General features: G+C 42.3%; 2 protein-coding genes and 1 non-coding gene across 3 annotated transcripts; 2 read left to right on the forward strand and 1 right to left on the reverse strand.

Moving 5' to 3' along the window:
• The first annotated feature begins 21,847 nt into the window (after positions 1-21,847).
• EP300 (E1A binding protein p300) lies at positions 21,848-95,244 on the forward strand. Its single transcript, XM_068559917.1, has 31 exons — positions 21,848-22,594; positions 43,404-44,041; positions 49,599-49,775; positions 51,010-51,271; positions 52,627-52,740; positions 53,665-53,910; positions 58,694-58,787; positions 59,354-59,491; positions 61,139-61,256; positions 61,919-62,093; positions 64,508-64,585; positions 65,048-65,157; positions 66,582-66,719; positions 67,349-67,786; positions 69,219-69,398; positions 69,620-69,764; positions 71,670-71,788; positions 72,992-73,231; positions 73,653-73,741; positions 75,607-75,687; positions 77,622-77,678; positions 78,323-78,400; positions 82,598-82,665; positions 83,801-83,951; positions 84,072-84,218; positions 84,891-85,004; positions 85,977-86,142; positions 86,925-87,089; positions 88,668-88,829; positions 91,326-91,607; positions 91,875-95,244. The coding sequence occupies exons 1-31, from the start codon at positions 22,501-22,503 to the stop codon at positions 94,092-94,094; spliced, it is 7,284 nt and encodes a 2,427-aa protein (XP_068416018.1). The 5' UTR covers positions 21,848-22,500; the 3' UTR covers positions 94,095-95,244.
• Positions 83,538-83,640, forward strand: LOC137775968 (U6 spliceosomal RNA). The gene has a single exon (XR_011076096.1). It is a non-coding gene; the product is annotated as a U6 spliceosomal RNA (small nuclear RNA).
• Positions 95,245-111,946: 16,702 nt separating the features above from the next.
• Positions 111,947-112,468, reverse strand: LOC137775680 (glycine cleavage system H protein, mitochondrial-like). Its single transcript, XM_068561766.1, has one exon. It carries the CDS (start codon positions 112,466-112,468, stop codon positions 111,947-111,949), a length of 522 nt encoding a protein of 173 aa, XP_068417867.1.
• Positions 112,469-131,202: the final 18,734 nt, after the last annotated feature.

Genomic DNA, 131,202 nt, shown 5'->3' on the forward strand with positions numbered 1-131,202 from the left:
CATTAAAATAATAAAAAACCAGCCCTTTTGCTAATTGGAGTAGTTTCCAGGGCCACACCAAAGGAACCTGGATCATTTAGGATTAGGTTTGGCTGGCAGTAATTGGAAAATCCAAAATAACAATGACTTAAACAACATAAGAGTATTTCTTTCTCTAAATAAAAACTGAGGGCTTCCCTAGTGGCGCAGTGGTTGAGAATCTGCCTGCCAATGCCGGCACATGGGTTCGAGCCCTGGTCTGGGAAGATCCCACATGCCGCAGAGCGGCTGGGCCCGTGAGCCACAACTACTGAGCCTGCGCGTCTGGAGCCTGTGCTCCGCAATGGGAGAGGCCGCGGCAGTGAGAGGCCCGCGCACCGCGATGAAGAGTGGCCCCCGCTTGCCAGAACTGGAGAAAGCCCTCACACAGAAACGAAGACCCAACACAGCCAAAAATAAATAAATAAATAAATTTATAAATAAAAACTGAGAGACACACAGCACATGGAGGGAATGGTTCTCCACAATGACATGGACCCTGGCTTCTTTTTCTATCCTTTTGCTGTGCCATTTACACCTTCCACTTCCAAGATCACCTCACAGTACAAGGTGGCTGTTTGAGTTCCAGCCACCATCTCTGTCTTCTAGCCAGCAGGAAGAAGGAAAAGGTAAAGAGGTGAGCACATTCCCCCCCTGGGTGGGCAGTCTCTATAATAACTCCCTGTTATCCCTGCCTCCCAGTATTCACATCTTTGTGTAACACCCTCTCCCTGAGCATGAGCTGGATTTACTTATTCACTTCTAGGGAAGGTAATACAGGAGAAGTGGTAGAATATTACTTTCAAGATTAGTTCATGAAAAGATGGTGGTTCTGTCTTGGGGGCTTTCTTTCTCTTTCTCTGGATGGCTCACTCTGGGGAAATCCAGCTGCCATGTTGTGAGGCTGTCTCATGCAGAGCTTAATTTGAGGGAATTTGGAAATGGATCTTTTTTTTTTAATTCTTTTTTTTTTTTGGAAATGAAACTTTTGAGGCCTGCCGATAGCCACATGAGTGAGCTCAGATGCAAATCCCTCTCCCCCCTCCCCCACCCTCGTAGAGTCTTGGGATGACTGCAGCCCCAGCTGATACCTTAATTGCAGCCTCTGAGAGAGAACCACCCAGCTAATTTGCTCCTGGATTCCTAACCTACAGAAACTTCAAGAAACAAATGTTTCAGGCTTCCCTGGTGGCACAGTGGTTAAGAATCCGCCTGCCAGTGCAGGGGACATGGGTTCGAGCCCTGGTCCGGGAAGATCCCACATGTTGCGGAGTAACTATGCCCGTGCACCACAACTACTGAGCCCATGCGCTGCAACTACTGAAGCTTGCGTGCCTAGAGCCCGTGCTCTGCAACAAGAGAAGCCACCGCAATGAGAAGCCCACGCACCCCAACGAAGAGTAATCCCCGCTCGCCACAACTAGAGAAAACCCACACACAGCAACAAAGACCCAACGCAGCCAAATCATGATCAAATCATTGGTTTTTGGTGATTAATCTCCAGCCCCTCCCTTCTCCCCAGAAGTGGGTGGGTGAAGATGGAGTTGAAAGTTCCAACTCTCTAATCCCATGGCTGGCTCCTCTGGTAAGGGGCTGCCCAAGCTTGGTGGGCTTCTGGTAGCTCCTGAAGCTACCCAGGGGGCCCACCAAGAGTACATCATTAGCATAAACTCAGGTATGATTGAAAGGAGCTTATTATGAATAACAAAAGACACTCCTCTCCCCCCATCACTCAGGGTTTTAGGAATTCTGTGCCATGAACTGGAGACAAAGACCAAATATATATTTCTTATATCACAATATCACAGTCCCTTCTCCCTGTGTCCTCACATGGCCTTTTCTCTGTGTGCTCCAATCGCTGGTGTCTCTGTCTCTCCTTATTAGAAGGCTAGTCATATTGGATTAGGGCCCTACCCTAACGGCCTCATTTTAACATAATCACCTCTTTAAAGAGCTTATCTCTAAATAAGCTACATTCTGATATACTGGGCATTGGGACTTTACAAATTTGGGGGGAACACAATTGACCCCATAACATCATCTTGCTCCAGAAATCTTCACCTTCATTTATGCACGATTCATTCAACAAACATGTACTGGACATATGTAGAGATGGCACTGAAAGGCTGCCCAGGGATGGAGAGTGGTATTAGGTGGCCAAGGTCTAAGTCTTGGGGAGCTCAGCATTTTTTTTTTTTTTAATTTATTTTGGCCGCACCACGTGGCTTGCAGGATCTTAGTTCCCCAACCAGGGATCGAACCCAGGCCCCCTGCATTGGGAGAGCGGAGTCTTACCTACTGAACCATCAGGGAAGTCCCTCCACTCAGCATTTTAAAGGCAGAGGAGGAGGGCCCAGAAAATGAGATTGGGGAGGAGTGAAGGGCTCCCTTTCTGTCAAGTGGATCCTCCCTCATGCTCTCCTCTGGCTCTTTGGCCAGCCTCTTCCCTAAGCCCTTCCTCACTTTGAGCCCCATTCCTGCCTCTTGGGACTCCCCATCCCTCCAGGCATGAGAGTACCTCTTCTGGTGTCACATTCCAGTTGGATGTCAGTGGAACCTTCTTCTGCTTGGGTGTCTACTACTTTCCAAGGGGATTAAGGGTAGTGGGGGAGTGCTCTGGACTCTTAACAGGGATGTAAAATCTTAGGCATTCAGCTGAATCTCTGTATCAGCCATAGCTGTAGCTGTTTCGCTCCTCAGTTACCAAATGGCAAACTCACCTTCTCACCACAGAATTCATTTCTTCCAACTCCACACTGTCTAGTCCAGTGAAAAACACAATTTCCTCTGATTGATATGATTTTGCCCTTTTCCCTGAGAAATGATAAAAATTCCTTGGCCTTTTTGTCCCCCAAATGCATTTGCTTTCCTCCTGGGGATTTTTTTCATAAAAATAATATATGATAATGCCTCCATCTGAGCTACCAGGGAAGGATAGCATCATTCTGGACTAGATCTCTGATTTCCCAAATTTCTCTTCTAATCTAGGGAGGGTTTTGTTCATTCTGCCATAGTATTTTTTTTTAATAAATTTATTTATTTATTTTTATTTTTGGCTGTGTTGGGTCTTCGTTGCTGCGCGTGGGCTTTCTTTAGTTGCAGTGAGCAGGGACTACTCTTCGTTGTGGTGCATGGGCTTCTCATTGCGGTGGCTTCTCTTGTTGTGGAGCATGAGCTCTAGGCACGCGGGCTTCAGTAGTTGTGGCTCGTGGGCTCAGTAGCTGTGGCACGCGGGCTCTAGAGCGCAGGCTCAGTAGCCGTGGCGCACAGGCTTAGCTGCTCTGCAGCATATGGGATCTTCCCGGACCAGGGCTTCAACCCATGTCCCCTGCATTGGCAGGCGGATTCTTAATCACTGCGCCACCAGGGAAGCCCTCTGCCATAGTATTGAAACCAGAGAAGGGGTAGACACCAGGCCTAAGGATGTGGGTGAGTTGTGTTCTGATGCTTTATCTTTGCTCTGTGCGGTAGGAAGCAAGGCCATCTAACGAGAGTAAAAGAGGAAGGCAAAGGAGTACATAATTTAGCAGAAAAAAAAAAAAAAAAGATTAGCAATAGTCTTGTGGAGACCTGGAGAGAGAGCTGACCAGAGATGCTTGGTAATATTCTCAGCATTGTTGAAGGCCCAGGGAGATGGGTGACCCTGAATTTTAAGCCAGACCAGTTTGCCCCTGCAGCTTACAGCTGCCTAGATGCACCACTGTCTCCTATTCCTGGCTAATAGCACTATTGTCCCCAACTGGGAACCTCAAGCCCTCAAGGAGCCAGCCATTCAACCACCAACCTTACAGATTCAACTGCCTAAATAGTCCTCAAATCCATCCCCTCTACATTTTCTTTCATCGTTTAACAGCTTCCTCATTGGACTCTCTGCTTCTCTTCTTTCTCCACTCCGCCAGGCTATTACAGTAACTTTCAGATGCTTTCCAAATTCTCAAAAATTTGATTATGTCACTCCCCTACTTAAAGCCCTCCACTGGTTCCCTATCATCTGTGGGCTTTGTTCTAAGCACAGCAGAAGCCACTGGAGGGCTTGGAGCAGTGACTTGATTCAATTAACGTGTTGAAAAGATCACTCTGGCTTCTGCGTGGAAGAACTACTTTGACAGGAGGCAAAAGTAGCAGCAGGAAGACCAGTGAATACGTCTCCTTATGCAGGTGGAATGGTGGCTTAGACCACATGCTGGCAGTGGGGACACAGATAAGGGGAGAGATTTGAGATTTATTTTTAAAATAGAATTGATCGCATTTGCCAATGGATTGGGTATAGATTGTATGGGAGAGGGGGGTGTTAGGAAAGACCCCCTACTTCCGGAGACTCCCCGAGTCCTTGGTGCCTGCAGCACTTTGCCCTTCCCTTTCCCAAGTCATGCCTCTCAGTCTTGTCACTTCTCCACCATCATTGCCAGCTCCTTAAAGGATGTGATTCTTCAAGGCCTATGACTCTCTTCCACTCCAATTTTATCAGCTTTCTCTGGGAAAGCTCATTTACCCCTTAGCTTCTACTCTTAACTATATACTGACATTTTCCAAGTCTACATCTCCATTCTTGACCCATTGTTTATCATGTTCCATACCAGCCTTTCTGTCCGCAATAGGCACCTCAGATTGAACATGTCCAAAACAGAACCTATTCTTTGACCCTCAAGGATGCCCCACTTTCTGTACTCTTTTTTTTTTTAATAAATTTATTTTATTTATTTATTTATTTATTTATTTATTTTGGCTGCTTTTGTTCTTTGTTGCTGTGCGCGGCTTTCTCTAGTTGCAGCGAGCGGGGGCTACTCTTTGTTGCGGTGCGCGGTCTTCTCACTGCAATGGCTTCTCTTGTTGCGGAGCACGGACTCTAGGCACGCAGGCTTCAGTAGCTGTGGCTTGCAGGCTTCAGTAGTTGTGGCTCACGGGCTCTAGAGCGCAGGCTCAGTAACTGTGGTGCACGGGCTTAGTTGCTCCGCGGCAGGTGGGATCTTCCTGGACCAGGGCTTGAACCTGTGTTCCTTGCATTGGCAGGTGGATTCTTAAGCACTGCGCCACCAGGGAAGCCCTGTACTCTTGATCTCAATGCTTTCACCATCTCTCCAAATATCTCTCGCTCTCTACTAGTACATCATCAACTTCACCTTTCTCTCCATTAACCCCCATGTGCTGTGAGCCAACAAATTCCACGGTCTTCAAACATGTTTCTTGCTCAGTCTTTCTATCCATTTCCAAAGCCACTGACTTATTTCAATTCCACATTATCTCTTGCTTAGATTATTCTTACCTCCATGAAACACTCATTCTCTAGCTTTTCCCTCTGGGCTTCTGATGCTTAGAATTCATATTTCCCTGGGATTGTTCCACATATGGCTTGGTCAAAGTTCAGGTGGTATCACCAGGAACCAGTCTCATATCTTCTCCCTGCCCTGCTTCCTCTGTGCTGACTCTATGCCTAGGCTCTTTTCCATTCCCATGGTGCTGCCATAACTCTGGCCTTTCTCATTCAAGTCAGCAAATTAAAGACCTAAATTTGAGCCTCACTGGCTCTGATTGACCAGATTTGTGTCATGAACCCCATCTTGAACCGATTATTGTGTTCAAGAGTACAGAATGTTCTTATTGGCTTAAGACTAGGTCACATGCTCCACCCTTGGTAAGGGGCCAGAAGAAGTTTCACCTGAAGCATAATGGTTGAAAGTGGGGGAGGAATGGTTCCCTTAATGCAAAACCAGGGTACCGTTATCACAAGAAGGTAGATTTGATGCTGAGCATCATCTACTACAAGCTTCCTCTTCCTGTATCCCTTTTCTTACTGAGTGGTACCACCTTTGACTTAACCACCTGAGGTAATCCTTGGCACATCCCCCACATCCAATCAAATCCCACCAAATGATAAGATTCTAATCAATTTTTCCTTTCTGTCCTCAAGGACAGGTTGCTATCAACTGTCTTGTATGTTCACAATCATTCATTCCCTACAACGCATAACAAATTTCCCCGGCCTACTGACTTTGGATTTTGCCACTTGATATGCTTTGGCCAGTGGGATGTAAGTGTATGTGACCTTTGTCACAACTGAGCAGAGCTTTAAATGCAATTGTGTGGCTTGACCGGGGAGCTTTTGCTCCGACCCTCTGCTATGAGAACAACATGTCTCAGAAGGTGGCTGTTCCTTCATCCTGGGTTCCAGAAAGAAAAGATTTGTGCAGCTGCATCTAGCAGAGGGATAGCCAACCTGCAACCTTCATGTTACATGAGCGAAAAATAAGTATATGTTGCCATATGCCATGAGATTTCAAAGTTGTTTGTTATGCAACGTAACTTAGAGAGAGCTGAGTAGTACATACACCTGAGTTCAAGTCCTTATCATTTCTACCTGGATCACTACCACCATTCCCCACTCCCACTGCAGCATCCTCCCAGCTATGTTTCTTGCTGGTCATCTGGCCTCCTCCTGCCCACTCCCCACATTGCAGCCACAGGGATCTTTCTAAAGGGCAAATCTGATCACATAACCTCCCTGCTTACCTCCAAAGTTTTACCACTATTTTCAGGATAAAATTCAATCTCCTTCTTTAAGCACACCCCAGCTTTTTAGGAGCTTATCCAGATCTCCAGCCTTATCTACTTCCCTTCCCCACACAGGCACCCATTGCCCCAGTCTCACTGAATCCCATGAAGTTACTGAATGAAGCATTTTAAGTTAGTGGTACCTTCACCCACCCTGCTGGCTCTGCCTGCAATGGTCTGCCTGTTACTCATCTAGGTGTCTCTTACTTGTTCAACAAGAAGTAATGAACCTCTAGCCATGTCTTCTGCTTCATCTTCTGCTTCTTCATCTTCTTTTTTTTTTTTTCGCCAAGATGCACAGCTTGCGAGATCACAGTTCCCCAACCAGGGATTGAACCAGGCCATGAAAGTGCTGAATCCTAACCACTAGACCACCAGGGAACCCCCTAGCCATGTCTTCTATTACGGAACCTCCTGCCCAAGGTGGATTTAGATCTCCTCTCCCTCCTCTGTGCTCCCACAGCACCCTGTACCCACCTACTCCTCTTGTAACATGAGGTTCACTAATCTCACTCCTTCCTGGCCCCAAAGTCTCCCAAGGTCAAGGACAGGGTCTGGTTTGTTTCTGTGTTCCCTGGGCTTGGTGATCCCTGGCACAAAGTGTGTGGTGATGCTTGGAAGATGATTAAATGATAACATGAACACGTGTATTGGATCTTCTACTACATATGTCTCCAAATCAGCCAATCTTCTACATTGCTACCAGAGTTATCTTCCTATAAACAGGATTTGATCATGTGACTTCCTTGCTAAAAAAAAACTGTACTGGCTCCTCTTTGCTCTTACTTAGTTTGTCTCAGTCTAATTTCATCCACTCCTTTGACCTCAGGCACTATTTGTATCCTGATGATATCCAAATTTCCAGCCCAGAACTTTCTCCAGTTTTATATGTAAAACTGCCTATTGTACTTAACCTACTCAGGTAGGGTCTTGCAGGGACCTTAAATTAGAAGAATCAGATGCCCATTTTCTTCCTCAAACCTTCTTCTCTCAATAAATAGCGTCATCAACCACTCATTTGCCCAAACTTGACACCTGGGATCCACCCTTAAGAGATGGGTCAAGAGCATGAACTTGGCAGCCAGATATATGGCTTCAAATGCTGATTCTGCTACATAGTACCTATGTGACTTCAAGCAAGTTCCTTGAGCTCCTTTAAATCTGTACACTCTCATCGTGGCAGACCTAACCTCTCCAGATCACAGAGACGGCTGAATGATGGAGTCATGTCAAGTGCTGGGCAGGTACTACCGCGTGGTAAATCCTTACCAAATATTAACCTTTATTGTTATACTGCTCCTCTCTCTCCTTCACCCTGTCATCCAACCACCAGGTCTGTAAATTCTATACTCTCAATGTCTCTGGAATCTGTCCCATCCTTTCTATCCCCATGGCCACCATCTTGATCCAGCCACCTGTCCTCTATCACCTGGTGACGGCAGAAGCTTCCTAACCAGTCTTCTGGACTCCACTCTTGTCCCCTTTCAATCCTTTCCCCATACTTCTACTGTGGCTTTTTCTGAAAACCAACTCCGCTCTTGTCAACTTCCTGCTGAGCCGAACTTCTTTCAGTTCCTCAAATGGACAGAGCTCTGCTCTCCCTCCATAAATGCTGTTTCCTCTGCTGGGGCCTGTGGTCTCTGTAAGCCACCTCCACAGGCGGGCTCCCTCTTCTTTCTGCTCCTCACGTAAACATCAGGCTGCCTGCCCACCTGCAAGACTCTGTTAGACATCCCTGCTTTGTGTTACTTTCCTCCTAAGTGCCTCAATGTCCCCTATTATAGCACTCATCACATATCACCCCAATGATGGTTTCAGTGACAGTCACCCATCACTAGACGAGGAGCTCCGCAAAGCAGTCTTTGTTTTGTTCACCACCATATCTCTAGGATTTAGCACAGAACTGGCCCATAATCGGAGCTCAATACATTTTAAAATTATTTAACTTACTTTTAGGTGATATGTGCACCTAGTAGAAAATCCAAAAGGTGCAAAGGGACATAGAGTAAAAAAAGTCTCTTTCCACCCTAATTCCCCGATCACCCACTATACCTATTTTCTTGAGGATCCTTTCAAGATATTCTTTGCAAATACAAGCATATGTGCATATATACTGTAGGTGCTGTAGCATATTATACACAGTATTCTACACCTGGCTATTTTCTTTCTTAACACTGTATCTTGAAAGATATTCCTTTTTGGCTTGTATAAATTTTTTAAAAATCTGCATGTTCCTTTGTAAAGATGCGTCATAAATTATTGAAGCAGTCCTTAGCCACTAGATATTTAAGTTGTTTTCAATCTTTGCTATTATAACAATGTTACCCTGAATAACCTTGAACGTGTCATTTCACACATAAGCAAATACAGACCTTCCTCGACCTTAAGATGGGGTTATGTCCCTATAACCCATCATAAGTTGAAAATATTAAAAGTCAAAAATGCATTCAAGGGACTTCCCTGGTGGTGCAGTGGTTAAGAATCCACCTGTCAATTCAGGGGACACGGGTTCGAGCCCTGGTCCAGGAAGATCCCACATGCCATGCAGCAACTAAGCCCGTGCGCCACAACTACTGAAGCCCGTGTGCCTAGAGCCCGTGCTCCACAACAAGAGAAGCTACGGCAATGAGAAGCCCATGCACCGCAACAAAGAGTAGGCCCCGCTTGTCGCAACTAGAGAAAGCCCACGCGCAGCAACGAAGACCCAACACAGCCAAAAATAAACAATAATAATAATAAATAAATTTATTATTTATTTATTTATGGCTGTGTTGGGTCTTCGTTTCTGTGCGAGGGCTTTCTCTAGTTGCGGCAAGCGGGGGCCACTCTTCATCGCAGTGCGCGGGCCTCTCACTATCGCGGCCTCTCTTGTTGTGGAGCACAGGCTCCAGACACGCAGGCTCAATAGTTGTGGCTCACGGGCCTAGTTGCTCCGCGGCATGTGGGATCTTCCCAGACCAGGGCTTGAACCCGTGTCCCCTGCATTGGCAGGCAGATTCTCAACCACTGCACCACCAGGGAAGCCCAATAAATTTATTTTCAAAAATGCATTCAATACACCTAAACCTACAACACATCAAGCTTAGCTGAGCCTACCTTAAACGTGCTCGGAACACTTACATTAGCCTACGGTTGGGCAAGATCATCTAACACAAAGCCTATTTGATAATAAAGTGTTGACTATCTTATGTCATTATGTGGATACTGTACTGAAAGTGAAAAACAGAGTGGCTGTCTGGGTCCAGAATGGTTGTGGGTGTATCGGGTGTTTACCCTCGTGATCACGTGGCTGCCTGGGAGCCGTAGCTGCTGCCCTGCCCAGCGTCCTGAGAGAGCAATTCTCCCAAATACCACTAACTCGGGAAAAGATACAAATTCAAAATTTGAAGTATGGTTTCTACTGAATGAGTGTCACCTTCGCACCATCCTAAGGTTGAACCATCGTAAGTTGGGGAACGTCTGTATATCACAGGATAAATTCCTAGAAATGAAATGGCTGAGTCAAACCATACATGCATATCATAGTGTGTTAGACGTGCCAAGCTGATATCATAGAAGTTCACCAATTTACACACCCATCTGTAATGTACTACTATACATTCTTCACATGCCAGCCAACACAATATTATCAAACTCCTTGATCTTTGCCCAATCCGATAATAACAAAAAGAATGCCACCATAGTTTTATCATCTCTTTTCATAATTGAAGGTGAACATCTTATATACTTAAGATCCATTTGCAAAGTTAAAGGACAACGACAAAGTGGGAAATTACAAATCATCAATCAGACAAAGACAAACAAACCAACAGAAAATTGAACAAAAGCTTGAACTGGCACTTCATAAAAGGAGAACTCCTAATGGGCATTAAGGGAAATACAAATTAAAATCACACCAAGACTGCACTGCATTCCCACCAGAGTAGCTAAAATTAAGAAGTCTGACCATACCAAATGTCCTCAATGACGTGGAGCAATAGGAACTCTCATACACTGCTGGCAGGAGTATAAACTGATAAACTGCTCAGAAAAACTGAAGCTATGAATGCCCTATATCCCAGAAATTCCACTCCTGGTATCTATACTCCTTGAGAAAGCCTTGCCCATGTGTACCAGGAGTTATGTAAATGAATTTCCGAGCAGAATTGTTCCCAATGGAACAAAAATGTAAAATCTTAAACGTCCATCCATAGTAGAATGGAAAAATAAATTATAGTTTGTTAATAACAACGGAAAACCATACAGCAATAGAATGAACAACTCACAACTTCATTCATCCTCATGGCCGGGGTGCATAAAAATGCGAGCTAAATAAGTCATAAATGAAGAGCATGATTCTCCTTATATGAAGGTCAAAAATGGGTGGAGCTAAACTACTGTACAGTGTCTGAGGATGCAAACATAGGAGGAAAAACTATATTAAAAAGACTAGGAGGGGGACTTCCCTGGTGGTGCAGTGGTTAAGAATCCACCTGCCAATGCAGGGGACACGGGTTTGTTCCCCAGTCTGGGAGGATCCCACATGCCACGGAGCAACTAAGCCCATGCACCACAACTACCGAGCCTGTGCTCTAGAGCCCACGAGCCACAACTACTGAGCCCACGTGCCACAACTGCTGGAGCCCGCGTGCCACAACTGCTGAAGCCCGCGCGCCTAGAGCCCGTGCTCCACAGCAAGAGAAGCCACCGCAATGAGAAGCCTGTACACCGCAAGGAAGAGTAGTCCCCGCTTCGCTGGAACTAGAGAAAGCCCACGAGCAGCAACGAAGACCCAATGCAGCCAAAAATAAATAAATTTTTAAAAAGAAGACTAGGGGGGCTTCCCTGGTGGCGCAGTGGTTAAGAATCCGCCTGCCAATGCAGGGGACATGGGTTCGAGCCCTGGTCCAGGAAGATCCCACATGCCGCAGAGCAGCTAAGCCCATGCACCACAATTACTGAGCCTGCACTCTAGAGCCTGCAAGCCACAACTACTGAGCCCGCGTGCCACACTACTGAGGCCCACACGCCTAGAGCCCGTGCTCCGCAACAAGAGAAGCCACCACAATGAGCAACCCGCACACTGCAATGAAGAGTAACCCCGCTCGCCGCAGCTAGAAAAAGCCCGCACGCAGCGACGAAGACCCAACGCAGCCAAAAATAAATACATAAATAAATAAAATTTATAAAATAAAATAAAAAGACTAGGGAATGATAATGACTGAAGTCAGTGTAGTGGTTACGTCCTCAGAGAAGCAAGGGGTTTGTGATAGGAGAGGCCACCCAGCCAGGGGCAGGGCTGCTAAGATACTGGCTTTATTTTATTTCATTACCTGGATGACGGTTTTACAAGTGTTGGCTTTGTCTTTAAAAAGTATGTATATGTTTCATACACTCCTCTGTGGGTATGATGTATTTCACAATATAAAAATAAAGGTTCAGAATAGCATATGTATAATACCACTTAACTAAAAGAAAACAGTTTTAAAAAGGCAAAGAAATACACATTTGTTTCCTCATATGTGCCCTGATCAGCTCTGGGAGCATATGGAAGAAACTGGTAACGAAGATTGTCACTGGGGTGGGGCACTGGGTCACTGGGGGACAAGAGTAGGACGAAAAAGATGTCTTTTACAGTGCTAAACCATGTGAATATATTACCTACTTAAAAATACATTTGCACAGGGAGTTCCCTGGTGGCCCAGTGGTGGGGATCCTTGCTTTCACCACCGAGGATTCAGGAACTAAAAGCCCACAAGCCACCCAGCGAGGCTTAAATAAATACATACATACATACATACATACATACATACATACATACATACATACATTTGCATTAAAAAAAAAGTCCTGTTGGTATTTCCTTTCCTGTATTGTTTTAGCTTTCTACTGCTACATTACAAGTTACACAAATTTAGTGGCTTAAAACAATACATATATTTATTATCTCACAGTTTATGTGGGTCAGGAGTCCAGGCATAGCTTAGCTGGGTCCTTACTTCAGGGTCTCCCAGGGCTGCATGGAGTGTCGACTGGACTACATTTTCATTGGGAGGCTCGAATGAGGAACAATCTATTTCCAAGCTCATTCAGATGGTTACAGAATTCATTTCCTTGTAGCTGTATGACTGAGGGCCCCGGCTTTGTGTTGGCTGATGGCCTCCTGCAGTTCCTCGAGACCACCCAGAGTCCCTTGCCAGGTGGGCTTCCTCAACGTGGCTGCTCTCGATACAGTCATACGTGAACACAGCATGATCTGGGAGTGTCATCCCATTACCTTTGCCGTATTCTACTGGTTAGAAGTGAGCCACAGCTTCTGCCCACACTTCAGGGGAGGGAATTACACAGAGGCACGGACACCAGGAGGTGGGAATTATTGGGAGTCACCTTAAGGTTTGTCAGCCACAACTGTTTATTGTTTGGGGACGGTTATTTGCCCAATTTTTTTCTACTTTTTTTTCCTTTATCTTTTTGCAAGAGCCCTGTGGATAAGTTAACCCTTTGTTTGCCACATGAGGTGCCAATTCAAACAATTTTGATAAATTAATACATGACTTCACGAATCTCCTATTAGTTGCTCTACACACTTCTAGCTATGGCAACAGGGACTTCATCAGGCCTTTATAGAGTCTGTTTCCCTTACCCAGAAAGTTGAGTTGGGTCAAAGCACAGAATTTAATTAATGTTCAAGGATGAGTGAGAATATTGATTTGGACTTGACTTGAAATTGCTCTGACTTTGATTTATGCCAAGATGAGCCAAAGAAGTAGTGCAAAGAATAAACCTGCAATGAGGCTGCAGGTAGGAGAACAAGGCAGGTATTTCACCTGAGTCTCATGGAGATGTACCTGAAGTCCTACAGAATGAGATGTCTGTAGGTTGGCAGAGTGGGGGACACTGGGTTTGCTGCCTTGTCTGCCTCTAATGACCTCAACACCCCAAAACATCTTATGTCACCAGGTGATACATTCAGCTCCCCAGTAAGCCACATTACCAGTGGCCATTGTCCAGCTTCTAAGCTTTATGTTTGCTGCGCCAGCTCTGGGCACTCTCCTCTTACCTGTGCCTAGACTACAGAGCCAAAGAGGAGTTGCTCAATTATTTCACATAGGCCTCTCCTTTTTTTTTTTTTTTTTAACAAGGATACCCACTCTGAATCATTCAAGACTCAGCTCCTCCTAGGCTGTCTCCTAGAGGGACATCACAACTTCCAGGCCAAGGTAGTCATACCATCAACTTTGTGAACCCCTGTGTTAGCCTTCACTACAGAGTATTGTAACTGATCTATTATAGTCACATTTCTTTTTCTTTCACTCCATAGCAAGACCCTCCAGGGCAAGGACCGAGTTTGATTTCCCTAAAGACCTGTACATCCAGCTGTCCATGGGAGATCTCCATATGGGTTCCCACAAGCACATCACCATGTCCAAAGCTGACCTCACCTGAAGCACCCCCTCTGAGTGTCTGTACAGCATCCAAGCCTCTTTCATTGCATCTTGTATGTTAGATTGTAGTTTCCTGTTTACAAAACTCTCTCTCCCATTAGATAGTGAGCAACTGAGGGCAAAACCATGTGAATTTTATTTATCTTTCTATCCCTGGAGCCCAGCACAGTGCCTCCCATATAGGAGTTATTCAATAAATGGTCACTGAACTGAACTGGATATCTGTATCTTCAGGGCCAGGGACCGTGCGGGAATCTTGAAAATGCTCAGGACACGTTTGTTACATTAGATTCTGGGAAAGCTGCTTCTCTCAGAGCCCTCTGCCCGCCCTCCTTCTCTAGCAGGCTTGGATTAACACTGAGAGCCAATAGTTTGTCACATAGCAACAATAGTAAAGAATGAGCTACTGCCGAATAGAGCAGAACCTTGTCTGCCGCAGACAGCAGAGCAGAGCTATTTTGAGATCCTTTAGGTAGCGTCACAGTCTGATAAGCCCACACGTTTTGGTGATAGTTACACTCAACTTAGGAGTACAAGGCATTGAAAACATCTTATTTGTATATCTGTCTCTTTTGCCATCCTTTGGAGCTCCCTTTTAAAATACAAAGTACCAAATTTTAGGTCATCGTTTTTCTTATTTTGCAGTCAATCAAATTTTTATTTGCAATACTACTAACATTTTAATATTCCACTGACTTACTGTACAGATGTGCTAATTTATAGATCAAATGACCACAAAACCCAAACAAAAAAGCAGGACTTAGGTCTCAGCCCAAACTTCCCAGCATGGCACACAGGGTCCTTTGTGGCCTGGCCAAGCCCACTATTTTGGTATCCTCTCCTTCCTGGCTGTTCTCATTAGCATAGGCTCCAGCTTTGGTGAGCAGTGTCGAGGCACCAATGTGACAAGTGCTTTCGCTCATGAATTAACCATCCTTGTTTGCCTTGAGAGAGCCTCTATCACTCTGTCCAGGAACTTTACCTCTATGAGTCTCTTTCCAACCAGATAGTGTGCCCAGAGGAGAGGAATAGTGTTTTTCCCATGTTGGAATCCACAATATCCAGCAAAGTGCTGGGCACAGAGAAGATGCTCAGTAAAGGTTGCTTCAGGGTATAAGGAATGCAAGTTCCTCAGTTACCTTAGCCTATGCTAGCCCACTTCAGTCTTAATGGTGGGACACTGTGCCTAATGACATGGACAATTACAAGTTCTGTGCCTGCTTTTGTGGCTTTGGCACTCTGTGTTCTGATTTTATAGAAGAGATACTATGAGTGAGTGTTTATGTATAGAACTTTCTTCTTCCTTTATTCATTCATTCATTCATTCAACAAACACTCATTGGCTATGAATTCTGTGGCAGTTCCTGTATGAGGTGCCAGAGATATGAGGAAGCTGCTTCCCACCCTAAGTGTTCAGTGCTAAGAGGCCTGTATGTCATGCTGGAAGACCTGAGCTCAAGCCTTCCCTTTGCCTCAGTTTGGGGTCTCATGAGGGACATTTTATTTGCTTTAGAGCCCCAGTTTCCCAGATCATTAATGAATACAAACATTCTCCTTCTGTTGTAATTATAAACAATCCAGGTCAAGACATTCAAGACTTCAGGAGAGCGGAAGATTGGCTGGCACCCTGATGGACAGAGAAAAAAGACCATCTCTTTTTCAGGGCCAGAAAATCCTTGTCGCTGCAGAAGAACAGATGAGGATGGGCAGGGAGACCCACCCACCCAGACCAGATTCACAAGTCAATGGTATCCATTAGTTTGTTCAAGAAATTTGTGTTGAGTTCTAACTATGCATCAGGTCCTAAATTAGGACCTGGGGAGAGAGAAATGGACGACATGGTCACCCTTCCTGCTGCCACAGGGAAAGGCCAACAAGGACTGTAACAGCGTGAAACGGGGGGCAGTTTAGAAGCGTAGGATGCTCGCCATGGGAGGGCGAGGGAGGACTCGGTAACCTGGACTCGGGGGGACTGGGGAGGAGTTTCCAGGAAAAGGGATGTGTGAGCTGAGACCTGAAGGGTGATTGGGAATTAAGTGGGGAAAAGGGATGAGGGCGGTGAGTGTTTCAGACAGAAAGAATGTACGTGTGACTGTCCCAGGGACAGAGAAAGCATGGCACAACAGAATAGAAATAATTCCACTTGGCTGCAAGGAGGGAAGTTGAGAGGAATGAGACAGGTAGGCAAGGGCCACTTCTTGAACATGAAACTTTACGCTAACGGCAAAGAGGAACTATTGAAGGTTTTTGAAAAAACACTTTTTGGTTCTGATTTCACACACCACAAAATTCATAATGTAGAATGAAATCTCCCCAGATCACTGCTCTCACCCCGACACTGGTAACAGTTGGGTGCATATTCACTCTGTTTCTAACCCATTATTATTATTAATTACATTTGTAAAAATAGAGCCATTCTTTACTTGCTGTCCTATAATTTTCTCTTTGTCCTTAGCAATATATGGATATCTTTCTATGGTACTGCATATCTACCTACTAGTTTTTTTTTTGTTTTTTTTGTTTTGTTTATTTATTTATTTATGGCTGTGTTGGGTCTTCGTTTCTGTGCGAGGGCTTTCTCTAGTTGCGGCAAGTGGGGGCCACTCTTCATCGCGGTGCGCGGGCCTCTCACTGTCGCAGCCTCTCTTGTTGCGGAGCACAGGCTCCAGACGCGCAGGCTCAGTAGTTGTGGCTCACGGGCCTAGTTGCTCTGCAGCATGTGGGATCTTCCCAGACCAGGGCTCGAACCCGTGTCCCCTGCATTGGCAGGTAGATTCTCAACCACTGCGCCACCAGGGAAGCCCTACCTACTAGTTTTTAAATGACTGCATAATACCCCATCATTGTAAGGCTGTTTGTTTTTTACTGTGATAAAATATATATATACACATCTATATTTAAAACAAAATGTATATATGAAACAAAATTTATCATTTTAACCATTTAAAAAATTTTAAATAAACGTTGGTAAAATACACATAACATAAAAACATTTACATAATAACATTTACATTTACTATTGTAAATTCTATGTGTACAGTTAGTGGCATTAAGTACATTCACACCATTGTGCAACCAACACCACCATCCATCTCCAGAAGTTTTTCATTTTCCCAAACTGAAACTCTATACCTTTTAAACACTAACTCTCCATCCCTCCCAGCCCCTGGCAACCACCATTCTACTGTCTGTCTCTATGAATTTGACTCCTCCCAGTACTTTACATAAGCGGTATCATACCCATAGTTTTTTTTTGTTCTTTTTTTCAACCATTCATGTAGAGATGGGCTGTTGGTTTGTCTCCCCTTTTTTGGGTGGGGTAGGGGCTGTCACAAGGCTGTGGGGACATTCTCATCTCTGTGTACTTGTAGAATACATCCTAGAGATACTGGGATTTTCAAAGTCTGTAAACATTCAGTATGAACCTAAATGTTTGTACCGTACTCTATGCCCACTAACAGTGTATGAAAGCACCAATTCTCCACATCCTTGCCAATATCGGCTATTAAAAAAAATTTTTTAAGAACAGATCTTATTAAATGTGTGATATAAAAAAAATGTGGAGACTTCCCTGGCGGTCCAGTGGTTAAGACTCTGTGCTCCCACTGTAGGGGTACGGGGTTCAATCCCTGGTCAGGGTAAGATCCCGCATGCCGTGCAGCGCGGCCACAAACAACAAAAAAAGTGTTCTTGCAAATGTCGACAACACTTTACATGAGTATCTAATATATAAATCAATAATTCCTTGTGAAGGATGTGCAGCCACTTTCACAATCCCGTCCGCGTTCACATCTGCAGGAGCAACCCAAGTTCGTGAACCACTTTTCTCTTGATGACAGTGCTTTGGAAAAACTTTGCTGAGGGCACACCTATAAGAGGTTTTTTTTTTGTTTTGTTGTGTTTTAAAGATTCATTTATTTATTTATTTAATTTATTTATTTTTGGCTGCATTGGGTCTTCGTTGCTGCACGCGGGCTTTCTCTAGTTGTGGCGAGCGGGGGCTACTCTTCATCGTGGTGTGCGTGCTTCTCATTGCAGTGGCTTCTCTTGTCGCAGAGCACGGGCTCTAGGAGCACGGGCTTCAGTAGTTGCAGCACGTGGGCTCAGTAGTTGTGGCTCGCGGGCTCTAGAGTGCAGGCTCAGTAGTTGTGGCACACAGGCTTAGTTGCTCCGTGGCATGTGGGATCTTCCCGGACCAGGGCTCGAACCTGTGTCCCCTGCATTGGCAGGCAGATTCTTAACCACTGTGCCACCAGGGAAGAGCAAGAGTATTTTTTTTTTTTTTTAATTTTTGTGAATAGGCAATACTTGCACGTGGTTCAACATCCTTGATTTGGAAGATAATTCAGGAAGTAGAATCCACAGGACTTGACTGGGTGTGAGGAAGAAGGAATCGGGAGGACTATGTGGATTCATGGATGGTCCCCAGATATCCAGCTGGACAAATAGAGGGACAGTGGGGACAAATAGAGGGACATAGGAATAAGAAACACAAAACAAAAGGTATAGATCCTGGGGAAAGAGGGCAGAGATGAACTAAGGCTATCGTGCCAGTGGGTCATATGGGTAGCATCTCAACCAGACGCAACTGAAGGATTCACCCTGGGGTAATAACATTCTTCTCCTATTCTTGTGCCACTATCTAGGGGTCTCCTTTTGGCAATCAGGGCACCTGGGAAGCTGGATTAGTGATCAGATGTTTCGAGGTGAACAGAGAATGTCTTAAAGGAGTTGGACGACCCTGTGAGACATTTCCTTCTGACTATGGAGAGGCCAGTGTGGTAGCCCAGGAGCAATCGCCAGGCTCTGGGCACTAATCACTTTACATGCAGTGATCTCATTTTCATTCTCCTAGCAACTCTCTGAGTTAGGTAAGACATTTTCCCTGTTAGAAGGAATGACCAGAAACAACTAAGGTGTATTGTGTACTTACTGTATGCCAGGCACTGTGTTAAGCATTATTCGTGAATTATCCTGTTTAGTCTTCACAGCAGTAAAGTAGGTCTAATCAAGAAATCCATTTTCCCAATGAGGAGCCAAGTCACACAGCTGCCAAGTGACAGAGCCAGAATTTAAACCCAGTCCTGGCTGACTTCTTACCTGCCAGAATCTACTGTCTGGTGTGTCTCCCTTCCCCACTCTTTCCCACCACCCAGCCACCGACAGGCAATTTCTTCTTCAGGAACGCTCTCTTCACCTACACGTAGCACTCCACAATTGGTTAAATTTTCATTTGATTAAGCTAGATATAATCCAAGCTGAAGATTCAATTCTGTGTTTTTGAAAACATCTGCAGTTTCACCTTGATTGCCTTTTGTGTTGATAACATTCCTCCAGCTACTCCCAACAGGACTGACTTCAGTGTCAGACTCAGGGTAAAGACCCAGAGGAGCCAATCCCAGGCAGGAGTGCCACGCTTCAGAATTCCCCATTCACAGCAGGCAGAGCCTTCCCTTCGGGGCAGGTCCATGGCCCCTGACTCCTCTCTGCAGAATTTTCTCATGAGATGTTCCTCAGATCTTCCTTGATAAGTTTCCTGTACCTAGTCCCACAGTATTTGGGGCTAGATGCGCCAGGGCTGTTTGAATGCTGTTTAGCCTCAAGCTGCATCCTCTGCAAAACTAGGCAAATCTTTTCCCAAAGGTCAGGAACTCTTCAAAAAATCGGATGAGCCACCTCCCACGAGGAAATTACAGGCAAAATTTCCAGGTGTTGTCCACATTTCTTTCCTCTGTCCTCTTTACTGTGAATGTGGGTATGAACTATTAAAGATAATTGAATCATTCCTGAAGGCCAGTTCTGACCTTAGCCCAACATGGTGAATCCATCCTGTAACAACTTTGAGGTAAGTCGGTACTGTCCTTTTCAATTTGCCTGGTTTTCCACTGCAGTTTGGGGTAAATTAGGCCTGAAATCGCAGGACAGAATTCATCCTTGCTGGCAACCTGAGTTGCTTCATTAAGATTTTCACTCCTAGGTTTTTATTTATTCTCCTACTCATTCACTTAAAAGGCAATAAACAGCATCAACAAAAACCAAAGTACACTGGACAATAAGCATACATCACCTAAGGAGCATGAGATTTGAAATATGTTTAAAAGCTTTTAACTATCTCCATAGATACTGGTTTGGGGGTTTCCTTGGGGAGATCTTGCCACCAATTTACCCAAGGCCAAACACAGAGGAATCCTGTAACCTGTAGGAATGTGAAAGAATGCTGGCAAGGCCCTCCTCTGCAAAACAGTTATCACACACACCACATTTTATTTATATTCAAGCATTTTCCTTCATTGTTACATTTTTGTTTTTTTCCATCCTTACATTACCTTTAGCACAGTATGTTTTTGCTTTTTTCCCCTAATTACGTTATCTTTAAGGCACTGCTTAAACATGGTCTTTTTTTAAGCTGGTTTGAGAGTGGGTTAAAAGAAACACCCTAAAATGTCATCAGGTCCTGGACGTGGTTCAGAAAAATAATTCAAGGCTCCTTTGGTGAGAGTGCTAACTGGTAGGGGTAATGTGGATACACGGTGGGTAAGAAATGAATTTAGATCTGGTATTAAAACATCTTCCCACTGCTGTGATTTTTGTTTCCTGGTTAGCAAAATAATATATGTTCATTTTCAAAAAACTGTAAAATTAAGAGAAAAAGGAAACAACTCGTAATTGGTGTGATTTTTGGATGTGAGCCCTTCCCTTTGGGAAAGCGATGGAGAGGAACGCACTGTCTCTGGCCTGGAATACCGGGCGGCGGGGTTCCCCCTGCCTGGTAAATTCAACGGGCTTCGGAAGTCCGGCCGCCCAAGGGCCCGGGGCGCAGGGCCATCCCCATGGCGTTCCCACTCGGCCACCTGTGCGGCGACTTGGCGCCCTCCCCGAGTAGCTGCCAACCCCGTCACCCCCCAGTTCCCACCGATCTCCTACGCAGAGACCCAACCCAGACACAGTCCCCCGTAACTGTCCACCGACTGAAAATAGATCCCGAGCCCGCCCCGACCCCCCCCCTTCAAATCCTCCCCTTTAAAGGGAGCCACCGGGTGACGCCGGGGGAGTTTGCGGAAGCGCCAACCGCGTTGGGGCCTTGGGCGGATCCCGTGATTGGAGCCGGCCCCGCCCCCAGGTCCTCTTCCCCCATTGTGTGAGCAGCTCGGGCCCAGGCCCCGCCCACTGCCACCTCCCTCCGGAGGCCCAACCCCTCCCCTTTTTTTCACCCCCCCACCCTTGGCTCATTTCCGGCCGCCGCTGCTACCGCTAGCCTGTAAGGAGGATTCGGCAGAGGGAAGAAACAACAGCCGCCATCTTGTTTGTGTGCTAGGCTCGGGGGGAGAGAGGGCGAGAGGGAGCGGGCGAGAGTGGGCAAGCGGGGCGTCGGGCTGAGCGAACTGCGGGAGCGAGAGTTCGGAGGGAAGTCGGGCCGGAGAGAGGTGGCAGGGGCCGAGACAGTGGCAGGGGGCCCGGGGCGCACGGGTTGAGGCGACCCCCAGCCCCCTCCCGCCTGCACACACCCCCATCGCGGCCCGGGAGCCGGGCCGGCGTCGACGCCTAGGGGGGACCATTACATAACCCCGCGCCCCGCGGCGCCTTCGCCCGCCGCCGAGGGCGGCCCCGAGCGGAGCCCCGGGGGGCGGGCGCTCCCGGCATCTGGCCGCCGGGGGTGGGGGCCGTAGCGGCGGCCGTATTTATTTATTTTCCGCGGGAGGGAGGGCGAAGGAGGAGAGCGCGGCGCGAGAGGAAGCCGCCTGCGCCGCCCGCCAGAGCGGGGCCTCCTCGGTGGCCTCGGCGTCGGCGCGGGCTGGCGGCGCTGCTCGGCCCGGCCCCCTCGGCCCTCTGCACCGGCGAGCTCCGCGCCCGGCGTCCTCGCCGCGCCTCCGCCGCCCGCCGCGCGATGTGAGGCGGCGGCGCCAGCCTGGCTCTCGGCTCGGGCGAGCTCTCTGCGGCCATTAGGGGCCGGTGCGGCGGCGGCGCGGAGCGCGGCGGCAAGAGGAGGGTTCGGAGGGTGGGGGCTCAGGTCCGGGAGGGGGCACCGGGAGGAGGTGAGTGTCTCTCGTCGCCTCCTCCTCTCCCCCCTTTTCGCCCCCGCCTCCTTGTGGCGATGAGAAGGAGGAGGACAGCGCCGAGGAGGAAGAAGCTGATGGCGGCGGCGGAGCTCCGAGAGACCTCGGCTGGGCAGGGGCCGGCCGTGGCGGGCCGGGGACTGCGCCTCTAGAGCCGCGAGTTCTCGGGGATTCGCCGCAGCGGACGCGCTCGGCGCATTTGTGTGCCTGTGCCCTCCTCCGGGCCTGGGCTCAGGCCCGGCCCCTCGCACTTGCCCCTACCTTTTCTATCGAGCCCGCATCCCTCTTCAGCCACCGCGATCCGGCGAAGAGAAAAAGGAACTTCCCCCACCCCCTTCGGGGGCCGGCGGAGCCCCCCAAGCCCACCCCAGGGATCCGGGCGGGGACCCAGGCCTGAAGAAGAGATTTCCCGGCGATTCTCCTTTTCCTCGCCCGTATCTCCGAAAGAATTAAAAATGGCCGAGAATGTGGTGGAACCGGGGCCGCCTTCAGCCAAGCGGCCTAAACTCTCATCTCCGGCCCTCTCGGCGTCCGCCAGCGATGGCACAGGTTAGTCTTGGGAACCCTGGCCTTCCACCTCCTCCTTAATCTTTTCTCCTCGCAGCCTTATTCGTCCATATTTTCTTTCTCTCTCTTCCTAGTTCTCTGCCTCTTGATTGATTTTAAAGGTGTTTGAATGAGCTGGTCGAAGGCGTCCAGTAGCCCAACCATTTTCTTTGCTTCCTAATACATTTATTGCAATACTATGTCATATCGCTATGTGTTCTGGAATTAGAGCTCTTGAGTGGTGCTGCAGAAATGGCCTTTATTGTTGTTCCCATGCAGTTTAATTTTGGAAATGCCAGTGCATTTGAGTGTAAGGGCCTTTTTTGCAATTTTACTTTTTCTGTTGTTGATAAATGAGGAATCGTGAATCCTTTCTTCCTGATCGCACTTGTCCCGTTTCCTCTGCTTTCTACTCTTCAAGAATTTCTCTTTACATAAGATTTTCTGTTGAGGATGAGGGTGTAAAAAAAATCTTGGTTTTATTTATTTGTGTGTGTGTGATCCAGGATTTCAGGTTTGACGTGAAGTTGAACGTCAAACCCGAAATTTGGTATGAATTATTTTACCTACCATTCCCAGCTTTTTTGGCCCCCCCCCCCCCATTTGCTTTAAAAGTCAATATGGAGCGCTGTTCATTTTTCATTTCATTTCTTTGGTGCCAGACCAAAACGTCTGAAACTCTGGGGTTTTTAGGTTGGGAGAGAGCAGAAGCATTTTCTTTGCAGTTTGCAGTTACTTTCTCTTTGGGGAGGGCTGGATGGGGGGGCTAACTGATTTTATGGAGTTATGTACTTGGAAATCAAGATTAAAAGTTGAAAGAGTCCCAATCATGAACTGCAAACATGAACTGATAATACAAGAATTTTAAATGTGCAGTAGGTTTTGTATTTGTGTGTTTTGTCTTTTTTACACTTTAAACATATGTGGAGATCCAGATTTCAGTTTAAAAAAGCTGTTCAAATTTTTTACTTCACTCATTTGTGGACTAGCCCTTTTATTAAGAGAAATTCAGGGAGACTTCTTTCCATCATTCCCTTCTTACAGTTAGTTTGATGCTATCCTGATGGCCACCGACCTTCTCTTTTGCTGTCTTAGTTGTTTGAGGTGCCAGGGTAATGAAGACGAAGAATGGCTGGCCATCTGACAGTCTACAAGATGTTCCCCCTTACTACAGAGCATCTCTTTAACTCCCTGAGAAAACAGGCTCAACGTCATTCCCCCATCTGCCAGTGAGAGTGCATAATGGAGTTAAATGTACCCTTGGAGTTTGTAGAGAACTTCTAAAGAAGAATGGTTCTAAGTAGGCTTCGTTTCTGTGGGTGAAAAACGTAAGGATATGGCAAATGCTTTGGATTCTTTGCTTTTATAAGAAAGACGTATCGTGAGTTTAAGGTAACCTGCAAAGATTGAGGATTTTTGCAGAGTTCCTCTGCTTCAGGCTTGTAGCGTTGGCAGTACATGAACTTTGATCTGTCCTCATTCCTTGAAGTTTCTGTAGTCTTCAGGGATTTTTTTTTTTAAACCTGAGTTTTTTCCTCAGAATTCATACACATATGGAGTATTGTATTCCTTTGTACTTACTAAAATGTCACTCGGTAGGACTTTTAGATCACCTTTAGACACATTTTTCACCTGTAGATTTTTGTTTTGTTTCTTTAGTTTTTGTGTATTGTGGAGGTTTTTGCTCTTTAGTTCTCGTGTAATATGGTAATGGATTTTACATTTGAGTTAGCCAGTGACTGGGAATATTGTAGAGAAAACTTTTTACTTGTACTGTTTTGATGACTCCTGATTTGAGCAGTTTAGTCTTAGAGTAACGCAAGGTCTGGAAGGGAGGCTGTCCTCTCTTGTTCAGATATCTCAGTTCAGGTGCACTGCTACAGTCTCCATATTTGATCTGTGTATTTGGTAACTTTAACTCATTTTGATAGTGTCGCACGTGACTAATGCACAGAAACTGTTTCGCTACTTGAAACATCTTTGAATAATTGTAAGAGTGCTAAATGTATCAAGTGGGTTTTTATAATAAAAACCCCTCAGCACTGAGATTAATTCAGTCTTAGTCCTAAGAGTTTATCTTTCTCTAAATTTTGTAGTGTAGGTTGATTTTTGTGCACCCCCCCCCCCTTAAGATTCTACTCCAGGAATTCTTTGGTATCCAATTTTTAATCCTAACCAGTTTGGATTTTTTGATGGGGGAAGGGGAGAAATGAGTATTAAGAATATACTGTCCCCCTGTGAACTTCAAGTTGGACACCATTACATTTTGATTTTTATTTGCATCCAGCACTGTGTAGTATAAGTTTGCAGTCAACTTTTAACAGAGACACTTCACTTTTTAAAACATTACATTTTAAACTTGTAATTTCTACATTTTTACTTCTGAGTTGCTGTGTATTTTATAAATGTGAATGTAAATTATTCCTTCGTATTTGATGATTAATTTTATTTAGAACTGTTCAAAATTATCCAAAATTCTAGATTCCAGGAACTTTTTTTAAATGATTGAGGCTTGCAGTTTTAGTAGTGTAAGTGTACCTGCCAAGAGTGTTTGCATGTGCCAGTTTTATAGGAAAGAAAATTGGAACCCAGTTGGGTTGACATGCTAAACTAAAGTGTCACAAAACAAATTAGTGCTTAAATCCCAAAATTTGATTTTCTAAGGTTATCCACGATGCAGAATAAAAATGACTTATTTTAATTTTCAAAGATTCTTCTAAAAAATTTCTAGGTTGATTAAAATAATTTGAATTACATTTAAGTTTTACATGTTAGAATGGGGAGAAAGACTTACCACTTTTGCTTTTTTATGTTCCTGTTTCAATCTTTGCACTTGATCCATTGAAAATATTATTAAACTTGGCATGGTTAGATCAAAACTATTTGAGAAATGACTTTCTGTCCTACCACCTCCACTACCACCCCGTCATAAAGGCCATTTGCAAAAATTTTTTGGTAAAATTATTGACCAGAATAGTTAATACATTGTCCTTCAAATATTTCTTGAACCTGTTTCTGATAATAACCTGAGTGATGGAATGATGAGGGTGATATGTTGCCTTCATTGCTCACAGAACATGTTCTGTCACTGCTTTGTAAACACTTGATGCTGTTGTATGGGCTGAAAGAACAGACTCTGGAAAGAGGTGTGACAGCATTAGGATCTGGCATATTTAGTAGGGTAAAAGATTCTTCTGGTCTTGGTATGATTTTGTGGCCCTGCTGTGTACCCATGTGTCAAAATTGGCTTGGATTTTATGCCCGTTTTCATTTTGAAGGCACAGGGCAGATATATCTGCATTTTGACCATTAGATTAGTGTACACAATAGATTTTTTGTGACAAGAATTTTTTTTAACGTCTTTATTGGAGTATAATTGCTTTGCAATGTTGTGTTAGTGTCTGCTGTATAACAGAGTGAATCAGCTATATGTATACATATATCCCCATATCTCCTCCCTCTTGCCTCTCCCTCCCACCCTCCCTATCCCACCCCTCTAGGTGGTCACAGAGCACTGAGCTGATCTCCCTGTGCAATGCAGCTGCTTCCCACTAGCTATCTGTTTTACACTTGGTAGTGTATACATGTCAGTGCTACTCTCTCACTTCTTCCCAACTTACCCTTCCCCCTCCCTGTGTCCTCAAGTCCATTCTCTACATCTGCGTTTTTATTCCTGTCCTGCTCCTAGGTTCGTCAGAACCTTTTTTTTTTTAGATGCCATGTATATGTGTTAGCATACAGTATTTTTTCTCTTTCTGACTTACTTCACTCTGTATGACAGACTCTAGGTCCATCCACTTCACTACAAATAACTCAATTTCATTTATTTTTATGGCTGAGTGATATTCCATTGGCAAGGATTTTTTAAACGTCAGTTTTACTTTCTCAGAACACCATTGTGTCTCAGTGGTTTGTCATCTAACTAGAATATTTTTATTGGAGATCATTTCTTTGTTACCTCTTAAACCTGTGATACTGTGTTTTAATTTTATTTTTCGGGCATCAGCGTTTACTTGAGAGTTCTGCTTCTGAAGTTTTTGAGTTACCGCTCTTTGGTCCAGCGAGGTATTGCCGACCTCTCTGTTAAATTGCAAAACATTTTACTAAGTGTCTTGCACTCTGTCAATTGCTTACTCTCAAGGCTTTGTAAGTTCATTTATAGGGCTTCAAGAAAGCTATCTGTGGTTGATAGTGAGTTAAGGTGACTTGTTACGTTGTAAATCTTGTATGTGTTACAACAAGGGTTCCCTTTTTCAGCTGGAGTTCATATTCTGTTACAGAGGTAAGAAATGTATTCGCATGTCCAGTGATTGGATGATGGGGAGGGAGGAAAAGGTTTCTGCCTTGGCATTGTTTTCTCTGTTTTACTTTGCTTTCTCCCTTTTCCTTAGTCTGTTCTATAAAGGGGGGGGGGATTAAAACAAGAAGTTGAAAATTAGTGCCTAGTGGTGTTTGTAAGGACATTAAGTGGTAAATAGGAAAGAAAAAAAGAGTAGGAAGAATGTTGCAGATACAAGTGGGAGTGTAAAGTGCTTCTTCCTGGTATATTTACAAAAACAATTCAAGAGTTATTGTGCCAATTCTTACACCCAACAATTAATGGAAAAATAAGACAACTTGTTTTGTGTGTTTCTGAAATTTTAGGGTTCCTCTTTAGAGAATTTCTGAAGTTGAATTTTTTTTAGTGTGGCAAGCATTAGAGAAATTAATGGGCAAGTTGAAACTTAAGTTATGCCACGTGTAAAATATTTAAAACATTGGCTTTTGCAGATGATTTTTTTTCATGAAATGGATGGTAATTTTCTTCTGAAATTTTAATGGTAAAATATTTTATTGCTCCGGTCTCAAAAAATGTTTAAGAGAATAAACATTGAGGTTTTATGCCTCTTCTGAACAATTTGGATATCATTTGTTTTTAGATGTAGATCTTTTTTTTAAGATTATTTTGATGTGGACCATTTTTATTTTTTAATTTTATTTATTTATTTTTGGCTGCGTTGTATCTCTGTTGTTGCGCGCAGGCTTTCTCTAGTTGCGGCGAGTGGGGGCTGCTCTTCATGGCGGTGCGTGGGCTTCTCATTGCGGTGGCTTCTCTTGTCACAGAGCACGGACTCTAGGCGCACAGACTTCAGTAGTTGTGGCGCACAGGCTTAGTTGCTCTGTGGCATGTGGGATCTTCCCGGACCAGGAATCGAACCCTTGTCCCCTGCATTGGCAGGCAGATTCTTATCCACTGCACCACCAGGGAAGCCCGTGGACCATTTTTAAAGTCTTTATTGAATTTGTTACAGCATTGCTTCTGTTTTATGTTTTGGCTCTTTGGCCGCGAGGCATGTGGGATCCTAACTCCCTGACCAGGGATCAAAACCGCACCCACTGCATTGGGAGGCGAAGCCTCAACCACTGGACCGCCAGGGAAGTCCCTAGATGTAGATCTTTTAAAATAAATGCCCCAAAAGGCAATTAGGAGTAATTTAGTTGAGAGAGAGTATAAAATTTAAACTACTGGAAAAAAGTGAGTGGTGAGAGAATTTGTTTTGGAGTCAGACTAGTAGAGTTAAAATTCCAGACCTGCATTTGTTACCTGTGAACCTTGGGCCAGTTACTTAATCTCTCTGTCTCAGCTTTCTCACCTGTAGTACCCACCTTGTAGGATTGTGGTAAGGAATAGTAAATGAGAATTGTCTTTGTCAAATATTTAGGATAGTGCTTGCTGCAGTATAGTATGTTTTCATTAAGTGTTAACTGTTTTTAACTTTACTGCTAAATATATCCCAAAAAAGCAGTGCTAGATTTTTTAATGGGTATACAGATAGATTGGGTAAAGAGAAAACCAAGTGTGTGAAGTTGAGAGTGGTCTTAAAAGTAAGGCTTACAGAGCCTTACTATTAAGGTGCAGAGTTAGCATATCCATCATCTACTCAAAGATTAAGTTTTTTGAGAGTATAAGAATATGGCAGCAGAGGTTAAAATAAAAGTATATATATTGTCACATAGGGGAGTCTTGTATATGTAATTGAAATGAACATAAATATTTAAGGCATAATGAGAGATAAGAAAGTAGATTGTTCTTATTGGAAATGCTCAAGATAAGAATGGCTTTTTTCTAAAGAATCATGTGGTTGAGCATTATTTTTTATTTGTTTATCTGGGTCTTTTTTTTTTTAATCATTTTATTTTTGGCTGTGTTGGGTCTTCGTTGCTGTGCGCGGGCTTTCTCTAGTTGTGGCGAGTGCGGGCTACTCTTCGTTGTGGTGTGCAGGCTTTTCATTGCAGTGGCTTCTCTTGTTGCAGAGCTCGGGCTCTAGGCGCGCGGGCTTCAGTAGTTGTGGCATGTGGGCTCAGTAGTTGTGGGTTGCGGGCTCTAGAGTGCAGGCTCAGCCCAGGCTTAGTTGCTCCGCAGCACGTGGGATCTTCCCGGACCAGGGCTTGAACCCGTGTCCCCTGCATTGGCAGGCGGATTCTTAACCACTGTGCCACCAGGGAAGTGCATTATCTGGGTCTTAAAAGAAGACTTTCTTAAAGAAGGAGGAAGAAAAGTAGAAGGGGCAATGCAGAGCTTTTCAATATTTTTTGACCACACCCAAGTAAGAACTGTATTTTACATGGAGAACCAGAGACCCTGTCTCAGCAAGTGAGCAAACAATATTTATCCTACCTAGCCTTACTACTTATAATATACTCTGATATTTTCTATGGCATTTCATTTTTTAAAAAGTGGTGGCTGTGACTCACTATATTGATTTCATGACCTACTATGGCTTGTGACTCACAATTTGAAAAATACTAGTTTAAAAGAGTTGACAAGCTGCCGGTTGTCCTGTATTGGACCAACATCCTGTATTGGACCAACGTTTTCTGTATGCCCGGCATTTCATCTCAAAACAGGGAATACTCTGGTGATCCAGAAAGACATGGGCCCTTCTTTCCTGGGGTTTGTAGATAAGGGGAAAGAACGACGTTCAAGTCTGATGTGACCAGTGTTGTATATGTACAGTGCACAGTGTTGTATTTGCACAGTGTACAGTGGGAGAAACGGGTACTTAACCTGTAGCTACTGTTGCTCTGGTGGCTTTTTTTGAGGAAATTGGTGTCTGATCTTGGGATTTGAAGGATATAGGGTTTCTAAGAGTGAGCCCAGGTTGAAAACAAGAGATGGGTCTGTCATGGAATCTGTAAATTTCATCTGGCTGGGGTATAGCAAGAAATATAATTGTAGAGGTGAGCAAGTGGCCAATCTTGCAGGACTTATTGGAGTTACTGCTTATTGGAGTTTAGATTTTTTTAGCTCTTTTAAATGGATGGACAGAATTGCACCTTAGATGACTGACTAAAGCGAGGAATGGTTTGGAAAGAAACAGGGGAAAATAGGCAGGGAGACCAGTGAGATGACTGTTTCAGAATTCCAGCTCTGATGAGGGTGGCCTGGATTAGTACATGGAAAGAAGTGAAAAGGTTTGAGAGAACATGGGTGGCCAGCAGAACTTGGTGATTAATTAGTGTCAGGATATTGCCGTAGAGGAGTCAAGGGTAATTCCCAAGTTTCAAGCTTGGGTAGCAGGATTGGTGAGGATGTCATTTATTCAATACTTAGAGAAGGGTTTGTGTATGGATATGGATGAGGGGAGGGGTTGTGGTGAGTTAAGTTTGCATATTTTGAAGTTGTGTGATTCTCCTGAATTGGGTAGTCACTATTTTCATTTAGAGCACCTTTCATTCAAGCCAAGAAACATTGACTACCCACCAAGTTTTAGGTATTTGGAATGTAAAGATGAATCAAGGTGCAGTTTCTGCTCTCAAAGCCTTTAGGATCTGGTGGAGTTGGTAGTACACATATCCACACAGTTTTCCCATAAGTTATACTCTGATAAGTTTTAAATGTTTTAGATAAAGGCAGAGGATAGGGATTATTTCTGACGGGATGGGTTTGGAGTATTGGGCGGAAACCTCATATAGAAAATGTGTATTTGAAAGGGGGTAGGAGAGCATGACCTACCTTTTCTTAGAAGTTGGGAATTAACCTGGTGGTCCAGTGGTTAGAACTTTCACTACCGAGGGCCCGGGTTCAATCCCTCCTTGGGAACCAAGATCCCGCAAGCTATGCGGTGCGGCCAAAAAAAAAAAAAAAAAAAAGGGAAATTTGGAGTGGTATTTCAGGTGGAACAAATACAAGTGGTTTTTATGTGACTGGAACAGACTATACGGTGGAATGTTTTCATGGGAGACAGATGGAAAAGGATGTGAGGGTCCTAATATGGAAAGACAGAAATATGCTAAGGAATTTGACATTCATCTCACCATCTGGATAAAAATTTTATGAGAAGAGTGACATGGTCAGGGAAAGAGTAGTGCTAGTGACACTGCAGAGGATCAGTAGCAGGGAGGGAACCTAATGGCAGGAAGACCTAGGGTTTGTCATTTATCTCTTGAAATGCACTTATCATTTGTCTTTGTAGTTTTTGGTAAATTGTAGTTAACAAAGTGAATTGTTTATTTTCTTAAGATCCAAGTTTTGTTTACCAGTTGTCATACATGTAGAAAATGTAGCAGATTTTTTTTTAAAAGTCACGCTCCCCTTTCTCTTTACAGATAGACAATTTCTAGGAGACTTTTTTTTTTTTTAAGAGATAGTACGATAGTTTCACCATCTAGGATCCCCTGTAGGCATTCCCTTGGAGCAAACCCCAATTAGGCAAACAAATCCAACCCTCACTGCAAAGCTTCTCTCAAAATGTTACTGTACTCGGGCTTTGCTGGTGGCGCAGTGGATAAGAATCCGCCTGCCAATGCAGGGGACACGGGTTCAAGCCTGGCCCGGGAAGATCCCACATGCCGCGGAGCAACTAAGCCCGTGCGCCACAACTTCTGAGCCTGCTCTCTAGAGCCCACGAGTCACAACTGCTGAAGCCCACTCGCCTAGAGCCTGTGTTCCGCAACAAAGAGAAGCCACTGCAGTCAGAAGCCCGCGCACCGCAAGGAAGAGTAGCACCCACTGCCGCAACTAGAGAAAGCCCGTGTGCAGCAACGAAGAGCCAACACAACCAAAAATCAACCAATTAATTAATTAATTTTAAAAATGCATATTTTGAAAATTAACCTGTACTTTTGCCCTTTGGCTCTATTAGCTTTCACAGTTCACCAGCTGCCAACATGCTCAGTAGTTGTGGCACATGGGCTTAGTTGCTCCGTGGCATGTGGGATCTTCCCGGACCAGGGCTTGAACCCGTGTCCCTTGCATTGGCAGGCGGATTCTTAACCACTGTGCCACCAGGGAAGCCCTCTTTACATTTTCGTAGTGTCCTTCAAATTCAGTATTGTAGTTTTAAGTGTTTATCTACCTTTTCTTCCTTGATAGGTGGGTTTTTTATGATTAGGTTAATTCTGCTTCATCTACAGAGTATTAAATACCATTTCTGAAATAAAGTACTGGATGAAAGTTAGGATGGTTATTTTAACCTGAGAAATTCATGAAATTTAGAAAATCGCCTCATTTTAAAGGCCACGGTGTTTTAAAACGTCATACTTTGTTAAGCACCCAAAACAGCTGAGTTAATGTAAGAGTAGAAGTGCCCTAAACCAATAAGGAGAGATCTTTGTGAGATTGATAGTTTTCATGTCTAGCCAAACTGTTTTCAGAATTATTAAAGTTCTGTACATTTGACTTTCATCTCTAATCCTTATTTTTTTGAATCTCAGATCTCTGCCCACCTCATCACTCACCTGGCTCCCCGTCCTTTGAATTCCTTCAATTGCTGTGGCTCAGCTTGAGTTGTTCACCTGTCCTCCTTTTCTCCACTCTTCACTTGTCTAGTTCCTACTCGTCCTCTGGTCTCACCACTGGGATGAAAGAAAGGTTTTGAGATCCGTAATGTTCATTTTTTAAAAAGCATTTTTAATGCCACAGAGAAAACTAACTGAAAGGAGGAGAGTTGATGGATGAATTCTGTCTTTTAAGTGGATACTTGAGAATTGACTAGTTTTAGAATAATTCTTATGGGTATTTTGCTTAATGTACACAGTTTAAAACCCAACTGAGTTTTTATTTGAATTCAGCTTACCTGAAGTACAAAAATAAGCCTGTTTATTCAGCAAATAATGTTTGAGCCTTCTGAATGGGAAAAAAATTTGTAACTGGAAGAGGTACTGTTATGCAGTAGAATTAGATTTTGAGCCAAAATTATTTGTTTTGCATCCTAGTTTGTAACTTTTAAAAATCTTTTTTTTATACTCAGTGCAGTGTTTGGGATTATATTGTTAGTAATCCTAATTTTGAATGTTATACTTCACTTATACATTTCATGGTGGGAAATATTTGTCTAATTTCTCATGTATTGTGGAATTGTCTTGATCTTTTGATTTTTTTGGAAAGGCTAAGTGAGTTGAGTATTTATTTTACAAGAGATGATATAGCTAAATCTGCTGTGAGGACCACAGAACTAAGAAGACACCAAGGGTGACCTACAGAATCAATATGTAATAATGAAAGGATGTTTTGACTCAATACTAGTTTCCCACATGCTCAATCCAAATTCGTTTTTGTTTAAATTATCACATTTCTAATACACAGTTCATTGGATAAACCTAATGTATTATGCTAAACTTTCCAAATAAGATTTAATTCTGTCCTGTCAGTCACATTTTGTGTCACCGTGTTTAGACTGAATGTACACTCAGATGAAGAAACTTTCTTTTTTTTTTTCTTTTTTTGGCCTCTCAGCACGGCACACAGGATCTTAGTTTCCTGACCACGGATCAAACCTGCACTCCCCTGCAGTAGGAGTAGTCTTAACCACTGGGCTGCCAGGGAAGTCCCAAAGCAACATTTTACTCAAAGTCATTTTGTATTTGAGCATCTGGGAACCATATATGGGAATTTGTCAATAAACTATTTGGTAGAAGTAGCCTGCGGATGATGTTAATTAGTTGATATTTTAGAAAGTAAGCAGGAAATGTCTTACTGGAGATAGTGTGAGTTTGTTCATTTCAAGTTGTTTGTGATACTGTCTTGAAATGTTTGTCATAGGATAGTTGAAAGGTAATGGGATAAATTTCAGATTTGTAAATGTCTAATCAAAGAGAAAGGGGGGGGTCAGCAAATCAAATATGTAAGAACTCACCTTAATATCTAGAAGAAGTACTCGCTGTCATTTATTTTCTACTTCCTACTTCTCAGTCCATTGCAGCCTGGCTTTTGTTGTTACTAAATATCTCCTATTATCTATATTTAGTGAATTTTCTGTTGAGCATGGAACACCGCTAACATTTCCTTCTTGGAAACTGATTTCCGGGATTCCTGGTGGATGGGCTGGGGAATGTTGAATTTTAGCATCCTTTGCAGGTTAAGATCATGTCCCTTAAATACTGGCATTTCTAGTGGTCCCCTTAATGTCTGATGGTGACTTAAGCTCCACATTTCTCTCTCACATTGCCATGTATTCCTCTGATTGCCCATATGGATAACTGCACTCTTAGGTTATCCAAGCCAGAAGCTTAGGAGTCATTCTTTTTTTCTCTCCTTAACTCCCTAACTATAGTCAGAGTCTTTTGATTGGCCTCTTTGATGCCCCTTTAGCAGCAGCCTCCTCACCAGTCTCCCTGACTCTAGACTTGTCTGTCCAATTTATTCTTCATCTTGTTTGTTTCAGTGGACTCTAATAAATGCAGATTTGTTCATATCATATTTCTGCTTAAAATTCTTTAGTAGATCAATTTTCTCTCTACAGTAAAAATCCCAAGCTATTATGTGTAGGACCCTCTAGGTTGCTTCTTTTATTTGTTGAACATGTAAATTTTATTCAACTGATCTGAACTAATCCCTATGAAGAGCAAGTTGAGATGGGGGCCTGAGAAGGGGATTTATTTGAACCTTTATTTTTTCCCCTTTCCTTGAACAAAAAGGAAGAACCTGAGGAGCTTAGTAAGAGGGGTGGATTGAGGCTGGTCAGTACTAAAACCCACTGTTCAGTAGGATTTGTTTAAATTATGGCCTTTAAATTTCTAATTATTTTTCCCTTGCATCTTCATACATATTGCTTTTAATTTGAGACTTGCTTTTCTACTAGTTTTAGACCATTGGGTTTTATTTGCTATTTATGACAAACTGGTTAAATACATAGTCTCTTATGTTTAGTAGCCTTTTTCCAATATGCTGCTCGTGAGCTTGCGGCCAGGTTTTTTTCTGGGAAGCCCCTTGCAGAAGGACCTAATGGGGAAAGATTGGAAATTTGATGGCTAAAATAAAATCCACATATTAGGTTTTTGAGCTTTAGTACTCTTAATCCTACCAGTATAGAATTGATTACTTACAGTTCGAGTAGTTTTTCTTAGTCTGGAAATACTTAAATTTTGTTTAAAAAATTGTTTTCTCAGTTTAAGAATGTTTAGAAAAGTTATAGTTCTCATAATGTTGAATAATCTAAAACAGCTGCTAAAAATGAAGTCTGTTTGCTTACTTACATAGAAAGAATATTCGACTGGGATCCAGGGACTTTATAATAGAGTCCATATTCAATAACAAAATAGTACAGTCTTAGGGAAGCCAGTGATGCATCAGTTACTGCATCTATAATATGAGAGAATCAGTAATTTTCAAACTTGGGCCCTCCCTGGGAGGGGCAGTGTTCTAAGAGGCCTGAGGAAAATCCATCTTCCTTCTCCCAATTCCTCCTCACCCAGTATGGTTCTGCTTTTTATTCTGTCTGTGTTTCCAAATAAACACTACTAGATGATCCTAAAGGATCCTTTGCTCTGTCCCACCTGGTGTGTATAACTTTTAAAAAGGGGGTTAATAAATTTACACATTTTTTATAGACGCATAATTTATATGCTTTAGAATCTATTAAAATATTTAAGACCTATCTCATCTGTTCTTAAAACAACTCTATGAAGGAGGTAGAATAAGTTTACTGCCTTTTGATAGAAGAAGTAACATGAGCTCACAGTTGGAAAGTAACTGGTAAATGAAGTCAGCTTGTAGAATTGGGTTTAAATCCAGGTACTTGGACCCTTTGAGCTGTGCCAGGTTAGATACCAGTGATGGCTGATGGCATTTAGGAATCGTAAATGTCCAGAACTTTGAGGCACAATCAAAACAGCTTAGGAGTAATAATGACAGTCAGTGATATCAAATGAAATAATAAGGTCTGCTTAATCATGGGTCAAAGTATATATGACTTTTTTACATAATCTTCCAAATCTAATTAATATAGTCATTGAAAATTACAAGTTTTAAGGAAAGGTTAAGAGAACTTTTATAAACCACCAATCAGATATAAATAATTATAATATTACAATTGTAGAATTGCTGGAAATGTTTATTATCAAATTTACTCCTTGAGCATGTGCTAGGTGCTATGGGAAATGTAAATGTCTGTTAAATGAGACCCTTATCTTTCAAATACTTATGATTTGGTAAAGAAGTAAGATGCACACAAATACTTAGCTATAACAAAAGATAGAAGATATAAAGTGCATAGTTGAGGTTGTAGCAAAGTGAGCCATCTTAGGAAATAGTATTTGAATCTGTCTTTGAGTTGAAACCTGAGTGGATCTTTTGTAGTGGACACTACAGTTAAGTCTGTTGAAAATACAGAATTGCCATTAAAAAACAACCCTATAACCTTTATTGTCAAGGTCTACCAATGCCAGCCTTCCTGTCTGCTTCATAATGGAGCCTAACTTTATAATGAGATGTTAAATGTTTTGCATAATAAACATGAAACAGCAACCAAGTGCAGCAGATTTGGCTGTAGTACAGGTTAAATTAAAGTCCTCAAGACTAGGGCCTGGAGTAAGACTTTGGTATTACTGAAGTTGATTTCTCCTCAGTGGACTCTATATATGTGGCTATTAACTACTTCTGAGGTTGTTAGAGGATTAATGAGAATAATACAGTTATTGAGGAGACACAGAGACAATGCCTGACACACTGAAAGTGCCTGATAAAAATTTGTTCTCATTATTATGAGCTAGTCTTATCTCTTAATAGAGTGATGATTCCACTAAATAATAATAGAGGTAACATTTTCGTAGTGCTTAATATATGCCAGGCACTGTTCCAAATACTTACATTAACTCATTGAATTCTCACAAATAACCTATGAAGTGGGTACTTCCCTGTTACACAGAGGTGGAAACTAGGTTCTTCTGTGTATACTTTAGAATCATCTTGTCTGGTTCTTTGAAAAACTGTTAGAATTTATTGATTGATTGATTGCCATGTTGGGTTTTCGTTGCTGTGCGCAGGCTTTCTCTAGTTGCGGCAAGCGGGGGCGACTCTTCGTTGCGGCGCGCAGGCTTCTCATTTCAGTGGCTTCTCTTGTTGCGGAGCACGGGCTTTAGACATGCAGGCTCAGTAGTTGTGGCTGGCGGGCTCTAGAACGCAGGCTCAGTAGTTTTGGTGCACAGGCTTAGTTGCTCCACAGCATGTGGGATCTTCCCGGACCAGGGATCGAACCCTTGTCGCCTGCATTGGCAGGGGGATGAATAACCACTGCACCACCAGGGAAGTCCAAACTGTTAGAATTTTGATTGGCATTGCATTGAATCTAGATCAATATTGGGGAAGCATTGATGTCCTTATATAACATTGAGGATTTGTACCCAGACACTTGTGATTTTGTGATGTTATTTTATTTATTTAGGTGGTCTTTTTTTGGCTGTGTTGGGTCTTCATTGCTGCACGCAGGCTTTCTCTAGTTGTGGTGAACAGGGGCTGCTCTTTGTTTTGGTACGTGGGTTTGTCATTGCGGTGGTTTCTTTTGTTGCAAAGCGCACGGGCTCTAGGCACGCGGGCTTAGTTGCTCCGCGGCATGTGGGATCTTCCTGGACCAGGGCTCGAACCCCTGTCCCCTGCATTGGCAGGCAGGTTCTTAACCATTGCGCCACCAGGGAGGTCCTGTTTAGGTGGTCTTTAGTTTCACAGTTTACACATATTTTCTAATAACGTTGTCAGATCTTTTTTCCCCCTATTTTTAAAATTATTTCTAATCATTTTTTGCTCATGTATAGAAGTACAATTTAATTTGTCTGTATTTGTGGTATGTTCAATCACCTTGCTACCCTCTCACTATTTCTACTTCTTTGCCTTGGATTTTCCATGTTGACAGTTATATCATTTGCATACAATAAGTTTTGTTTCTTCCTTTTCAGTCTTGACTCATGAGTGTTTCTTATATTATTTCTTTGGCTAGAGACTTCAGTTCACACTGAATAGAAGTGGTTGTTATGGGTATCTTTGTCTTGTTTTGATGCTAAAGAGGCTACTTTTAATGTTGGTCCATTATCCATATTTGCTGTCAGTTTTTAGGTTTTGGAAGAGACCTTTTTATCAGTTTAAAGAAGTTCCCATCAGTTTTTTTTGTTTGTTTTAATTTTTATTTTATATTGGAGTATAGTTGATTTACACTGTTGTGTTAGTTTCATGTGTACAGCAAAGTGATTCAGTTATACATATACATATATCCTTTTTCCCATCAGTTTTTTTTTATTAATTAATTTTTGGCTGCGTTGGGTCTTCGTTGCTGTGTGCGGGCTCTCTCTAGTTGTGGCAAGCGGGGGCTACTCTTCATTGCGTTGCACAGGCTTCTCATCATGGTGGCTTCTCTTGTTGTGGAGCACGGGCTCTGGGCGCGTGGGCTTCAGTAGTTGTGGCACACGGGCTCAGTAGTTGCGGCTCTCAGGCTCGAGAGTGCAGGCTCAGTAGTTGCAGCCACAGAGCAACTAAGCCCGTGGCCACAACTACTGAAGCCCCCCTGTTCTAAGGACTGTGCACCACAACTACTGAAGCCCATGTGCCTAGAGCCTGTGCTCCACAACAAGAAGAAGCCACCACAATGAGAAACCTGTGCACCACAAGGAAGAGTAGCCCCCGGTCACCGCAACTAGAGAAAGTCCATGCACAGCAACGAAGACCCAATGCAGCCAAAAAAAAAAAAAAAATTGTGATTGGGTATTGACTTTTATCCAGTGCTTTTATTATAGTCATTGAGATAGATCTAATGTTTTCTTTCTCCTTTGTTACTACGGTGAATATGCAAACCCCCTCCTTCTGGATTCCTGAGAAGATCCCAACTCAATCATGATATGACATCTATAAAACACTGATAAACTTGATTTGCTCTTTTTTTTTTTTTCTTTCTTTCTTTTTTTTTTTTTTTTTAAAGGATTCTTGCTTCTGTGTTCATGACTTCCTTTTCTTTTACTGGCCATGTGTGGTTTTTAGAGTATTTCTATTTTCTAGAAGTGTTTGTATAAGGTTGAATTGTCTTTTCCTTGAAAGTTCAGTAGGACATGCCTGTAAAAATATTTAGATCTGGTCTTAATGGGAAAAATTAACCATTGAGTCTTTAATAGTAATAGGATTATTCGGCTTTGTCTGTCTCCTTTTAAAGTTTTTTAAATGGGATAATTCAATTTAGTAGAATAGTAGAAAGAACTCCCATGTGCCTGTTACTTCAAGTTACTGATCATTTTGTCCACCCCCCCACCCTTGTTTTTTTCTGCTGGAGTTTTTAAAAGCAAATCCCAGACTTGTCATTTCACTAGAAATACTTAAATATATGTCTCTTAGGACTTATTTTAACTTAACTATGCTATTGTCATACCCAACAAAATTAATAATTTCTTAATATTACTCACTATTCAGTCTATATTATCCTGATTCTCTTCAAATGTATTTCCAGTTAGTTTGAATCAGGATCCAAATGAGGTATGTTTGGTTGTTGAATGATAACAGCTTCTCTCGTTCTCTTTTTCCTTCCCCCTTTTATGCCATTGATTTGTTGGAGAAGCTAGGACACTTATCCTATGTAATTTCTTTTTGATTGAGGTTTATTGAGTATTTTATGAGGAATTTATTCATTTTTCTCTCTTCAGGTTTTTTGTGTGAAATTGATTAGTAGGTCCACTTTCTCTTTTTATTTCCTTTTTTCCTTAACTTTCCCAGAAGTTTATCTTTTATTCCTCTCTTCAAAGAACCAAATTCTGATTTTGTTAATAACCTCTCAGTTCTATCTCCATTTTTCTATTTTGTTTAATTGCTTTTATATTTGATCATCTTTTTCTCACTGTTCTTTTTTTAACATAATAACTTGGATACTTGTTAATTTCAAGCTTTATTTTCTAACATAAACCTTTAAGTTTTGTTTTTTATTTATTTATTTATTTATTTATTTATTTATTTATGGTTGTGTTGGGTCTTCGTTTATGTGCGAGGGCTTTCTCCAGTTGCGGCAAGCGGGGGCCACTCTTCATCGCGGTGCGCGGGCCTCTCACTATTGCGGCCTCTCTTGTTGCGGAGCACAGGCTCCAGACGCGCAGGCTCAGTAATTGTGGATCACGGGCCTAGTTGCTCCGCGGCATGTGGGATCTTCCCAGACCAGGGCTCGAACCCGTGTCCCCTGCATTGGCAGGCAGACTCTCAACCACTGCGCCACCAGGGAAGCCCAACCTTTAAGTTTTGAAATGTAGTATTTTTACTATTTCTCAGTTTGTGATTTCTCCTTTGTCACTTACGTATGTGTGTAGTTTTATTTTTTATTTTTTATTAATTTTTAAAATATTTATTTATTTATTTGGTTGCACCAGGTCTTAGTTGTGGCAGGCAAGCTTCGATAGTTGCAGCTCGCCGGCTCCTTGGTTGCGGCATGTGGGCTCCTTGGTTGTGGCATGTGAACTCTTAGTTGTGGCATGCATGTGGGATCTAGTTCCCTGACCAGGAATTGGACCCGGGCCTCCTGCGTTGGGAGCACAGAGTCTTAACCACTGTGCCACCAGGGAAGTCCCTGTGTATTTTTGATTTAAAAAAAATTTTTTTTTCTTTGGCTGTGCTGTACGGCTTGTGGGATTTTAGTTACCTGACCAGGGATTGAACCCAGGCTCTCAGCAGTGAAAGCACAGAGTCCTAACCAGTGGGCTGCCAGGGAATACCCCATGTGTATTTTTTTTAAGTTTCTAAATAGGTAGAGATTATTTTTATTTTTTCCTAAATGTTTAATACTAAAAAGATGCTGATGATGGAATGTTTCCTTGTATACTCCAGGGGGAAAGTAGAATGCAAAATCGCTTAAAAGTATATATGGGGACTTCCCTGGTGGCACAGTGGTTAAGAATCCGCCTGCCAATGCAGGGGACACAGGTTCAAGCCCTGGTCTGGGAAGATCCCACATGCTGCGGAGCAACTAAGCGTGTGTGCCACAACTACTGAGCCACGTGCCACAACTACTGAAGCCTGCGCGCCTAGAGCCCGTGCTCAGTGATGAGAAGCCACTGCAATGAGAAGCCCACGCACTGCAACTAAGAGTAGCCCCCATTTGCCGCAACTAGAGAAATCCCGTGCGTAGCAATGAAGACCCAACACAGCCAAAAATAAATAAATAAATAAATAAATAATTTTTTTTTAAAGTATATATGATTCCAGTATTGTGAATTATGTAAATAGAAGGAAATGATGAAGGAAATATATCATTATATTGATAGTAAGCAGTTGCCTTTTGAGTAGTGATGTCAGGTAAATTTTATTTGAAACCTTATTCATATTCCACAACTATTCATAAGACATTTTATTTTTATGATGGAGGGGCACATGATTTTTCCAAAGGAAAGAGAATTAATTCTGTAAAAATCTGGACTCTAAATCATGTCCTGAGATCCTGGGATATAATTCAGTTCAACTAAAATATGACCAGTTGCTTATCTCTGTTGGGCATTAGGCAAGGAGTTGGTATGTAAGTGGTAAGACATGGTATTCCCGGAGTTACAGTCTGGGTGCATAGGTGGGGTGAGGGGTGGTGATGGGGAAGAGATGGCAGGAGAGGAGGAAAGATAGACACACATGTTCATTTCAGTGCCATGATAGAATGCAAAAGAACAGGAAGGACACATAGAGGAAGAATCGTACTTATGGACCAACACGATCATTATTAAAGTGGTATCTTGTCTTTGATGGATGGGTTATTTTTTTTTTTTTTTTTAAATGTGTTTCACTGCCTAATAATTAACACTGACAATCCAAGGAATGAGCAAGTGCTGGGAGAAAATGCCCAAGTGGGTTTTCTTCCCTAGATGAGAGAGACTAGAGATTTCTTTTTTTTTTTTTTTTTTTTTTTAACTTTATTTATTTATTTATTTATGGCTGTGTTGGGTCTTCATTTCTGTGCGAGGGCTTTCTCTAGTTGCGGCAAGCGGGGGCCACTCTTCATCGCGGTGTGCGGGCCTCTCACTATCGTGGCCTCTCTTGTTGTGGAGCACAGGCTCCAGATGCGCAGGCTCAGCAATTGTGGCTCACGGGCCTAGTCGCTCCGCGGCATGTGGTATCTTCCCAGACCAGGGCTTGAACCCGTGTCCCCTGCATTGGCAGGCAGATTCTCAACCACTGCGCCGCCAGGGAAGCCAGATGGGTTATTTTTTAATAGGATTATCAGTTGTGGATTCAAGTATATTTAATTTTTAAATACCCAGAAGTGCCCTTTTAATGTTAAAACTACTTGGAGGATTAAAACTCAAAACACCTCAATCTATATAATGAGTTAGTACTGTCAACAGGTCAACCAGGGACAATTTTGCACCTCCAGGGAACATTTGGTGATATATGGAGACATTTTTGATGTCACAAATGGGTTAGAGCTACTACTGGTATTAAGAGGAGAGACCAGGGATTTGCTGAGTATCTTAAAATGCATAGGACAATCTCCCCTTCCCCCCAAAGAATTATCCAGCCTAGAATGTTTAATAGTGCCAAGGATGAGAAACCTAGGTTAATCCATAATTTCTGCATCCTCTTTCTCAGGGATGGGGCAGAGGTGGAATGGTAGTGGTTTGTCGGTTGTTGAAGAAACTAGAGGCATGGTTTTATATCCTGTTCAGCTAGATTTTGGTTAAGGAAAACTAATCTGTAGTCTGAAGTCAGGTCAAAGCAAATTCATTCAGCTTTGTGGCAGGCACTGTGTGATGGGAATTTGGTAAAGAGTGGTAAGCAGCTCCTGTCTTCCTGGAGCTTACACTGAATGGTTTACAAAGGGGAGATCTTTTTTATCAGTTGTCTTTGTTTATTATTATATTTTAAATCTTTTGTTCTGAATTTATTTTGTGTATAGATAAGTTATTTTAAGCTCTTCTAAGGAATTCTGGAATAGTATACAACTTTTTAAAATTTTAATCTATTTATTTTTTATTGCTTTGGGTCTTTGTTGCTGTGCGCGGGCTTTCTCTAGTTGCGTCGAGCAGGGGCTACTCTTTGTTGCGGTGTGCAGGCTTCTCATTGCGGTGGCTTCTCTTGTTGCGGAGCACGGGCTCTAGGCACATGGGCTCAGTAGTTGTGGCTCGCGGGCTCAGTAGTTGTGGCTTGTGGGCTTAGTTGCTCTGCACACATGTGGGATCTTCCCGGACCAGGGATCGAACCCGTGTCCCCAGCATTGGCAGGGGGATTCTTAACCACTGTGCCACCAGGGAAGTCCGGTATACAACTTAATTGTGTTTCTTTTTCATGACTGTCAATACAAACTTTTGGCAACTCATGTAATGGGGGTTGTACTAAGATGTATTCCTCTTTTCTCTGGTCTTATTTTAGGTACAGTTTATAAGTGTTCAAACTTGTTGGCATGACAATAATTTTATATATATATATATATATATATATATATATATATATATATATAACCTTTTTTTTAGTATAATATGAAAAACTAATACAAATAGTATTCCATGAAGTGAGGTTTAGAAATGATATTTAGTGCTTATCAAGAACAAAGTATAGAGAACTTTGTAATTTTGACTCTGTCATACTTTAACCTTTATCTTTCCTCTTTGTTTTTAGATTTTGGTTCTCTGTTTGACTTGGAGCACGACTTACCAGATGAATTAATCAACTCTACAGAATTGGGACTAACGAATGGTGGTGATATTAGTCAGCTTCAGACGAGCCTTGGCATGGTACAAGATGCAGCCTCTAAACATAAACAACTGTCAGAATTGCTGCGTTCTGGTAGTTCCCCTAACCTCAACATGGGGGTTAGTGGCCCAGGCCAAGGCATGGCCAGCCAGGCCCAACAGAACAGTCCTGGATTAGGTTTGATAAATAGCATGGTCAAAAGCCCAATGGCACAGGCAGGCTTGACTTCTCCCAACATGGGGATGGGCACTAGTGGACCAAATCAGGGTCCCACACCATCTGCAACAGGTATGATGAACAGTCCAGTAAATCAACCTGCCATGGGAATGAACACAGGGATGAATGCTGGCATGAATCCTGGAATGTTGACTGCAGGCAATGGACAAGGGATGATGCCTAATCAAGTCATGAACGGTTCAATTGGAGCAGGCCGGGGGCGACCTAATATGCAGTACCCAAACCCAGGCATGGGAAATGCTGGCAACTTAATGACTGAGCCACTGCAGCAAGGCTCTCCCCAGATGGGAGGACAAACAGGATTGAGAGGGCCCCAGCCTCTTAAGGTAAGTGCAGTTCTGGTTTCTGTGTACCATCAGTGTGTTTTTCAGTGCTCCAGTGATGGAGGAGGAGGGCTTGAGGTCAGTTATTCATTTATTCTTTACTGTTCATGTTTAATCTTCTTACATCATGTAGCATTTCCCACATATTATATGCCAGGGATCTACTGTGTTGTCACAAGTTTTATGAAGCTCTTATATTGAATGTAAGTAATTCCTTTTTTTATTTTTTTACAAATGATTGCCAGCTAATTCCTGTTCCCTGTGGCACAAGTATTAGAATATTTTCATTTCATTTCTAATTCATCTCATTTTAACCTTCATAGCCTTCCTTAAAAAAAACAACAACACAGTTTTGAGATAGCCAGCATTATACTATCTTCAGGTAGACTTTATTTGTTCCCATTGCTTGGAATGTCCCTGGTTTTTAAGAGATGTGTTATTTTTTTTTCTTAATGGTTGATGGAAGTTAAGGTGCATTAGTTTACTGTAAAGCCTCAACCAACATTCCAGGTCTTCCAATTATCCTGATTTTGGCTGTTATTTGAAAGGTTTAGAGAAAAACAGGTTTTGTGTTTCATAGAGGGGCCATGCAGTGTGAATTGTTCTCTTGGCCTTCCCCATCCCTGGGCCTGTCCTGAGTGCTGTGTTGGCTCTCTCGCTCCATCTTCTGTTCCCTGACCAGGGATCGAACCCATGCCCCCTGCAAGTGGAAGCACGGAGTCCTAACCAGTGGACTGCCAGGGAAGTCCGAAAGGCTTTTCTTTTTTAAAAAGCCTACTTTCTTAGCCTTATTAAGTAGAGAATGCTAAATATATTTTTAAAAACCTTTTAAATGTGTACTCTATGTATAATTAAGATGTTATAAGCATATATTGGATGTTTATTCCTCCATATTTTTCCTACACATTTTATTCCTTTTTCTTAAAATGGTATCACACTATGTTTGCCAGTGCCTGGCATGTAGTTAGTAAATACTTGTTGAATGAAAGAGATGGCTTTGCTTGGAAGGTGATACTAGAGATGGGAGAGATTTTCACAAGGAGTCAGGAGCAAGCTTGCTCTGTAAGAGGAATAATTTGAGCAGGCATTGGGACTTCTATATTCCTGAGAAGAATGATGGTGAGAGTTCAAGGATGAAATGAAGACATACGGATGAATTGGGAGTGGGGGCACTGAGGTCACATGTAGATAAATGAAAGCCCTTAAATATTTTTTTTTGCTACAGGATAAAGAATATTGACATCTTGACTTAGGAAAAAATTCTGTTTGGCATCACTATCTACTCTATAGGTTCTCCCTTCCTGGCACTTTTATGTTGCTGTTTTGATGTGGTTTACTTAGAACACTTGGAGTGAGAACCTGAAACAAGAAGGTAGAATATTTATAGGTACCTCTTCTAGATTTCTAGGAACCTGCCTGTGAAGAGTCCCTGCCCTCCTGATGTTTATATGGGGGGTGGGGGGGCAGGGATGACAGACGTTAAACCTTCACCGATTGAACAAATATTTACTGAGTCCTAGCTTTGATGCTGAAGATAGAGCAGTGAATAAACTCACTTCATGGAACTTACTTTCTTTTTTTTTTCTTTTTTTTTTAATATAAATTTATTTTATTTATTTATTTTTGGCTGCGTTGGTCTTCGTTGCTGCGCGTGGGCTTTCTCTAGTTGCGGCAAGCGGGGGCTTCTCATTGCAGTGGCTTCTCTCGTTGCAGAGCACGGGCTCTAGGCACATGGGCTTCAGTAGTTGCGGCACGCGGGCTTCAGTAGTTGTGGCTCGTGGGCTCTAGAGCGCAGGCTCAGTAGTTGTGGCGCACGGGCTTAGTTGCTCCGCGGCATTTGGGATCTTCCCGGACCAGGGTTCGAACCTGTGTCCCCTGCTTTGGCAGGCGGATTCTTAACCACTGCTCCACCAGGGAAGCCCGGAACTTACTTTCTAGTGTACACGTAAGATATAAATTCATAGTATTCCAGGTAAGTGCTGTGAAGAAAAATGAAGTAAGGAAAGGCGCATTGGGAGAAGGCCTAGGTTGAGAGTGGGGCACTGTCCTATTTCTAATCTAAATCACAAATTTCTGCATCAACATTGTTTCAGGGACTGGATATATAGCAGTAAATTAATCAGACAAAAATCCCTGTCCCTGTGGAGCTTATATTTTCATGGAAAGGGGCAATTCAAATATAAAAACCTAATTATTAAAATATTTCCTTGTTTTAAATGAGCCCCACCTATATTTTATATTTGAAAGTTGATGTAAATTGTTACTTTTGGAGCTCTTCTCTTAAAATTAACATCAGTTTGTGTTGCACTTTGGCATGTGATGTTAAAGAGTGTTTAACCTATAAAGTTTTAAAGTAAGAGCAATGATTGATTTGTTGCATCTTTGTCTTTCTTGGGTGTTCTTGGATAGGCAAGGAGTGAAGCAGGTAGGAAGAACCAGTTAGGAGGGTATTAAGTATAAGGCAGGGAGGAAGAATCCATGTTGAGAGAGAAAAAGACAGATCTTAATGCCATATCCTGATGGGTTCTAAAGAGGAAGATCTTATTCCCAAATTTACAATTTAGATGGGTGTGGTTTTAGGTGTACAATATCAATTTGAAAAATAGTCCCTATGGGGTGATGACGCCCACCTAAACTAAGGCAGTGGTACAAGAGTAATAGGACTGAGTCTAGAAAGCGTTTAGGATTGGTTGTCGGTTCTGTTCTGAGAGATCCCTAGTCTTCCTTGTTTATCATTGTACATGCTGCCCTGCCCCCGCCATGGTTAACATAGTGCCTGGCGAATGACTTGGATATAGATGTATTTATCAAATCTGATAGGCTGGAGGACGTGTCAGGATGTAGTTTAATTTGTTATTATTTGGTGAATCACGGAGTCACATTTTCACATTTAGTATCGGTGTGCCCTACTGTTGATGCCTGCAAGTCTTATTAAGGGATTTTTGTCCCTATGTTAAATGTTCCTAAACTGTTACATTTGTTGTATATTGCGCACTACTTTTTTATTTGTCAGTGTTTGATACCATGGTGTGTCTTATATGTTCCTGTGTTCCCTTTTAATGTATTGAACACTAAGAAACAACCTGTAGTGCCAGATTTATTTTTACAGAAAGATAAAATAGTCCCCTGCAGGTCCTTTGGTTTTAGTTGCCTGGAACTGTTTGTGGCTTCCTGGTCCTCTGCCTTTTCAGTTTAGGTGGAGATCTGTATCGCTGCTGTTCAGGTAGGTGGTAGTTAGTTGGACATCTGGATCACATTAGCTATAGAGAAGGGAACAAGATCAAATAACTAACTACAGTGTAGCAGAAATTAAGTACAGTATATTCCCTTCCTATTCTATTTCGTGGGGGAGTAGTGGGGGGTAGGTAAATAGAAAGGGTGGCGGTGGGGTGTTGGTTGCATTTCATTTTCTAACACTGGCAGCAGAACTCTGAGGGAGATAGGTAAACAAAAAGCCCGAGAGTCTTTGTTGGTCAGAGTGACCAGAAGTGTCAGGAATGAATTACTGCCAGCTGACCAGCAGTTAGTACAATCTGTATATTTGAGACCGTAGTCTGCTACAGAGTGAACTTGGAGTTTCTAGGTAATGCATTGTGATTGAGGGAACAAGCAATGTCAGGAATTGGTTGAAACTCGGTTGGTGTAGGCAGTCAAGGCAATATCTATGTGAACAAATGTGTGAAGGACCAGATTCTACTAGGATGTGTTTGATAAAGGCATTACGCTTATTAACAGGAGACATCAAGGCATCTTCCAAATCCCAGCATTTTATCTATATAAATTATGGACTCTTAAATGGCTTTTGTTTTATGTCTACCATAAATTTCCATGCTAATAAGAAATACAAGTAAAACATAACTCCTCCAGGTGTAGGCGAGCGCACTATTGGAACTATATTAGTATAAATATGAGTACTTTAAAAGCAATATGTGGCAGTAGCACTCCCAGCCACGTTGGAAGCTACCAAAAGAAACCTGAACTTTGTGTTTAAGCCTGTTTTTGTATTTGATTGTCCCTACAATCTTGCTGGCCAGATTCACGTAGGAAATTCCAGTTATTGGAGACTGAATAAATTTTTTACTCTGGATGCTTCCCATTCATGCTTGCCTCATGTTTTTATGCTTTCACCTACACTGTGCCGCTTCCCTCAGTCTCATTCCCTATCATCATCCCTGTCTCTTTGCGAATTTAATATTTTATTTCCTTTACAGGTTAGCATTCAGGAGTAAAAAATAGGAAAGGAGGGTGTGCCACTCACTGCCTAGTTGTAGGGAAAGGGAAAAGCTTAAGCAAATGCTGGCGATTCAAGAAGCATGATGCTCTCAGGTTTGCAAGTTAATGGGTATAGGAGATAGGATACCATGCAGAAGTAGCCAGTTCTCGTGAAGATCATGAAAGATCTGGTATACCATGGTTTTCCCCCCTTGTGAGTAGAAAAAAGTGAGGACAGAAGGCAAGAAAACCTGTTAGTCACAGTCTACAAAAGCTGTGATGAAGAGCTTTGTATTGGCAGTGACAGTGGGCATGGATACATGGGAATGATGGGGATTGGGTGGCTAGAGGCAGAATTTGAAGGACCCTTTGGTAGAATTGGATCTGTCTGAGAAGGATATAGAAATCTAGTATGACTCCTTTTAATTGGACAGTAGCTGTAGTGTCATTAGTTTCCATTCTGAGTGCTTGCTAGTAGGTGATGATTGACTTACAGTGGGGTCTTATGTGGAAGGATAGAATTGTAAGTTGCGTCATCGTTATCAGTAAAAACATTTGGTTTTTGAATAATTAATACTCTGTTCTTTAAGTTAATCATTATACAGTATGATGGTTCCACATGGACTTACATAAACACAGGAAAAAACTTACTTTTTTTTTCTTTTTTCTTTTTTTTTTTTGGCCATACCGCACAGCATGTGGGATCTTAGTTCCACGACCAAGGATCGAACCTGTGCCCCCTTGGATTGGGAACGTGGAGTCCTAATCACTGGACTGCCAGGGAATTCCCAAAACTTACTTTTTAAAGTACATAGGGATTGCAGATACACTCAGATTACTTTAAGAGCCAAGGAGGCAATTTAATAAAGCAGCTAGGTGTAAGACAGCAAGAAATGGTGCAGACTTTGAAGTTTGCGTGCTATATCTAAAGTCTTCTACCTTTTATATAAACAAAATGCTGGAACAAGCATTTTGATATATCAAGTTCTCTAATATATTTAAGGATTAGATGGTTTATTGAGTTGAGTTGAATTTATTAAGTTATAGTTTGCACATTAAATGAAAGTTATTTAGTGCATTAAAAGTGGAGATGAATGGCAGAGCCTGCTTAGTAGATGTAGCTAAATAAGACGCTTATACATTTTTCTAAAATGTTTGTCTTATATTTACAGCAAACAGCTCTAAATTTACTGTACCTCAGGCCCCTAGATTATAGTCTGTTTATGTATACAGAGAGTTTCTTTTAAAATCGTCTTTGTAAATTAGGAAGTGGAAAAGGAAAGGAAATAGTAATGTCCTATTAGTGTGGGGAATGAGATTTAATTTCTCTTCTGTTTCTTGTTCTTAGATGGGAATGATGAACAACCCTAATCCTTACGGTTCACCATACACTCAGAATTCTGGACAGCAGATTGGAGCCAGTGGCCTTGGTCTCCAGATTCCGACAAAGTCTGTACTACCAAATAGCTTATCTCCATTTGCAATGGACAAAAAGGCAGTTCCTGGTGGAGGAATGCCCAACATGGTGGGTAGTAATCTGTTTACAGATTTGTCTTCCATCTGACACTTTAACAGAAGAATTGTGTTAAACCTTTTATGTCTTCTATTATACTATACACACTAGGATGTAATGGATGGCCCCTGTGATCGAGGAAGCTTGTGCCTTCCTTCCATTTCACATGGTGTTTTTTTACTTGCAGTATTGACCAGTAAGGATGTTGTCCAAATAGGAGCAAGTGGGGCTGCTACAATGAAAGTTTTGGGGTCCTGCCATATGCAGCTTCTCCTTGTGAGCAATTCTTTCTGTAGGATACAAAAGTGGAACCTTTTTCCTCTTGGGAAGGACTCTCTGAAAAAGGATTCCAACTCTCGATCACCATATCTGCTGATTTGTATCTGATACTATTACACAGAAGTAACTTCCCTTTCAAAGTTACAAATTGTTTTTAACAGTGATTTTTGTTATGGTAAAATCTCCAAAGCTTCTAACATTGCTATTTTTCTAAAGTTAAACTATCTCTATTTGTAAATGTGTCAAGTAGTCCATGTTCATCTTTGGAAAAAATTGTCCTGTAGGAATTTTATTTCCTTTTCAGATGTTTTAGGTTTTTTGCTTTGTGTCCCATAGTCATTGAATGCCTATATTTCAGATACTCCGCTAAGTACTGGAGACAGAAAGATGAATAAAACATGGCATTTCTGCCTCCAGAAATGTTTACTTTTTTATTAGGAAAAACCAAATTTCTTCCAGGGTTTACAGAAACTAATTTTTCACCCACCTGAAAGACCCCTGCCAGCTCTGCCAAGAAGCTCTTCACTATCCTTCAAAACCTAACTTGAACACGCTCTTCACAACAGATCCCTTCCTTTCCCCCCTCGCACTGGAGTTTACCATGTCCTTCTCTTTCTGTTTTCAGAAGAGTTGCTTCAGAGCAACCAAATTCAAATAATACATTTTAAAAAAATTTTTATTGGAGTATAGTTGTTTTACAATTGTCCTTCTCTTTGTTCTCTGTATGTTATACATATTTTGATTATATTGCTTGCTAATGTAGCAATTTGTTTTCTTGTTAAATTGAGCTTCTTGTTGGTAGAAGTCATCATTTATCGTAGAATCCCCTGTGTCAAAAAATTGGGTCTGGTACATGGTAGACTGTCCTTAAAGGTTTTCATCGAAAATCTCCAAGTCCGTATTTATTAAGGAGGTAGCACACTATGACACCTAACATCAAATGTATCTTTATTGTTTTATCCCTTAGGGCCAGCAGCAGACCCCGCAGGTCCAGCAGCCAGGCCTGGTGACTCCGGTGGCCCAAGGGATGGGTTCTGGAGCCCACACAGCTGATCCAGAGAAGCGCAAGCTCATCCAGCAGCAGCTTGTTCTCCTTTTGCACGCTCACAAGTGCCAGCGGCGAGAGCAGGCCAATGGGGAAGTGAGGCAGTGCAACCTTCCCCACTGTCGTACAATGAAGAACGTCCTTAACCACATGACACACTGCCAGTCAGGCAAGTCCTGCCAAGGTGAGTGGACTCAAAGGGTTTTTGTGCTCAGCAATTAATTTTTTTTTTTTTTTTTACAGTTAGAGCTGATCACATTTTCTCTCTTCTATTTTGAGACTCCTTACTGATAACGCGTTACTCTGTATTAAGTTATGATAAAATTCAGTATCATGTTGTGAATGAGTATCTAGAGATGTAGTAGGAGAGGAAGTTTTAGATTCTTCCCTTTTGGGGTGATACTTACTGACTTTCATTTGCCCCAGCATAGCTTTAAATACTATTGAGGGTTTGCTAACTATCATGTAGGCCAATACTAAAAGAATGTTACCTAACTTAATACAGTTTGTATATTTATAGAGTCATTAGAAATCTGTGTGTTGGTTTTTTTTTTAAATTTTTATTGGAATATAGTTGATTTACAATGTTGTGTTAGTTTCTGCTGTACAGCAAAGTGAATCAGTTAAACATATACATATATCCACTCTTCTTTAGATTCTTTTCCCATATAGGTCATTACACAGTATTGAGTAGAGTACCCTGTGCTATACAGTAGGTCCTTATTAGTTATCTGTTTATATATAGTAGTGTGTATATTGTCGATCCCAATCTCCCAGTTTATCCCCCCCTCCCTTTCCCCCCTGGGAACCATAAGTTTGTTTTTTTACACCTGTGACTATTTCTGTTTTGTAAATAAGTTCATTTGTACCATTTTTTTTTTTTAAGAGAAATCTGTTTTTATAGGTTTGTTTTTTTTTTTTAATTTATTTATTTTTGGCTGCATCGGGTCTTTGTTGCTGCATGGGGGCTTTCTCTAGTTGTGGCAGGTGGGGGCTACTCTGTTGTGGCGCGCGGGCTTCTCATTGCAGTGGCTTCTCTTGTTGCGGAGCACGGGTTCTAGGCGCATGGGCTTCAGTAGTTGTGGCTCCCGGGCTCTAGAGCACAGGCTCAGTAGTTGTGGCACACGGGCTTAGTTGCTCTGCAGCATGTGGGGTCTTCGCGGACCAGGGATCGAACCCATGACCCCTGTATGGCAGGCGGATTCTTAACCACTGCGCCACCAGGGAAGTCCCCAGGTTTTTATAATGTAAAGTAGATTGCACAGCTTTGTGGTGAAAAATAGGGGCTCTGGAAGCCAGACCGCTTGAGTTTGAATCGCACTTTGGGTGCTCTGTGACTTTGTACACATTACTTAACCAGTTTTTGCCTGTTTTCTCAACTATAAAATGGGAGGATTAATAACTACCCTATAGAGGTGTTATGAAGATACAATGAGTTAATAACATTTGTAGCCCTCATTATGTGATCGATAAGTTAGCTAATAGTAATGTAAAAATATAACCTGCATTTGAAAAAAGAATCATTTTTTTTCTTTTTAGTGGCACACTGTGCATCTTCTCGACAAATCATTTCACACTGGAAGAATTGTACAAGGCATGATTGTCCTGTGTGTCTACCCCTTAAAAATGCTGGAGATAAGAGAAATCAACAGTGTAAGTGACTAAATCTTTTGAAGCTTTTATATCAAAAGTATTCTTAGACTCACCAGTGCAACTTGGTGAGATGTAGAGTACCTCTTGATTGTGTGAAGTTCCTGTGACTGCCTAGTGCTATCATACTAGATGATTTCCACTTACCACTAACTTCATATTAATAAGGTTAGAATGGAAGTACTTATTACCTAAAATAAGATCCAGAAAGATCATTGCTTTGACATTGGGCAAGTTACTCTTTTATACCTGTGATCTAAATATTTAGATAATTTGAAATTAATGTAAAAAGAAAGAAGAGAGTTTGAGATTATTTTTAGAAGCCTGGGGTGATGAGCTTTTCTTAGAGGAAAGACAAGTCAAAAGTAGAAAGTGCAGCCACCACACCTCCTTTAGAAACAAAATATTTAGCATTTAGGATTGAAAGATAAATTTGGAACTATATATATAGCATGTTTTTAAAAAGTAATTAAATTCCATAAGTTAATGAAGAAATCATAAATAGCCCAGTAGAGAATTGGGATTAGGAAATAGTTCACTAGAGGGAGGAAATACCAAAAAGTTCCCTATTAAATTAAGGAATGAAGTAAAGTACCATTTCTCTCCTGTCACATTGATAGAAATGATGCTTCCTGGTGTTGGCTTTTGTGTGGCTCTGAGGCATTTCATACACCCTGATGGGAATATTGATACACCCTGTGGGAAGGCTTTTGGGTATTTTGCATCAACAGCTTTTCATGCCAATGATCCCCTTTGACCAATCGGTTCTGCGTCTAGAAGTTTTTTCAAGGAAATAATGGGAAACAAGATGTGTGTATTTCATAATCACATAACAATAATTTTGTGTTTAAAATTCACTCAGACATCATAGTGTTTTCTTTCTCACCATCTTTAATGTTGTAATACTGTTTCTTCTGTTTTCTCTAGCAATTCTGACTGGAGCACCAGTTGGACTTGGAAATACTAGCTCTCTAGGGGTGGGTCAACAGTCTGCTCCCAGCCTAAGCACTGTTAGTCAGATTGATCCCAGCTCTATAGAAAGGGCTTATGCAGCCCTTGGACTACCCTATCAAGTAAATCAGATGCCAACACAGCCCCAGGTGCAAGCAAAGAACCAGCAGAACCAGCAGTCTGGACAGTCTCCCCAGGGGATGCGGCCCATGAGCAACATGAGTAAGTCTGTGTCCTCCTAGTGACAGATGTGATACCAGTTGTGTGTGTAAATACCATGTAATATGCAAGGTTAACTTCTTAGTTTATTTTAGTCTCTGTGTGTGTCTGTCTGTCTCTTTTTTTGTCTCTCTTTCTCTCCCTGTCTCCCTCTCTTACTTTTTTTGTTACATGATTAATTTTTTGAAGTAACTTTTAAAAGATTATAGTGTAGAAATCCCCTTGTAATCCACATACCAGAGGCAACTGCTTTTGGTTTATATCCTTCTTAATCCTGTTATGCATATATTAGTTCATATTTCTAGAAATGGGATCCCATGTGTTATAACAGACTATTTCTTTACACAATGTGGACATCTTTCAGTTTCCATGTCTAATGTATCCTTTTTAATACTTGTATAGTATTTTGTTGCATAGAACGGTGTGTTACAGGTGGACATTTAAGTTTCCAAATTTTTTGATATTTTAAACGGCACAAAGAAACTGTTTTGGCTTGGCACAAAGAAACTGTTTTGGCTCGAAGTATTCTTTTGGTAGTATTCTTTTGATTTGAAATGTTTGGTTGTTGTTAATATAGATTTCTACATATCTGGCAGCAGTAGTCATTTGCCTTTGAAATAGTTTGTCAAATACACTTGTTCTCCTAACCTCTTCCTATGATAAAACTGAGAGGGAAGGGGAAGTGTGAGCAGTGTTCTAATATCCTAAGTTGGGAGTGGTTTTTATTCTCTAATTGTATGGTAAAATAAAGGAGATTTGCCCTATGACTGTCCCTTTACTGTCAGGCAGTTGAACATCTAAGCAATTTTGTATAAATAGTTAAATACCCAGCACAGGTAAGCTCATAAGTTTTAATTATTTGCCTCTTATTCTAAAATTGTTCTTGATGATGAAGTTCTTCTGTAATTAGACAACTGTCTAATTTGGAATAATCTACCATGCTTTTTCTTTTGAAACCCATTTTCATCCCTCTATTAATAAGTGCAGTAGGCTTTAGTTTCTGCACATTGTTTGATTCTAAATGAGAAAATTGGGCACGCTACTCTTGTAAGAATGTAAATCTTACTGATTTTTATTTTTTATTTTTGAATTTTTTAAAATTTATTTATTTATTTATTTATGGCTGTGTTGGGTCTTCGTTTCTGTGCGAGGGCTTTCTCTAGTTGTGGCAAGCGAGGGCCACCCTTCATCGCGGTGCGCGGGCCTCTCACTATCGCGGCCTCTCTTGTTGCGGAGCACAGGCTCCAGACGCGCAGGCTCAGTAATTGTGGCTCACGGGCCCAGTTGCTCCACGGCATGTGAGATCTTCCCAGACCAGGGCTCGAACCCGTGTCCCCTGCATTGGCAGGCAGATTCTCAACCACTGCGCCACCAGGGAAGCCCCTGATTTTTATTTTTAACTTAAGGAAATGTACACTATTTCATAACAAGCAATGCTAACTTGTTAAACAGTTATAGAGAAAGGAGTTTTAAAAACTGGACTAGAAACTGGAATGAAGAGCATTCCTGCCTTTCAGGCTTGTTTTCACGCTCTTGTTTATTAAAAGAGATCTGAGGACTTCGTTTCCCCCCTCTTCCACCTCCCTCCCTCCCTCCCTCCCTCCCTCTCTCCCTCTCTCCCTCCCCGCCCCCCGACTTATGATTGCTTTTTTCCTCTCTCTTTCCAAGTTATGTAGAGTGCGTCTTCCTTGAGCGTTAGGATCTTGACCCAATGCAGTTGTCTACTCCTGACCTAGATTTTCTTTTTTTTTTTTTTTTTTTAATAAATTTATTTATTTATTTTTTGGCTGCATTGGGTCTTCGTTGCTGTGCGCGGGCTTTCTCTAGTTGCATTGAGCGGGGGTTACTCTTTGTTGTGGTGCACTGGCTTCTCATTGCAGTGGCTTCTCTTGTTGTGGAGCACAGGCTCTAGGCGTGCGGGCTTCAGTAGTCGTGGCTCGCAGGCTCTAGAGCACAGGCTCAGTAGTTGTGGCACACGGGCTTAGTTGCTCCGCGGCATGTGGGATCTTCCCGGACTAGGGCTCGAACCCATGTCCCCTGCATTGGCAGGCGGATTCTTAACCACTGCGCCACCAGGGAAATCCCCTAGATTTTCATTTTTGTAATTGGTTGTTTCCCATTACTTTTTCAAGTTTCTGTGTATAATTACCAGTTTAGTTCTTGTCATCTTCTTCTATCATCTGTGTATTTATATGTACATTTATATGTACCCACAGAATTATTTGAAAGTTAACTAGCTTCTTGGATTTCTTTTTCCCCCTTTCTCAGTGTCTTTTAAAAAAATTTTTTAGGATTAAGATTAATCAGGTTTTTCCATTTATTTCTTGTTATTGAGTTAATGGTGCCTTTTTGGTAATAACCATCATTGTGAGCCAGTACTTTTAGAATACCTCAGATATTTCTTTGCTGTGTTAGAGCCCATCTTGAAAACTGGTGTAAAACAAACGTAAAATGTCATCATGGTTTCTTTTCTTCAGGCACAAGCCAGATAGTCAGAGGCCTCCTTTGAAGTAATTTTTCCTTTTATACCAAAGTCCTGTAATGCTGGGACATTCTCAGAGTTATAAATTTTAGGTACCTGTGATTGACAAGGGCATTTGAATAAAAACAGCATTCACTTAGATGTACTGTGTGCTGAAAAAAACATACTAAAGGGGGCATGATCCCTACTTTTGAAACATCTCTAGTTTGGATGGGCAGGTAAGTGACTAAATAGACAAAATAGCAAGATCTCTACTACGTGTATCAGGTTATAGAGATTCTGTAGCAGGGAGGGGAAGAGGGAATCCACTCCAGAACTCCAAATTAGAGCTTTTTACTGTAAGCCTTCCATGACCATATTTGACCACATTCTTAATCTTCTGGTTCCTATTGAATTCACTTATTCTGTAAAGATTTTGTTAGGGCTTAGAAAAAATATGTATTCTCCTAGGGCTTAGGATTTCCCCTAGGGCTTTAAATATATATATATATATATATATATATGTATATGTATATGTATATATGTATGTATGTATGTATATATGTACTCACTGAATATTAGGTGCCTTGAATTCTTTTTTTGTTCATTTTCTTTCTGACTTATTCTCTGTCAGTGCCAGTAGTGTCTTTCTTCCTACATTTTTGTATTCTCAAGTGAATGCTCACTCTTAGGGTCTTGAATGCGAACCTGTGTAAGGGTATCCTTCTCAAGTTATGATGGAGCCATTACTTGCAGTAATGGACCTGGATACTTCAGAGGGAATGTTTGGCTGTGTTTTCATGTGCCATCAGAAGGCAGTAAGATAAGCAAATTGATACATAGTGTAATCACTTTTTCTTTTACCTTCATATTGTTGTGACCAGTAAAACAAATCTGTGTTAAGGGTACGTAATTTTTCTGAAAATGAGTATTCACACGTGGAGTGTTCATAGTGACAAGTAGACCACTACCAGCAACTACATTTTAGAGCCTGCCTTGATGATGTCAGAAACAGAGTTCTGCCTAAGCATTTGGGAAGCATGATGAAAGAAGGCAACAAGATTTTTATTAGACATTGTCTAGAAATCTAGTCAATTATTTTCATTTTAGGGAAGTTTTTGTTTTCTTTTTTTTAAATATCTTGGAGGGTATATTAATAAAATTGTATATCAAAATTTTTTAACCACACGAAAATCTAGTTTAGTGTAAATATTGTTTGTTTTTTTGTTTTTAAAGAAATAATATTCATTAAAATCATTAATCGAAAAAGTTAATATATGTACATAGAGCTATTCAAGCCAATTTGAAAGAGTATTCAATTTAAAATGTTTAACCCAAACACTGTTTTTCATTCCCCTCCCTAGGGGTCATCATACATGTCCTTACATAGATTGTGCTTATGAAAGCACCTGCATATATTAATTCAGTTCCCTAAACAATTTTGGTTCTAGTTTTTAGCTCCTTTTAGCGTCATTACTCTTATGGCTGTCCATACATATATGAGTATAACTGTAAGACAGAATATCAAGTGGAAATCCTAAGTCAATGAATGTATGCATGCATTTTTTCATTTGTTTAGCAGTTACCAAATAGCTCTCCCAAGAGTGGGTCAGTTTACACTTCTATGAATTTTTATTGAAAATGCTTCTTCTCCCAAACCTTTCTCAACACTTGGTGTTCTCAAACTTTATAAAAAAGTTTTCACAGGAATTCCCTGGCGGTCCAGTGGTTAGGACTCCACGCTTCCACTGCAGGGGGCACAGTTTCGAGCCCTGGTTGGGGAACTAAGATCCCATAAGCCACTAAGATTCCTCAAGCCGCACGGTCAAAAGAAAAAAAAAAGTTTTCACATTTTCATACATAAAAAATATATTACTTTAAGTTTTACTTTAAATGCAGTTGAGCATATTTGCATACTTTTAAAGCTGTTGTATTTCTTTTTTATGTAAATTGCCTATTCCTTTCCTCTTGGATTCTTCATCTTTTTTTCACTGGGTTGTAAAGGTACTTTGTGTATTAGCCTTTATATATGTGTTGCTAATTATGTCACAAATGATTATTTATTATATACAATGCTAGCATTTTTTCCCCCTGATTTGTCTTCTGTCTCTTGACTTTGTCTATGGTGATTATTTTACTTACTACTCAAATTTCTAAATGTCCTTAAGACTTCTGTTTTGGGTCTTACTTTGAAAGGATAAAAATTTCTGTGATATTTTCTTCTAGTACTTTCATAGCTTTTGCTTTCTCTTCATCCGTTTTTGTTGTTTTTATTGTCGTTGTTGGTATTTAAAACACTCTGTCTTGCTTTTTGTTTTGACCTAGGTGCTAGTCCTATGGGAGTAAATGGAGGTGTAGGGGTTCAAACGTCGAATCTTCTTTCTGACTCGATGTTGCATTCAGCCATAAATTCTCAAAAGTAAGTTTTATCTTGGGTTGTGCCATTTGTCAGATTTCAGACACTTGTTAGAATTCCTTGAGTTTTTTTAATTTGCTTGATTTGAAGATATCCTTGATGAATGAAGACAAATAATATGAGTTTATTCTTCAGGCTCTCTATAACCTCTTTAGAACTTGTATCAATTATTTGGGGTAACTGACACCTTCCCAAATACAGTAGAAAGTTCCATGCAGCTGCTTAAAAAACGAGTTTGCTCTATCCCAGTGTTAACAATTAGTCCATTGCCCAGTGGATTCCCTGGGATAAGCTGTGTCAGAGTGACAGCTTAGTCTTATAACACAAGACTTAGTCTTTTAAACAGAAGACATCATCTACCCCTCCACACAAAGAAATGTTGTGGGTTTAACTCTTTTCCCTCACACAAGTACAAATACATACACACCATTTCCCCCAGACTTCTTTATGTGTAAATAGACTTGTCATAGTGTATCGGCCCTATTGCAGTCATCACTGTCAGCTCTGCTTAAATGAGATCCTCTTTCTCCTACCCTTCTTCACTAAAACTATTTCACTCCTTTTTAAAGCCCAATGATGAGTGAAAATGCCAGTGTGGCCTCCCTGGGTCCTATGCCAACAGCAGCTCAACCATCCAGTACTGGAATTCGGAAACAATGGCATGAAGATATTACTCAGGATCTTCGAAATCATCTTGTTCACAAACTGTAAGATTGTTGGCTTGTCTTATTCATAAGGAGTTACCAGGTCAACATGCTACCAATCTGCCAGGCACTTAAACACAGGAGAAATATTACTGATCTTTCTATAGCCTGCCTGCTGCTGCTGATACTTCTATGGCTTTCCTGCTTCCTATTCTCTGCTTCTCAACTTTTTCACCATCATTTGTTAGGAGTCTTTCAACCTTTAATGGTGTGTGAATGATTCTGCCTAGCGACAGTAATCAATATATATTAGTTAAAAATTATTCATTTAATACTGTCTTTACAAAACTCATATTTTAAAAGAAAAACTAGGTCTTAGATCATTAGAATGGTAGAGGCAACACTGTCTTCTGTTGTTATCCTTGGTAAAGCTTTTATTATCTTGACAAATTGAATCTGTTTGGGTGGTCTCTCTGTGGTCTTCTGGTCCTCCAAATGTGCACATAGTAGTAGTAGTTTGTGAAATACCCCTGCACTGTTTGGTGTGAAGTTTATGTATGCCAGGCACACTGCCTCACAAGCACTGTCTTGTTGGATGAAAAGAGGGGGAAGGCATATAGAGTGGTAAAATGTAATGTGCCCAGTATCCTAAAGATAGAGCTCTGCCCTCACTGATTAGAGAGCTTATACTTCAAACAAAATGCAGCATTTTTTTTTTCTTGGAAGAATCGGTCTTTTTTCATTTCCCTTACACTTAATAGAGGGATCTCCTTCAATTCATCCAATTTTTTATTGGCTTAGAACCATGTGGTCTGTCTTTTATCTTCTTATTTTTATGTTACATTGGCCTACTAATTCAACTTGAGCTTCATTTAGGAATTCTCAAATGATAGCATCAGAAATGGAATTTGACACAAGGAGAAAACTCTTGAGATTTTAATACTGAATTAATAAGGAATAACCAAAACAAACTTATCTTGTGATCACAATAGATTATTTGGGATTGATCATCTGACTTGATGTTAAATGTTTATTATGTGCTTGCAAATTTTTTACTAATTCGGGTTTCCATTTATTTATTCTCCTCTTGGTTATTTCAGGTACAATACACAACTGAACATGAGATGTCCAGATGATAAAATTAGTAGCTGACATCACATTTTGTCAACCTTCAGGAAAGTTAGTGACAGGCGTTTTGCAGGGAATTGCTAGAGAGCAAAAGACATTGAATTTAGCAGAATTATTATGCATTTTTGTTCCCTTCACTTTAAGTTTTTGATCATTTAAGATTTTGTAGAGATTATTAGGTTTTATTTTACTAAGCTGAATAAAGAGAGTAGAAGGATCTTAAGGCTGTTGTTACTTGGTACTTTGGCAAAGGTCAGGTTTTCTCACTTCCTTTATGCAAATAGCACAGTATAATTTTTTTGCTCTACGTTAGAGTGACTGGGACCAGAGAGTATTTTTATGGAGTCATTTCTTAATTCTGATCAGGAAAACCCTTTCATTACCACAGAGAGACACTTTCATTTTGGTCAGTAATTTATATTTGAAGACATCTCATACCTCATTTTAAAATTTTACCTAAAGTGTTCATTGTATAAAAATGAGAAAATACTAATCAGGAAGACATTTAAAATACTGTGTACTTACATGGTGAGGAAAAAAATGCTGACATGATATAACAGTGGTAGGATTTTCTATTCCTAGTGTTCAAGCCATATTTCCTACTCCGGATCCTGCTGCTTTAAAAGACAGACGGATGGAAAACCTGGTTGCATATGCCCGGAAAGTGGAAGGGGACATGTACGAATCTGCGAACAATCGAGTGAGCATCTGTTTTTTCTACTCAAGGCAAAAGTGGACCTCTTCTGGCTGTTTAGTTTATTCCTCTTTGTTGCACGTACACGGAATACTATACTTGAGAGGACACCCTTTAGCCATCCTGTCTTATTCTCACTGTGGAGTCACGATAACAAAGCAGTTTTCTTAAAGTGTACGTCAAGAATCTTACATTTTTCCTCTTAATAATACAGTACACTCATGTGACACTTTATCTGGGTTGTCCTTCTGTCAGCTAAAAAGTGGTTGAGCTGTTACCAGCTCTGTGCTATTTTCACTATAATATGGTGAATCAGCTGCTTAGTATTTTCATCTCAAGTAGTATTTCTGTATCAGTTGAACTTTCCTCCCTAAATTGGCACTTTTCCAAAATGTAGCATATTCTTCCCACATGCTGTAAATTGTAAACCTACTTTGAGAAGTCATGCTTTACTATGTAGTTTCATTATAATAGCAGCTTTTCATATGATCATTCCAAACATGAGCGCATATTTGGAATGTTGTAGGAAAGTAGATTAGATTTATTCTTCTCCGTTTTCATTTCTGCCTACCTTTTTAAATGAAGCTAATGTCTGTTCTTAGTTCATTTTTTGTTACCTGATGGTAGTCCCTCTTTTTTCCTCATCTCTATTTTCAAAATTCAAAAAGGCGGAATACTACCACCTGCTAGCTGAGAAGATCTATAAGATCCAGAAAGAACTAGAAGAAAAACGAAGGACTAGACTACAAAAACAGAACATGCTACCAAGTGCTGCAAGCATGGTGCCAGTTTCCATGAACCCAGGGCCTAACATGGGGCAGCCACAACCAGGAATGACTTCTAGTAAGTGCTTTTTATTATATATATTTTGGGGAGAAACTGAAATAAAACGGTTCCTAACCAGATTCAGTAATTTGCATTAGCTTGTGTAACTATTCTAGAGCTTTCAAATGACTCCTTTTTGCCTTTTCAAAGAAAATAATTCATTTTCTAGTAAAAACAGTAAGCTGAACAGTATATTGAAGATTTCTGGACATGGCTTGACAATATGGCATCATTTTTAGTGCCAAAGATATTATTCTGTCATAGTGACACCTAGGGAGTGATAGTCCACAGGTTTTCACTGATTTGCATATGGTAGGCAGCCAGCCAATAGATGTAGACTGAGCAGGTTCAAATACCTTACTGGCTTTGATACATCCTAAACAATCAATATCATGTTACTTATATTGTCACACTTCCTTCTTGACCCAATATGTTCAAAGGCTAAGAACTGTTTATTTTTTAGAAGCATCATTTGAAATTCATCTTGACAGTTTCAGCCTTCTTGACCTAATGAATTAACTGGATAGCCAAGATGATCGTGCATTCCATTATTCATTTATTGACTCATTACTAGGTTCCAAGCAGTGAAATATGGTGTGGGTACACAACGGTGAGGAAAAATACAGGCTATTTAAATGATGTGTGAAAGGCTGTGATAGGGAAAACCTGTGTTTCTTGAGTCAGGGAAAGCTGGCTACCTATAGATAGTGCCAAATGAGCCAGCAGGTACCAGCTCTGAGGCCATTAGTGGTTTATAAGTGGGCTGAGAAATTTACCCCCCACAGGCCTTGAAGTAGTCAACTGGAGAACTTTTAGCAGCCTCATTTGTTAACTGCAGTGTTGTGCTAGATGTATTTTCTCATTGAGCCATGATGTGAAAAGAATTGAGAACAGCATTTCTGGCAGAGGGAACAGCATACACAGAGGCCCCACTAGCAAGGGAAAATGCAGGTATTTTTTGAGTAGGTAGGAGAACAATTGTTCAGAAACAAAGTCAAGACTAGAGTTGTGGACACTGCCTCAGTGCTAATGGTTTGAACTAGGGCAGTAACTAAGATACAGAGACAAGTAGACAAATTTGAGATACTTGGGTGTGGTAGAATTTACTTGAATTCTTCAGAAATTTGAGCCAAGTTAAAAGTTTATCAGATGTTAAACTGTAGTCTTATGTTAAAATAAAAACAGGATGGTACTGGTGCAGTAAGGTAGGGACAAATATTAGTGGAACTGAGTAGCCCTAAGTATATGTTTATAGACTGAGATTCCTGTCTTACCCCATACACAGGAATTAATTGTAGAAGAATCCAAATTTTTTAAACTTTAAACAAAAAGATCAAAAGTACTACACAGAATATTGAAGAAAATATAAAATGAAATGAGAAAGGTCTCTAAAGTAAATACTACCTGGAAGCTTTTTTTTTATATATATATATGTTTATTTATTTTATTATTTTATTTTATTTATTTATTGTTTCTGGCTGCGTTGGGTCTTTGTTGCTGCTTCGTTGCTTTTCTCTAGGTGCAGCGAGCGGGGGCCACTCCTCGTTGCGGTGCGCAGGCTTCTCACTGCGGTGGCTTCTCTTGTTGTGGAGCACGGGCTCTAGGCACACGGGCTCCAGTAGTTGCAGAACGCGGGCTCAGTAGTTGTGGCTCGAGGGCGCTAGAGCACAGGCTCAGTAGTTGTGGCACACGGGCTCAGTTGCTCCGCGGCATGTGGGGTCTTCCCGGGCCAGGGCTCGAACCCATGTCGCCTGCATTGGCAGGCGGATTCCCAGCCACTGCGCCACCAGGGAAGCCCTACCTGGAAGCTTTAAAGAAAGAAGAAAAAAACGGAAGATACCATAAACATAATTAGTGAGCAAACCAAGGAAACTATTTTCATATTAAAGGTGCTAGTTTCTTTAATATACATTTAGAGTATATACATATGTATATTTTCATCATTCTTAGTTATTTCTATTTTTGTATTTAAGAGGTGCGTGAGATATAGTGCAGTATGATATGTGTATTATTTAAAGTCTGTTCACAGTGGGCTTGTATGCATAAAAACACATTATTGGGGTACACAGTCAAACTTGGTCACTGGACAAAATCTGTGGCTATTGTCTATAGAGGTATTCTTCATACCAATGAAATAATCAGGCTTGACCAAATAACAGCATATTGAATGCTGTATTAGTCTTTTTAAATATGAGCTTTTATGTTATTGTCCTGTCAGTGCTGAAAGCACCCTGGTTCATAAAGAAATGTACTAAAACCATTTGGATGCATCTTCTTGTGTTCCAGAAATAACATTTTCTTCAGGTTCCTGTCTAGTTCATAACTTTATTTTTTTGATACTCAGACTGAATTCTGTAAGTTACGCTTTATTTTTTAAAGGGGAATGGCTGCCTGAAAGATGCATTTCTAACCATTTCTCTATTCCATTCTAGATGGCCCTCTACCTGATCCATCTATGATCCGTGGCAGTGTGCCAAACCAGATGATGCCTCGGATAACTCCACAACCTGGTAAGTTATGAAAGAAATCAGTGTACTTAACCACGGCTTTTTTTTAACAGAGTTCCTAGTGTATTACAAGATGACATCTGCCGCAGGCCAGCAGCAGGTATCATAATTACCTGCCTGAGAAATCAGAAAGCCTTTTATTAGAGTAGGAGCCCAGGGAGGAAGGAAGGGTGAAGAGCAGATTGGCTGACAGGTCAAGGGGCAAAAGACATTAAATGATCAAGCATCCATTTAAAAACAACTAGCCAAGATGAAATTTATTCCAGATTGTAAAATTTGGTTCAGAGGCCATACATTAATTAACAGTGCCCTTCTGTGGCTGCTGTGAATGAAACAAGAGATTCACAGTTGGAAGCAGGTGCCTTTATTTGTCCTGATACAGTGTCATAGAATCATAAATAAGAACTCTTTTATTCTCCAATTACATGAAGGTGTTCAGATCTAATATTTTACACTTATTCACAGGTTTGAATCAATTTGGCCAGATGAGCATGCCCCAGCCCCCTATTGGACCCCGGCAAACCTCTCCTCTTCAGCACCATGGACAGTTAGCCCAACCTGGAACTCTCAACCCGGTAAGTTTGACCTCTGGGTAATCTTTTTGGCCTTTACTTGACATTTCTAAAATCCTTTTTCTTTGAGAGAAAAAATTCTCACGCTTGCTTAAACAGCTAACTATACATAATTAATTCTTAACGTTGATTTTTTTCTATAATTCTGTTGTATTTGCCCTTAGTATAGACATGATTAAATAATTAAAACTAAACCATATACCACAATTAGGCAGAGAATACTAAAGTCCTTAATTTTCACCTACCTCTTTTACCTGTATGCGTTATTTTTAGAAATTTATCCTACAGAAATAATTCCTGAGATACTAAAAGGATATAATTTGAAGAAAATTCATATTAAGGATGCTACATTATGTACTGTGTTTTAGGAAAAGGCCATAGCCTGAATGTACTGTAAGGGATTCATTATGTTTAAATTACGGTACATCTGTAAATTGGAATGCTTCATAAGCAATAATTTCAGAACTTACATGATGGCATGAAAGGTGTTTACAGCTTTAAGTGGGAAAAGCAGGTGTCTAAAGTATATTTATTATAGGATCCTGTATCGTTAAGAACTTTCTTGATTATAATTTATATAAAATAAACACTAAAAGAAAGATTTCCTTCCAAATACCGTTCCTACATAGTCACAGTACTAGAAAGCTTAAAAGAGCAGCCAGTTGCCGCTGCCTGGAGTCTCAGTGTTGAGTAGTCTGCATACTTTGACACAGTCATCTCTCTTCCGTAATGCCTCTCTTCCCCAAACACAGAACCTACCCAGGCAGGAAACTGTCAAGCATGACGGAGGAGCAGTTGCCTGATTTTAGAGAGTGGAGAAGATGGCCTCTGAGCATCTCACTGCTCCTTATGCAAATTCTAAACCTGTCATCCAGGTTTCCATATTGGCCTCAACCCTTACCCTGCCTCTCAGAGTTAGTTAGTGCTATCAGTTGTTACGCCTTTTTGGAGTTGTCTAGCACCAGTCTGCTGTGTTTAATGAGGGGTCTTATGCTTCATTTTAACCTATGAAACAAATACCTTTCTTAGACTATGAAGTTCTTGGCCTTTGGTATCCATAGTTAGTCATTATGGAGTCTTATAGTTTGTGCTTTAACAATACCACCTACGTAAGCAAAGACCTCACGAAATTGTGATTCGCTCTCCTCACTTATAAAACAAACGGAGTGTGTAGACAGTTACCTCTGTGCCTCATTCTAGATGCATTTGTGTAATTTCTTTACGGTGGGCTTAGGTAAGCTGTGAGGCTGTTCTCCACTATCTTGGCGTGAGCGTCAGCTGTTGTAGCACCACTTTCTTCCTTTCCTACCCCACCCTCCCCATAGCAGGGCCAGAGCAATTGGTAATTCCAGCTGTAGTAGAATAACTGAAAAAAAACAATTTGGTGCTCTGTGTTTTTTTGTTTTTGTTTTTGTATGTGTGTACAGCCTATGGGCTATGGGCCTCGCATGCAGCAGCCTTCCAGCCAGAGCCAGTTCCTTCCTCAGACTCAGTTCTCAACACAGGGAATGAATGTAACAAATATGCCTTTGGCTCCGTCTGGCAGTCAAGCACCAGTGTCTCAAGTATGTCTCACAAATGGGTTTTTGTTTTTGTCTTTTTTTAAACTTGTTTCCGTGATTCCTGAAACTTCTCTTAATTTGGGTTTTTACAGAGAAGGGTGACAGCAAATAATGGGTGGAAATAGATGATTAAGCTTTTAATAAGAACAGTTATGGACACGGTATTCTGAACATGAAAGGATTACTCTGTGACACAGAAGTGGTATTGATTGCTAATAAGTAAGAAAGATTAGATTTTAAATGAAATAAAATAGTTTTAACCATTTTTTAAAATAGTGAACTCTCTTTAAAATGATGTCTTACTGAGCACTGCAATGCAGAAAGAAGAACCCTGGCTGAAGAGAGCATAGGACAGCCAGAAAACACTGCATGCTCACCTGTCCCGTGCCTCTGCAGTGGCTGAGGCCATTCTGCTGACTTTTTTTAAGTCTACTTAATTAAATACTGTATTGGTTGGATTTTCCAAAGATATGACCCCAATAATAGAGTTTTTGACACATTTTGAAATGGAGGCATACATTGCTGGTTTCTGTTTAATCAGTTTGTGTCCTTAAATGTATATAGCCTGCCTATGTAAATATTTCTTTAATTCTGTTCTGAATTGCATCTTGTTATGTTTTTCATTTTAACAGGCACAAATGTCCAGTTCTTCCTGCCCTGTGAACTCTCCTATAATGCCTCCTGGGTCTCAAGGGAGCCACATTCACTGTCCCCCTCTCCCTCAACCAGCTCTGCATCAGAACTCACCCTCACCTGTACCTAGTCGTACCCCAACCCCTCACCACACTCCCCCAAGCATAGGGGCTCAGCAGCCACCAGCAACAGCAATTCCAGCCCCTGTTCCTACACCTCCAGCCATGCCACCTGGGCCACAGTCCCAGGCTCTACATCCTCCTCCAAGACAAACGCCTACACCGCCACCAACGCAACTTCCTCCCCAAGTGCAGCCTTCACTTCCTGCTGCTCCTTCAGTTGACCAGGCGCAGCAGCAACCTCTGTCCCAGCAGAGTACAGCAGCCTCTGTGCCCACCCCGACGGCGCCACTGCTGCCTCCGCAGCCGGCAACTCCAGTAAGCAGAGACGGGGCTTTAAGCAGGATCATGTCGGCTGTGCTGTAGTTTTACACTGCTTCTGTGCTGTTGCTTTATTCTTTTCTTCCTTTTTTTTTTTTTTTTTTTTTTGGCCGCATTACACGGCTTGTGGGATCTTAGTTCCCCGACCAGGGATCCAGGCCCGGGCCCATGGCAGTGAAAGTGCCGAGTCCTAATCACTGGACTGCCAGGGAATTCCCTGTGCTGTTTCTCTTCTGTGTTGTTTCTTCTCTTATTGTTGTCTCCCCAATTAGACTAGAATCTGTTTAGTTACAGACCTTCTTTCTCTTTTTTCTTGCTGTCGTACCTAACGTAGGAGGAGCTCAAAAGATTTTGTTTAGATCGTATGTTGACCATGGTCATGTTGTATTCCGAGGCTCGAAGGCATGTAAGGAGAGGTGACAAGGGGAGAGCATCGACAGCACATTTAATACCCCACGTGAACTTTACAAATATTTAAAGAATCTTTTCATACAGTCTGAACTGATGTACTCAAGAGCAAATGAACAAAATCATCGATTTATGAGTGTCTGTGGTACTAGCCAAAGTTAGAAAATTCATCATGTAAGAGATTAGAAAACTGTGGGCCTGAAACAAACCGGTAGCTTCCTTGTGAAATGAAAGGCTTGTTATCTATATAGTAGAGATCCAAATGCACATCTAATACTTGCATCCTTACTAATAGAACTCTATGTGTCACAATCTAAAACTTTCTACTTGATCACTGATACTAATATTTCAGTTCTCTGTCATACTGGCAAACTGAGGATCCCCATGAGTTATAGCTACTTCATAAAACGTTGCTTATCCATGACTGGTTCATCTTAGCTTCTGATATGTAAGGAAAGGCAGGATGCAGAAAGGAAACTTAATTCTATGTAGGATACTTTCTGAAAATACTAATTTCTCATTATGAGATATCTTATTGGAAGACTTAGGGAAAAAAACAGAGATTGCTAGTTATCCCATTAGAATGTGATGATTCAAAACAGCTGCTTATTGTGGGAGTTCATTATATTCTCTCTACTTTTCTGTACATTTGAAACCTTTTCTAATGAGAAGTTTAAAAGAAAAGATTGCCAGTCATCCTTATTTTCCTTCCATTTTTCTATAAACATGAACTCCTCTGAGGTAGTCATTTCTGAAACCCCGCTCCCAGGCACACTGCCACAGAATGAGTTACTGAAGAAACAGTTGCCTACTCTTTTATCTGCAGCCAACCAACCGATATTTGCAAGTCCTCAGTCTCCTATTCTTGAGCGTAATTTACTTAAAGGGGGCGAAAAAGGTCGAGTAAGTGAAAGCACCATCAGTGGGTGTAATGACACTAGCCTAAAAATAGGTAGTTAATCATGCCATCTTGTTGTGTGTAATAGGCAAACTTTTTGTTTTTCCCTCTCTTTCTACCCAGCTTTCCCAGCCAGCTGTAAGCATCGAAGGTCAGGCATCAAACCCTCCATCTACTAGTAGCACGGAAGTGAATTCTCAGGCCATTCCTGAGAAGCAGCCTTCACAGGAAGTGAAAATGGAGGCTAAAATGGAAGTAGATGCACCAGAACCAGCAGATACTCAGCCAGAGGATATTCCAGAGGTGAGAGTAGGGCAGTTACTGCTGTTTTTTGGTTAGGACCTCTGTCTAGGAACTCACACACGTTCCGGGAAAGTATTCTATAATTAGGTCTCATTTTATTGATTTCCATGTGAAAAAGGGTCTTCAGCTACATCCACAGGGGAGAGTAAATAAGATAATGATGTTATTGCTTCTCAGTTACATGTCTTTGGAAAACCAAAAATTCCTACCTTGCCTTTTAGACTAAAGCAGAAGACTGTAAAGCGGAACCTACAGAAACAGAAGAGAGAGGCGCTGAATTAAAAACTGAAACAAAAGAGGAGGAAGACCAGCCAAGTACTTCAGCAACCCAGTCATCTCCAGCCCCAGGACAGTCAAAAAAGAAGAGTGAGTCTCTTAGGCTCTGTGTTTGTGGAGGCAGAGAAAAAACCAAAGACCTTAGTAGAGTGAGATTGGGTTTCTTGGGCCTTGGAATTGAATTTTAATGTGATTTCATTACGCTTGGAGCCCTTGGCCTGGTCTCTTCATTAGTGCTAATGTTGGAGAAGAAATTTTCTTTCCTTTAGGTATATGTGCTTCCTACAGTCACTGGGTGGCTAACAATTCCTCAAAATTATCTTTGTCAGAGGACAGAAATTATTAAATAATATCCTTGACTAAAAGGCAGGAAATAATAGCAATAATAATATTTTTTGTTAACCTGCTGTGCACCAGGCACTGTGCCACAACCTGCCGTGTCTCATCTAAGAACTTCACAGCCCCTCTGTGAGGTTACTGATCCCTGTTTTACAGGCAGGAAAACTGAGGCTCAGCAAGGTCAAGTAACACTTCCCAGCTCACTCAGCCCAGGCAGGCTGATTCAGAGTCTCTGCTCTGAACCACGCTACTGAATATAATGAGTCAAGCCAAGCAAGCAGCAATGCTTAGCAGAGAGTGTTAAACAATTCCCACAGAAATTAGTTTACTAACTAGTTTATTAGGACTAGAACTTCTTGTGGCTCTAGTGACCCCTTCAGTGGCACAGGTAGGACTTACCTCAAAGAGGAATCTGCTGGCTCCTGAAGATGATGTGTACAAAAGTGCTCCGTGAATAAATACAATATACTTTAAAATGATGGGGTTAAAAAATTATTTTCATTTAAAAATAAGGTTGTTGGGGCTTCCCTGGCGGTCCTGTGGTTAAGACTCCACGCTTCCGCTGCAGGGGCATGGGTTTGATCCCCCGCGGGTCGGGGAAGTAAGATCCTGCATGTGCATGGCATGGCCAATGAATGAATGAATAAATGTTTGTTATATATGGAGATGTTATTTTGATCTAGGCTGCAACAAACCCAATCTTAATATTAGGCATCTGCTTTTAAAACAGCTAATCTCACAAACTGGCTCAAATTCTGTTTATTTTGAGCACAACAAAGTATGAGACAAAGAAGATTCTCCCGTCTATTTGTCTGATTTTTTTCATGTCAGCCCCCACCATGTGGTGAAAAAATACTCAAGGTACTGACAGATATACCCCCTTGAAGATAAAATTAATTTGTAAATAGAAGAAATAATAAGGCCTCTCTGCTCAGAGTGATTCAAAGCTCAAACTGGACCCTTAATGGCCAGCTTCTTAAATGGTAGTTTAAATTAATTCCATTTGGGACATGCCAGCAAATCTTTCCTGACTTTTGGGAGACATACTGAGAACACATTTGAGCATAATTTGATCAACTGAGTCCATCATTCTGGCAATAACAATTCAGTTCTTTCTTTAGACTGAAACCTAACATTTGCCATTAAAATAGTAAATACGTCTTCTGCTGAAGCTCTGAAACATCAAGCATTTCAATGAAGGACTCTTGGCCTTCAGTGGCTCTGATTCCTTTGGCAATAAGACAGCACCAGGTCTAATTTCTGACTTGTTACATGCTGATACCAGGAAGGGGGGCTTCTTCCGTTCTTGCTTCACAGCATCCCCCGCCTGTCGTATCTTTTGGAACATTCTGACAAGTCTTTTCATAAATTTTTGGAAGGCTTAGCATTCTGCTTCTACTCGGTCAAGACTATCTTAAGTGGGTTTCTGACTGAGAAATTATCTGAGCCATGAAAGATATTTAAAGGTGACTAGACAAGGTGTTTTAAAGGATCTATCTGAACCAGGAAATAGAAACACCCTTAGTGATATTTCATGGGGACAATGTAGGGAATTTTGTGTTTTCTGAGTCTTGAGATATATTTTATAGTTTCAACTTGAACTTTTTTTCCTCTTTTGCTTAATTGGTAACTAATTTCAAATATACTCTTCTTAAGTTTTCAAACCTGAAGAGTTACGACAAGCACTGATGCCGACATTGGAGGCACTTTACCGACAGGATCCAGAATCCCTTCCCTTTCGTCAACCTGTGGACCCCCAGCTTCTAGGAATCCCTGTAAGTATGTGGTGGTACTTCTCTTTTCTTTTAAAATTCGTTAACAGCTTTATTCGGATACAATTCACATATTGTACAAATCACCCATTTAAAGTGCACAATTTAATGGTTTTTGTGTATTAACAGAATTGTGCAGTTATCACCACAGTCAGTTTTGGATGATTTTCATCACCCCAAAAAAGAAACCCCATTTCCATAAGCAGTCACTCCCCATTTCCACCCACAGCCCCTACTACCAACCAACTGCTGGTCTGCCTTCTGCCTCTGTGGATTTGTCTCTTCTGGACATTTCATCAAAGAGAGTCTTACAGTATGTGGTTCTTTGTGACTGGGTTCTTTCACTTAGCATAATGTTTTCAAAGTTTGTCCATATTGTAGCACAAATCAATACTTCATTCCTTCTTACAGCCCAGCAATATTTCATCATACGGTTGTGCATACATTCTCTTTACCCATTTATTAGTTGATAGACATGTGGGTTGTTTATACTTTTTGGCTGTTGAGGATAGCACACCTGTGAATGTTTACATACAAATTTGTGTATCTTTTTATTTCTCTTGGGTCTATATCGAAGAGTGAGATTGCTGGATCATATGGTTTATTTATTTTTATCACTTGAGTAGCAGTAGTTCGTGATAGAAAAGATAGATCCAAATTAGCTTCATCTGCTTGTAAAGTTGCCTTTATACACCAGGCTGCTGGGAGGTTTCATTTGAGTATTTTAAGTGGTATTGGATAAGTCATTGGAGTGCTTTGAGGGGCAAAAATCTGTTGGAATCTTTTTTTTTTTTTTTTTTCCTATATTTTTCTGTGGCCTTAGATGGATCACCAATATTTTCTGGGCTTAGTTTCATCTGTAGGCCCCATCTAGTACTAAAGTGTGAAGGGTCTTTGATTTCTTGGTCTTTTAAGTTGATCACAGATGTACTATGGTAAAGTATCTGGAATCGCTCCTGTAGACAATCAGCTTGCTCCTACAAAGTCTAGAGTAGTTGTTATTCTCTCTGCCCCTGGCTGCTTCATATCTCTGTAGACTAGTGATTTAAAGAAGTGATGGGTATCGATCATTTCTTTGGAAATACAGACACATCAAAGACTCAACATTATCCAGAAAATTTATAATGATTATAGCAAGATATGCTGTGGACCTTGAATACACTGAGACTTTTGGATAATGTTGTTTGGTGTCATTTGTCCTTCTAGGATTACTTTGATATTGTGAAGAGCCCCATGGATCTTTCTACTATCAAAAGGAAGTTAGACACTGGACAGTATCAGGAGCCCTGGCAGTATGTGGATGACATTTGGCTTATGTTCAACAATGCTTGGTTATATAATCGGAAAACATCACGGGTGTACAAATACTGCTCCAAGCTGTCTGAGGTCTTTGAACAAGAAATTGACCCAGTCATGCAAAGCCTTGGATACTGCTGTGGCAGAAAGGTAAGAAATGTTTGCACAGATAAGAACTGCATGGAAAACTTGCCAGTTAGAATCCTGAGTCATCAGATTGTAAGTTCATCTTGGGTAGGGACTTGGTCGTATTTACCTGTGGTGCACGGGGCGTGGCATGTACTAGTTTTCCTGTGCATGGCAATTCACATTGAGTTCCTCTTGTCCTCTTCAGTTCTTTGGTAATTGGTGGAAGGATATGACTGTTAAGCTTACCTCAGAGTGGTGGAATAAAACAGTAGCAAACTAGATTAGTTTTAGTTCAGTGAACTGTCTTGGAAACTGAAATAACCCATTATAAGAGACATAATGAGAAGTAAGGCTTCACTAACTTCTGTTTCTGATTTACTTGCCAGTGTAAATATTTTAGCTTGCCCTTCAAACCATATTTAACAAATGGTTTCTTTTGCAGTTGGAGTTCTCTCCACAGACACTCTGTTGCTATGGCAAACAGTTATGCACAATCCCTCGTGATGCCACTTACTACAGTTACCAGAACAGGTAAGCTCGACCTGTGTGGACCATGGTCAGAGTGTCCGCGTGTCCAGGGAGTGCATGCGGATGGACCAGCACACATACAGTCGTGGTTCATGTGTAACTTGCTTGAAAACAACTGTACAGCACAAGTTCTGGTCTTTGCATTCTGCCTTTGTTTGCTGAAGTAAACGGTTTTCTAGTAGAAAGTAGCTTTGTATCAGTTGTCTGGGCCCTTATTTTTATAAGGCAGGAACCCAAGGCATTAAGAAGTTAAGCAACTTTATGAGTTGGTGGCATACCTGGGATTATGTCCCAGGCCCCATATTTTTTTCCCACTGTCCTTTTATAGCTCACCACAGCCTCAGGCAAAACAAAAAAATTTCAAACGAATTGGTCTACTTCTCTGTGAAATTGCTGCCATCTATTGCCATTCCCAAAACCACCCAGAAAACTTTAACCAAAAGTTTGTTAGCCAGCTGTATCTTTTAGGAAATGTTTCCTAAGTTTTTCTTGGAATATGTAAAAACAAAGGATCCCAGAGTATTGGCTTTGCCTCTGTTGAGCACATTAAAAAGAGCTCTGTACCAGACTGTTCCTTACAAAGATTTGCATACGACCACGGACGGTAGGCTTCTAATAAATTAGACACTTCTGCCTTATTTTCTCCTGCTCAAATAAGGGCTGTAATCACACAAATTGGATTCGCTAATCTATCTTAATCATGATTTGTCTCTTATTTTGTGTAATCAGCCAACAGTATAGCTGGCATGGGGTGTAAATAAAAAAGCAAGGCTGGACAGTCAATACTTTGATGACCCAAACCCATGGTGGTCGTTTTTGCTGAACTTGTGTGCTACAGATGTATTTCTAGCTTTGAAAAAGTCACTTAAACTTTTTGTTTTATTTACAAAAAGTTAGGTGCACTCCCCTAATGCTTTGTGTAGTCATAAGAATCTATAGTGTTTTACTCCTTAAAACCTAGGAAAAGTGGGGCTCAAGTTGTTATTAGCACCTTATGTTCAAAAAAGCAAGTGACAGCTGGCATGCTATAATCTCATGCTATAATCTTGGCATTTATGTACCTTTTTCGGATTTTAAGCACCAATCTGCAGCACCCAGGAATGTATAATCATGTATCTGCATACACCACTGCCTTTTCCCTCTTGAACTATGTCAGTTGGTGGCTACAATCAGTATTTAACTGCTTGTGCAGACTTTTTATTGTACGTATGTGGCTTCCTTGGGATCAAAAGGAAATTTGGGGTGTTTTTTCAGACCACAGTTGTTTCTAGATGATTATTTCCTGGTACTGTATCCATAGTGGATTTTTTTCTTTGGAAGTGGGGAGGTTTTTTTCTTTGCTGTGTTTAGGTAATAGAGTAGTAGTTCTTCTCTCCACAGTATATTTATCCTATTTTCGATTATTTGCATCAAGTAGCATTAATTACTAAAATGAAAAGGTGTAGGTCTGTGTGAGACTTGTTTGTTTTATTTGCTGTAATCATTTGCTACTTGTGATCCCATTGAGATATTTAATGCTAATCTGTGCTTTGCCTTGGCTTTCTGCTTTGTGTTGTCTTGTCTTGCTTTTATGTTTTTTGTTGTCCTGCAATCCCTCATTTCTTCGTTTGTTTTGTGTTTTTTTTTTTCCTCCCTCATGCTTGTCGTTGTCTGCACTTGGCTTTGATTGCAAAACACAAAAACCAAAAACAAAACCCAAACTGTGGTGCCCATAAATCTGCATCATTGAATGTCCTTGTCGCCGTTGATGACCTGCTCTCTGCTCCCGCCCCCCTCTTGGCCTGCTGTGATTGGTGGCTTCGTTGCTTGGCTTGGGCTGTGTTGTGTGAACGGAACAGTTCACCCCAGTATGGCCTTCTTGCCGACAGGTATCATTTCTGTGAGAAGTGTTTCAATGAAATCCAAGGGGAGAGCGTTTCTTTGGGGGATGACCCTTCCCAGCCTCAAACGTAAGTAACTATATTATTTTGGAAAGTACTCTCTTATTTCTCAGTTTGTTGTTAGGTGATCATGCTCAGGCTTCTAAGTGGTCTTGGGTTATGCTGTCCAGTATCGTGTAGCCACAGGTGGCTATTTAAATTCAGATTAATTCAAAGTAAATAAAATTTAAAATTCCCAATTTCAGTTACTCAGTAGACAGTCTGTGGCTAGTGGCTGCCATATTGGTCAGCACAGATAGAGAACATTTCCATCATAGCAGTAAGTTGTGTCGGTACTGATCTAGGGAATACATCAATATTGGATGGTCATTTTAGATATATTTCTTCTATAGGGAAATAATCAGCTTCTCCTAAAAAGTGAAAGGCTGCAGTGCAAGGGAACTTCATTGTTAACTGTTTTGAGTTTGAGGGGAATTGAACAAATATAACCACCTTACAGCCTTCTCATAAAGGTTAACGATACCAAAGTCATTGTAATCGTCAGTATCATTTAACATCATTAGGGGTTTAGGAGTTTGTGAGAGTGATTTATTAGAAAGAGACTTGGTTGGACTTTCACAATCTCACATGCTCCTGTGGTTTGGTAAATTCCAAGAAAAATTTTCAAACATAGCCTAAACTGCCTCATAGTACTTCTAATCTCTAAGATTTAGTTTACACACTCAAATTTGGACTGTTTTAGGAAGAAAGAACTATTTGGTGTCCTTTTAATATTCTTCAGCTTCTTCTCTTCCGGTTTAACCTATAATAAACAGTCAATTCAGAACATTTCCCCAAAAAGTATGGAATTGTTATGTTACTAGTAAAAACAGGGCTTCTGAGAAAAACTGGTTAGTGTTTCCAAATTGGGTTTTCAAGTTGTACTTTTTCTTCAGTCACCATTGACATATAATATAGTGGGGTCTGGTACTGGTCTTGGGGTAGATACTGGGTCCCCTTGAACCTTAAGAGATTTTTCTGACCTTGGCTAAACCAGGGAAGTCAGGACTGATGCAGTAAAGGGAGGCAGCCTTACCATGGGTACTACTGAGTAGCTTACCACATGTTCTGTACCTTAGGACAGCACCACTCTGACTGTGAAGAGTGTAGAAACCCCTCTTGCAGGTCCTGAGGTCGGCAGTGAGCCTGGGAGTATGTGGTACTGACAAGTTCCCAGGTCCTTCTAGGCTGCTGGTCTTTAGAACACACTTTGGGTAGCAAGACCTTAGGCCAGGTAGCGATGAATCTCTAGCCTGTAACTAGTAGAAAACAGTTTAAATGTGGAAATGTCCTCATTCCTCATTTTTGTGAGGTAGAGTCACAGTAGTCAAAGTTGGGCCCCCTGCAGTTTGTTCCAGGTAGAGAATAAGACTGTTAGCTCCTGTATTTGTGAGGCTATGAGCAGTGAGGTAGGCTAGATTTCAGGGTAGGAGGCCATGTGAAAATTTTTAAATGAATACCCTTTTTTTGGCTAACTCTTAAGTAACCTGAAATATGTATTCTTAATATTGAAATTTTTTATTAATATAAAAAGTTTGACTAGACTGTCCTGAAAATTTAGTATTTTTTATAAATAGTGGTTTAGCTCCCTCTATACACAGTATCTTTCATACGTAGCTCAGTCTAGGCACATTAAAGTATTAGAAGGTGTAAATACCTAACACTAAGAGTAGTAGGCAAGATTTTAAAAGGAAAAGAAGAACAAATTCATGTTTTTAGTTCTTACTAGGTTCTCCTCTTCCTGTAAATGGGAACAGATTTACTATAAAGTCCTTTCCAAAAACAGGCATGTAAATGTGCATTTTGTGGGAGCCAAGAATGTACTGTTGTATCCTTGGTATATTCTTAGATTTAAATAATCCACTTACAGGGTGGGGTTTTTGTCCTTTGGTTATTAGAACAGTAGTCAGACTGCTAATCTTTCTGTGTTGCTTGTTCTCATTGGGTCCCTCTTCTTTCCTTAGTACAATAAATAAAGAACAATTTTCGAAGAGAAAAAATGACACTCTGGATCCTGAACTGTAAGTAGTTCCCCTTGAGTAGTCAGTACACTTTGATATTCCTTCTTTCTTTCATTCTCTTGGTTTGCACAGCCAGTGAGATGATTCTATATTCTTGGGACTAAATCTATAACATACTTCTAACAGAGATGGTAGAAGTGCTAAAATTTACATATGGTTAGTATTCATTTACATTTCACTAAATCTACCTAATATTTTGGTGTTTTGTAGGCTTGAGTGAAGCACAAAGCTACCTCTGGTCAGTGCCATTATTCCAGCCCTGTTGTCCTCTGTATTTTCAAACCAGTTCATAATCCCCTCCTTTATAGTGAGTCCTTTCAGAGGTACTCAGCGGTACAGAGATGTACTGGTATTCTAGGAGTTCCTGGAATGGATATGATGGTGTCCGACTCACTTGGAAGTTGAAGCAGCAGTCATCTTGATCTTTCACTTTTTATTTCATAGTCACAGTTCATATTTAATGACTAAACTGCTTTTGAGTTTTGCTCTACGTGTTACACTAAAGAGCTTTTAAAAACTATTCTTCAATTCTTTGGACATAATTTTGGCTATCTTTTGAATTGTCAGAAATTGGGAAATATTGGAACTTTTGATTTGGTTAAATTTTTGGATTTAATCTTGACATTTTGACTTTTCCTTTCCAGGTTTGTTGAATGTACGGAGTGTGGAAGAAAGATGCATCAGATCTGTGTCCTTCATCATGAGATCATTTGGCCATCTGGGTGAGACATCAGTATTTTCCCTAGACTTTTTCTTTGTTGTGAATTATAGGAAGTTTGTCTTCTCTGCAATGATTATATTTTATCTTCAAAGTTACTATCTCTTGGAATTATTCTTTTTGTTCGTTTGTTTATTTTTGGCTGCATCGGGTATTAGTAGCAGTGGGCGGGCTCTTCGCTGTGGCGTGCAGGCTTCTCTCTAGTTTTGGCACGGGCTCAGTAGTTGCAGCACACAAGCTCTCTAGTTGTGGCGCACCGGCTTAGTTGCCCCGCAGCACATGGGATCTTAGTTCCCCAACCAGGGATCAAGCCCACATCCCCTGCATTGGAAGGCAGAGTCTTTTTTTTTTTTTTTTTTTTTTAATATTTATTTATTTAATTTATTTATTTATGGCTGTGTTGGGTCTTCGTTGCTGCATGCGGGCTTTCTCTAGTTGCAGTGAGCGGGGGCTACTCTTGGTTGCGGGGTTCTCATTGCGGTGGCTTCTCTTGTTGCAGAGCATGGGCTCTAGGTGCACGGGCTCAGTAGTTGTGGCTCATGGGCTATAGGTGCGCGGGCTCAGCAGTTGTGGCGCACGGGCTTAGTTGCTCCGCGGCATGTGGGATCTTCCCGGACCAGGGCTCGAACTCGTGTCCCCTGCATTGGCAGGTGGATTCTTAACCACTGCGTCACCAGGGAAGTCCCTAGAATTATTATTCTGGATTGGGAAAAGATCATTCTGGATTAGGAAAAGATCATTATTCTGGATTGGGAAAAGATCATTAAAATCCAGTTTTAGGGCTTCCCTGGTGTTGCAGTGGTTGAGAATCTGCCTGATGCAGGGGACACGGGTTCGAGCCCTGGTCTGGGAAGATCCCACATGCCGTGGAGCAACTAGGCCCGTGAGCCACAACTACTGAGCCTGCGCGTCTGGAGCCTGTGCTCCGCAACAAGAGAGGCCGCGACAGTGAGAGGCCCGCACACCGCGATGAAGAGTGGCCCCCGCTTGCCGCAACTAGAGAAAGCCCTCGCACAGAAACGAAGACCCAACACAGCCATAAATAAATAAATAAGTGGTACTGACATTGAGATGGATGTGAAAAAAAAGAAAAAGAAGAAAAATAAAATCCAGTTTTAAAATATTAAATAACCTAGAATCCAAAAACATAGATATTTCTCTTATTTGTTTTAATCCATATACAAATACTTTATTTTGCTTTAAATTTTTTGGTGGTCATTGTGCATCAAAAGTAAATACAAAAGATTTATCAATAGAGGGTAACAGGAAATCTGTAGCACCTGGAAACCAGCAAGGAGATGTTAGACACAATTAAACCTGCTAGGTTTTGAACATTACTTACATTGCAGTAGAAAAACTAGACGGTATGGATAATGCAGGTTTCCAAGGAGCCACCTCTGTTTCTGCCTCTGAGAGAACATCGCACTGAACGGCATACTGAATGGTGACCGCATACTGAATGGTGACCGTGGTTAGGATTTTTTTTGGTTTTTTTTTTTTTTTAATTTTATTTATTTATTTATTTATGGCTGTGTTGGGTCTTCGTTTCTTTGCGAGGGCTTTCTCTCTAGTTGCGGCAAGTGGGGGCCACTCTTCATCGCGGTGCGCGGGCCTCTCACTATCGCGGCCTCTCTTGTTGCGGAGCACAGGCTCCAGACGCGCAGGCTCAGTAGTTGTGGCTCACGGGCCCAGTTGCTCCGCGGCATGTGGGATCTTCCCAGACCAGGGCTCGAACCCGTGTCCCCTGCATTGGCAGGCAGATTCTCAACCACTGCGCCACCAGGGAAGCCCAGGATTTTTTTTGTTTGTTTGTTTGTTTTTTTGGGCTGCGTTGGGTCTTCGTTGCTGCCTGCGGGCTTTCTCTAGTTGCGGCGAGCGGGGGCTTCTCTTGTTGCAGAGCACAGACTCTAGGTACGCGGGCTTCAGTAGTTGTGGCTTGCGGGCTCTAGAGCGCAGGCTCAGTAGTCGTGTTGCACGGCCTTAGTTGCTCTGAGGCATATGGGATCTTCCCAGACCAGGGATCGAAGCTGTGTCCCCTGCGTTGGCAGACGGATTCTTAACCACTGTGCCACCAGGGGAGTCCCCCAAAAGATTTTAAATCACATCCTAACCAGGGGACTTCCCTGGTGGCACAGTGGTTAAGAATCCGCCTGCCAGTGCAGGGGACACGGGTTCAAGCCCTGGTCCTGAAAGATCCCACATGCAGTGGAGCAACTAAGCCCGTGAACCACAACTACTGAGCCCACACGCCACAGCTACTGAAGCCCACATGCCTAGAGCCCATGCTCCGCAACAAGAGAAGCCACCGCAGTGAGAAGCCCGTGCACCACAACGAAGAGCAGCCCCCGCTCGCCACAACTAGAGAAAGCCCGCACGCAGCAATGAAGACCCAACGCAGCCATAAATAAATAAACTAACAAAATAAAATCTTCTGGGGAGTTGGATAATAGTTAACTAGGTGTTGTCCAGTGAAAGGCAAAGTTGCATGAAAATGACTAGATACAGACTTCAATGAACTAGGTATTCTTGGGCCTCATGTTCTGTTTCTGAATATTCTCCACATATTTACCCAGGGTGCACATCATCAATGCCTTTCATGGGCAGTGAGTGGATTTTTGTCCATTGTGACACTTACGTGTTTACTGCTATGGGTTACCTCTCTTTCTCCAGGAATGGGGCTGATCCCAGCTCTGTTCCAAGGGAAGGGTTGGGGGAGTATCTGTGTATTAAGTGACTCTCATTAGAATGGATATCTACTCTCTGCTCTTTTCCTGGACTGTTGTTGTTGTTTTAAGAGCTTTATTTTCTAGGTTGCTTTCCCTCCAGTGACTTGTTTTTTTTAATATTCATTCATTCATTCATCTATTTATTTATTTGGCTACGCCGGGTCTTAGTTGTGGCACGTGGGATCTTCGTAGCGGCATGCAAGAACTTTGGCTGCGGGATCTTTAGTTTCGGCATGTGGGATCTAATTCCCTGACTGGGGATCGAACATGGGCCCCCTGCATTGGGATCGTGGAGTCTCAGCCACTGGACCACCAGGAAAGTTCCCTGGACTGACTGTTGATGCTAGTTCGGAGGTCACAGGAAAGAAGAGGCTAATTAACAAATTTCCAGAAAAAAAACACTAAGGAAAAGCGCAGTAGTTGATGTTTATATGGCTTGTCTTTAGATAGGCCTTTTTAGTGCTTTCCTTAATTACAGAGTGGGTAAGGATAATTGAGGGAGTTGCAGCGATCTTTGCAACTGAAGATCAGCCAGCTGGTTGATGAGTACTTATGTGGTTTCCAGTTTTTCTAAGAATTTCTACTTATGCACACATCCTTATGTAATTGCAAGAACAAAGAGAATGTACATTTAAAATCTGTTAGTGCTGGACTTCCCTGGCAGTCCAGTGATTAAGACTCTGGGCTTCCAATGCAGGGGGCTCAGGTTCAATCCCTGGTCAGGGAACTAAAATCCCACAGCACAGTCAAAAAATATTTTTTAAAAAACACATTAGTGCTGCTTTCAAAACGTACTTACTTACATTCCCACTGGTAGCATATAGACTTTTGCCAATGTGATTGGCCATAACAAATTTTCTGCTTTAATCTGTGATTCTTCAACATCTTTGAGCATGCAAAATTTGCATGTGCCAATTTATATGCCCTTCACATTTCTTCATGTCTTTTGTCTATTTCTCAGTTAGGTTTTGTTTTGTTTCTAATATTTTTATTTATTTTTGGCTGTGTTGGGTCTTCGTTGCTGTGCGCGGGCTTTCTCTAGTTGTAGCAAGTTGGGGACTACTCTGCATTGTGTTGCGCGGGGTTCTCATTGCCGTGGCTTCTCTTGTTGCAGAGCATGGGTTCTAGGCACGCGGGCTTCAGTAGTTGTGGCACACGGGCTTAGTTGCTTTGCGGCATGTGGGATCTTCCTGGGCCAGGGTTCGAACCTGTGTCCCCTGCATTGGCAGGCAGATTCTTAACCACTGCACCACCAGGGAAGCCTTCAATTAGGTTTTTTATCCTTTTTGTCTTAATGTTTTCTAAAAGCTCTTTGTATATTGGTTATATTAACTCTTTGTTGTGTATTTAGAAATACTGCTCCCAGGTTGTCTTTTAAATTTCAACCTTACACATACATAAGATAGATTTTATAGCATACGTTACTTTAAATGTTTCTCTAAGTTGTTTAAGCAAAGTCTTGGTTTACATTTTAGATTTGTCTGTGATGGCTGTTTAAAGAAGACTGCACGAACTAGAAAAGAAAATAAGTTTTCTGCTAAAAGTAAGTTTCATTATTACAGGTAAAATTTGGCAAAGCTTCACTGAAGCATAGTTAAAAATAAACATCCAGAATGAATTATTTTCTTTCAACATTATTTGAAATTTTAAAAAAATGTTTTTATTTATTTTTTGGCTGCGTTGGGTCTTCGCTTCTGAGTGGGGGCCATTCTTCATTGTGGTGCGCAGGCTTCTCATTGCAGTGGTCTCTGCCATTGCGGAGCGCCGGCTCCAGAGCGCAGGCTCAGTAGTTGTGGCACATGGGCTTAGTTGCTCCACGGCATGTGGGATCTTCCCGACCAGGGATCGAACCCGTGTCCCCTCCATTGGCAGGCAGATTCCTATCCACTGCGCCACCAGGGAAGCCCCTATTTGAAATATTTAACCAAAGTTAAAACCAAATAATTTTTCCATGATGTACTTAAAGTTGAACTGTGATGTACTTTTTGGTGTGAAAATCATTAGACCTAGTTATTTATAAGAAGGAGGTTATGTGTTTTTCTTGTTCCTACACATATCCTAATGGAGGCCAGATGTGGAAATACTTGCCCAGAATTGCCATCTCATGAATGATTCCCTCAGTTTTGTGTATACCCTTAGTTGGGACTGCATTTAGACCTGTGTGATCTTTTCAGTTGGGTGGGGATGGCAGTCAGTTTTAGTTTTGTAGAACGATGCCTTTGCAGTTTTTTGCTGATCTACAGGTTGCTTTTAATCCTCTGTAAAGCTTATCAAAGCACCCGACAGTTGTTAAATATTACTGCAATTGAGGCAAAGTGCATATGAGTGTTCTGTTTTTTGACTCTTCTGAAAAGGAAAATTTTTCAAAATAAAACGTTGGGGAAAATAACATTTATAAAGTATTAACTACCCTGCTTGCTTTAACTGCACATATACTGAAATCGGAATGATATAGAGATGATTAGCATGGCGCTCTGTAAGGATGATAGACTCGTGAAGTGTTCCACATTAAATTTTTTTTTTTTAAGTATTGACTAGATCGCTAACTTAACAAAATGTAGCAAGTAATCTTGTTAGTATTGAAAAAGCAGAAATGAGATTTGGTATTGAAACTTAAGACTGATAGTAATAAATTTGTACCTTAGTTACTACTGAACTTTTAACTTTTAAATTCTTAGGGTTGCCATCTACCAGGCTTGGCACCTTTCTGGAGAATCGTGTGAATGACTTTCTGAGGCGACAAAATCACCCTGAGTCAGGAGAGGTCACTGTTAGAGTAGTTCATGCTTCTGACAAAACTGTGGAAGTCAAACCAGGCATGAAAGCAAGGTACCTAATAATTTCCCCTTTTCTTCTCTGTGGATCCACAATTGCTCATACACAGTTACTGTTGATGAATCTAATCTGAATGAAATGTTGTGGTCTTTTCCTCCAACATGAATTGTATAGGTTTGTAGATAGTGGAGAGATGGCAGAATCCTTTCCATATCGAACCAAAGCCCTCTTTGCCTTTGAGGAGATTGATGGTGTTGACTTGTGTTTCTTTGGCATGCACGTTCAAGAGTATGGTTCTGACTGCCCCCCGCCCAACCAGAGGTAAGACTTTACTGTGGCTACTTTCTAATTTGCGTGGGAGTTTGAAGTTATAGTAAGGTAAACAAGCATAATGGACAAGAAAATATTTGATGTGCTTGTTTTGGAAATGCAAGTTTTCAGGTGTGTAGTATTGAAGTGAAACAAAAAACAAAAACAAAACTAGAAAATACTGCTCAGTACTGCTCTTGTGTGGTCATAGTAATAGGGAAAGGGATGTGAACAGCAGCCTAAAATACAAAATGGGAAACAAACTGATGACTTTTCAGAAAATGTAATTAACTCTAGGTTGTTTCAAGTACCTTGCTGAGATGTACGTGAAAGAATGTCATACAAATGAGGTAGAATATGGTTTAGAATTCTCCATTTCCAAAATAGTATAAAGGCCAGAATAAGAGTGCTGCCAGAATATGTTTGGATTGCTCAATACTGACTGATTATACAGTGTCTCAGCCCCTGCTAGGTGCTGAGACTGTAATAGAGCCACAGGCCCACAAAACCCCCCAACGGGTTCACAATCTAGTCATTTACCTAAATAACTGTAATATTGTGTGATAAGCATTAAAAATGACAAGGTGAGCAAAGGGCACAGAAAAGAGAGAAGGTGTTTTTAGCCACATCAGTAGGAACTCGTTGCGTGACTTGACCAGGCTTCTTTCTCCCCATTTGGTATAGGAGAGTATACATATCATACCTGGATAGTGTTCATTTCTTCCGTCCTAAATGCTTGAGGACTGCAGTCTATCATGAAATTCTAATTGGATATTTGGAATACGTCAAGAAATTAGGGTAAGCATAAAAACAAATGCTAGTTTTAATAAAAACAACTTGTTTAATTAGTTTTAAACTAATCACCACTGTGATATTATGGTGAGATATAATACATGCAAATATGTGACTTTTGGTCTTTTTTCCTCAACTTTGGCTTTCATCTAGTGGAACTATAATTTGGAGACCCTTGGTTAATTTTGCCAGTGGGAAAGAAATGGATATTTTGACTATAGTTGCACCCATCCCAGATTTTTATTTTGTTCAGTTAAGCTATTAGGTACAGTTTGATTTGAAGGGCCAGAACCTTAACCTGCACTTGGTCCTTTTGCACCTGAGTATCAAAACCAAAATCACACTAAGGTCTGGAGATAAAAAAAATTCATCAGACTGGTTCCTTACCTTCAAGGTATATATGTACTTGCACCTCACCACCTCACCTTGCAGGTTATTCCTTTTAACAGTTTGCATTTCATTTAGCCCTCCTGCTGGCATGGATTCATTTTCCTTTGCATTGTAGCTTTTGTTTGGTCTTTGAATGCAAATTTGGGATTTTTTTGATCCAGGGTTATGCCTAGTTCTGGCCTGGAAGACTTTTTTTTTTTTTTTTGGCTGCGTTGGGTCTTCGTTGCTGCGACCGGGGGCTACTCTTGTGTTGCGGTGTGCAGGCTTCTCATTACAGTGGCTTCTCTTGTTGCTGCGCGCAGGCTCAGTAGTTGTGGCTCATGGGCTTAGTGGCTCCGCGGCATGTGGGATCTTTTAGGACCAGGGTTCGAACCCGCGTCCCCTGCATTTGCAGGCGGATTCTTAACCACTGTGCCACCAGGGAAGTCCCTGGCCTAAGACTTTTGATCTGATGTGGATTGCACACTTCGTGTTATCTTGGGGAAATCATTGGTTTCTGTACTGACTCCACTTTGTAGTTTAAAGTATAACATTCTTTCTAGAATGTGTGATCTTTCTCTTGAATGTTCCTTCTCTTTGTGTTGTTAGATATACAACAGGGCATATTTGGGCATGCCCCCCAAGTGAGGGAGACGACTACATCTTCCATTGCCACCCCCCCGACCAGAAGATACCCAAGCCCAAGCGACTGCAGGAGTGGTACAAAAAGATGCTCGACAAAGCTGTATCCGAGCGAATTGTCCACGACTACAAGGTCAGGAGCGGGGGGTGATAGAACTGTGGCTTGACTAATCCTGCTGCTCTGTATTCTGCTCTTCTTACTATCTTAACAAAAATCTTCTGTTTTTTCTCCCTCTTCCATGTAATTTGTAAAATTAAGCTAATTTGATAGCGGGTGTTTTCTTTCCTGAATTACTAAGATGAGTGGATCTGGCAAAATATTTAATAGCCATTTGTGATTGTAGGGTGTCTCATGATAAGAAACTTGAACTACTAAATATCTTATCTGTTTTTACTCATGGGGAGGAAGACATGAAATGGGTGTTTTCCTAAGCAGCCCAGCAAATCATTCTTTAACCATGTGGTTTCCAGTAATTGTAATTGGGGTTGTTTTGAACATATTTCTCAGTAAGAACTTCTGATACTTCAAGGGTGTGTGCAAGGCGGGCGTGCCTCCCGTCGCACTGCGTTCTGTCTCAAGAGTGGTAGAAGCCACAGTGTGAATGATGCTGCCTTTGCCATTGTTCCTGACAGGATAGTTTGCCACTTGGTTATGTAAAGGCGGATAATTTCCCTGTCCTCGTGGGTAGAGGAAAGAGGAACCAGAAATACTGATTTCAGACCAGACCTTTCACTGTTTGTGACACTAAATGTCTCCCCAGACATCAGACTTGGGTATAAAATCTCTGCCATCTTCCAGAAGACACATCTGATTCTTCATGTTTCTTGCATCCGTTAGCTATGACTGCTTCTGTATAATAAATGTGTTTTTTTTTAAATATATAAATTCCTATTTGTACACGGATATTTTCACAGGATATTTTTAAACAAGCTACTGAAGATCGATTAACAAGCGCAAAGGAATTGCCTTACTTTGAAGGTGATTTCTGGCCCAATGTACTGGAAGAGAGCATTAAGGAACTGGAACAGGAGGAGGAAGAGAGAAAGCGAGAGGAGAACACCAGCAACGAAAGCACAGATGTGAGGGCTTTGCATTTCCCTTTCCAGCCTCTACCTATTCTCATGTATAACCTGGAAGTGAGCTTAAGTTTTCAACATGGTCTTAAAGCTCTCAGCTCTTCAAGTTGGGCAAGAAATATTGGCGTAGATAAGTTACTGTGGTTCTAGTTGAGTGGTTTTAAGCCTTTTTTAGCATCAGGCCTCTTTTTTTTAATATATAAATCGATTGATTGATTGGCTGATTTTGGGTCTTCATTGCTGTGTGCGGGCTTTCTCTAGTTGCGGCGAGTGGGGGCTACTCTTTGTTACGGTGCGTGGGCTTCTCATTGCGGTGGCTTCTCTTTGTTGCAGAGCACAGGCTCTAGGCACACGGGTTGCAGTAGTTGTGGCTCGCAGGCTCAGTAATTGTGGCTCGCAGGCTCAGTAGTTGCGGCGCGTGGGCTTAGTTGCTCTGCGGCATGTGCGATCCTCCCGGACCAGGGCTCGAACCCGTGTCCCCTGCACTGGCAGGCGGATTCTCAACCACTGTGCCACCAGGGAAGTCCCAGACCTCACTTTTTAAAAAAATTTATTTATTTTATTTATTTGGTTCCGCAGAGTCTTAGTTACGGCATGCGGGACCTACTTCCCTGACCAGGGATCGAACCCGGGCCCCCTGCATTGGGAGCACGGAGTCTTAGCCATTGGACCACCAGGGAAGTACCAGACCTCACTTTTAAATGGAATCTTGGATTTCTAGTAACGGAAGACAGAAAATTACCCATCTAGAGCATGGGGTTGGTAAACTTTTTCTGCAGAGGTCTGGATTATGAATATTTTGGGCCTTGCAGGTCATATATTGTCTCCAGCACATTCTTTTTTTCGGTTTTTTTTTTTTTTTTTTTTTTCTTTAAACAACACTTTATAGCTATAAAAACCATCATTCTTAGCCATACAAAAACAGGTCTGGGCCAGAGTTTGCCAGTCCCCAAACAGAACCTATGTTGTAGACGGATCACCTGAGGAGCTTTTCCTTGTCATTTATTTCCCCTTAGTTTATCTAGATTGCCCTTGCTGAGTCTGAACTATTAAAGTCACCCTTAAATAGTCTAATAAGAACCCTTTACAGTCTGCAGTTTAAACTCCTTGATTGAATGTTTTTCAAGGTTTTTTTTGAATAGTAGGCCCATAAAATTCTAGAAAGTGAGTGGAAGGAAATGTAGCCAAGGACTTTTGGCTCCCTACTCCTATGCACACTTCACTACCCCACACTGCCACTCACTCCTTGTTCTTGTCCTCAAATCTGGGATAGCCTGGGTCCACCTGAGGTGTCTCCTTGGTCTGCAGGGTTCTTCTGGCCAAAAAGCTAAGGCTGCCATTGTCTTAATGAAGAGACATTAGTGGAGACATTCTTCACTGGGAGAAAATAAGTGCAAAAACGTTAGTAAACTTTAGTTTACTGTAAATAACAGCTTTAAAAAAGAGGATGAAGAGAGCAGATGGTGTAAGGTGGAAGGTTATGATCTCTAGTTTCAAAAATGGAGTCTTTTTACCATTATTTTTTCTTAAATCTCTTAACAAATAGTTAACATTTTATCGTCCTCTTGTGCTAACCTGCAGGTGACAAAGGGAGACAGCAAAAATGCTAAAAAGAAGAATAATAAGAAAACTAGCAAAAACAAGAGCAGCCTGAGTAGGGGCAATAAGAAGAAGCCAGGCATGCCCAATGTATCCAATGACCTCTCGCAAAAACTGTATGCCACCATGGAGAAGCATAAAGAGGTAAGATATAGCCACCAAGAGTGGAAAAAAACAGGGCAGGATTTCTCAAAAACTGCCCACCGTGGTTGGTATTTATGACTTGAGCACCAGACCATTTGAAATTCAGAAGGAAGAAAATCATTTGAGGGGAAAGAAGGCAAAAAGAGGATAGCTAGAGTGGGTGGTGAGAATAGGAAATGGTAAGCTGTCTTTGAGTTGTAGCTGTTATCAAGCTAGATGGTGTTGGGAAAGTATAAGCATAGTTTGTCTGACCCTGTTGTTTGTAATCCTTTTATGTTTGTATTTCTGTCCGTTGTTCAGGAGATTGGCTTGTTGGGTATCTTTATTGTTTTGTTTTAGACCAAGCTCCTTAGAACTCCATTTGGCCATTCCAGTTTGTCTGTAATGGAACTTTGGCAAAACGAATGAATATTTGCCTTCCTGAAAGGGAACTGGGAAGTGTAGAGAATTGAAGAAAAGTTAAACTTTCATATATGTACCTGTAATACCTTCTCAGCAAAGTTAAAACTGAATTATTTCATTATTTAAATTGCTTATTTATTGTTGTAGGTAGTTTGGGAGTGTAACTGGGTGTGTTGGACTTTTTTCCCCCAGCGTCATCATTGCTAAGATGAGGAGTCTTGAAGGGTAATTCATGTCAGTTTAGTTTTTGATTTTTTTTTTTAACACCTGTTTGACTCTGTGTTCAGACATCATAGTCAAGTTCTTATAGGAAGAGGCCATTATGAGGAGAGGGAACTTGAAGGCTTGGTTCAAGGTGTGGATGCCTCACTTAGATAATGATTGTCAGCTGTCTTGGGCAATATATAGTGTCACAGCATTCTGTCATAACAGCAATTGGGAAAAGCCCTTAGAGTATGTCATAATAGGTGTGACTTAAGTTGTGGATACAACATCTGAAGAAGATGTGGGTAGTAGTCTCCTGTTAGGAGTTAGAATCTAAGGTCGTCAATTTAGGCTAAATTCAAGTATTGTCTTAGCTCTAGAGTGACATACAGTGGAATCAATCATAATGGTTGTTATTGGATGGTTGGCCATAGTGAAGATTTCCTAGGGAGTCACCAGATGGTTTTATCTGCCCCTCTTTTGAATGGGTTGCTGCAGACATTCCCTACTTGTTAGATCCAGTACTTTCCTGTGTGTGATCACATTTTCAAAATGCTCTTCCTTGCTTTATGAGCGCTTTCTTTGAGCCACAGTATCAAACCCAGTATTACAAGGTCAGACACACATCACAGTCCTCCCTTGATGTTTTTAACTTTTGGCATCTGTTTTGATATGTCTTTACTCAGTGTGTGCACTCTTGTCCTGTGTTTTCTTTTTTTGTTTTTTTTCAAGTTTTTGTTTTTGGCCACACTGTGTGGCATGCAGGGTCTTAATAGCTCCCCGACCAGGGATCGAACCCACGCCCCCTGCAGTGGAAGCACGGAATCTTAAGCACTGGACTGCCAGGGAAGTCCCTGTGTTCTTTTTCTAGACTCTTGTTTCATGCCAACATTGCTGCCCAAGTATATAACAAATGTTACTGCCAGTTTGCACAGATTTTCAGCCTCTGAAAAACTGGTAGAATACAGTGGGCAATACAGCAGTTACTCACAAGTTCTTGATCTCTTGAAGGTTCCATTTTACATTTTATTATTACATATATAATCCCAGCTTCTTCTTGCAGCCTTTACACCAGCGGTTATGGGAATTAATGGTGGTTGTGTGTCTTTAAACTTCAATGAACAAACTTCAACTTTTGCTGTTTCTGTAGCAAGGACGAAGGAGGTTTTGCATTTTTAATTTTCCCACCAACTTTTTTTTTCCTCCAAACTTACAGGAAAGTTACATAGAAGATGTCCTCCCGTAGCCTTCACTTAGATTCACCAACTGTTAACATTCGGCTACATTTTCTGTATCCTTATTTCAGCAAGTACCTTCTGAGAAGGAGGACGCTTTCTGCATAAGCGTGTGATGGCTGCACTCGGGAAGCCTCACCCGCTGCCACCAGCTCACGGCCGCTCCTCCTGCTCCATGTGGAGTTGCCGTGTTTCAGCTCCTGGCCTTATTTTCTTAACATGACATGGGCATTTTGTGGAAGACTGCAGGCCCATTGTTGTATAGAATGTCCCTCAATTTGGATTTTTCTGTTTCCTTATGATTAGAGTCAGGTTAAACCATGGATTGCATCTTAAAGTAGACCACTTTGAGGCAAAATGTCCACTGTACGGTGCTGTACCCGACCATTCTTCTTTTGAAGAAATGATTGAATGTGGTAGAAAACATAAGATGTAGATTTTTTAGGCCCATCGTAGACAGTCCCAGAGAAGAGCACAGAGGTAGCGAAGCAGGAGAAAGAGGGCCATGTCGTGTAACCTTGCGAGGTGGTCATAAAACTAAGCCAGGCGTCCCAGCCCCCCAGGGGCACAGCCTGGCCCACCCGTCCGCGGCAACTGGTCCAGTGCCCCGTGGTGCTCTAGTGCCAGGGTCAGGATGAGACTGTCTGTTTTGCAGGTCTTCTTCGTGATCCGTCTCATCGCCGGCCCCGCCGCCAACTCCCTGCCTCCCATCGTCGATCCCGACCCCCTCATCCCCTGCGACCTGATGGACGGGCGGGATGCCTTTCTCACCCTCGCAAGGGACAAGCACCTGGAGTTCTCCTCACTCCGAAGAGCCCAGTGGTCCACCATGTGCATGCTGGTGGAGCTGCACACCCAGAGCCAGGACCGCTTCGTCTACACCTGCAACGAGTGCAAGCACCACGTGGAGACGCGCTGGCACTGCACCGTGTGCGAGGTAGGCCCCTGGCGGGGGAGGGGCGGGGGGCTTCCGGGTGCCTGAGATGTGATTCAGACAGAGGTTATGCAGGCCCGGGGGGGCCTTCCTAGGCTCCGGGGCCACTGGTGAGTAACAGGACAGGGTGGGCGGGGCCTGGTCTCAAATCCAAGTGGTTGGTTAGAGGCTTTCTGTAAAACGGGGCTTTTTAGCCCAAGCAGAGTATGTAAATACTTTTGAATGACTTTAATCCTGGAGAGTTGACCTGCACCTGTGTTTTTCCCCCAGGATTATGATTTGTGTATCACCTGCTATAACACTAAAAACCATGACCACAAAATGGAGAAGCTGGGTCTCGGGTTAGATGACGAGAGCAACAACCAGCAGGCCGCGGCCACCCAGAGCCCGGGGGACTCCCGCCGCCTGAGCATCCAGCGCTGCATCCAGTCCCTGGTGCACGCCTGCCAGTGCCGCAACGCCAACTGCTCCCTGCCCTCCTGCCAGAAGATGAAGCGGGTGGTGCAGCACACCAAGGGCTGCAAGCGCAAGACCAACGGAGGGTGCCCCATCTGCAAGCAGCTCATCGCCCTCTGCTGCTACCACGCCAAGCACTGCCAGGAGAACAAGTGCCCCGTGCCCTTCTGCCTCAACATCAAGCAGAAGCTCCGGCAGCAGCAGCTGCAGCACCGGCTCCAGCAAGCCCAGATGCTCCGCAGGAGGATGGCCAGCATGCAGCGGGCGGGCGTGGTGGGGCAGCAGCAGGGCCTGCCCTCCCCGACGCCTGCGACCCCGACCACGCCCACGGGCCAGCAGCCGACCACCCCGCAGACGCCCCGGCCCCCCTCCCAGCCCCAGCCCACCCCTCCCACCAGCATGCCGCCCTACTTGCCCAGGACTCAGGCTGCTGGCCCGGTGTCCCAGGGCAAGGCGGCCGGCCAGGTCACCCCCCCGACCCCTCCGCAGACCGCTCAGCCACCCCTTCCAGGACCCCCGCCTGCAGCAGTGGAAATGGCGATGCAGATTCAGAGGGCAGCCGAGACGCAGCGCCAGATGGCCCATGTGCAAATTTTTCAAAGGCCGATCCAGCACCAGATGCCCCAAATGACTCCGATGGCCCCCATGGGTATGAACGCACCCCCCATGGCCAGAGGTCCCGGCGGGCATTTGGAGCCAGGGGTGGGGCCCACAGGGATGCAGCAGCCTCCACCGTGGGCCCAAGGAGGCTTGCCTCAGCCCCAGCACCTGCAGCCCGGGATGCCCAGGCCAGCCATGATGTCAGTGTCACAGCACGGTCAGCCCCTGAACATGGCTCCCCAACCGGGATTGGGCCAGGTAGGAGTGAGCCCTCTCAAACCGGGCACTGTGTCTCAACAAGCCTTACAAAACCTTCTGCGGACTCTCAGGTCTCCCAGCTCCCCCCTGCAGCAGCAACAGGTGCTTAGTATCCTTCACGCCAACCCCCAGCTGTTGGCTGCGTTCATCAAGCAGCGGGCTGCCAAGTATGCCAACGCCAATCCGCAGCCCCTCCCCGGGCAGCCCGGCGTGCCCCAGGGCCAGCCAGGGCTGCAGCCCCCCGCCATGCCGGGCCAGCAGGGGGTCCACTCCAGCCCCGCCATGCCGAACTTGAATCCCATGCAGGCGGGCGTCCAGAGGGCCGGCCTGCCCCAGCAGCAAGCGCCGCAGCAGCAGCTCCCGCCGCCCATGGGGGGAATGAGCCCCCAGGCTCAGCAGATGACCATGAATCACAGCACCATGCCGGCGCAGTTCCGAGACATTCTGAGGCGGCAGCAGATGATGCAGCAGCAACAGCAGCAGCAACAGCAGCAGCAACAGCAGCAGCAGGGAGCGGGGCCCGGAGTCGGCCCTGGGCTGGCCAGCCACAGCCAGTTCCAGCCGCCCCAGGGCCTGGGCTACCCTGCGCCCCAGCCGCCGCCGCCGCCCCGGATGCAGCAGCACATGCAGCACCTGCAGCAAGGGAGCGGGGGCCAGCTGGGCCAGCTCCCCCAGGCCCTGGGGGCAGAGGCAGGAGCCGGTCTGCAGGCCTATCAGCAGCGACTCCTTCAGCAACAGATGGGGTCACCCGCTCAGCCCAACCCCATGAGCCCCCAGCAGCATATGCTCCCGAGTCAGGCTCAGTCCCCGCACCTTCCAGGCCAGCAGATCCCGTCTCTCTCCAATCAAGTGCGGTCTCCCCAGCCTGTTCCTTCTCCGCGGCCACAGTCCCAGCCCCCCCACTCCAGCCCTTCCCCACGGATGCAGCCTCAGCCTTCTCCACACCACGTTTCCCCACAGACCAGTTCTCCACATCCCGGACTGGTCGCTGCCCAGGGCAACCCCATGGAACAAGGGCATTTTGCCAGCCCGGACCAGAATTCGATGCTCTCTCAGCTGACTAGCAATCCAGGCATGGCAAACCTCCATGGTGCCAGCGCCACGGACCTGGGACTCAGCACCGACAACTCAGACTTGAATTCAAACCTCTCACAGAGTACACTAGACATACACTAGAGACACCTTGTAGTATTTTGGGAGCAAAAAAATTATTTTCTCTTAAGACTTTTTGTACTGAAAACAATTTTTTTGAATCTTTCTTAGCCTAAAAGACAATTTTCCTTGGAACACACAAGAACTGCGTGGTAGCTGGCTGTTTGTGGTTTAAAGCAAACATGCGAAATGAACCTGAGGGGTGACGATTGATAGAACACAAAGAATCTATTTTTGTTATGGCTGGTCTCCACCAGCCTGGTTTTTTTTCCCTTGTGTGTTTGGTTCAAGTGTGCACTGGGAGGAGGCTGAGGTCTGTGAAGCCAACCACATGCTCCTGCCTTGCACCTCCAATAGGTTTTATTATTTTTTTTAAATTAATGAAAATATGTAATATTAATAGTTATTATTTACTGGTGCAGATGGTTGACATTCTTCCCTATTTTCCTCACTTTATGGAAGAGTTAAAAAAGAACATTTCTAAAACCAGAGGACAAAAGGGGTTAATGTTACTTTAAAATTACATTCTATATATATATAAATATATATAAATATATATTAAAATACCAATTTTTTTCTCTGGGTGCAAAGATGTTCATTCTTTTAAAAATGTTTAAAAAAAAAAAAAAAAAAGGAAAAAAAAGCCCCCTTTCCTCCCCTCAAGTCAACTTTTGTGCTCCAGAAAATTTTCTATTCCGTAAGTCTGATCGTAAAAACTTCAAGTATTAAAGTAATTTGTACATGTAGAGAGAAAAATGACTTTTTCAAAATATACAGGGGCAGCTGCCAAATTGATGTATTATATATTGTGGTTCTGTTTCTTGAAAGAATTTTTTTCGTTATTTTTACATCTAACAAAGGAAAAAATTAAAAAGAGGGTAAGAAACGATTCCAGTGGGATGATTTTAACATGCAAAATGTCCCTGGGGTTTCTTCTTTGCTTGCTTTCTTCCTCCTTACCCTGTCTACCCCCAAAACACACACACACATACACACATACACACACACACACACACACACTTTCTGTAAAACTTGAAAATAGAAAGCAAAAACCCTCAACTTGTAAATCATGCGATTAAAGTTGATTACTTATAAATATGAACTTTGGATCACTGTATAGACTGTTAAATTTGATTTCTTATTACCTATTGTTAAATAAACTGTGTGAGACAGACACCTGACTTTGTTTCACTTCTTGCATCTTTAATCTTAGAATGCCTCAGTTTAAATGCCTGATGTGTAGGATTCAGGTTGGTGAGGGGGAGTGCAGGCACTGGCTTACAGCCCTCCCTAACTATCACGTGAAGTGATTTTGTGATAAAATAGATTTAAAAAAACAGATTTTGGTCAATTTGTCCAAAGTTCAGGGGAAAACACAAATACCAGCTAAACGTTAATTTTATCAATTTGAATTGATACTAATTAGCCTTTATCAGCTTGATACAGGTCCTTCTGTGGTCCCCTGTGGATAACCTCATGGTCTTCCAATCACCCTCATCTTACAGGGATAAGAATGAGCACCTAAGAGGGGTCATATCTGCCTAAGTCACAAGCAACTCCTTGAAAAAGCAGCACTTGGAGCTGGGCTGACAATACATCCCTATTCTCTGTTACACACACTTTGTTTTTGCCACCTGCCAGTCAGGAAGTTATCAGGGGAATGAGGCTGTAGGAAAGGAAACCGTGTGGAAATAAACCCAGGAGGCTGAGAGAGATGACAACACGGAGTCTGATACTGTGCTAGGCATTGAAGAATGGAGAGGTTACCAGTCCTCCCTCTGGATATTACATCGGCTTTGAACAAGTTTGAAAACTCAGAAGAATACTGTGAGTGAGCTGCTTTGGCATCATTTGGCAGGTCTGCTTGTTACTGTCACGGAGCTTTTACACTGACTATGTTCGATCATCTGCTGAGGGCTAAAGAAAAATGACTCTTCAAGTACAGTAATTCAAATTCCTGTTTGTCCTTTCCACTAGTTTACATTGTCTCAGGAAAAATAACCAGTATCTCCATGTGAGGTGAACCCGCACACTCAGCATTAATCGGCGCCCACCCCGGAAAATGTTACCAGGTGTCCACCTGCCTCAGGTCAGTGGTCCAGCAGACGTACACGCAGCACCTGTGTCCTGTGCCAGGCCAGGCAACACGCGTGGACAGGGTGCAGCCCTTCCCTCAGGCTGGCCAGCTCGAGATCTAGAAGAAAAGACAGAATGATGCTTAAACAAGATAAAATAGGAAAGTGTTTGTTAAGTGGTATACGCAAGGAACACAAGGAGCAGGGGTGAAAGCTTCTGGCGGGTGGGAATTGGGAAAATTTCTGGGAAGGGTAGCATGAAACTGGACCTTGTGGGGGAGATGAATGGGAAGAGGTGGAGAGGGGTGAGGAGGGACCCTGCCCAGAGGAGTGAAGAATCAGATCCTATTGGGAAAACCAGCTTCAGGTCCACTTGACTGAGACCAGAGAGAAGATGCTGAGTACCTGTTACAGAAAGGGCCCCATAATGGTCCCCACAACTAGGGGCCCAGGGTTGATCTGAGCCCTCAAAAGGGAAATATTTAGAATTCTAACCCATTTCCAAGCAGTAAATTCCCAGCATTCATAGTCCTAGGCTCTTTGGCTAAAGACAGCTGGACTGAAGTGTTAACGTTTTCACCCCAGTGTGGCAAGGAGGAAGTGGGGGCAGAAATAATTAAATGGGGAGGGGAAACAGGCTGTCCTCGCCAGGCCAGAGACAGTGCTAGGGAGGGGGAAGATGTGAATTAATCCACAGTAAGGAATACAGGAAGGTGATTTCAATGTTTATGTGTATTTGAATATTATCACAATGAAAAGTTCAGAAGCGCTAAAAGGAGCCCCAAGTTTCCAGTTGGGCTGTTTCTGAGACATCAGTCTAGGAAATGAGCCCAATGGGGGCCAAGCAGCAGCCAGGTGCTTTTTCATTTACTTAGCTCACTGAATCCTCAAAAACAGCTCCAAAGACTGACAAATGAGAAAACGGCAGCTCAGATGTGTGCGCAAGGTCACACAGCCAGAGAAAGCCAAAGGTCTGCTGGATTCCAAAGCCTGCCTTCCCCGCATCCTTGCTCTCTCTCACTGTAGAGAAGCCCTGTGACACAGGGCCCTATTCCAAGCAAATTCAAAATACAGACTAAAAACTGAAAGGGGGAAAAAACAGGAATCATAAAGGTAAGTTCCAGGCTTCTTTTCCAACCAAAGAACGTAATCTGTAGAGAGATGGTTTCCCGAAATGTTATGTTCATGATGAAGTCACCCTGTTTAAAGAGCACACAGGCCAGCATCAAAAAGAATAAGATGTTTAGGAATAAATTTAACAAAAGAAGTGCAGGACTTGTACACTGAAAACTATAGAACATAATTGAAAAAAATTAAAGACCTAAATAAATAAAAAGACATCCTTGTTCACGGATCAGAAGACTGGGAAGGGACTACCCTGGTGGCGCAGTGGTTAAGAATCCGCCTGCCAATGCAGGGGACACGGGTTCGATCCCTGGTCTGGGAAGATCCCACATGCCGTGGAGCAACTAAGCCTGCGCGCCACAATTACTGAGCCTGCATGCCAGAACTACTGAAGCCCACGCGCCTAGAGCCCGTGCTCCACAACAAAAGAAGCCACCGCAATGAGAAGCCCGCGCACCGCAAGGAAGAGTAGCCCCCACTCACCGCAACTAGAGAAAGCCCGCGTGCAGCAACGAAGACCCAACGCAGCCAAAAATAAATAAATTTATTTTTTAAAAAAAAAGAAGACTGGGAAGACCTAACATTGTTAAGAAAGTACAGGCATGCTTTGTTTTTTGGTATTTCTTTCTTTTTTTTTTTTTGGCTGCACCACGTGGCACGTGGGATCTTAGTTCCCTGACCAGCGATCGGACCTGAGTCCCTGGCATTGGAAGCACGGAGTCTTAACTGCTGGACCGCCAGGGGAGTCCCCTGCCTTGTTTTATTGTGCTTCACTTTATTGCACTTTGCAAATATTGGCAGTTTTGGGGGGTTTGGGGGGGTTTTTTTGCCACACCGACATGGGGTCTTAGTGTGGCACATGGGATCAGACCCAGGCCCGCTGCATTGGAAGCACTGAGTCTGAACCACTGGACAACCAGGGAAGTCCCTGACGTTTTTTTTACAAACTGAAGGTTTGTGGCAACCCTGCATCAAGCAAGTCTACCAGCACCATTTTTCCAACAGCATTTGCTTACTTAATTTCTGTGTGTCACATATTGGTAATTCTCCCAATATTTCAAACTTTTTCAGTATTACTATTAGTTTTTCTATGGTGATCTGTGATCAGTGATCTCTGATGTTACTATTGTAACTGTCTTGGGAAACCACGAACTGCGCCCATCTAAGATGGCAAACTTAATCAATAAATGTATGTGATCTGACTGCTCCACCGACTGGCCGTTCCCCCGTCTCTCCCCCTCTCCTCAGGCCTCCCTATTCCTTGAGACACAACAATATTGAAATCAGGCCAATTAATAACCCTACGATGGCCTCTTAAGTGTTCAAGTGAAAGGAAGAGTCGCACATCTCTCACTTTAAATCAAAAGCTAGAAATGATTAAGCTTAGTGAGGAGGACATGCCAAAAACTAAGATTAGGCTGAAAGCTGGCCTCTTGCACCAAACAGACAAGTTGTGAATGCAAAGGAAAAATACTTGAAGGAAATTAAAAAGTGCTACTCCAAGGACTTCCCTGGTGGTCCAGTGGATAAGACTCTGCACTCCCAATGCAGGGGGCCCGGATTCAATCCCCAGTCAGGGAGCTAGATCCCGCATGCATGCCGCAACTAAGACCTGACGCAGCCAAATAAATAAATTTTTAAAAAAAATTTTTTAAGTGCTACTCCAGTGAACACACAACTGATAAGAAAGCGAAACAGCCTTATTACTGGTGTGAAAAAAAAAGTTTCCGTGATCTGGAAAGAAGATCAAACCAGCCACAACATTCCCTCAAGCCAAAGTCTAATCCACAGCAAGATCCTAACGCTATTTAATTCTAGGAAGGATAAGAGAGGTGTGAAAGCTGCAGAAGAAAAGTCTGAAGCTAGCAGACGTTGGTTCATGAGATTTAATGAAAAGAAACCACCTCCATGACATAAAAGTACAAGGTGAAACACCAAGTGCTGATGTAGAAGCTGCAGCAAGTTGTCCAGAAGACCTAGCTAAGACAATTAATGAAAATGGCTACACCAAACATTTTCAATGCAGATAAAAAACAGTCTTACACTGGATGAAGACACCATCTAGGATTTTCATAACTAAAGAGGAGAAGTCAGTGCAATGCCTGGCTTCACATCTTCAAAGGTCAAGCTGACTCCCTTGTCAGGGAATAACACAGCTGACGACTTGAAGTTGAAGCCAATGCTCATTTACCATTCTGAATATTCTAGGGCCCTTAAGAATTAGGCTAAATCTACTCTGCCTGTGCTCTATAAATGGAAAAACAAAGCCTAGATGATAGCACATCTGTATACAACATAGTTTACTGAATATTTTAAATCCACATTTGAGACATACCGCTCAGAAAAAAGATCCCTTTCAAAACAGTACTGCTCATTGACAATGCACCTGGTCACCCAGGAGCTCTGATGGAGATGTAATGAGATTAATGTCCTCATGCCTGCTAACACCCATTCTGCAGCCTGTGGATCACGAAGTAATTTCTACTTTCAAGTCTTATTTTTAGGAGCTACATTTCATAAGGTTGTAGCTTCCATAGACAGTGATTCCTCTGATGGATCCAGGCAAGGTGAACTGAAAACCTTCTGGAAAGGATTCACCACTCTAGCTGCCAATAAGATTCATGGCAAAAGGTCAAAATACCAACATTAACAGGAGTTTGGAAGAAACTGATTCCAACCCTCGTGGATGACTTTGAGGGTTCAAGACTTCAGTGGAGGAAGGAACTGCAGATGTGGTGGAAATAGCAAGAGAATTAGAATTAGAAGTGCAGCCTGAAGATGTGAATGAATTGCTGCAATCTCATGATAAAATTTGAATGGGTGAGGAGTTGCTTCTTATGGATGAGCAAAGAAAGTGGTTTCTTTTTTTTTTTTGGCTGTGTTGGGTCTTCATTGTTGCGCGACAGGCTTTCTCTAGTCGTGGTGAGCAGGGGCTACTCTTCGTTTTGGTGCACTGGCTTCTCATTGCGGTGGCTTCTCTTGTTGCGGAGCACGGGCTCTAGGTGCGCGGGCTTCAGTAGTTGTGGCTCGCAGGCTCTAGAGCGCAGACTCAGTAGTTGTGGCGCACGGGCTTAGTTGCTCCGCGGCATGTGGGATCTTCCTGGACCAGGGCTCAAACCCGTGTCCCCTACATTGGCAGGAGGATTCTTAACCACTGCGCCACCAAGGAAGTCTGCAATATATTATTTTTAAATTAAGATATGTACATTGTTTTTTAGACATAATGCTATTGCACACTTAACAGACTACAGTGCAGTGTAAACATAACTCTTATATGCACTAGGAAACAAAACAATTCATGTAACTTGCTTAATGGCAATATTTACTTTATTGCAGTGGTCTGAAACCAAACCCTCAATATCTCTGAGGTATGCCTGTACTACTTCCCAACTGATCTAGAGATTCAATGCAATACCTATCAAAAATATCTATTGGCTTTTTTTTGGCAGAAATTGACATGCTGATCCTAAAATGCATATGGAAATGCAAAGGAGCCAAAATAACCAAAACAATCTTAAAAAAGAAGTATAAATTTGGAGGACTAACACTTCCCAATTTCAAAACTTAAACTATAAAGCTTCAGTAATCAAGACTATAGTAGTAGTATAAGGACAGACATTTAGATCAATGGAATAGGGAGTCCAGAAATAAACCCATATATTTCAGGTCAACTTATTTTCAATAAGGATGCCAAGACAACTCAATGGAGAAAGAATAGGCTTTTCGACAAATAGTGCTGGGACAACTAGATATCCACATTCAAAAGAATGAAGTTAGGGGACTTCCCTGGTGGTCCAGTGGCTAAGACTCCACGCTCCCAATGCAGGGGGCCCAGGTTCAATCCCTGGTCAGGGAACTAGATTCCACATGCATGCTGCAACTAAGAGTTCGCATGCCACAACTAAAGAGTCTGCATGCCGCAACAAAGATCCCACGTGCTGCAACTAAGACCCAGCGCAGCCAAATAAGTTTTTTTTTAAAACCTAAAAAAAAAAAAGAGTGAAGTTAGACCTCTAACTCACACCAAATACAAAAATTAACTCAAAATAGATCACAGGGCTTCCCTGGTGGAGCAGTGGTTGAGAATCTGCCTGCCAATGCAGGGCACACGGGTTCGAGCCCTGGTCTGGGAGGATCCCACATGCCGCGGAGCAGCTGGGCCCGTGAGCCACAATTACTGAGCCTGCGCGTCTGGAGCCTGTGCTCCGCAACAAGAGAGGCCGCGATAGTGAGAGGCCCGCGCACCGCGATGAGGAGCGGCCCCCGCTCACCACAACTAGAGAAAGCCCTCGCACAGAAAGCAAGACCCAACACAGCCATAAATAAATAAATAAATAAATAAATAAATAAATAAATAAATAAATAAATAAATAAATAAATAAATAAAAAGAAATCAAGGCACAGTTATAAAAAAAAAATAGATCACAGACCTAAACGTAAGAGCTAAAGCTATAAAAATCATAGAAGAAAACATAGGAGTAAATCCCCATGACCTTGGATTAGGTTACTCAGATATGACACCTAAAGCACAAGCAACCCCCCCCCCAAAAAACAAATTGGACTTCATCAAAATTTAAAACTTTTGTGCGTCAAAGGACACTAGCAAGAACGTGAAAAGACAACCCACAGAATAGGATAACATGTTTTACAAAACATATCTGATAAGGGTCTGTGCATCCAGATTATATAAAAACTCTGACACTCAACAATAAAAAGACAAATAATACAATGAAAAAATAGGCAAAGGATTTGAATAGATATTTATTCATAGATGAAATAATATGGCCAATAAGCATATGAAAAGATGCTCAACAGCACTAGTCATTAGGGAAATGCAAATCAAAACTACAATGAGATATCCCTTCACACCCACTAGGATGGCTATAATCAAAAAGACAGACAACAACTAGTGCTGGCTAGGATGCAGAGGAATTGGAAGCCTCATACACTGTTGGTGGCTATGTACAATGATGCAGTCACTTTGGAAAACTATAGCAGTTCCTCTAAAAAGTTGAACATTTGTATTTATAAGAATGATTTGCACACTGCAGAAAATTTATCCCAGTAAATATTTATCCATAACATTTTTTTAAAGTTATACATAGAGTTACCATATGACCTAGCAATTCCACTCCTTGGTATATCCCAAGACAATTGAAAACACATACTCAGGAACTTGTACACAAATGTTCAGAGCAACATTATTGATAATAGTTGAAATAAGTAACTCAGATGTCCATCAACTGATGGATAGCCATACAATGGACTGTTATTCAGCCAGTAAAAGGAATGAAGTACTGATTTATGTGACAACATGGATGAACTTTGAAAACATGATGCTCAGTGAGAAAAGCCAGACACAAAAGGCCACATTTGTATGATTCCATTCATATGAAATGTCCAGAATAGGCACATCCAGAGAGACAGAAAGTAGACTAGTGGTTGCCAGGGGCTGGGTGAAGGGAAGAATGGGGAGTGACTGCTAACAGGTAGGGGTTTCTTTTTAGGGTGATGAAACCTAAATACTGGTGATGGTTGCACAAATCTGTGACTATACTAAAAACTACTTAATTGTAAGCTTTAAAAAGGTGAATTTTATGGTATGTGAATTATATATCACAATGAAACAAAACAGAGCCCACAGGCCAGCTGGAGGGCCAGCTAGGATGATGTTGTGTTGAGGGCCACCTCCCAAGAGCCCCGCCTGAAGGTCTAGGGAAGCTTGGCCTGCAGATGGGAAGCCTGGGAAGTCAAAAGGATGGGTCTGAAGGACCAGTAAGAAGAGGAAGACGTGTTCTTAGTTGTAGGCTCGAGCAAACTTTGTCCCAGGATAAGTAGGGCTGCCTCAGGATGTGGTGAGTTTCTACTGAGAGCGGAAGAAACTGAGAGCCCTCTAAGATCAGCTTCAATCTTTTTTTTTTTTTTTTTTTTTTTTTTTTTTGCCGCGCTGCAAGGCTTGTGGGATCTTAGTTCCCCAACAAGGGACTGAAACTGGGCCCTTGGCAGTGAAAGCACAGAGTCCTAACCCCTGGACCACCAGGGAGTTCCCACACCTTCAATCTTTTGATAAAGACATAGAAAGAAAAAAAACTGGATAATTCACTTTATAAATGAATGTTCAGTAGTGATACAATGATCTCACCGAAGCCTGACATTTTTTAGGGGGAAGTTTATCACCCTTCTTACTCTCTATACAGAAATTAACCCAAAAGTGAGAATAAGCAGCAAATAACATCTCTCAACTCATAATTTTAACCGTGACGTTGGTCATATCCCACTTGTGAAGCACTGAAGGCCTACTGAGACAGAAAGAGGGCGAACTACGAAAGACAAAATGAAGTGATAGTCAGAATAAACTATAAAATCAAAAGATTCAGGAAACAATCTAAGTGTCTGCCAGCAGATGAGTGGATAAAGAAGTTGTGGTGTACGCATATGATGGAATAATATTGAGCCATCAGAAAGAAGGAAATCCTGCCATTTGTGACAACATGGATGGACCCTGAGGATCCATCTTATTTACGCTCACTTATGCTTAGTAAGATTAGTCAGACAGAGAAAGACAAGTGCTGTATGATGTCACTTATCTAAAATCTATGGATGCAACTTGAGATTATCATACTAAGTGAAGTAAGTCAGAAAGAGAAAGACAAATACCATATGATATCACTTATATGTGGAATCTAAAATATGACACAAATGAACCTATCTATGAAACAGAACCAGAATCAAGGACATAGAGTACAGACTGCTGGTTGCCAAGGGGAAGGGGGCTGGGGGAGGGATGGAGTGGGAGGTTGGGTTAGCAGATGTAAGCTTTTATATATAGAATGGATAAACAACAAGGTCCTACTGTACGGCACAGAGACCTATATTCAATATCTTATGATAAACCATAATGGAAAAGAATATAGGGGAATTCCCTGGCAGTCCAGTGGTTAGGACTCTGCACTTCCACTGCAGGCAGCATAGGTTCGATCCCTGGTCAGGGAACTAAGATCCCCAAGCTGCGTGGTGCAGCCAAAAAAAAAAAGAATATTAAAAAAAAGAATGTATATATCTTTATAACTGAATCACTTTGCTGTACAGCAGTAATTAAAACAACAATGTAAATCAACTATATGAAGGGAGGCAGGGAGGGAGGGAGGGAGGGAGGAAGAAAATCTAAAAAAACTGAACTTGAAGAGCAGAAAGTAGAATGGTAGTTACCAGAAGCTTGGGGGTAGGGGAACTGGGGAGATGTAGTTTAAGGGTAGAAACTTGGAACCAGTAGATAAACAGGTCCTAGAGGTCTAATACACAGCTAGTGATTATAGTCAACAACACTGTATTATAAACTCCAAAGGTACTAAGAGACAAGCTCTTAATTGTTTCCACCACAGAAAAGAAATGATGGGACTTCCCTGGTGGCGCAGTGGTTAGGAATCTACCTGACAATGCAGGGGACATGGCTTCGAGCCCTGGTCCAGGAAGATCCCACATGCCGCGGACCAATTAAGCCCGTGTGCCACAACTACTGAGCCCACGTGCCACAACTACTGAAGACCGTGCTTGTAGAGCCCGTGCTCCGCAACAAGAGAAGCCACCGCAATGAGAAGCCCACGCACCGCAACAAAGAGTAGCCCCTGCTCACCGCAACTACAGAAAGCCCGTGCTCAGCAACGAGACCCAACACAGCCAAAAATAAATAAATAAATAAAAATTTTTTTTTTTAAAGTATATGTAGAAAGACAAAGGAACTACAGAAACCAACAATTTTGAAAAAGAACAAAATTGGAGGAGTCATACTACCTGATGTTAAGACTTACACGAAAACTACAGTAATCAAGACAGTGTGGTTTTGGACAAAGAACAGACACATAGATCACGGTCAAGTGATTTTTCACAAAGGGTTATTCAGTGGACAAAGTATAAATTGTGCTGGAACATCTGAACACCCATATGCAAAAACAACAACCACCACCTCAACCTATACCTCACACTGAATACAAAAATTAACACAAAATGGATCACAGATTTAACTGTAAAACATAAAACTATAAGACTCATAGAGGAAAATATAGGAGAAAATCTTCATGACTTTGGGTTAAGCAAAGAATTCTTAGATACAGCTCTATAAGTAGGACTTTAAAAATGATAAATTGGACTTTATCAAGATTTAAAACTTGCTTTGCAAAAAGAATGAAATAACAAGCTGTAGATTTGAAGAAAATATCTGTAAATCACATATACGACAAAAACCAGCATTCAAAAACCAAACAAACACAGCAAAAATAAACAAGTAGGACTACATCAAACTAAAAAGCTTCAGCACAGCAAAGGAAACCATCAACAAAATGAAAAGGCAACTTACCAAATGGGAAAAAATATTCGCAAATCATATATTTGATAAGGGTCAAAAATATTCGCAAATCATATATTTGATAATATATTTGATCTAAAATATATAAAGAACTCATACAACTCAACAGCAAAACAAAAACAAAAAGCCAACAATCCAATTAAAAAATGGGCATAGGACCTGAATAGACATTTTTCCAAAGAAGACATACAGATGGCCAAGAGGCACATGAAAAGGTATTCAACATCACGAATCACCAGGGAAATGAAAACCAAAACCACGAGATATCACCTCACATCTGTTAGAATGACTGTTATCAAAAAGACAAGAGATAACAAGTGTCGGCGAGGATGTGGAGAAAAGGGAGCCCTTGTGCACCACTGATGGGGATGTAAACTTGGTGCAGTCACTATGGAAAACAGTATAGAGGTTCCTAAAAAATATAAAAATAGAACTACTGTATGAACCAGTAATTCCACTTCTTGGTATTTATCCGAAGCAATGAACCCTAACTCAAAAAGATATCTGCACCCCCATGTTCACTGCAGCATTATTTACAACAGTGAAGATACATTAACAACCTAGGTGTCCACTCACTGATGGATGAATGAATAAGGAAAATGTGTTATATGTATACAGTTGAATATTATTTAGCCATTAAAAAAGAAGAAAATCCTGCCATTTGCGACAATATGGGTGGACCTTGAGGGTATTATGCTAAATGAAATAGACAGAGGAAGACAATTACTTTATGACCTCACTTATATGTGGAATCTAAAACAAACAAACAAGCAAAACACCCATAAATACAAATAACAGATTAGTGGATGCCAGAGATGGGGGTGGGGGGAATGGGCAAGGTGGGTGAAGGTGGTCAAAAGGTACAAACTTGCTGTTATAAAATAAGTAAGTCCTGGGGATGTAATGTAGTGTGGTGACTATAGTTAATAATACTGTATTGTATATTTGAAAGTTGCTAAGAGAATAGATCTTAAAAGTTCTCATCACAATAAAAAATGTATAACTATGTGTGGTGATGGATGTTAACTAGAATTACTGTGGTGATTATTTCACAATATATACATTATATCAAATTCTTATGTGTCTAAAACTAATATAATGTTATATGTCAATTATATCACAATAAAAACTGGTATCCAGTATATAAAGGACTTATATCTCAAAACTCAATGAAACAAGGCAAACAACTCAATTTTTCAAAATGAGTAAAAGATCTGGACCCTTCACCAAAAAAGACATACAAATGGCAAATAAGCATAGGAAAGGAGATGCAACATCACTAGACATTAAGAAATGCAAATTAGGGCTTCCCTGGTGGCGCAGTGGTTAAGAATCCACCTGCTAATGCAGGGGACACGGGTTCGAGCCCTGGTCCGGGAAGATCCCACATTAAAAAAAAAAAAAAAAAAAAAGAAATGCAAATTAAAACCACAATGAGATCATCACTACACACCCATTAGAACGGAGCGGAAAAAACGGCAATACTAAGTGTTGGTGACAATGTGGAACAATTGGAACTTTCACACATTAGTGTGACAAAATGTACAACCACTACAAAAAACAGTTCGGCAAGTTTCTTATAAGGTTAAACATACACTTACCTTATGACTCAGCAATCCTACTTCTAGATACTTACCCTAGAGAGAGGAAAACTTATGTTCACACAAAAACCTGTATGAGAATGTCTGCAGCAGCAGCATTATTCATAATCACCAAAAACTGGAAATTGGAATTAGTGTACTTTTTTCTCTCTCAAATAATTTTTAAATGTGGTAAAATATGCATAACATAAAATTAAACATCTTAACCATTTTTATGTGTTATCGTTCAGTAGTGTTAGATACATTCACACGGTTGGGCACCCAACGTCCAACGTCCAGAACACATTTCAATTCGCAAATCTGAAACTTTTAGGGTTTTCGTTTTTGGGTTTTTTTTGCCACAGCACACAGCATGTGGAATCTTAGTTCCCCGACCAGGGATCGAACCCGAGCCCCCGCATTGGAAGCGCAGAGTCCTAACCACTGGACCACCAGGGAAGTCCCCTGAAACCTTTAGTTTTTCGAAATACTGCCATACTGTTTTCCACAGTGGCTGTCCCCCATTTCACATTCCTAGTAGCAGCGCAAAAGAGTTCGAATTTCTCCATACTCTCGCCAACACTTGTTATTTTCCTTTTTTTTCTTTTTACTATTTTTATTTTGCACTATAAAAGACACCACCAACCAGTAACATACTGCTTTTCTTCACATTCAAAACACTTGTTATTTTCTCTTGCGGTTCTGATTTGCATTTCCCCTAAGGATGGTGTTGAGCACTCTTTCATGTGCTTGTGGCCATTTGTATATCTTCTTTGGAGAAATATCTATTCTTTTGCCCATTTTTTTTTTTAACTTTTTTAACTTTTTTTATTTTTTGGCCGCACCCGACCAGGGATCGTAACTGTGCCCCCTGCAGTGGAGGTGTGGAGTCTTAACTACTGTACCACCAGGGAAGTAAGTCCCTCCTTTGCCCATTTTTTAATCAGGCTAATAGGGGGTTTTTTGTTGAGTTGTAGGAGTTCTTTACATATTCTGAAATATTAGTCCCTTATCAGATACATGATTTGAAAATATTTTCTCCCATTCCACAGGCTGCCTTTTCACCCTGTTGATTGTGTCCTTTGATGAAAAGAAGTTTTTAATTTTGATGTAGTCCAATTAATGGATATTTACTTTTGTTGCCTGTGCTTTGGTGTTATATCCAAGAAATCATTGCTAAATCAATGTCATGAAGTTTTCTCCTGTTTTCTTCTAAGAGTTTTATAGTTTTAGTTGTTAGGTCTTTATAATTAGATCACTTAGGTATTTATAGTTACATCTCTGAGGTTTCTTAGTTCTTTAGTCCATTTTGAGTTAAATTTTGTATATGATGTAAAGGTAAGGGTCCAACTTCATTTTTTTTTTTTTTGTATGTAGAGACCCAGTTTTCCCAGCACTATTTGTTTTTTCTTTTAATTTTATTTATTTAAATTAATTTTTATTGGAGTATAGTTGATTTACAATGCGTGTTCCAGCACTATTTGTTGAAAAAACTTCTTTTCCCATAAAATGGTCTTAGCATCCTTGTTGAAACTCATGGGATCATATTCAATACATGCATGGGTTTATTTCTGGGCTCTAGTCTGCTCTCTATTCTATTCGGGAGTGTCTAATGAGGATGGAGTTTCAGTTTGGGAAGATGAAAAAGTTCTGGAGATAGATGGTGGTGATGGTTGCACAACAATATGAACGTACTTAATGGCACAGAACTGTACACTTCAAAATGGTAAATCTGGGCCTTCCCTGGTGGCACAGTGGTTAAGAATCCACCTGCCAATGCAGGGGACATGGGTTCAAGCCCTGGACTGGGAAGATCCCACATGCCGCAGAGCAGCCAAGCCTGTGCACCACAGCTACTGAGCCTGCGCTCTAGAGCCCGCGAGCCACAACTACTGAACCCACATGCCACAACTACTAAAGCCTGCATGGCTAGAGCCCGTGCTCCACAACAAAGAGAAGCCACCGCAATGGGAAGCCCGTGCACCGCAAGGAAGAGTAGCCCCCACTCGCCGCAACTAGAGAAAGCCCACGCACAGCAATGAAGACCCAATGCAGCCAAAAAATAAATTAATTAATTTAAAAAAATAAATTAAATAAAATGGAAATTTTTTTAAATGGTAAATTTTATGTGTATTTTTGCCACAATTTTCAAAAATTTTTAATGAAACAAAGACGTTTTCAGAAAAGCAAAAGCCAGGATAATTTGTGGCCAACAGACTTTTACTCCAAGAAATGCTACAGAAAATTCTTCAGGCTGGAGGGAGAGATAACAATTCAGATCTACAAAAAGGAAAGAAGCACATTGAAAATGGCAAATATGTGGGTAAATAAAAATACTACTGTTCTTTTCTTAAATTTTTCAAAAAAATCAATTGCCGGGCTTCCCTGGTGGTGCAGTGGTTAAGAATCCGCCTGCCAATGCAGGGGACACGGGTTCGAGCCCTGGTCCGGGAAGATCCCACATGCCTCGGAGCAACGAAGCCCGTGCGCCACAACTACTGAGACTGCACTCTAGAGCCCGCGAGCCACAACTACTGAAGCCCGCACGCCTCGAGCCTGTGCTCTGCACACAACAAGAGAAGCCACTGCAATGAGAAGCCCGCGCAACACAACGAAGAGTAGCCCCCGCTCACCACAACTAGAGAAAGCCCCATGCACAGCAACGAAGACCCAATGTAGCCAAAATTAATTAATTAATTAATTTTTTTTAAAAGTTAAAAAAAAAAGCAATTGCCTTTTTAAAGTAAAAATAGCAATGGATCACGAAGTTTATATCATTTATAGAAGTAAAATAAATGACAACAGTACAAAGGACAATAAAGGTGTAAATACGATACTGTTGTAAAGGTTTCATTAAACATGAATCAGCTGTGATAAATTAAGGATGGACACTGTAATCCCTAAAGTAACCACTTAAAAAATGATCAAAGAACTGGCTAAGGGCTTCCCTGGTGGCGCAGTAGTTGAGAATCCGCCTGCCAATGCAGGGGACACAGGTTCGATCCCTGGTCCAGGAAGATCCCACAGGCCACGGAGCAACTAAGCTCGTGTGCCACAACTACTGAGCCTGTGCTCTAGAGCCCGTGAGCCACAACTACGGAGCCCACATGCCACAACTACTGAAGCCTGCACACCTTGAGCCCATGCTCCACAATGAGAGAAGCCACTGCAATGAGAAGCCCGCACACCGCAACAAAGAGTAGCCCCCGCTCGCCGCAACTAGAGAAAGCCCGCGTGCAGCAACGAAGGCCCAACACAGCCAAAAATAAATAAAATTAAATTAAAAAATAAAATTAAAAAAAAAAAGAACTGGCTAAAAAGTCAATAGAATAAAAAGAATGAATTACTTAAAAATAACTAACCCAAACAATCCAGGAACGGAGAAATAAAAGAACAAAAAACAGAGGGGACAAAAAAAAACAAATATCAAGATGGCAGACTGGAATCCAATCATATGAGTAATTACACTAAAGGTAAATGGAATAAGCATCCAATAAAACTGATGAATCTCTTGATTCATTAAAGAGAGAAAACATAAATCACCAACAACAGTAATGAAAGACAGGACATCTCTACAAAACCTACAGCACAATAAGATAAAGTTATGAATAACCTTATGCCAATATGTTTAACAACTTAAATGTAATGGGGGCTTCCCTGGTGGTGCAGTGGTTGGGAGTCTGCCTGCTGATGCGGGGGACACAGGTTCGAGCCCTGGTCTGGGAGGATCCCACGTGCCGCGGAGCAGCTGGGCCCGTGAGCCACAATTACTGAGCCTGCACGTCTGGAGCCTGTGCTCCGCAACAAGAGAGGCCACGATAGTGAGAGGCCAGCGCACCGCGATGAAGAGTGGCCCCCGCTTGCTGCAGCTGGAGAGGGCCCTCGCACAGAAACGAAGACCCAACACAGACAAAAATAAATAAATAAATAAATAAATATTTTTTAAAAAAACACTACAATAAGTATAATACAGTGTCCCAAAAGTCTGAAAACATAGGGAAAATCATGTATTTATTGTAAATTAAAAAAAAAAATGTAATGGATAAATTTCTTGAAAAATATAATTTACCAAAACATACAAAAACATAAAATATATGAATAGTTCAAGATCTATAATAAAGAAATTGAATTCATAATTAACAACCTTCCCACTAGAAAACTCCAGGCCCAGATGCTTCATTGGTGATTACACCAAATTTTTTTTTTTTTAAGAAGTTGAATATTTTATTATTAAACTGTTTCTTATTTTCCTGCAAGGTTGTTGCTTCACTGTATAAAAATAGCACCAGCAAACACAGTATATTGCAAAATTAAGATAGTAATGTTCTTCACTGGACACTATACAACTAACAAACTTTACTCCGCTGTCATTTATTTCCAGTGGCAAGTTCATTGAGTATTTTGACCCAAATCCAGGGATGGCTGTAAGCAAGTTACAATATTATATAAGGTTAAGATATTACATAATTTTTATAACTAGTTTTACCACAGATAATTTCAGGAATTCTGAGCATTATAACTGGAGACTAGCCTAAAAATCACAGGGTGTTGTGAAAAAGATGCATAGTGTTTATCTGAAATCATTAGGAAGTTAAGGGGTATTTTTTTCAGGCAACATTGTTGCAAGTAGTTTCTTTTGCTAAAAGTTGCTTTTTAAAAATCTATCCACCACTAATTTAAGACAACTATGCTAGCTTAAGTTGTTTCAAACTAGTTTATTTAGGGGTTCCATTTTCACTCCTCAATAGATTTTATGTATTTCTCATACGCTTCTTCACTCATTAGTTCATGGAGTTCGGAAGGGTTGCTGAGTGTCATCTTGATCAGCCAACCATCTTCATAACAGGATTTGTTGACAAGTCCTGGATTTTCTGCTAGACCTTCATTAATTTCAGTTACTTCTCCTGATAGAGGAGAATAGAGTTCACTAGCAGCTTTCACACTTTCCAAAGCACCAAATTCCTCTTGTTTGTTCAATTTTGTCCCAACTTCAGGCAGACTACAGTAAACAACATCTCCCAAAGCTTCCTGTGCAAAATTGCTGATTCCCACTGTTACAACACAGTTTTCTGTTGTTACCCATTCATGTTTGTCTGTGAATTTACGACCCGACAGCAGAGCGGGGCCGGTGCGCAGCTCCCGGACGGCGCCCACCCGCAGTCCCCAGGGCCGCGGCGGGCAAGGCGCGTTGGGCGCAGAGATGGCGCGCAGGCTGCAGACCGCGGCCCGCACGCTCCGCGCCACTCGCAGCGCCATGTTCGCAGGGGTGTAGAGGGTCTCCGCGCAGCATCTAGAGCCACACCAAATATTTAAGGAAGATAAAACACCAATCTTACATAAACTCCTTCAAAAGTAGAAGAGAAGGGAACACTTCCCCACTTGTTTTATGAGGCCAGCATAACTCTGATACCAAAAACTGACATTATATAAAAAGAAAATTGCAGATATCATTCATGAACATAGACAAAAAATTAGCAAATTAAAAAATATTACTACTGAGTTGTAAAACAAAGTATTAGCAAATTGAATCCAGCAATATATAAAAATGATAATCATATCCATATGAAGTTTATACCAGTTATACAAAGTTGGTTCAACTTTGCAAACTTAGGATAGGCAAAAATGTCTTAAAACACAGAAAGCACTAATCATAAAAGAAAAACTTGATAAGCTGGACTTCATCAAAATTAAAATTTTATACCCTTCAAAAAAAAAAAAAGAAAAGGTAAATCTTAGATTGGGAAAAAATATTCACAACACATATATATGACAAAGGACTTATATTCAGATTACATTTTTTAAAATTCCTACAACTCAGTAATAAAAAAAAAGACAACAACTCAAGTTATAAAAATGGGCAAAAGACTTGGACACTTCACAAATAAAGGTATACAAATGGCCAATAAGCACATTAAAAGATACTCAACATTGTTAGTAATTCCGGAAATGCAAATTAAAACCACTATGAGATTTCACTACACACCCAGCAGAATAGCCAACATTAAAAGGACTGACAAGGGAATTCCCTGGCAGTCTAGTGGTTAGGACTCTGTACTTTCACTGCTGAGTGTAGGGGTTCAGGCCCTGGACAGGGAACTAAGATCCCACGAACTGGGGCTTCCCTGGTGGAGCAGTGGTTGAGAATCTGCCTGCCAATGCAGGGAACACGGGTTCGAGCCCTGGTCTGGGAAGATCCCACGTGCCGCGGAGCAACTAGGCCCGTGAGCCACAACTACTAAGCCTGCGCGTCTGGAGCCTGTGCTCCGCAACGGGAGAGGCTGCGACGGTGAGAGGCCCGCGCACCGCGATGAAGAGTGGCCCCTGCTCGCCACAACTGGAGAAAGCCCTCGCACAGAAACGAAGACCCAACACAGCCATAAATAAATAAATAAATAAATAAATTTATTTAAAAAAAAAAAAACTGGACAGTCCTGGCTACTGTCACTTTAAAAGAGTTTCTTTAAAAAAAAAAAAAAAGATCCCACAAACAGCACGGGTGCAGCCAAAAAAATTTTTTTTTAATTTTTTAATAAAAATAAAAGGACTGAGAAGATCAAGTATTGTCAAGGACATGGAGCAACAGGAACGCTCACACACGGCTGGTGGGAATGTAAAATGCTATAAACACTTTGGCAGTTTCTTTCTTTCTTTCTAAAAGACACTTACCACACCACTCAGGACTCCCACTTCTAGATGTTTACCCAAGAGACAGAAAAACCTATGTCCACACAAAGACCTTCATGTGAATGTTGGGGTTTTTTGGTTTGTTTGTTTTTTCATTTCTTGGCTGCGCTGCACGTTTGTGGGATTTTAGTTCTCTGACCAGGGATCGAACCCAGGCCCTCGGCAGTGAAAGCGCCAAGTCCTAACTATTGGACTGCCAGGGGATTCCCTTTTTTTTTTTAATTTATTTTTTATTTTTAGACCTTCATGTGAATGTTGGTAGCTTTATTCGTAATAGCCAAACCATGGAAACAGCCCAAATAAACGGTGAGTATATAACCAATCTGAGATCCATCCATTCAGTGCATCACTACTCAGCAATCAAAAGGAGCAAACTATGATAAATATGACATGGCTGAATCTCAAAAGTGTTATGCTGAGTGAAAGAAGCCCGGGTTCAATCCCTGGTTGGGGAACTGAGATCTCGCAAGCCATGCGGCGTGGCCAAAATTAAAAAAGAAAAAAAAAAAACAAAAAAACCATAACAGTAACATACAGAGTATTTTCACTGCCCTAAAAATCCTCTGTGCTCTGTCTACTCATCCCTCGCTCCCCCCAACCCCTGGCAACCACTGACCTTTTTATTGTCTCCATAGTTTTGCCTTTTCCAGAATGTCATATAGGTGGAATAACGCAGTATGCAGACTTTTCAGATTGGTTTCTTTCACTAGGTAAAAAGCATTTAAGATTCCTCCATGTCTTTTCATGGCTTGATAGCTCATTTATTTTTAGCACTGAATACTACTCCATTGTCTGGATGGACCACAGTTTGTTTATTCATTCACCTACTGAAGGAATCTTGGTTGCTTCTAAGTTTAGGCAATTATGAATAAAACTGCTATAAACATCGTATGCAGGTTCTTGTGTGAACATAAGTTTTCAACTCCTTTGTATAAATACCAAGGAGTGAAATTGCTGGATCATATGGTGAGATTATGCTTAGTTTTATGAGAAACCGCCAATCTGTCTTCCAAAGTGGCTGTACCATTTTGCATTCCCATCAGCAAAGTTCCTGTTGCTCTACAGCTTTGTCAGCATTTGGTGTTGTCAGTGTTCCAGATTTTAGCCATTCCAATAGGTGTGCAGTGGTATCTCATTGTTTTAATTTGTATTTTCCTGGTGACACAAGCTGTGGAACATCTTTTCATATGCTTATTTGCTATCTGTATATGTTCTTCGGAGAGATGTCTGTTAAGATATTTGGCTCATTTTATAATCAGGTTATTTCCTTATTATTCCATTTTAAGAGTCCTTTGTATACTTTGGATAACAGTCCTTTATCAAATATGTCTTCTGCAAATATTTTCTCCCAGCCTGTGGCTTATCTTTTCATTCTCCTGACAGCGCAGAAGTTTTTAATTTTAAGGAAGCCCAGCTTACTAGTTATTTCTTTCAAGGATCATGCTTTTGGTGTTATATCTTAGAAGTCATTGCCAAACCCAAGATCATCTAGATTTTCTCCTATGTTATCTTCTAGGAGTTTTTTTTTTTTGTTTTTATTTACTTTTGGCTGCGTCGGGTCTTAGTTGTGGCACGTGGGATCTTTCGTTGCAGCACACGGGCTCTTCGTTGCGGCGCGTGGGCTCCTCTCTAGTTGTGGCACATGGGCTTCTCTCTAGCTGTGGTGCGCGAGCTTAGTTGCCCCGTGGCACGCGGGATCTTAGTTCCCTGACCAGGGATAGAACCCACGTCCCCTGCATTGGAAGGCGGATTCTTAACCACTGGATCACCAGGGAAGTCCCTTCCAGGAGCTTTATAGTTTTCTGTTTTACATTTAGGCCTATGATCCATTTTGAGCTAATCTTTCCAAACTGTGTATGGTCTGTCTAGATTCATTTTTTTTTGCATGCGATGTCCAGATGTTCCAGTATCATTTGTTGAAAAGACTATCCATTGTATTGCCTTTGCTCCTTGGGCCAAGTATCATTTGACTATTTTTATATGGGTCTATTTCTGGGCTCTCCATTCTGTTTCATTGATCTGTCTATTCTTTAACCAATACTACGCTGTCTCGATTTACTGTAGCTTTATAGGAAGTCTTGAAGTTGGGTAGTGTCAGTCCTCCAACTTTGTTCTTTAATTTTGAGTTGGCTAATTCTGGATCTTTTGCCTCTCCCTACAAACTTTAGACTGAGCTTGTCAATATCCACAAAATAACTTAGTGGGATTTTGATTGGGATTGAATTGAATCTATAGATCACGTTGGGAAGAACTGATATCATGATGTGATATCGTGAGTCTTCCTATCCATAAACAGGGAATAACAATTTAATCCTTCTTTGGTATCTTTCACCAGAGTTTTGTAGTTTTCCTCATGTAGGTCTTGTATGATATAAATTTTTAATACGCATACTGATGTATTCAGTATGGAGTTTGTCCATGTAATTGCCATCTGTCTTTGAGGTCAGGGCCATGTCTGCTTAAGTAGCAGATGGTGTGACAACATTTGTAGGTATGGACATCAGAAATGCTGATGAAGGGGAGGAGAATCTGATAGATTCCATTAGAATCTGGATTCTAATCCCAGCTCGACCACTAACTTGCTGTATGACCTCTGGCAAGAGATTTCCCCTTCTGGGCCTTAATGAAGGGGTTAGGCTAAACCAGTGGATCCTGGGCTCAACTCCCAAATGTTTTTTCAGTAGGTTTGGGGTAGCACCTGGAGAAGTCTGTATAATTAAAAACTTAACGCTGGTGTTTTTGATCTCTGGGATCCACTGACTTATTTGGAGTAAAGGTTCCCAAATTTCCTCCACTCATGTGCCTTTAGTGATTCAATAATTGTTTCATGATGCCCCAGGCCTAAAGAAATACCTAATAGTTCTGTCATTAAGTAGATAAGCCCAAACAAACTCAGTAAGTTTTTTTAAAAATAAATTTATTTATTTATTTATTTTTGGCTGTGTTGGGTCTTCGTTGCTGTGCACGAGCTTTCTTTAGTTGCGGTGAGTGGGGGCTACTCTTCGTTGCGGTGCGCGGGCTTTTCATTGTCATGGCTTCTCTTGTTGTGGAGCACGGGCTCTAGGCGTGCGGGCTTCAGTAGTTGTGGCACGTGGGCTCAGTAGTTGTGGCTTGCGGGCTCTAGAGCTCAGGCTCAGTAGTTGTGGCGCACGGGCTTAGTTGCTCCGCGGCATGTGGGATCTTTCTGGACCAGGGATCAAACCCGTGTCCCCTGCATTGGCAGGCGGATTCTTAACCACTGCGCCACCAGGGAAGCCCCAAACTCAGGAAGTATTTATGTCCTAACAATTTAGTGCCTTTTGGGCACCGCACACTGTCTCAAACCTCGGAATCAGACTGGACACCCCACTCTCTTTTCCTCTTCCACATTGGTTTACACACAGTACTTGCTTTTTATCACAACAACCTCCAAAACCTCGGCTTGGCAAAGATATGACATTATCAGAAGGAATGCAGTGCGAGCCAGCGCTGAAACTGCCTCAAGCTAGCAGTCTGTGCAGAATCAGGCGGCACTGCGTTATAGGCTGAATGGTGCCCCCTCTTCAAATTCATTCATGTTGAAGTCCTAACCCCCAGGACCTCCGACTATGACTGAATTTGGAAACAGGGCTATTAAGGAGGTAATTAAGGTAAAATGAGGTCATATGGGTGGGCCCTAATCCAATATGACTGGTGACCTTATAAGAGGAGATTAGAACACGGATATGCCCACACAAAAGAAAGACCACGTGAGACACAGCAAGAAGACAGCCATCTGCAAGCCAAAGAGAGAGGCTTTGGAAGAAATGAAACTTGCCGACATCTTGATCTTGGACTTCTAGCCTCCAGGACTGTGTTGTTTAAGCCACCCAGTCTGTGGTAATTTGTTAGGGGAGCCCGGCAAACCAACACACCAGGTTTCCTCTAAGATTTTAAAATATCCCTCAGCACCTGAGAGGTCCCTGCCATGCCTCAGAGCACCTCAACACACAGTTGCAGAACCACACACAGAGGGTCTTAAATATTCCCCACTCAAATCAGTAATTGCTAGGGTGTAAGTCAGCTAGCAAAATTTCACTCAGCATATATAAACATTTCTGCCCTAATCACACACCTGGCTCTTTGCTTCAGCAGACATCCATCACTTGGTAGAAGAGTCACCCTAGGCCAGTGATTTAGGTAGCCAGTTAGGAGGTCGTTGGAGTAGTTTGGGAGAAAGCCAGTCGTGAACCGGACCGGGATGGTAGCAGTGGGAATGCAGAAAAGTGGACATATCGGGATATGTTTTGTGGTGAGAAGTAGTTCAGTCAGAACTTGTAGATGGATCTGTGAGTGGGAGAGAGCAAAATCAAGGATAATTCCTAGGTTTTTGTTTATAATTAATTATATTTCTATTGTGACTACAATCTTTCGTTCCACAATTTTTAGTGAGAGCCTACTAAATGCCATACTATGTCCAAGGTGTTGGGATAGAGAAGTGGGAAAGACAACGTCCCTGCTTTCACTTGATTAGGAGTGTGGATGCTAAAGCTAGACTGCCTGGGTTCAAATTCCAGCTCTGTCACTTAGTAGCTGTGTGACTTTGGGCAAGTTACTTACCCTACCTAAGACTCAGTTTCCTTATCTGCACAATGGGGATAATAAAGGTATCCACCTCCTAGAACTGCTATAAGGATTTAAAAAGTTAATATAGTACAGCACTTATAACAGTGCCTAACAAGAGTAAGCGGTCTATAAGTTTTAGCTATTACAACTCAGGGAACTTTTATCCTAGTGGAAGGAGACCGAAAATAAACAAACACTGAATATTATATTGTGATAAGTTCAATGAAGAAAATCAAAAAGGGGGATGTGATAGAGAGCTTCATGAACTACTTTACACTGGGGGCTCAGGAAAGGCCTTTCTGAGGCAATAACATTTAAACTGAGACCTAGGGGAATTCCCTGGTGATCCAGTGGTTAGGACTGTGCACTCTCACTGCCAGGGGCCCAGGTTCAATCCCTGGTCAGAGAACTAAGATCCCACAAGCCGTGCGGTGTAGCCAAAATTAATTAATTAATTAATTAATTAAAATAAAAAATAAACAAGCCAGTAGTGAAAATAAATTTGCTTTAAGAAATAAAATAAAATAAGACCTAAATGGTAAGAAGGAGCCAGACATGAGAATATCCAGGAAAAGAACATTCTAGAAAGAAACAACAAAAGCAAATTCCCCAAGGAACAAATCTGGCATGTTCCAGCGACAGAAAGAAGGTCAGTAGGGCTGGAATTTCGTGAGAGAGGGAGAGAATGATGCAGAATGAAGCTGGCAAGGCAGGCAGTTGACAGATCACATAGGCCCTTATAGGTCAGCAGGGTAAGGAATCAGCTTTTATTTCAGAGTAATGAGAGGGACTTCTCTTGTGGTCCAGTGGTAAAGACACCGCGCTCCCAATGCAGGGGGCCCTGGTTCCATCCCAGGTCAGGGAACTAGATCCCGCGTGCATACCGCAACTAAGAGTTTGCATGCTGCAACCAAGACGTCTGCATGCCACAACAAAGATCCCTCATGCCACAACTAAGACCCAGCACAGCCAAAATACATAAATAAATGAATATTAAAAAAAAAAAAAAGACTGATGAGGAGTAGGGAGTGATTAAATGAGGAAGGCGGCATGGTTTGACTTACTTTTTAAAGAGATCTGTCTGGCAGTTGTATGAATAGGTTTTAGGGACAAGAGTCTACTATAGGACTTCAGGCAAGACATGAGGGTGACTTCATCTGGGGGGAGGGACAGAGGTAAGAGGACAGATCTGAGATGTGTCTTAGATATAGAATCAACTAGACTTGTACTTCATACAAAGGTCCTGCTGTACAAAGCTCAGGACAGTCTGCCTCATACTAGTCACAGGTGTTGACATTTGCAGCTTAGATTCAGCTTTGCAGCCTTAGGGCTTTAGATTCTGACAGTCGTGGATCTGAATTCTGGCTCCATCACTCAGCCACTGTGTGACCTTATACAAGCCGTCTTCACAGCTTCCTCCCCTGTAAGAGGGCGATGGAAAACAACACTTGGCTTAAGCGTAGCTGTGGAAGTTAAATGAGAGAACCCAGTCAGAGCACTTCGCACAGAATCTGACCACACAGGAAGAGCTCAGTGAACGTCGGTGGTTATCACTGCACTCAGTTACTGGACATCTCCACACTCATTCCGATGAACCAACTGCAACTGTTCTTTTCCTGGCCTCCCTGCCTCCAGCTCCACCTGCTCCAATCCGTCCTCAACTCTGCTGTAGGACATTACCTCGGACATAAAGCAGTCATGTCACTCCCCTTTCAGAATCACTGCAACGGCTCCCCTGCCTACAGACAAAACCCCAAAGTCTTAGAACAACACCCAAAGGCCCTGAGCACTCGGCACCCTGCCTGCCTCCCCACCAGCCCCTTCCCACGTCCTAGCCTACAGCCATGCTACATTATTTCAGTTCCCCAAATAAACCACTGCTCCAACTTACCATGCTTTTGTCTATGCCGAAGTATTCTTACCCCCATGTACCTGTTAAACAATAACTCATCTGTCGAGACACAGCTTAAGTATCACTTATCCTGACATCTCCCTTCCCATCCACCGAGAACTGCTCTCTCCTCTCTATTATCACTGTAAATTGCACATAATTCCAATACTTCACTGATCGATCTATAATCTTCACCTGTGAAGTCGCAGAGGGCAGGCACCGAGAGCACCTCTGAAACCCCTGCACGGCACCATTCAGGAAACATCTAATGAATGGAGAACAACGCAGAAGGAGGAGACTTTTATGAATACACTTCTTCAGGGCAGTATGTTTAGCTCCTAGTTGGTGGTCTTCTTAGGGAGGCTTCGCCCTGAGATGGTTAGGAGAAAGGGCTCTGGAATCGGAAAGAAATGTGTTGGAGCACAAACAGTGAGGATGTTCCACTGCGTCCTCACTGTGCGACCCTGAATACGTTACTTAACCTAAGACTCATCTTAGGTCTTCCTCTGTGTCTTCGTCTGTAAAATGGAATGATAATAACCTCATAGGATTGTTGCAAAGAGCAAAAGAGACGTACGTAATGAGCTCAGTCAAGTGCCTGGCATCCATCGAGCACTCAGTGCAGAGTAGCTTTTAAAAAGTGCAAAAGATATATACAATGGAATATTACTCAGCCATAAAAAGAAACGAAACTGAGTTATTTGTAGTGAGGTGGATGGAGTTAGAGTCTGTCATACAGAGTGAAGTAAGTCAGAAACAGAAAAACAAATACAGTATGCTAACACATATATATGGAATCTAAGGGGAAAAAAAAAAAAGGTCATGAAGAACCTAGTGGCAAGATGGGAATAAAGACACAGACCTACTAGAGAATGGACTTGAGGATATGGGGAGGGGGAAGGGTAAGCTGTGACAAAGTGAGAGAGTGGCGTGGACATATATACACTACCAAACGTAAAATAGATAGCTGGTGGGAAGCAACCGCATAGCACAGGGAGATCAGCTTGGTGCTTTGTGACCACCTAGAGGGGTGGGATAGGGAGGGTGGGAGGGAGGGAGATGCAAGAGGGAAGAGATATGGGAACATATGTGTATGTATAACTGATTCACTTTGTTATAACGCAGAGACTAACACACCATTGTAAAGCAATTATACTCCAATAAAAATGTTAAAAAAAAAAAAAAGTGCAAAAAATACAGCAGACCGCTAATAGTGATTATGGGGTGTGGGGGGATAGATTTCCATTTTACGTATTTTTATGTATTGTTTGAAAATCAGAAAAATAAAGATATAGCAAAATTAATAATAAAAATTTAAAACAGGGGGATTTCCCTGGTGATCCAGTGGATAAGACTCCAATGCTTCCACTGCAGGGGGCTCAGGTTCAATCCCTGGTCAGGGAACTAAGATCCCACATGCCACGCTGGCACGGGAGAAGAATTTTAAAAATTTTTTAAATTAGGGACTTCCCTGGTGGCACAGTGGTTGAGAATCCGCCTGCCAATGCAGGGGACACAGGTTTGATCCCTGGTCCGGGAAGATCCCACATGCCTCAGAGCAACTAAGCTCGTGCGCCACAACGACTAAGCCTGCGCTCTAGAGCCGGCGAGCCACAACTACTGAGCCCGCGTGCTATAGCTACTGAAGCCCGCGCGCCTAGAGCTTCTTGTGCTCCGCAACAAGAGAAGCCACCGCAATGAGAAGCCCGCTCACCGCAACGAAGAGTAGCCCCCGCTCACCACAGCTAGAGAAAGCCTGCATGCAGCGACGAAGACCCAACTCAGCCATAAATAAATAAATTTTTTAAAAAGCCAAACAAAAAAACAGATCCAAGGCTTCTACTCCATATCCATTGTTTTTTACATGCTCCCAAACCCTGGAGAGATGGGTCATGTTTAAGAATAAGTATGGCCTAACACAACACTGAAAATCAACTATAGTCCAGTAAAAAAATAAATAAATAAAATAAAACGTGAGCCAAAAAAAAAAAAAAAAAAGGCACCACCAAGATCAGTAAGTCTGTCTGAAGTGCTTAGCAATAAAGCAAAGGTGGTAAAAAAAAAAAAAAGAGAAGTATGGCCTTGGTCAGCAGGGGGCTGGCACTGGGAGAAGAAAATGGTTTCTCAGGAATCCTTTGCCCTAGACTGTCCATTCTAAACCACAAAGTAAGGAGACAGGTATCCGGGGCAGTAGCTCTGTTCAGTGATGAACACTATATAGATAACAAGAGTTTCTTCCAAGCCAGCAGTCACAGACTTACATGCTTTCAGTGGTCAGATGCCAGCACAGATGCATGCATGTTGTAAACAGTGGGGACTGGCAAGCTGGAGAGGACAAATGCCGTCTAAAGGAAACAGAGCTAGCAGCCCCAGCCAAGTGCTGCCCACCGTGTAGGCACCAGTGTCCCCACATATTCTAATTTTTTAAAAAAGAAAAGCTGAAAATCCAGATTATTTTTTGTAAAATTTAAATATTACTTCAAAAAATTTTATAACCACAGTACCAGCCAAACAAAACACTTTTGCAGGCTGAATTCAGCACATAAGTTCCAGTTTGCACCACACTTTTCTACAGGATTTCTTAGGAAATTGAGGCTGGGGCAAACCATGAAAATGGGTACCTCCACCAAGGTCAGAGTCCTTCATCTTTGCCTGTGTGTGTACAAATGAGTTAAGCCTGTCTGTCCCCATGTCCTTCCCAGTCAACAGTAAAGCTGATAGTCTTTTTTTTTTTTTTAACAAAGTATCTAAAACTTCACTCAACATGCTTCAGGGTAAAGAGAAAAAAGTAATTTCTACTTATTCTTCACAACCCAGCTGAGGTGATACCTTCCCCGGGAATCTGTCCCCTGATCCCTTAGCCCACCACGCTCTGTAGGACTAGCTAACATTCCCTGAGCACTTACTGTGCCAGGTCCTGCCTGAAGATCTTTACCAGTAAAAACCCATCTAATCCTCTCAACATACCTGTGATGCAGGTACTACTCCACACCCATTTTACATAAGATGAAGTAACCTGCCAGAGACCACTCCGTTTAGACAGAGCAGGGTCAGGACTTGGATGGGGAACTCCTTGAGGACTAGTGTCTCATCTTAATCATTTTTGAATCCAGAGGGATAAGTACTTTGGCACTAAATGTTCACGAATGAACAGACAAATGCATCACTCCCCATCTGTATATGTGGATACGGTAGGCTCTAAAGGGTGATCTTGACAACACAGGTATTTCTTCAACAATCTTTCTATGCGTCACACCTATTGGGCTCTAGACATGAACAGATCATGGTTAGAGGGCTCAGTTTGGTGAGGGTACCAGGTGTGTAAATTTTAAATTTAAAATAATAGCAATGTCACTTGGTTTGGCTTGCAAAAATCAGGGAAAGCTTCCTGGCAGAGGAAATGCTCAAGCTGAGTCTTGAAGGAAGAGAGTAAAGTGCTTCTCAGGCAGATAAGGACAGAAGGGAGAGTCCAGCTGAGGGGCAGCATGTGCAAAGGCCTCGAGATGACCAAATCTTTATCCAAAGACCTGCAATCAGCCCTGAATGGCTCACACGCAAGGAACATGGTGGGCACATTGGGAGAGGCTGGAGGGTGGACAACTTCCAAGCATTCAGGGCCTTCACTGGGTAAGAGACGGGGAACAAAAAAGGGGTTTTATTTTTTTAACAGTTTTATTGCGGATGATTTGCATGCTGTGAAAATTCATCTCTTTTATGTGTACAACTCAATGATTTTTAGTAAATTTAAAGAGTTGCATAACCATCCCCACAATCCAGTTTTAGATCTCAATTACCCCAAAAGACCCCTCCTGTCTGTTTGCAGTCAATGCCTGTTCCCACTTCCACCCCAGGCAACCACTGATCTACTTCTTGGCTGTACAAATGTCCAATAAACAACAAGGTCCTACTGTATAGCACAGGGAACTATACTCAATATCTTGTAATAATCCATAATGGAAAAGAATCTAAAAAAGAATAGATATACATGTGTATAACTGAATCACTGCTGTACACCTGAAACTAACACAACATTGTAAATCAATTATATTTCAATAAAAAAATTTTTTTAAAGTCTGGGATGAATAAAAACAAAACAACAACAACAACAAAAAAAAATGTGCCTTTCCACTAAAGGCAGAAAAAAAATGACCTGATCAGATTTACATTTTTTTTTTATTTTTTATTTTTATTTATTTATTTATGGCTGTGTTGGGTCTTCGTTTCTGTGCGAGGGCTTTCTCTAGTTGTGGCAAGCGGGGGCCACTCTTCATCACGGTGCGCGGGCCTCTTACTATCGCGGCCTCTCTTGTTGCGGAGCACAGGCTCCAGACGCGCAGGCTCAGTAGTTCTGGCTCACGGGCCTAGTTGCTCCGCGGCATGTGGGATCTTCCCAGACCAGGGCTCGAACCCGTGTTCCCCTGCATTGGCAGGCGGATTCTCAACCACTGCGCCACCAGGGAAGCCCCCAATCACCTTTCTTACTGGACATGCTGGAAACTCCACCAGATGTTTTTTCATAAGTAACACCTAATTGGTCCAAGTGTCAGATGAGTGGTTAGTCCCACTAATCAATATTGAGTGCACTTATCACAGGAAACCAGCGACATTTTCAGATTTAATTGTTGTCAGTGGAAGAATGTGCTCTTGCAATTCACTTTCTGTTTTGCACCACCCCTTTTGAGATGTCAGGATTGTATTAAAGGAATTACTGCTGTTGGTGTCTCCAGAGCACCACATTATATTTAGAAAGAGGGGCTACAACATCACCATGGATTTATAAATGCTTATCTCATGCCCTGTAGGAGTGGTTGGGCTATTTTTTTTTTTTTTTTAAGGCTTCCTAGTTGATTTTAAGGTGATCAGCTGAAATGAGCAAAAAGCATGGTGGGTTGTCATGAGGATTCAATAAAATACTCAAAGGCACCTGGCAAAAGTAGCTTTTCATTAAATATTCACAGACTCTGAACCTGGATCGATCAACAATGGGAAAAGTGTGGTTTAGTGAAAAGTTTTTTCGGCACCAAGAGGGCTGGTTTACTTAACTTTCCTAAGCTTCACTCTCATTTCTAAAAGGATAAAAAAAACCGTCCTGCCTTTTAAGTTTGTTGTGAGGAAAAACAAGGTTACATGAGGTGATAAGACATAGCCCAGAAAACACCTGACACACATCACAGACAGTAGAAAACACTTGGCCCCTTTCACAGGCCAATGGGGACTGGACAAAAATAGCATCTCTCAGGGTACCTGTCAGTGTCCGTGGTGACGGACTGCCACCTGCCTAGACCTCGCTGCATGTATTAGTAAATACACCCCTCAAAAATGGGCATCTGAGAAGCACCTGCCAATTAACTGTACACCTAGAAATGGTATCACCAAATTAACTGCCATTATTCTACAAATAAACAATTTCGGTTCCTTTAAGTGAGATTTCAAAATCCCTACTTACATTTCTCATGTTCCTTCCAGTAATTTGCTAGAAGGTGAACCTGTCAATAGGAAGGACAAAAATTATTATTTATCACCAATGCCCTCAAAATAATTGTTGCTCAGAAAACCCAAAACATTCATTTGGAATTTTCAGAATTCAGGCAACCCCCTATCCAACTACTTCCCAGTTTTGACTTCGCCTAAAGGACTCCTCATAGTTGGTCCAGCCCAAACCAGGAAACATTTAAAAAATAATAAGAGTTAAAACTGCTGTGGCCTGGTGATCTGGGTTGCTGGGACACCGTTGTTGGGAGTTGGGAAGGGGCAAGCAGATCCAGCAAAAGTATTGTTTTAAACTAACAGCTAGGAGCTCAGATGAGGTCACAGGATGTTTCAGTTTTAGAGCTTTATGCTCGTCCAAGGCAGTTATCCTACAAGCCTTTGATTTATTCAACATTAATGCTCTGCCCCTGCTCCTTGATCTTATAAACTTTTCTAGAACACAATTTCTCCACCTATTTATAAAGGGAGGCTAATAAAAACACTTCCTTGGTGGGTTAATTGTGAGGCGTAACCTATGACAACGTATCTGAAAGTGCTTTACACTTTGCAAAGCACTACTCACATATCAGTTCTTAGTCTTCCTAAGTCCAGCCATTTTCACGTCGGAGGAAAGTATGGCCCTCAAACATCAAACGCCTTCCCAAGGTCTTTCAGCGAACTGGGGCAGAGCTCGCTCAGTTATCTCCACCCATCAAACCTTCTCAATCTTCAAAGCCTGGTTCAAGAACGCGTTTTCCTCAGCCTAGCGCAGTCGGCAAGACCCAAACGGCCCGGGTTCGCATCCCAGCTCTGCCTCTTTCACAATCCTAGGACACACGTGCGTCCCGTGCGCCAAGACTGCCACCGCGGGAAGGAAAGGGTGGTGACGGCGCCTGGCCAGCCTGGGCGCTTAATAATGGCACTTAGCCGCTGTCAGCCCAGTTATCACTCCCTTTCCTGTTTTCTCCCCGCGCTGGGGCTGCAATCAAGGTCGGGATACTTCGAGAGCTCGCTGCGCGCCAGGCACTGCGCTAATTGCTCTGGCCGAGCGCAGCCCCTCTCCTCAGCCCAAGACAAAGGGGGGGAGGGGGGGAGTCGCGCCGCCCCCTTCCCCCACGCTGGGCGCAGCCCCGGGGCGGGCATCCCAGCTCTGTGGCCCCCAACTCAGTAGTTCTCCCGTCGACCCCAGCGCCCCCACCCTACACGGCGGTCACTGACGCCCCCAGACTGGACCCCGCTGTCCAGCAGTCCCAGCGAGCCCGCGCCGCTGCTCCCCGCTCCGGCCGGGCTTGCACGGGTACGGGCTGCAGGCTTCCAGCCGACGGGCGCGGGGGCGGGGGTGACGGAGGCTGAGGCCGCGCGCCGGGCGGGGGGGCGTGCCCCGAGGCGGGGCGGGGTGGCCAGCGGTTGGCGCTGGGAACCGGCGAGCGCCGCCCGCCCACGTGACCCACTGGCCCGCCCTGCCCGTCCGGGGATGGAGGCGGGGCAGTTATTGCGATCGCCTTTCGCGTAGGCGGCATCCCCACCCCCTACCACTGCGGGAGCACCAGGGTCAGGAGCTAGCCGTTATCATCCCATTTTGCAGATGAAGCGAAGAACTGAGGCCTTCCCAGAGTCACAGGTGGCCGACCGGGTGTCAAAGCGGTTAGCACCATGCCCCCCCTTGTCGGGGCCGCAAAGCGTTGGTCTCCTTTCCTTTGGATTATGTTGGAATGGAAGCTCCAAGAGGGCAGGAACTGTGCCGTCCTCCCGTTCGCTGTTGTGTCCAGAGCACAGTCGGCACGCAGTAAATCATTTGAACAAATAACTCTTACTCTGGGGGCTTCCCTGGTGCCAATGCAGGGGACTCGGGTTCGAGCCCTGGTCTGGGAAGATCCCACATGCCGCGGACCAACTAAGCCCGTGCGCCACAACTACTGAGCCTGCGCTCTAGAGCCCGCGTGCCACAACTACTGAGCCCGCGAGCCACAACTACTGAAGCCCACGTGCCTAGAGCCTGTGCTCGGCAACAAGAGAAGCCACTGCAATGAGAAACCCGCGCACCGCAACGAAGAGTAGCCCCTGCTCGCCGCAACTAGAGAAAGCCCACGCGCAGCAACGAAGACCCAACGCAGCCAAAAATAAATTAATTTTTTTTTTTAAAAAAAAGGAAGAAAAAAGAAATTTTTCTCTATTGAAAAAAGATAAATAACTCTTACTCTGGCCCTTCGCTATCTCTCTAACCTCAACATGAGTCGTCCTGCCCTCTCCCCAAAGATCTTATGAAATAACTGGGGGAAGGCCAGACAGGTGTGATATGATATGGAAACGAGCACCCAGCCTGCACAGCACTGGTGCAGAGGAGTTAATCCAATTTACAGGATAGGTTAAGAGAGACCAGCTAGGAGGCTTCAGTGAAACCCAGAGCAGGGATGATAGTGGTCTGGGTTTAAGGGGTGGCAGTAGGGATAGAAAGAAGAGGAAATATCTGAGATAAGTTTTGGAGAATTAAAGGGATTTGCTGACGGATTGAAAGTAAGCGATAAAGAGGGAGGAATCAAGAGGAAGTTCCCGAGTGGCTGATGGTGCTGGGTACTGAAATGGGGAAAACTAGAAGAGAAATAGGTTTGGAGTAAGGGAATAAAGTGTTCTGTTTTGCAGTTTATGATGTAAGCTATCTCTACAGATGGATATATGAGTCTGCAACTCAGAGGACAAACACACAGGCTGAAGATTGGAATCCGGGGCATATAAATGGCATTTACAGCGTTAAGAATGAAAGACATCAGGCTTCCCTGGTGGCGCAGTGGTTAAGAATCCGCCTGCCAATGCAGGGGACACGGGTTCGAGCCCTGGTCCTGGCAGATCCCACATGCCGCAGAACAACTAAGCCCATGCGCCACAACTACTGAGCCTGCGCTCTAGAACCCACGAGCCACAGCTGCTGAGCTCGTGTGCCACGACTACTGAAGCCCACGCGCCTAGAGCCCATGCTCCACAACAAGAGAAGCCACCGCAATGAGAGGCCCGGGCACGACAACGAAGAGTGGCCCCCGCTCTCCGCAGCTAGAGAAAACCCGTGCGCAGCAAGGAAGACCCAATGCAGCCAAAAATAAATTAAATAAATTAAAAAAGGAATGAAAGACATCACCTTCAGTGAGAAGTAAAGAGAAAAGAAGCAGGTCCAGGACAGAGCCCTGGAGATCACCATTACTTAGGGTTGAGGTAGAAGAGGAAGGCCCTGCAAAGGAGAGAGTATTGGCCAGAGGGGCAGGAGGAAAACCAAGAGGGACCCAGAAAGGACAGTGTTTCGGGAAGGATGGAGTCATCGGTTATGTCCGATGCCACTGAGAGAAGAAAGATGTGGCTCTACATCAGAGAAGCTGTACTTGAACTTGACAGAGTGCTTTTGGTGGAGTGTGGGGACAGGTGGAGAAGTGAGGAGAAGCCGAAGTGGAGGTAGTGTGTGCAGACAATTCTTTCAAGACATTGGGGAGTGGAATAGCACCATGGCCGGGGACAGAGGAGGTGATTTCAAGGGATTTATTTGTATAGGATGGGTGACACATGAGCACATTTGTGCTGTCACTGGGATCTGACAGAGGGCGAGAGATTAATGATCCCAGAGAGACAGGAACAGTGAATCACAGAGGGAAGCCCCCCAAAAGAAGGGAGTATATGAGGTTGTGTGTAAAGGCATGGCTCAGACCAGCCAAAAAGCAAGCGTAACTTTGCGACAGCTCAGACAAGGCCCAGGAGCTCCACTGCAGAAGGAACAGCCACACTGTTCCAGGGTGGCCACTGTTGCTTAGCAACCTGTGTTTAATAAGATGTTTCAACTGAATTCCTAATTAACCGCCATTTCAACTTATGCTAACAGTTTCTGTCACTGTGGGGTCCTGCCTCAGCTTCCTTCCCTCCCCCAAAGCCTGGTACTTTTGTTTCTTTTGTTGAAATGCGTGAAACTGGAAAGCTCGGGTTTCCGCTTTCCTCTACTGTTAATGATATATGCATTAAGATGTGAAAAATAATACATCACAGAGAAGATGGATTTAGGGACTCTCATTCTGTCTTAAAGGGAGGTTGTCAAAAATTGCAGGATTTACATCTCCAGGTCAGGGCTCTCTGGTGAGCTCCAGCTGCCTTCTTGCCCTCTTGGAGGCATGCCAGACCAAGCAGAATTCTTAATCCCCTCTATTCAGCCACCCAAACTCACTTATTCCTTGTACAGTTTTTAACCACTACAGAACATGGTCCCACCATCTACCCATTTGACGTGTTTACCCAGAGTCATTCTGGATTCCTCCTCTTCCAAACCTACTCCATACAATTAATTATTTGCCTCCAACATATTTCTCAAATTCTTCTACTTTTCTGTATGCCTTCTAAGTCTGCCCTGGCCCAAGCCACCATCGTCCTTCCCCTGGATCAGTCCAGGAGCCTTCTAACTGGTCTCCCTGCTGCTTCTCTTGACCCACCTCCAATCCATTCTCCACACAGCACCCAGAGCGTGAGCTCTTAAAACATAACCTGAACAATTTACTCCCCTCCTTAAAACCTTTAAAGTTTTCCCATTATATTCTCCCGCCGACTGGAGCTGTTCACCTCCCTCTCTAAATTCTGTGTCTGTGCCTGGAATGACCTTTCCCCAGCAACTCTCTTCTCCTAACTGGCTCCTTCTCATCCTGCAAGTCAAGGCCTTCTCCCCACACCCCCTCTGCAGGTGCTCCCTTCCCTATTCTCCATCACAGTGCCCTGCTAATTTCCTTCTCAGTTGGAACTAGATGTTTGTTCAGTTTCCACTATCGCCCTGCAGGAGGCAGTAAACTCCATGAGGACAGAGCTGTTCACCTGTGTCTCCTCAGTGTCCAGTGTGGTCCCAGGCACAGAGTAGGCACTAAATAATATGATGAATAAGTTGATTTGTTTGCCAGGAGCAGATTCTCTGTCTGTGAGATTCATGGCTGTGCATTTATAAAATTAATAAAAGTTTAAGCAACTCACAAAAGTTATTCTTCTAGGTAGGTTTACTCTTCTAGTTGCTGCCACCTAGCATCTAATAGGATGATAATAACTACCATTTACTCTGCCCAGTATGTGGCAGGCACTGCACATTTATTATTTCTAATTCTTACAAAAACCCAATGAGGTGGTCTTACTCCTATTTTACAAATTAAAACTCTGGGGTGTATATCCGAAAAAAAACGAAAACACTAATTCAAGAAGGTACATGCACCCCAACGTTCATCACAGCATTATTTACAATAGCCAAGAAATGGAAGCAACCTAAGTATCCAGCAACAGATAAATGGATAAAGAAGATGGGGTATATGTATACAATGGAATATGACTCAGGCATAAAAAAGAATGAAATTTTGCCATT

This window comes from Eschrichtius robustus, chromosome 13 (genome assembly GCF_028021215.1).
Source record: "Eschrichtius robustus isolate mEscRob2 chromosome 13, mEscRob2.pri, whole genome shotgun sequence".
Taxonomy (NCBI): Eukaryota; Metazoa; Chordata; class Mammalia; order Artiodactyla; family Eschrichtiidae; genus Eschrichtius; species Eschrichtius robustus.

What these genes read in the sequence shown, in the direction of transcription:
- EP300 (XM_068559917.1), top strand. Translation starts at nt 22,501, where the DNA reads ATGGCCGAGAATGTGGTGGAACCGGGGCCGCCTTCAGCCAAGCGGCCT. An exon ending in AGGACAGTCAAAAAAGAAGA is followed by an intron (nt 69,765 to 71,669) that starts GTGAGTCTCTTA and finishes ACTCTTCTTAAG; the next exon opens with TTTTCAAACCTGAAGAGTTA. An exon ending in GACCCTTCCCAGCCTCAAAC is followed by an intron (nt 75,688 to 77,621) that starts GTAAGTAACTAT and finishes TTCTTTCCTTAG; the next exon opens with TACAATAAATAAAGAACAAT.
- LOC137775680 (XM_068561766.1), bottom strand. Translation starts at nt 112,468, where the DNA reads ATGGCGCTGCGAGTGGCGCGGAGCGTGCGGGCCGCGGTCTGCAGCCTG.